This window comes from Manis javanica, chromosome 12 (assembly GCF_040802235.1).
Source record: "Manis javanica isolate MJ-LG chromosome 12, MJ_LKY, whole genome shotgun sequence".
Lineage (NCBI taxonomy): Eukaryota > Metazoa > Chordata > Mammalia > Pholidota > Manidae > Manis > Manis javanica.
The window spans coordinates 3,006,154-3,110,545 of NC_133167.1; the positions used below are offsets into that span (position 1 = coordinate 3,006,154).

General features: G+C 54.7%; 2 protein-coding genes and 2 long non-coding RNA genes across 8 annotated transcripts; all 4 read right to left on the reverse strand.

The window, feature by feature from the left end:
- Window positions 1-667: 667 nt before the first annotated feature.
- On the reverse strand, window positions 668-4,201 carry PRLH (prolactin releasing hormone). Its single transcript, XM_017661853.3, has 3 exons — window positions 3,620-4,201; window positions 1,399-1,553; window positions 668-907 (listed from the first exon to the last, which is right to left on the reverse strand). Exons 2-3 carry the CDS (start codon window positions 1,496-1,498, stop codon window positions 744-746), a joined length of 264 nt encoding a protein of 87 aa, XP_017517342.3. The 5' UTR covers window positions 1,499-1,553; window positions 3,620-4,201; the 3' UTR covers window positions 668-743.
- Window positions 4,202-6,667: 2,466 nt separating this feature from the next.
- MLPH (melanophilin) lies at window positions 6,668-51,743 on the reverse strand. 4 transcript variants are annotated; one of them, XM_037009706.2, is made up of 17 exons: window positions 51,158-51,743; window positions 48,117-48,244; window positions 44,972-45,104; window positions 30,438-30,659; window positions 30,232-30,344; window positions 28,565-28,603; window positions 27,101-27,204; window positions 25,852-25,968; window positions 24,367-24,562; window positions 22,118-22,257; window positions 16,313-16,489; window positions 15,873-16,028; window positions 14,357-14,437; window positions 13,488-13,565; window positions 11,821-11,878; window positions 9,473-9,573; window positions 6,668-8,202 (listed from the first exon to the last, which is right to left on the reverse strand). In XM_037009706.2, exons 3-17 carry the CDS (start codon window positions 45,079-45,081, stop codon window positions 8,176-8,178), a joined length of 1,719 nt encoding a protein of 572 aa, XP_036865601.2. In that variant the 5' UTR covers window positions 45,082-45,104; window positions 48,117-48,244; window positions 51,158-51,743; the 3' UTR covers window positions 6,668-8,175. The 4 variants fall into 4 exon arrangements, with proteins under 4 accessions (XP_036865601.2, XP_036865600.2, XP_036865602.2 ...); XM_037009705.2 differs by lacking the exon at window positions 48,117-48,244 and having other exon boundaries at window positions 51,158-51,742; XM_037009707.2 differs by lacking the exons at window positions 48,117-48,244; window positions 51,158-51,743 and adding an exon at window positions 46,534-46,954.
- A 14,015-nt stretch (window positions 51,744-65,758) lies between these two features.
- LOC118970782 (uncharacterized) lies at window positions 65,759-75,859 on the reverse strand. Its single transcript, XR_005058888.2, has 4 exons — window positions 75,695-75,859; window positions 75,381-75,506; window positions 67,370-67,464; window positions 65,759-67,219 (listed from the first exon to the last, which is right to left on the reverse strand). It is a non-coding gene; the product is annotated as an uncharacterized lncRNA (long non-coding RNA).
- Window positions 75,860-83,973: 8,114 nt separating this feature from the next.
- On the reverse strand, window positions 83,974-87,509 carry LOC118970829 (uncharacterized). Of its 2 annotated transcripts, none has more exons than XR_005058979.2 (3): window positions 87,138-87,509; window positions 86,652-86,746; window positions 83,974-86,551 (listed from the first exon to the last, which is right to left on the reverse strand). It is a non-coding gene; the product is annotated as an uncharacterized lncRNA (long non-coding RNA). The 2 variants fall into 2 exon arrangements; XR_012123208.1 differs by having other exon boundaries at window positions 87,123-87,509.
- Between the last annotated feature and the right edge of the window lie 16,883 nt (window positions 87,510-104,392).

Genomic DNA, 104,392 nt, shown 5'->3' on the forward strand with positions numbered 1-104,392 from the left:
CCTGCCCCCACGCTGGATGGCGCATGGGTCGTGGGGAAGGGGGTTTATACCCATCGGACACCCACACTGTATTGAGGCTGCATTCCCTGAGCTTAGGAATGAAGTGGGTGCTACTGTCCTGGGTGTTAAGATGTGGAGACTGAGGCCCAGAGAAGCTAAGGGCTGGGCTCAGTCGCCCAGATAGTGGCCCAGTTAGCATGCATCTGAGGCAGCACAGAAAGGCATCCTGGGTGATTTGAAACAGGCAGAAAGGGACCAGTGGGAAGTGGAAGCAATCTAGGCTTGAGTTGTTCTGCTGTGGACTGGAAACAAGCAACCCATGGTCTTGTTCTCTTCTGAGTACCAACCAGGTTGGTAAAGGGCCTGGGGCTCATAGAGGGCCAGGGCAGGCTGAGGGGCTGTGCTGTGCTCCTCTGGGGATCTCCCACAGGGTATGCAGTGCCCCTGGCCTTGTGCAGTGCACAGCCTGGGCAGCCATTCAGGGTGGCTTGGATGGAGGCTGCTATGGGCTGAGGTGGCCAAGGGTGGCCCTAGCTCCCCTGCTTGGTGTTGGGTGCCCTCAGCAAGTCACGGGGCCTTTGGGCTCTGATGTCCTCTCAGCTAACATCCCATGAGGGAGCACAGCCCCTGGTTTGTGAGCACACAGATGCGTCTAAACAAGGCCAGCTGCATTTATTAGTATCGAAGGGGAAGTAGCCTGTGGAGGTGGGGGAGGTGCTGGGAGCCGGCTTTTGGAGTCACTGTCACCCATCCCGGGAGTGTTCAGTGCCCCCTTCCAGGGGGAAGCAGGCCAGCAGGTGCCAGAGGCTCGGCTTCCGGACGTTCTGCAGGGCTGCTCTCCTCCGACCAAAGCGGCCCACAGGCCTGATCCCACGGCCCGCGTACCAGGCAGGGTCAATGTCAGGGGCTGGAACGGAAAGAGCCGGGGCAGTGCCTGCAGATGCAACCCGTGGGTGGCCGTGCGCACCTGCAGGCGGCAGGGCCTGGTGCACGCGCTCGGCATCCCCAGGGCCTCCGTTCACAGCAGCCGACTTGCCCAGGCCATGCTAGGTCCCACCTGCAAAGGAGGGGCATCTGGAGCCTGGTGAGGCCACTTCTGGGTGGCAGGGTGGCTTCGGGAAATGGGGAGTTCAAATTAACCAATGCCCCCTTCCTGCCCATCCCCCAGGTGTGCCAGGGGTGGGAAAGGCTGGCTTGGCCCCAGAGCACCCTTCAACCATGTGCCAGGCAGGGATGGGGCATCAGGGAGCAGAAATAGGGCCACTCTGGGGAGAGGCCTGGCAAACAGCAGACCAAGCCCCCAAACTGGGGTGCTTAGCAAGGACTGTGCCCCTGGGTAGGTGGTGAGAGGGAAGGAGGGGGTGAGGGGGAAGCTGGTGCCCGGGGCCATATACTCACTGCGGGTCTCCATGGAGAGCTGGGGGGCTCGGCTTGCAGCCCCGTGCAGGGCCAGGCCCAGCAGCAGCAGGCACACAAACCAGGCCGGAAACACCTTCATCCCTGCTCCTCGCTGAGGCCCAGCTGGAGGTGGATGCCACCCGGGATGGTGCAACCTGGGGCAGGAGGGCGGAGCAGCGGTGCAGGTGTACTAGGATGTGCGCGCGTATGAAGGCCAGGGCTGCTCGCCCAACCGTGACATGGCCGGGGGGGTACCAGGCTCATGGGCTGGGGCTCAGGGGCAGGGTGCTTGCCAGCCCTGGACCCGGACCTCCTGGCCATCCAGGGCCACCTATTCCATCCTGCCCCCATGCTCACTGGAGGACGCCAGGGAAGCTGGCCGTCATAGACTGGTCAGCACCCTCTGTCCTTACCGAGAACACTCACCCTCCCGTGACCCCAGATCCAACCTGCGGCCGGACAGCCCTGTAGACCGGGGAGGAGAGGGCACAGGGGGAGAAGGGCGCCCCCACCTTGGGCTCCCGAGCAGCACCCTTCTGGAAGGCCTGGGGAGCCCTCCCTCAGGGCCGGCCCCCTGTGGCGCTCCTGGGGAGCCATCGGAAGACGCCCGAGAGCCCCACATGCTCAGGGGACTCACTACCCACAGCAGCTTGCCGGCCCGTCCCTGAGCCCCCCAGGAAGTGCTCTTTGCCCAAGTGACTTAACAGGCCCACTTCCCTCCTTTTCAGAGACCTGGTGTCACACACGGGGAGGGTGGTGCCCTCCAGCTTAGAGGAAATGAAGGTGCCACTCTGAAACAGGGTCACAAAGAGACATGTCTAAAGGGTGAGGCCCCATGCCAGGGAAATCGTCTTGGGAGGATGTCAGCAGCACCTGGACCCTGGTCCCCCTGGAGCTCCCTGCCCCCCTGAGAGTTGGAGCGCTGGCGACGTTTGCTGCCAGCCCAGCGGGACCCTTGGTCTGCGTTCCCAGCCGAGTTGCATGGGACACCTTCTCGTTTTGTCCCCACCATAGACAGCGGCTGAGCATGGAGGGCTCAGGGCAGGCCGGGTGGCCCTCAGATACGCAGGCCTGCCTGTCCCCCGTGGTGACATGCGGCTGCAGGCAGAGCTGCCCGGCGTGGCCAGGACCTGGTGTGAGCAGGACCCGGCCCTTGCCCAGAGGGGAGAGAGCCCGCACCCCCCAGGGCAGGAGCTACTCACCACTGTGCCGAGGAGGATGGCACGGGTGCCGGGGTGGTCTGAGCGGTGACCAGGAAGGCCCAGCTCGCCCCTCTTATAGCCCCTAACACCCCCGCTCTCACCACATCCGCCTCCCTCCTGGGGTGGCATCAGGAGAGACTTGTTCTTTTAAAAGACTCTCACCAGTGACATGATTTGTCCCTTCCTGGGTTGTATAATTTCATTTGGGCCAAGTGGCTTTAAAACACATTAGCCTCCCTTCTCCAGTTGGCCTTTGGGCAGGGTGCCCGACACGGACAGGCCGCCCTGAGGGTCTCCCCTCCGCCTGCCTCCAGCGGACCGGGCCAAGGACCAGCCTCCAGCCCCGCACGGCGGCTCATCTCTTCCCCACCCTCAGTCCTGTCTGTCACCTTGGGGCTTTTTTCATTGTTGAATCCACTATCTGCAAACCATTTCATCCTGTTTCTGTAACTTAAATATTTTTTCTAGGTTTTTGCAGTGCTTTTATAATTAATTATCAATTACAATTAAAATAAAAGGAAGTTTATCATAAAAATGAATGTTATTTTTTTACTGTAAAATCAGTGCTAAACACATTAATTTTATAATAAAAGCAATGTATATACATTTGGAAATAACTGAACATAGACAAAAATGGGAAAGGAAAGTGCCCAGGATCAGAGGCCAATCACCTGTCACCTGTGGTGTATTTCATTGCTGGGGCTTCCTCATGTATTTTCTGGGGATTTATCAGGCTTACATGCTTTGAATCTCATTGTTTACATCTAACAATCGTGTCCTCCAGTTGTTCAAAAAAATCTGTGTATTTGTGCCATTTTAAATAACTGCATAACATTCTATCATTTAACTTGGACCAAACACCCTAACTCGCTCTAAGGTCACGCCCACGCGGTTACGGGTAATCAGGAGGCTGTCTCTGGGGGAGAGCTCCTGGGTGCTCCCCTCAGATACAGGGGGGCAATGTGCCCCTTGCTGTGGCTCCATCAGATGTCAGCGAAGGCTTCAGGGAGGCCCCTTACCTGTCAGGGGGTCGGTCACGCCACTTCTTTCTCACCCCATGGCCGTCTTTCCCAGAGATGAAGGTTCCATGGCTGGTGGGCTCCCTGGGCGATCTGTGCCTGGGGGGCGCAGGGTGGTGCAAGGAGCATGGGGATGGCGGAGGTGCAGGGCTGGCCCCTGGGCTGTGGGGTAGGGACGCTGGGGACAGATGCCATCAGAATTCTCGGGGGCAGCTCAGGGGCAGCGTGGCCAAAAGCTCCTGGCGGCTCTTGTGAGGAGGGTGTGGTGCCTGTGGTGGATCAGGAACGGCAGTCCTGCCTTAGAGGTGGGCCCGCTGGGCCGTCCCCACAGGTGTGCACAGTCCCTGGGCTGCCTAGGGCAACCGAGATGTGGCACTGCAGGTGCTGGAGGCAGGTTCCTGGCACCGCTGTGGGGTGTGTGTATGTGCATGTGTGCATGAGTGTGTAGGGGGATAGTGAGCCCTCCCCTTCCAGCAAAGTAGCTTTGTCAGTGTGGTGTTGCTGGCCTGCCACTTTGGGGCCACCAAGGGGCTGTGGCAGGCACATGGGTAGGGGGCACCCAGGCACTGAGGCAGGGCTCCAGCCCCCGGCTCAGCGTGCAAGCAGACCTCAGCCTCCCTGGAAGGGAAAGGCCGCCTCCCTTCCCCAGTTGCGGTCTCTGGCAGCAGCTGTTAGAGGTTACAGAGGGCACTGTGACAGCGGGGGACATTGGACCTGAGGAGCCCAGGGCTGCAGGCCTGGCCGAGGGCATTTTGGCTGCACTCGCCTCTGTGTGCTTCGGGATTGTCCTCCCACCCCCAGCGGGTCTGATCAGAGCCTGGAGGCAGGGAGCTCTTCCCACACCCTCTGGCGGAGGTGAGGGGAGGGGCTGCTGGCCTCCAAGAGCAGGGTGCTGTCCTTGGGCCCCCCACCCTCCCTTACAGTCTCTGGGTGGGGCTCCACTGATCGATATCTGTAAGCAAATCATAACAGATTTCTTAATTTACTAAAGTGGGGTAAATGGTGTCTCCCCAAACCTATATCCGTGTCCTAAGTCCCAGAACTGGGAATGTGACCTTACTCGGGAAAAGGGTCTCTGCACACGTAATTGGGGTAAGGAGCTCAAGATGGGGTTGTTGGGTCTTCCAGAGGGTCCTGAATTCAAGGACAAGTGTCCGCAGAGGAGAAAGGTGGCAGGGATGTGAGGCGGGCAGAGGAGGAGCCCGTGTGACGGGGAGGCAGAGGCTGGGCTGCGTGGCCACGAGCCCAGGAAGGCAGGAGCCTCTCCTGCCTGGAGCTGGAAGATGCAGGCACAGATTTTCTCCTGGAGCATCTGGAGGGAGGCTTTGGACCTGGGGCCCCAGCACGGCGAGAGAACGGGGGTTTGCTGCTTGAAGTGCCCTGGTTTGTAGCCCTGGGCGGAGCGGCGCCCGGCACAGCACCGTCCCAGCTTCTGCAGGGTCCCCTTCCGAGGCACTCGGATTCGGTGTTTGCCCAGATGATGTGTTAGTGTGAGGTGCTGGCTCCTTTCACCAGACAAAACCTGGAGGAACTAAAGAGTGAAATGAACGTCCCTGGCTCCCAGGAGGCGCTGCGGGAGGGGAGCCGCCCCAGACTAGGTGTTTGATGCCCCGGGGGGCAGAGGCAGCTGGGGCGGGGGGCTGCTGGGTGGCTGCTGGATGGCTGTGAGATGGGAAGTTAGAGAGATGTTGTGTAGCTCTCCCTCACCCTGGCTGTGCCTGGGGACTGTCCTTGCTGCAGAATCAGTGACAAAAGCCTAGGCCAGGTAGTAAACATCCAACTGTTTTTGCGACAGCAGCATAGACAGGAAGGAAGCATGGATGTGGCCTGATCTGCTGACCGGGACTAGACCTAGGGGCTGGCAGCCTCGGCGGGGGGACACAGGGGCAGAGGGGCTTCGGACCACAGAGGCAGGCTGACCAGCCTTGGCCGTCGTCCCTGGAACCAGCAATGCTGGTGGTTCCCAGGCTGGGGAGACTGACTCCTCACAAGGCTCTCAGGGGCTCCGAGATGAAGGCGAGCGGGCCTTGGCTGCGATGGCTTCCTGACTGGGCGGGCTGCCCCAGGCATGGCAGACAGAGTGGCCAGCTCTCCCAGGGATGTGAGCTCACAGGTCATAACGGAGGTCTTGAGAAGAAGAATGCCCTGGACCCCGCGAGGCATCAGAGTGGACATGACATGATGCAATCAGAGAACAAGCACGGCCAGTGGGCACGAGAGATGAGAGAAGGCAGGAGGCAGCGAGGCCAGGTCTGGACATCATGGAAAATAACCAGGTGGAAGTCTGGCATGAAAATGCATCCCGAACGGGGACACACAGCGGATGAAGTGGAAGGGCAGCAGGGGTGGGCAGCAGGGGTGGGCAGCAGTGGGCTTCTGTGGACGTGGATGGCAGTGTGGCAGGTTTTTCTGACAGAATGTGGGGTTGAATTTGAGGAGGGAAGGATGGCCCCAGACCTTGCCTGAGCCCCTGGGTGGGTGGAGTGGATGTTAGTGGGCACAACGACATTTGGGGTAAAGGTCAAGTTCATCTGGAGATGCTGGAGGAGGCGGCGGTAGCTGGTCTGCCATGCCTAAGGGACTGGATGGGACTGAGAAGGGGTTGGGAGCAGGGGGGATGGGCAGGGACCCGCCCAAGAGGCTGGGAAGGAGAGTCAGGTCCTGGCCTCCTGCCGTGTACCCACAAATTAGGGAAGGTGGTGGACCTTGCACCCTGTCGGGCCCCGCTGTGTGCCACTGGAGTGGAGGAGTCTGTGCTCTGACTCTAACCGGCACTGCGCGATGGTTCCAGGCCCCGGGGAAGGGGGCGTTCTGAAGGACACCAATGCTTTGGGGCTGGAAGTTCTCTGCACCCAGGTCAGCAATAGAGGCAGGGGGCCCTGGAGCTCAGGGGTGCACGCGGTTGGTGCCTGGTCCACTGTCTTGATTATGTTAATGTCAGGGGTGCTCAGAGCCAGCAGGGCCCATGTCTTCTTCGACTCAGGAACTCATGCTGACGGTAACTCACTTTGTGAATAAGGACGGTACACATAAAGGAAAGAACGGACCCCCTTTCATCAACAGGAATCCTTTAGTTGCTTTAGCATTGACTTAGGACCTGTGCCTTTTAACCAGCTTCCAGCCTGAGATGGAGTGTGAGATCCTTCTTTTCCACAAACCTGGAGCCTGGTCAGTCGGGTCAACTCAAGCAGATTTCTGAAAAGCTGCAATCACACTTGGAGCTGCCATGGGTCAGCCTGTGGACAACGTGGCCTTTGCGGGGCTGCGACATCCCGGGCTCCCTGGGACTGCAAAGCTAGTGGTGTAAGGTCTGTGCAACAGGGGTGGGGCGGGCCCCCAGACAGGTCAGGAGAAAGGCCCGTTATCAAAGGCTCTGGGACATGATTTCTCCATCTCTTTTGGTTACTGTTTCATTTGAACACAAACACCACGTGATTCGAGACAGAAAAGTCAAAGCTTTCCCAAAGCCGCATTAGAAAGCAGCAGAGGACCATGTAAGCAGAGCCCAGCTCCAGGGAGGCTGCCTCACACTCAGGGCTCCCTGTTCTCCTCTGCGAAATGGGCCTATTCTTAATTGGAGGATTAAATAAACTAGTCCCTGTGAAGCGTTCGGCAGCCCTCTCAGTGGGAGCTGCAATTACTGTTCTGTGTTCAAGGGTAGTCCTGGAGGGTCCCAGAGGGCTCCCCTTAAAACTGGGTGAGCCGCACTGCCTCCCAGAAGGAACTCTGGGTCCCAGACTGTCCCAGGTGCAGCAGGAGTTGGAGCTCCTCTACGGAACCAACGGCGAGTGGCTGGCAGGCATCATTAACTGGTCCTGGCCCTCTGTCCCCCTGGATTGTGCCAGTGAGTGGCAGTGCTGGGCTGGAGCCCCAGTGCCTGCCCGCCTACCTAGAGCTCCACCAGTACCTCTTCCAGCAGGTCCTTACCTGCCTCTAGGCATTGCCCAGATGCCCACTTGCTACCATGCGGGCTCTGCCCTTGGCCACAGAGTAGGTGTGCTTGCAGAAGAGATGTGCGTGTGAGGGGCCTGGGGGGGCCTATCCCTCCCCCGCTACTCAGCTGGTCACTTGCCTTGATGCCCAATTTCCTTGTCCACAGAGGAACACACACACCGGCCCACACTTCCATGTACATGGCCCAAGAACACACAGGTGGCTGGTGCCACACTGAGCCATCCTTTTTCCATTCCAGGCGGTAGTGAAAGGAGTAGAAGATCACACGGGAAACGGTCTTCTTTGTGTCCTTCAAAACGTTTCAACAAAATTGTCCCAAAGGAAAGATGCATGAGTTAGGTGTTTTCCCGGGTCAGAGCTGGCTGGCCGGGGTGGTGGGGTGGGGGTGGGGGGCTTGGCAGCCATCAGTGAAGGTGGGTAAACAGGTGAAGGGCTGCGAACCACCGTCATCTCCCAGCTGGGGTTCCCTTAGGGATGGCGTTTCTTCTTGCTTCTCCCCTGGACTGTGTGCAGGGCAGATGGAGGGACGTGACGGCCAAAGTGGGGAAAGCGGGGGCCAGAGCTGCTCTGTCTGTCTGTCCTCCTCTGACCAGCCTCCCCAATTAAGGCTGGTGGGTCATCACGGGTTTCTGTGAAGCATAAACACACATACACATGTAAGTGTGTGCAGATACATGTATGTGGGCCTGCACACACACACAGACACAGACATACGCACAGAACACACGTGGTGTGCAGAGGGTCATATGAACACATGGGTGTGTGCACAGGTAGACCCAAGTTTAGATGCATGGGTGTGCACGCAGAGATATCCCCAGGCAACTACACAGACCAGTATTCACACGAAGGCACACACACACACACACACACACACACACACACACACACACACACACACACAGAGTGCACACAGCTATGTGCATAGACACACGGATGTGTTGATCAGAAGGCGTTAGTCCAATGCCCTGGGGATTTTAACTCAACCCCTCTCTGCCTCTGTATCCCCAGCTGTGAATCTGGGTGAATGACATTGGCCCTCATCAAATGAGGCATATGGATGGAAAGTCTTTAAAAATGTAAAGCTCGGAAACATGGGGAGGTACATTCTAATTTGGAAGCATTTCCTTTGTCAGGTCCCACTGGTGGGTTTCATATTTATCAGCATGGTCTTCCGTCAGGGATGGCCGTGCTCTGGCCATGGCCCAGATGGCCTCTTTCCGGGCTAAGGTGGGGCCTTGCAGGGGGTGAGCCCTTCACTGCTTCCACTCACACATGTGCCCTTGTTTGTGGGGCCTGGGAGGGCCGTATGGAAAACGTGTGTCCCCCTCCCCATCTGCCGACACAAAGCTTGGTCGTGTTACAGTCTTGCACCTGTTTTTGTATAACTCTATTATGACATACTTGGAAATCCTTTTTAAAAATGGGGTTCATAGGAAGAGTAAAGTGCTGGGGGACTGTGGGTGTGGAGAGCCTCTGGGAGTGAGGTGTCTGGACCCTGATACGTCCTGGGGTTTGGGAGGAACCCAGGAAACTCATTCTGCAGGAAGCCCTCTCCCACCGGAGTCGGGGGACAGCAACCTTGACCTGGCCATCCACACACGCGGTTTGCCGAGCGACCTTTACAGCACCAGGCGGGCTGGTGGGGCTGCGGGGCAGGTGTCCTCACTGAGTCATCGACTGTCCCCGAGACCTGCCCCAGAGCCAGCGGGGACCTCATCGTCAGTGCTTTAAAGGGACACTGGTACCTTTAAGAAATGTTTTGATTTTCCCTATATCTCTTGCTGGTTTTATCTGTCAGTTTCTCCCCATTTTCTTTACTCTGAAGACTTAATGTCAATATGTACATCTGACAGGTCACAGAATTTTAAAGCTGCCTCAGGGACCGAGGTAAACCCTTACCGCAAAGCTGTGGTGGGACGTCCCCGTCCTGCTGTCAGGGTTTCTCTGCGTCAAGGACCCACGGTACACTGATTTCCGGACAAAGGAGTCATTGACTTTGCCTTTGGGGAAAACAGAAGCCGGGGAGCTCGTTACACATAAGCTTATCCCAAACGAGTGTTGGTGCCCAAACGAGTTTAAAAGGCGGCGTAAAAGTGGCTACATCCCCTTTTGAGAAGTTTTCACAGCATTAAGCCTTTTTAGCAAAGCACTTTCATTTTGGCGGTCGTGCACATAACAGGTCAGTCCAGCTCTCTCTCTGCTCTGTGCTGCAGCACGCGCTCAGATCCTCCCTCCCTGTGCCCCAGAGATGCTCACATGGCCAACACGGGGAACGGCACTGCACAGTGTCTGGGGGACAACCTCGCCTTTCCTTTAATTCTGTGGCATGACAATGGCCTGGGGGGTCCTGGGACCCTGACCCTCAGAATGGAGGGTCCCTCCTCAGGGCTTTGGTTTTGTAGTTGGGGCATTTGGCCTCAAAACCCCTGTCCACTGTGCTCATGGCCATAGGCGAGCAACCTGGCGGAGCCTTCCTTCCCTTTGCAGCCCCCCATGGTACCCCACGGGGTGCAGGAGCGCGCCTCCTCTCCAAGTTCAGTGGCGTCATGGGGGGTGGTTTGAAATCAGCCACCGTGAACGTATTCACGCCCCAGAAACTGGCCAGTGGTACAAATCAGGGCTGGCTTCTGAGAGCTGCCTGATGGGCATCCAGCCGTTCATTGCTCCATTTTGGGCAGGGTGCACTTTTTCCGGCCTTGCCACACGTCCCTGCTCCTGGGCCAACCACTGCTGAGGGAATTGCGAACCCAGGCATCACTGCTACTGAGCGGTGAGGACATGTGTGGCCCCCCCACCTTGACAGTGAAGGCGTGAGGACCTGCCTGTGGGGGCTGACCTCTGGGCCAGTGACCAGCTGCACTCCGCCGAGGCTGGTCAGGGTGGCAGGAGGGACATGAGATGAGTGAGCAACTGCAGCCTGTGAGCTTCCCGGGGCCTGGCACTGGATGTGAGGGGCTCTCAACCGCAAAAACCCAGTCATAAAGGGGGCTTAAAGAGCTCCCCTCTGTTCTCTTGCTTCTCATGAGCCTCCACTTGGGTTTTAGCCATGAGACCTGGCGGAAGTCAGGGTCAGCGCATGGTACCCCAGGAGCCTTTTGCTAGCCCCCCAGCAGGGCATCCCTCTGGCAGAGTCATCCACCTAGCTGGTGGCCCTGAATCAGAGGTTCATCTCGAAGGCTTGGCGCTGGACCGACCTGCACGGGGCTGGGAGCTCGGGGGTGTAAAGCAGGAGCTGGTGTGGAGGCGGGGTGGCTGGTGTGACCCTGGCGGTGAGCAGCGTGCAAACAGGGACACGGGAAGACGTGCCCACGGAGGCAGTGGAGCACCTCCTGGGGGAGGCATCACGCTTGGGCTGAAGGACTTCAAAGGTCAGGGGTCAGGGCAAAGGGAGGGAGGGGTGCTCCTGGCAGAGGGCGCAGCCCAGGCAAGGGCACGGGGGCCTGTCCCAGCATGGGGCACCCTGAAGCCGGCACGTGCTTGAGAAGCGTGCTGTCCAGTGGGAAGGGCAGTGCACCCATGGGCAGGTGATCAGGGGCAGGCAGGGTTCCAGCGTGCGGCAGACAGTGAAACCTGGAAGGCTGCGCTAAGAATCCCACTTGGTTTTGCACGTGGCTGGGAGCCAGTGATGGTTGGGGGGCAGAGGCGCATGAACAGAGCTCCCTGTTGGGACTGTGGCTGGGGCGGAGCTGGGAGGATGGGGTGGTGGGGGCAAAGCTCAGACACAGGGACAGCAGGGGACACTGTGATGGAGGAATGGCTCAGCAGTGAGGGCAGGACCTGCCTTGGGAAGGGGCTGCCTCCCCTGCCATGATGTGAGGTCAGGCTGCGAGGGGGGCAGCGGCGAGTGCACATGGCACCCCCACAGCCCGGCTATGTGCGGTGGAGGTGGTGGCCCCATGTCCCTTTCCCTGGGACAAGCTGATGTCCTTGTCATCAGTACATCAAGGAGGGCTAAGTTATATTCTGTGCTTTGTGTAAGGTCGGGAGCCAAGCACCGTATCAGGACAGTTTACACCACAACAAGGAAAACACCCCAGCATCACCCCCACCTTTGCGGACTTAAAGCCGCAGATCCCAGGTATCCGAAGGCCAGCTTGCTGGAAGGCCCCTGAGGGTGGCCGGGCTGCTGCTGTGTGTGTGGCTGAGCAGGGGCACGAGCCGCTGTGCCCCACGGATTACCTGGCTGGCAATTTTCATGCCCCGAGCTCATCTCCCCAGTGGGGGTGAGGGAAGCAGCCAACTCTTACCTTGACTTCCAGGGGAGCTCCTGAGCTTCTGCCTCAGAAGATGGGGTGCAGCCATCACCTGGAAGGAAGCAGATGTCTCTGGGCTTCAGGAAACGGCTGTAAACTTTAGGAACACTGGGGGCTAATGGTGGGCTTTTCTTCATTTTTCCAGACCCTGAGTAGGTAGGCCAGCTGTCTTCTGTTTTTGGCAACATTTGAACTTTTGACAATATTAAAATGCACATTATCAATGGGTAAGGCCCTAAATGCTAGAATACAAGGATGCTCAGCGTTGGTAAACTGCCAGTGTGGGTGGTACGGCGGAAAGAGCACAGATCCCGGCCGCACAGACCCGGCTCACATCCTCGCCGCAGCAACGTGGCAGCCTGCATATCCCCGCTGGACTCAGCCTCGTCTGGAGAATGGGCCAGTGGCCCCTCACAGGGATGCTGGCAGGTTAGCTGCACCTCACTCACCCCCAGCTGCCCGTGGCTGCTGGTCTCCAACCTTTCCTTCTTCTCTTTCCTGCTAATGCCTCTCTGCTGGGGGTCCTTCACTCCCCGTTTTGTCTCTTCAGGGATGGAGAGAAAGCAAAAAATGCCTCGTTCCCCTAGAAATCTTCCCAACGTCTGCTCCTGGGATTTTGCCTGGCTTACTTTGCGGGCTGCCCTGGAGGCTGGCTGCAGAGGCCTGCAGGGCTGTGCTTCCCTGGCCAAGTCAGGGGGCGCCATGGCCCCAGGATAGGGAGGGAGGCAGGGCCCCGTAGGTCTGCGCTGAGACCCCCTCCGTCACTGTGGTCTGTGTGGTCCTGATCAAGAGCGTCAAACTCCCCGGGCTTTAGTTTGCTCATCCTTAGTACAAAAGGGTCATGTTAGTGCCTGCTCACCAGGTTTTGTCAACACCCAATGGAAGGATGGAGAAAAAATATGACTTTTATCTGTAAAATGCTACCCAGTGCTATGATAAGTGGAAGTGACCAGATGTTTCCAGGGGCTCATAGGGGGCACCAGGCAGCAGGCAGGACCTAGAACGGGCCGCCCTTTCTGGCCTGGGATAGGCGTCTCCAGCCACACCACTGGGGCCCAGGTTTGCTGCCTTCCGGCCTGGCTCCTCTCCTGCACACCCCGCTGTTAGTGGTGCCTCTCTCCTCCTGCTCTGCAGGCTGTAGGGGTTCAGCCCACACCCCACACATTCCTGTGCCTCTTCGAGGACACTGGTGTCAAGTGCTCTCATGGCTACAGCCAGCACCAGTGTCTCCTAGACGGAGGCTGAGCCCAGGCCGCTGGAGCCCGCGGCACCTGCGCAGGGCAGGGCAGGGCTCAGGAATGTACGTAGGCAGTGGCTGACGGGGGTGGAGGGTGCGCCAGCCACTGTGCCCTGAATAGGACGCCAGGGGCGCATTACCTGGAGTCAGAGACGCCCTGCGTGGGGTCGGATGCGTGTCCTGCCTCTTTCTCTCTCCGTCCTGCCTCCCACTCCCCCGCTAGGTCTTCTTGGACCTGCCCCAACAAACACTGCTGCACCGACCCTCAGGGTGCGCCTCCCGGGAGGCCGACTGGAGAGACTTGCTGAGCTCCAGACGTCTGTATGTTTCAGCTCCACCCCTTGGTGGACTGTCCCACTTCCGGAAAAGCTGTGCCAATTTTTCACTCTCTGTCCAACCTCTAGAGCTTGGAGGAGTAACATACCTCGACCTCATCTGAAGAGCCTGTGTTTGGATCCCCAGGATGCCGGCCAAATCTCCCAACAAGCCGGGGGAGAAAGATCTGCAGGACAAGGCAGGAGTTTGTGCATCATTACAGCGTCTTTGCCCTCTAGCCACAGGTGGGCCAGCAGGGTGTAAGGTTGGACACTGTCTCCACATGCTTGGCCGGGAGCGCTGGGATGGCATGCCAGGCCCCAGTACGCCTCTCCCGAACTTGGTCCCCGAGCATGACCCTCCCGGGCTCGGTCCCCCAGCATGACCCTCCTGTGCTCTGTGATCAGGGCTATCGGACTTGGCAAATTAAAATACAGGATACCCAGTTAGCACTGAATTTCAGATAAAGAAAGCAACCATTTATAGTGTAAGTATGTCCCATATGTTGCACAAGATATATAGATCCTGGAAAATCATTCATTGTTCATCCGAAACGCAAGTTTAGCTGGGCGTCCTGAATTTCATCCTATCTGGCCCTTGCTTGGGAATGTCTTTCTTCCTTCTGCCGGATCCGACCCCAGTGCGATTTGTGGAGGATTTCCCCCCCGTGAATCCGGGGGAAGGACCCAGGTCTGTCTGCTGTGAGGCAGTGCGACCCGAGCTCTTGGGGCGGCTTTGTTTGGACTCTAACCTGTGTGTGCACGTGGCGTGTTTCAGGTTCTCACAGCAGGAGTTGAGGGGCCCCTCACAGAGCACCTTTCTCAGTTAGAAATAACCCGCAATAAACAAAAAAGAGCCCCGGCATGGCGCAGCTCCCGGCTGGCTCTGGGACCCGAGGCTCCCGGCTGAGGAGGCCGGTGGCCTGTGCTGCCGGCGGTCTCGGGGCTCCCCCGCCCCAGGCCCTGGGCCTGCACTCACCGGGATGTTGGACTTCCTCTGGGGCCTCACCGTGAGCCCTGCGGCCTGCAAGGCTGCGATCCTGGACTCGATTTCAGAAACCTGGGGGGACACAGACAGACTGAAGTCACGCAGGGTCCATCTCGACGCCACAGTACAGAAAGGCCACCTGCCCCTGCTCACGGCTTTCACTGCTTTTCCCCTCACACCTGGGGTCCTGACCAGGTGCACTTCCTGGAGGGTTTACTTTCATTCACGTTCTCAGTTGTGGGGAGGGGCTCCTTGTGGGTCACTCCCAGGCGGGAGGACAGGGGGGCTCTGTGGGCTTTCTAGCTGTGCGCCAGCTGGCTTCCCGGGACGGTGGGAGGGCCAGTGACGGGAGAGTGGCCCTGTGGCCCTGAGGGAGGGGTCTCCAAGGGACAGAGCTCTGCTTCACAGTGAGGGCTGGGCCCCAGTCTGGCGGAGCCTGATTCCTGGCCTCGCCTGTCCCTGCTGGGCCCACCCCTGGTTCTCCCTCCCTTCTGTCCCCCATAGACCACTCCTTGCACAGTGGCCAGATGAAGTTTCTGGAAGCATAAACTAGGCCTCTTCACCCCTGTTCAGATCCCCACCATGGCTCCCCAAATCTTCTCTGCGGCCCTCAGGGCCCTCTGGACTCTGACCCCTGCTCAGGCCTGCCCCCCACTCCCCCATGCCCTCTGCTCCAGTCTCAGGCCTTCGCTGCTGACGCCTGGACAGGCCAAGCCCTCCTGACCAGCCGTGCTCCGCACCCCCACCCAAGGGCTCTGTCGGGCGGCCCCCACTCCGTCTTCACCACGCTCCTCACGAGCTGAGCCTGTCTCCGAGGTGGTTCACGTGTTGTCTATCTCCTTCCAAACTAAGCTCACTGAAGGCAGGGGCTTGGTCCCGGATGTCAGCACAGCTGTATCTTTTGTGTCCTACACAGTGCCTGCCTTGTACCAGGAGTTTGAACTGTGTGCCCAGCAAGAAGGAAGAAATGAATGCCAAGCCTTCAGGCTGGCTTGTTGCCGGTAACCACCACAGCCCTGGTGACGTGCACCTTCCTCCTGGGGACAGATGGGCACTTGCCTAGTGGAGGCGAGAAGGGGCAGTGGGTGCCGACCCCCTGCAGTCAGGGGGCAGAACCCTCTTCTGTATGGGTCTTCGGGGCCAAGGGGCACCGCACAGCCCAGTCGCCTTGGCTGTCCCTGGGAAGCCCTGGCCTCCTTACCTTTGTACACCACCAACACATTCTTCACCCATGTTCAAGTTCTGGACCTACACTCAGGGTCACAGGATGACCTTTGGTTTGGAGTCTGGTCCTGAGCCCCAGGGCCCCTAAAATCTAAGCCTGTTTCTAGAGAAGCCCCTCCTCATGGGACAGGCAGGGTTAGGTGTCAGCACCACTCTTCATGGCTGGAAACCCTGCCTGCCCCTCGCCAAGGCAGAAGGTGGGTGGGCAGGGGGTGCCGGGGTGGGGGGGCTGTGTGTGAGCCCTTCAGCACACTGTCCACTGCTGCCGCTGGGGCGGGGGTACCTTGCTCTCCGTCTGCTGCACCTCAGAGGCTGCCACAGCCACCCTGCCCTCCAGCTCTGAGAGCTCCTCGTCAGGGGTCCTGTCAGGCTGCATGGGGTCCTGAGGACCCTGGGGGGTCTCCTCCAGTCTGTACATTTGGCCTGCTGCTGTGCGTACCTAGGAAAGGGGGGCGCTGAGTGTGACCGCCAGCAGGAGAGACTACAGGCTGGAACCAGGACAGGACCCATCCTCTCTGCGCTTTTCTCTTAGCTGCTGGTCAGCCAGGCACTAGGCACCCAGCATGACCTGTGCTCGGTCCCCCCGCACACCCTTGTCAGGGGCCCACAGGGCTCACCAGGTGTTGGCTGCCTCCCCAGGGCGGGCTGGTGGCTTAGGCACAAACTGGTGCTCCCTGGCCCTACCTGTCCTGTGTCCTGCTGGGAGGGCTCCGGTGGCCTCACCTCTGCGGTCACCCCAGGGAGGCCCTCGACGGGGGTGCTCCTGGGCAGCTCTGCCTGCTCCTTCTCCTCCTCGGACGAGGTGCCCTGGTCGCTGACAAGGCTGGTCAACTCCTCCAGCTTCCTCTTTAGGGCCGCCTCTTCTATGTCCACATCTGTGGGCTCCTTGCCAACTAGACACTGAAATGAACACGTGAGGGGGGCCGGGCTCAGGGCACGGTGAGCGCCGCGCTCAGAGGCAGGGCTCTGCCTGACATCTCCATCCATTCTCCGCATGAGCCTGTCCTCAGCACCTGTGCGGGCAGTGCCCCCTCCAGAACCAGGCTCTGCAGGGGTGGGGGCATTCGTGGTGATCCTGATGGCACCCAGGGCTGTCTGAGACCCAGTTGTGAACGGGACAGTGAGCGTTCCTTGGTGTGCATGTTCACTGCAGGAGGACGACTGTTCCCTCTGCCCCTGGGTTAGGTCCCCCGCCACTTCCTAGGGTTTTAGCACCCTGAAGGTGCCAAACCAAGACCACAGCCCAACGTTTGCATCTGGCCAGGGGAGGCCAGCAGGATGCTGGTGACCCAGGCCTCTGGGCTCTCTCTGCTCTTCCTGGGCCCTAGGCCTCTTGGGGGTCCAGCCCCTGACCCGTCTCTGGGTGATCCCGCAGGCGGCATCTACTCATGCAGAGTGTGCAGTGGGCCCACGGGGCAGCCCCTGTGCTGAGTCAGCTGATTCTGATTTAAGTGTCCTCAAGGCTGTGATTTGTATCCAGAACAGGCTGCAGTGAGGGGGTCCAGCCAGAACCGGAGCAAGGGGCTCAGTGGGGCACAGCCTGTCTTTCCAGTCCAGTCTGGGGTGGGGCATTGGCCATGGGGTCAGGCAGGCCACGGGGGAGAGGTTCTGGGCGCAGCACCGCTAAGGGGTGTCTGCAGTGGGGGCGGAGGAGATGGGCAACAGACGTCCAGGCGCAGCCTGGGGCTGGGGATATCTGGGTCAGCACCCAGCAGGCTGCGGGGCAGCCTGGGGGCTGGGTGGCGAGGGGCAGGCTCTGGGGTCCTGCAGGGCCACAGAGTCTGTGCTGGGCACACCTGACACAGATTCAGGTGAGGGGGCCCCTCCTGAAGCACATGAGGGGCAGAGTGACTCTCCCAGAATCCCACGCCTCCTTGCTCCCAGTGCACATTGCCTGCCAGCGATGGGCTCTGGAGCCCCACCCACTGGAGCGTAGGCCTCAGTCTCCTCATCTAAACACCAGGGAAGGAAATGGTCCGCCTGGTCCTGCCATCCCCTAGTGGGGTTAGCAAAGGGCTCCTTTATGGGTAAAGGTGGCATGGCGTGCCCTGGGCGTGGGGCCCTCAGTCCCAGGCCTCCCGAGCCCTGTGCAGGGGGAGCCCTCAGGGCCAAGCCACCACCTCCATCCACCCCCACCCCAGCTCCAACCAGGGCTGATTCTCCAGAGCCCTGGCCCCAAGGGAGATGGGCAGCAGCAGACGTAGGCACTTCAGAGGGTACCCAGGCACGGGACCGACTGTGGCTCAGACGGAACAGGGCCTGGGCCTGGGGATGAGCACCCCGGCTGTCTGTCTGTCAGTCTTAGATGCACACATGGTTGCATTAGGCTGTTTTGCTTTCTCACCATACAGTCGCCCTGGTGCGCTAAGCACACATCCACAGACCCCAGCTCAGATGGCCTGGACCCCAGCAGCTGTAGGGCAGGGTTGGGTGGGGTATCCCCGGTTTCCCATTGCTCTGGCTTGCCAGCCCTTCCTGGTTGCATCTGCTCAGAAAGCTGTCACCATCCCCCACCCACGGAGTTCTCTGGCACCTTTTGCTGGGCCCACAGGTGCCTGAGCTCACGGCACGGGATGGCAGGGCGCCTGGGCTGAGTGAGGACCCTGCGTGGGCTGTGTAGTGGAAACCTGCCCGGCTCGGCGCTGCCCGTGAGCACAGGCTTTCAACGTGGGAACCTCAAGTGATTCTCCCTGTGAAGCTGGTGGTGGCGCCTCACCTCCCTTAGCAAAGGGGCTTTGGGGCCCTTCCTCCTTGCCCGGCCGGGACCTGCTGGAGCCCGGGCGTTTGCTGGGCCCCCCCATGTGGGTCAGCAGGTGCTCCATGCAGCTCAAAGACCTGCAGCAGGTGCAGGGGGAGCCAGCGGGAGGACACAGCCCAGCCCACAGCAGGACGCCGGCCCTCGCCACTGCGGAGGCCCCGAGTTCCCAGGCGGCGGGAGGAAAGCCGAGGCCGCCAGTCATGATGTGACTTGGGGTGCGGGCCCCTGTGAGGCCCATTTTCTGACACTGGGGTTCTGGAACATGAAGCAAAGCTGGGAGCAGTACGGGAAGGGGGGCTGGGAGGGTGGCGACTGAAGCAGAGGAGTGACACGGCCACGAGATGCCAGGGCTGAGGCTGCTGACGCATCACTGCCGCCCCGATCAGCACAGCGCGTGTGAGCTAATTACGGCAGGTTGGTCACACTGAGTCAGTGACTGGCTGAGCCTTGGCCACTGCGGGTCAGGAGGCACCAGGTGGTACCCAGAGTGGCCGAAGGTAGAGGTTCCTCGGATCCTGAGTCACCAGCGTCCATTAGCTCCCAGACCAGGACATGGAAAATCGATTCTTAGTTTGCTTCCGGGCACAGCGGAAGCCTCTTTCCTGCCATTATCTCATCTGCGGCTCACCTTGTGGATGAGGGAAGTGGATGAGGGACGCAGGGCGTAAGATGTTTTTGCTCAGCAGGTAATTAGCCTGATCCTCATAGCAACGAGGGCCTTGAGGGGGCAAATCTGCCTAAAGAGTGCCAGCTGAGGCTTTCGGTGAGTAGGGCCCTCATTCCCTGCCTCCAGCCCCCAGCCCCCAGCCCTTAACCCCTGGCCCTCGGCCCCAGCCCCCAGCCCCCAGTGCTTAACCCCTGGCCCTCAGCCCCAGCCTGCAGCCCCCAAACCCTAGCCCTTAACCCCTGGCCCCAGCCCCCAGCCCTTAACCCCTGGCCCCCAGCCCCCAGCCCCCAGCCCTTAACCCCTGGCCCTCGGCCCCAGCCCGCAGCCCCCAAACCCTAGCCCTTAACCCCTGGCCCCAGCCCCCAGCCCTTAACCCCTGGCCCCCAGCCCCCAGCCCCCAGCCCTTAACCCCTGGCCCTCGGCCCCAGCCCGCAGCCCTCAAACCCTAGCCCTTAACCCCTGGCCCCCAGCCCCCAGCCCTTAATCCCTGGCCCCCAGCCCTGAGCCCCAGCCCCAGCCCCCAGCCCGCAGCCCTCAGCCCCTGGCCCTCGGCCCTCAGCCCTGGCCTTGAGGGGTCACTGGTAACTGAGACCACCTCTGAGCGCACTGGGCATCTAGGAGGTGCCATCACTAGCTCGGTGGGGGTCTCAGCAGACAGCCCCGGTCTCCCTGAGGGGTGTGGCGCATACACAGCACATGGCCGCCACTTCAGACCTGGAGGGGAAGAGCCTGGCCGACAGCGCCAATGCCGTCACCGTGAAATGTCACTTCCAGGGTGAAAAACGAAGAAAAACATCCACGAACAGAACTTGGAAATTTCTCATCGGGGGTTGGGGAGGCGTGGGGAGCAGAGCAGAGCCACGGAGAGGCTGGAGGCATCGGGCCAGGAGGGGAGCTCTGGGGTGCAGGGGGCTGTCTGAGCAAGGCCCCGTCCAGGGCTCGGGAGGTGGAGGCCTCCAGGGCAGCGTGGACAACACGTCTGTGGATTCATCTGGGATGGGAGCTGTTGGCCCTTTCCAGACGCCCCCAGGGAACGCCTGCTCCTTAGGTGCTCATGAGCCGCCTCCACAATGCAGCTGTGCCTCCTCCCTTCCACCAAAGCGCCCCTGCCTTGGTGGTGGCATCTGCCCCCCCCACCCCCACCCTCCGACGAGCCCCACGCTGCTGAGACCCGGGCAGACGTAAGACTTGGCATGAACTCCTGGTGCTCTCAACCTGTGAGCAACAAAGCTAAGACTTACAATGTACAGACGTGGTGCAGGCACAGGCCATAGATCGGCACGTACGGCCATGATTTGCCAGAGGTGAGGCTGTCGTGGGAAATCCCAGTCAGTGTCTGCCCCTGAGCATGGCATCGTGGCCCTGGGGCCGGCCTGCCGAGTGGGGCTCACGCCCCACCACGGCTGTTTCCTGGCTCCTCCTCAATGTCAGCCCCGTGGAAGCATCCTTTGTACCATGGGCCTCTTGGGCCTTTTCTTGGCATGAGTGATTATTTATTGAGAGTCTTCCTTAATACCCTCACCGGAAGTCTACTGAGTACAAATACAGAGACACAACAGGCAACAGGAAGGCTGTTCAGGTGAGCCCCAGTGAGCCGTTGTTCCAGAGAACTCTTGGTCCCCGTGGGCATGTCTGAGGCCTGACTTTACAAGTGCTGCTCTGAGGGTGGGCAGGTGTGGAGGGCTTCCTCCGGGCCCTGTGTGTTCCCCGATGCCCGGGGCAGCTGGTCTAGCTCAGGGCCCCAGCAGAGCAGTCGGTGCCTGCAGCCGCAGAGCCACCCAGCACTCCTCCCAAATGGCCTGAGTGCACAGAGGGGTGAGAGGCCTGGGAAGGCCCGAGTCCCTGCAGAGCAGCACCTCCCTGGCCCCTTGGACTGCAGCAACCACAACTGTATGCGCACCATCCACTTCCATCATCTGTTTCCAGGTCTTTCCTGACCTGCTCAACATTTAGTCAATCCTTCCAGCTGACAGTCCAGAGCCATGGCCCCCTGAACGGAAGCTCCACCAGTGCCCCCCAGTCTCCCAAGGGGCCCAGGAGGAGGTTTGTGCCACACATGAGCATGCACAGGAAGCTAGGCCTGCTCTAACCCAGGTCCTGAAACTGCATGAGGCCAACTTCCGCTTAGCTGCCGCTCAGAAATCTGCACCCACCTGCGCTCCTTCCAGTTTCCTGCCTCCAGATTCATCAGCTACAAAATGGCCCCAATACCAGGACCTCAGCCGTAGGTGCCAAGGCCTGACAGTCATCAGAGACTTTACGAGTCTGTGTCACCGGGTCATGATGTTCTTGTATAAAACACTATTGCCTTCCCCCCCCGCACCCCCCGTGAAATGTACTTTCTCAAATCTGAGTCCTTTCTCTGTAAACAGGATCATGATTGAAATTCAGCAAAGGGAACCCAGGGTACTCAAAGGAATCTTGTGATAAGTTGCCTCATAATCAACGTCTGCAATGTGAGTGAGTCTCACCGACTGGACAGGTATTAAATATTTTAAGCTGAATTTTCTTAAAACCTATATGAAGTCAGCTAAAGGTATAAAATAGCATGATTCCCTCCTCTTGTAAAAGACATACTGCCTGATAGAACATAAAATAGTATTTTCATCAAAAGGAATGAAGCACTGATACACTAGAGTGTGGATGGACCTTGAAAACGTCATGCTAAGTAACGAAGACAGACCTAAAGGCCACAGACTCAGGACTCGGATGGTAAGAAATATCCGGAGTAGGCAGATCCGCAGAGGCAGAGAGGGGCTGGCGACTGCCCGGGGCCGGGGGAGAGGGGTGGGGAGGAACTGCTAGTGGGGGGTGGCTTTCCCCTGGGGGATGACGATGCTGTGGACCTGACAGGCGGTGGTCGCCCCGCACTGTGAAAGTACTCAATGCATGCAAACAGTTTACTTTAGAATGGTTAATTTTACATGAGGTTCACTTCAGTAAAAAATGTCTATCTTACTGGCCTCGTGTATCTCTAAGTAAGCTTGTGTGATCTTACAGTTTTAAAACACTGAAAGCTTTACTTCCTCTGATGTGACTTGGTGTTAAGGTGTGAAGGTCCCGCCCACAGAAGCGTCAAGAGGAACTCGGCTCCGCCACTCACCTGGCTCCCAGGCAAAGCCTGGCATCTGGGTCTGGAACGGTGGCGGGCCAGGCTGCGAGCCCCGGCGCTCTCCTCATCAGAGGTGTCCACGTCGGCCAAGGACTGGGAGGGGAGCTGCTCATTCCTGACGACATGTGTCCCTTTGGAGTGAGAGTGGGTCTGAGTTATCTGGAGTGAAAACGCCGATGGACGTGTTTCCCAATAAAGAAAAACGAGCAGAGACAATGAAGACATGATGGCATCCCTTTGATATGATGGGGCTGATATCCTCAAACTAAAATAAGGGTGGGGCAGATGCCATGTCTCCAAAGAACTTCAGGAAACGGAGGTCCCTGCCCAGCACTCTCCCTGGGGCTCCAAGCATTGAAAGCCATTTTGGCAAAGCACATGCATCTAATTTCACCACCCCGAATTCCACGAGTGTGAAGTGTGGCCGACATGGGTCCCTAGCAGTGTCCACAAGGGGAGAAGGCTTGCCACACTGGTCAGTGTGGGGCTTTTGTATGCCAGGCCCATGATTTGCACACTTTTTGTGGCATGGGTCCCCCATCATATGGCTTAAAATGCTTATTCCTGAGCCCCAGCCAGCGAGAAGCAATCTCCACGTCCTCACCAGAGAGTACCCACCACAGCTCCAGGTGGCCTGGATGGCAGCACACAGCCACTCCTGGAGGTGGAGGGAAGGATGAGCACGTGGGGCTGGCCTCACGTGGAGGTCCAGCATGTGCAACTGCACACCAGGAAGCCATGTGTGCACACGCTATTTCCACACTTGATGTGCAGTGGGCCGTGCTGGAGCACTGAATTCTGCAGACAATCTGAATGAGCTTGGGAGGGGGCCCTCAGGTCCAGGTGAGGCTCTGGCCCAGCAACACTTTCTTATGGAGGACACATTGAGGCATTGCTGGACTCCCACCCCATGGTGACATGATGAATGTGGGTTTTAAGCCAGTAAGTTTGTGATACTTTGTGATGGAGAAGGAGACGACATATAGAGCCATCCCCCTAGTGCCTGTGGCGGCCGATGACTGGGGCGTTAACTCCTTCTTACAGTGCAGACCGAGGCTGGAGGGTAGGCGGTCTCATCAAGGAGCACGCCACATTTCACTGCATCTCAGACCTCGGAGGCTGTCTGATGCACAACTAAGAAAGAGACCAGACCACCAGTCAAACACCAGCACACTCCTTTCTTACCACATCAACTGTGAGATACTTTCATTCAGGAGATGAGGCGAAACTGTTTTAGAATCAGTGTAACAGGGCAGCTAGCTGGTCGGAGCAGGGCTGAACCTCAGAACTGCCGTCTCCCAGGTGGCTTTCTGGGCACAGTGATATGTCTCTGGGCCTCTCCCACCCCTTGTGCCCCATCCACGTTTGGTGTAATTAGGGATTGTGGGAGGAAATGAAGTCTGTCTGCTTCCGTCCTGTGGCTTGGTCGATGCAGATTCATTTACTCATTGTTTAGGGTGAAGTAAAGCTCTGCCTTCCCCACAGATGCCTCCAGGACCCTAATCAGAGTGTGATTATGAGATTATGGTCCCTATAACAAAAAGGGAAAATGGGAAGTGGACTGATTTCCTGGCAGATGGGGTCTTAACCACATTTCCCACAGCCAGCTGGGAGCTACGGCCTGGCAGGTGCACACGAGTGGGAGGCCTGTGCTGCCCCTGTGATCTGATTTGCTCCTAGATCACTAGGTGCCTGAACTCCCGAGCCCAGTGCACACACTCCCACAGGGCATGGGAACAGACAGCAATTTGGGATTTCATTGTGAAGCAAACTGACAACAAAATTAAACTAAACAAATCTAGATTCTAGCAAATTCCAGCTGGGAGCCCAGGGTGGACCAGGGGAAGCAGCACCCGGTGGCAGCCTGCCAGTCCCAGGTCTGGAGCTGCCCTGCCCGTGGTTGGGATGGTTGGCTGAGTCACTGGTGATGCCAGCTATTTCAGGGAAACCTGCACATCCTTCCCGCCCAGCAGCTAAACGTCCTCCCTCAAAGGTGGCCAGGGCCGTGTGCAGCTCCGGTGCCAAGGCTGGGACTCCTGAGTGTTACAAGGGAGGCACCCAGCCCTGGTAGAGCAGGTGTCCATGGCTTCTGCCAGGACTGTATATGCTGGGCAATCACAGAGAAGGAAGCGGCTACTGCAGCTCAGCCAGTGTGTCTGCACAGTTTGGGGTGGCAGGGCAGGTTTCCCAGGGACCCCCCTTCCCCACACAGACTATCCGGCATGTCTGAGGGCACCTACCAGGTGTGGCAGCGGTCCCCAGGGCCATCATGCAGGGTGCGCAGAGCTCAGTGAGCGCGTTCTGTCCAGCAGGCGAGAGGCCATCTGCCTGCTCCTCTGGGCAGGGGTGGCACCCAGAGGCCTTGGCGTCAGCCTCCTCCGGGACCTCAGCCTCCAGGGAGCGGGCCTCATCTGCGCAGGGCTCATCTGTGGGGGCCTGAGCACACAGGGCCTGTCAGCTGCAGGGGGCCTTATGAGGAGGCGCAGTGCCTTGACAGATGTGTCCCCCAGCCCGTGTCTTGAGGGTTCCAGGCGCTGACTAACGGTGCCCTAGACACCCAATGCTCTGCCTCTTGCAACTCAGGTCCCTTTAATTTCAGAAATCATGCTGAAAGCACTTAATTCCTATTCTGCACCATGCGTCTGGAAGGGTGGAGCTCCTGGTACCCCAGGCCATGCAGCACAGGAGGGGTGTGGAACATTCCAGAGCCTCAGGGCTCAGAGCAGCCTGCAGTCCGAAGCCCTGAGGAGTGGGCAGGGCAGTTATTCACCTGTCCTGTGTGGCAGAGGGCTCTCTACGTTGTGGCATTGTCCCCAAGGGAACAGGGTGCAGAGAGGTCCAGGAAGCCTCCTGCCCCAGCTCCTTTCTGGCCTGGCTGTGCCGGGGGCAGGGACCGGAAAGGGGCAGTTCCCAGACCTTGGAGGCCACGAGAGACCAAACTGCCAAAGCTTCTGGCCCCCTGCCCTGCCATCCCCAGCTCCACAGGGGCCTGCGGATCAGCCTGGAAGTCCCAGCCCTGCCCCAGCTCTGGCCGGGCCTGTCTAAGCCCAGGGGACCCCCAGAGCTCAGGGCTCCTGCTGAGCGGGCTGCCACCCATGGGCCCTGGCTGCATGTGAGTGTCCCAGGCCCCCAGTCCTGACCGTGATCTGTGAGGAGGAGGCTACCACCCCTTTTCCAGGTGAGGGAATGGGGGTTCACGGAGGCTCCCCAGAGTGAGCCGGGTAAGCACATGCCCTGGTTCTCCAGGATGGCCCTGTGGGTGCTGCACGTGTGGGTGTGATTACTGTACCTGCCTCTGTCACTCGCGAGACCATCCTAGCTTGGGTAGTACCGTATAGGCTCCCTACTAAGAAGACAGAGGTCCAGGCCCACGTCAGGACCCCTTTGACTGCAGGGAAGGTGCTGTTTCCCTGCCCTGTGCTCTTGAGTCTTGGGGGTTCTGCCTTACTTCTGGGACAGGCACCCACCTCTGACTCATTTGTCTGGCCTTGGTTCTTGTCCTGCACCCCACTTTTCCAAGCTGCCAGCCCAGAATCTCTGGAGACTGGAGAGAGTGAAGTTTCTGGATCCATGCACCTCCCACCCCAAACTACTCCCTGCCTGTTGAACCTGGTATGACCACCCTGCATCAGACTGCTTCTCAGAGCAGCCCCCCACCTGGCATCTGGGCACCTGCTGCTCAGGTTATCCTGAGAGGGACAGGGGCAAACACACAGCCCACTGACCTGCAGGCTGTCTGTGGCTGCTGGGACTGAACACAGGCTCGGGGGGTGACTGTGAGACTGAATGGAGTCATCGGAGTCCGCCTCGAAGTCCAAGCCGTGAAAGGAGAGGAGGCGCTTCTTAGCAGGTGCAGGTGTGGGTGAGAGAGAGTCAGGGGAGTGCCAGCTGCCCCTTCCCTGGGCAGCAGGGTGCCTCCGGGGCACAGCCACCTCTTGTGCTCTAAGAGAACTCAAAGGAGCTCCAAGGGGCTGCCCAGAGCCCACCCCACCCATCGCAATACCTGCACCCCAACACCTGCTAGGTGAGCAGAAGAGCAGCCGCCTGGCCACTACTGGGCAGGAGGCTGGGCAAGCGTGCGGAACACAGGCCCGTGGGCTGCAGCCCTGGGGGCAGGCAGGCTTCTCTAGAGCTGTGAGGTGCTTCTTGCCCTTGAGAGGGGTTGTGGGGTTTTAGGCAAATGAGGCGCTTGCCTACGGAGCTGGGAACTCTGTGTTGTTTAGATGCAAGAGCACAGGATTACTTACAGCTTCTTCCCCATAATGGCTTTGATCTTTAAGTGTATTGTGTAGGGAATATTCCAGACACTGGAGGGCAATCTAAGGCTCAGTAAGTGGCACAAATAACACTTTTCTCATAAAAACATGAATATGTTCCCCAAGGAGCAGCCAGGCAGACCTGGCCAGGGTCCCATCTCGCAGACCATCCCACCCCCAGGGCCTCAGGGAAGCCCATCATCTCTGCCCCCCACCCCCAAGCTGCTCGCTGCCGGCTGTCCCACCCGGGAACCCTGGGGGGTTACCTTGCTTGTCTTTATCAGCAAAAGTAAGTTAAAAATAAGTGAAAACAGAAACGAACTCTGATAAAAACAAAGCTCACAGTTGGCTACAATGAAAAGCAGAGAAGTTCACAGAGGTGAGCCCGGGGGTTCACATCCCTGAAACATACAAAGGCCACCTTCGGAGGACCCCAGTGTGCCCCATGGGACCCCTGCTTGCCCCCGGCTTGACGGGTCAGGCAGACTTCTCTGCAGCTCTGCCCACCCACGTCTTGCTGTGGGGTTTCTTATGGTGGGACCAGGAGCTGGAAGTACGCCCCTGTTTGGGGCTCTACGACAGACGAGGCAGGCCAGGGAGGTGGGTCTGCACTCACGCTGCAGTAACTAATGGAGTCGTGGACAACACTGGGCGCTCAGGATATCAGCACCCAAGGCTCCAGCTGGGAGAGCCGTGGGGGAGCTGGGGGAAGACTTACTTTGCTGCCAAGGGGTGGGCCCTGGGCCACTGCGTCCAGCTCTCCATCCTCATCTGTCTGCTCACTGTCCCCACTTTTCTCTCCGGCGCTTGGCTCAGGTCTGCCTGCAACAGATGCCTGCATGACTCCACGCAGGGAAAGGAAGGCTGCGGGCAAAGCCCTTGTCGGTCTGCCTGCCCACCCGCCCATCCACCCTCTGCATATATATCCCCCTGTCCGTCTGTCCATCCATCTATTCATCTACCCTCCTGCAAAACTGTCTGTCTGTCTGTCCGTCCGTCTGTCCATCCATCCATTTGTCTGTCCATCTGTCCGTCCGTCCGTCCGTCCGTCCATCCATCCATCCATCCATCCATCCATCCATCCATCCATCCATCTGTCCGTCCACCCACCCACCCACCGACCCACCCACCGTGTAACACCCAGGGCAGGCCCTCTGCTGGTCTTTTAAAGGTCTATCCAAGCATCCGTTGGCAGCGGGCTGAGTCACAGCCTAAAACTAGCACTCCGCATCCATTTTGCCAGCAGTCATGCTTGCAGACATTCCCCTCCATTTAGGACGGCTTCTTAGGCACTCAGAAGGCCCTGGAGTGGTGGGGGGGAAGCCTGGAGGTGCCATGTTTTCCCAAGCAAACCACCTGCTCATCAGCAGACCCAGCCCTGGGCCCCACTGGGGGGCAAGGCTCAGCCCCAGGGCTCCTGGATTGCTTCTCCACCCCCAGGGTCCTCCTTACCTGGCGCCCAGGCTGCCCCCTCACCGCCTCCGTCTTCCCTTCTTTGCCCACTTCCTCCCTGGCCTGTGTCTGCTCCTCCACATCACTACCCAGGGAGACCCAGCAGCAGGTGCTGGGGCTTTAGAGCTGGAAGCCCCCGGCCGCGGGCCCAGCACCTGCTGCTCCTGCGCTCCTCCCGCTGTGTCCCCGTCCTCACTCCCCGCGCCGTCGGGTGGGGAGGTCTCCAGTGTGACCAAGCAGGACCCAGGATGCACCTGAGGGTGCACGTGAGCTGCTCTCCTCCCGCACCCCCTGAACCCAGACATGAGCACCAGCCGGCTGGTGCCCCCTCCTCAGAGGGCTCGGGCGACAGACCTGGTGATTATTTTTATTCTCTCTAGACAGCAACAGACTTGAGGAAACTCACCCCAAACCACCAAGGGAATGTGGAGACGGGTTTCCAGAGGCCTGGGGGCGTGGCCTGAGGCCTGGGGCGTGGCCTGTCCGGGTGGTGTCCCCTGCCCCATTGAATGTCTGCAGGATCTCCGTGACCGTTTTGGACGCCAACTCCTTATGTCTCCCTCTCCACTTGGGACAAGGGTTTGAATACTAACCCATCTACTGAGATCAAGTCATACTTAATAAAACCCAAAGGATTATCCAGGTTCCTGACATGGAACAGAGGTTTCTTGGCCACTCATGCTAGCGTGGTGGAAACAAAAATAAAACCATTTGAGCCCAAAGGACTTACTGTTGGCATCAGGTGAGCTACGGACTCTGTCAGGTAAACCTGTAACCAGAGAAAAGGGGCTGAGAAGCAAGACATCCCCCGAAGAGACCTTGTGCGTCAGGATGTCTGTCCTTTCTTTTCCTTCCGTGCCACTGAGCCTGCCCCCAGGCACCTGCCTGTCCTGCTACGGGACCTTGCGAGAACACGCCCGTCACCCTGCAGGGTCACTCAGCGGAAACCCCCTGCTCTGCGTTAGGGAGAGAAGACCCTCCTGGCTGCAACTGGTCTGTGCTGAGCCCTGGCTGGGCCAGGGTTTCAAAACATTAACTTTAATTGTCCCTTTTCTTTCTTTCTTTTTCTTTTTTTCCAGTTTGCATATTTTGTTTAAAAAGGCACAGGTTTCCCAGCATTTCCCTTTCTCAGTGTGCTGTAGACACAGGTGCCCAGCAGAGAGAACGCAGCTCCTGGGGCCTCACGCTGGGCACCTGAGACCCGCTTCCCTGGGGCTGCAGCAGCGGCTGTGAATCGGGGTGCCTGTTGCCCCACAGCGCCACCTCCTGGTCCTTCATGGTGATGATTTTGAAATTGGCACGTTCCCCCTCAGCTCCAACCCTGGCTGGCATCAGAATCTCCATGACCTCCTACGTAACGCAGATTCCCAAGCCCACCCAGGTCCCTACAAATTGGCACCTCCCAGGGCAAGGCCCAGGTCCTAGGGGTTCTGATGCGGCAGGCGGTTTCCCGCTGAGCGTGGCTGCCTCTGGGGTTGAGATTCTCAGGTGCCCGTGGTACCTGTGGTTCCCAGCCCTGAGCCCTGCGGAGGGGGCTGGACCACCCTCCTTCTGTTTCTTTGGGAAGATCCTCTGCTGGCTCTTGGCTGGCCAAGGGCAAGGGGCGCTGGAATTTCCTGATGGGCTCCAGCTCAAGGTAGAGATAGAGCTTTGAAGCAGCAGCCCAGGGGGAGACGCTTGGCCAGACTTACTGGCAGAACCTGGGACTTGAGAGACAGGGACAAGGCGAGTGCTTCCCGCAAACACTGCTCCGTTATCTCTGTTCAAGCCCAGGAGAAACTTCCAGACTCCAGCTTTCTGACATCCTCCTCTGAAATAACCTCTCTTCCTAAATACCTTACAGGTGGGCAATATAGGTGAACACACATTAAGTGCCAGACAGAAGTCTGGATTTTAAAGTTATCATGAAATAAATACTTGGATTCAAAATATTAAAACAAACTATTAGTTACAATCAACTTCTTTAAGTCTTGATCATCATGGAAAGAGAGAGTTTAGGCCCCAAATCCAGTGGCCCAGGGAAAAGGCCTGGAGACCATGTGGTGTGAAAGAGGCCCGGTTACTCGATTAGCCACTGGGTTTGAGAACCTTGCCTGTGAGCTCTGACTTTACTATAAAGCACTGGAAAAAAATCCGATTTCAAATAGTGGGGGTGTAAACAGTATGCAGGGCTTCTGAGAGGGTCAGGCCAGGCCAGGGGGCTGCAGAGGTTTGCTCTCATACAAAAAGCAGCCAAACTCATATAAAACAGCAGAAATGGACTGACAGAACTCCCACCGTCTCCCACAACCCCACACTCATTCCGGAGGGTCTGCTTGGTCCTGAAACATTAACACATGCCTGGGAACAAGCAGAGACCCTCAGAGAGGCCCCCAGCCTCCCCTGCACACTCCTTACCCGTGCCCTGCAGCCGCCCGCAGAGGGACCGGATCACCTTGGCGCTCCCAAACCTCTTGAAGCGGGCTCGCACGTGCCCGTAGTACCACTCCAGTGAGCCGATCCTCACAACCCTGCAGGGAGATGACGTGTGGCTGAGGCCCCACTGAAGAAGGGACGTGCTGCACCCAATACCAGGTGGGTACTTGACCTCCAGACGGGCTCACCTGGCCAGGTGGCAGGGGTCACAGAGCCAGCCTTGCTCCTCCGGGTGGGCGTGGCTGCAGTCAGTACAGATAAAGAGGCGGCAGTCCAGGCATTGCCTTTTGGGGCTGACGAGGAGCCGGTAGGGCTGCAGGCAGTGGGCACAGTGGGTCTCATTCAGGTGGGCTGTGTCTGGGAGCAGCTCCCTCTGAGAGCTTTCCTTTTTAATCTTGCCCTTCAATCCCCTTGCGAAAATATTGGAAACAAGAAGAAGTATATTGGACACCTTGTTTTTGCAGCAGGCTGTACCCATGCAGACACGGAAAGCAGGGACCCAGAATCAGGTAAAGCCACTCACAGGCAGCCCTTCCTCCCCAGGGGGAGACTAGCAGGTTGGGTTCAAACGGGCACAGTTTGGGCAGGCTGAAATTGAGACACATCAGTGTTATAGAGACAGAATTGCATCTGAATATTCCTACAGTGGTTTCAAACTGTACATTTTTTTCCAGGTTGCATGACTTTTATTCATTGCCAAAGGGCCAGGAACCATAAAGGTTCAGACGCTCACAGACTGGGGTAGCTCCCATTGCTGCCTGTGCAACCCCACAGACTTCAGTTTAGGGGAAGAGGATGGACAGAGTCCCTGAAGCCCAAGTTCTTTGCCAGCTGGGGGCCTGAACCCTGAGCTTTTCTCATGCACAGCCCAAAGCTCAGAGACTGTGCTCAGGCACCATGTTTGGCTGGATGAGGGTGCACCTTTAACCATTAGCACCCCGTGTCCCATGTTCCCTGGAGGAGGTGACGTTGGTAGCTCTGGAGAGCGTGGCAGGGGTAGGGCCAGGGGAGTCATGGGAGGGCAGCCTGGTCAGGCCATGGGGTTATACAGAACCAGTCTGCTGCCCACTCTAATTATTTAGGAGTTGGTTAGAGAGGAGAGAAAAATTCAAGTGGTTCATGGGCTGGTCAGAGCAGCGGCAGATGACATAGAGACTGCAGAGATAAGGCTCATTCAGAAGGCACTGGAGGCTGCTGGTCCTTCCTGGGAGGCCAGGCACATCTGCTGTGCCACACTGGCCTGAGTTAATGGCTCTGAGCCGAGAACAACACCAGGGAAGTAGACGTCAGGTTGGCAACCTACTGAGAAAGGCGATAGGTCAATGGCCCCTCCCTACAGGGGTGCACAGAGTCCTGAGGGCAAAGCCAGATGAGATTTCTTCAGCAACGGGGTCTGGGCCCTTTCCAGCAGGGCAGCAACTGGAGTTGCGTCCCCAGCTTTGTCCCCATAGGTAAGGCTGTCGCGTTTGGCCTGGGTGGGGTCCAGAGCAGGAATCACCAGCACCCCAAGTCCCAGGAAAACCAATCTCTGAGACCATCACGTTTTCAGGAACACGTCTTCCTGGCAAACCTGCCAAACTGAACTGACTAGACAAATGTACCTTCAGATAATGAACACATTCCTTTTGTTCTGGACTTCAGAAAATATGTGCCAAACATAATACTTTCAGTTTTAGATGAGATCAAATTAATCCATTCTTAGTAACTAAAATTAGACAATAGGTACCATTGTCTTCTGAGAACTCTGCACCTGTGGTTTCTGGGGGACACCCTGGGGTGGGCATGGCAGAGGCTGGAGACTGGGGAGCCGCCCTAGGAAGCTCTGCAAGACCACTTCTGGTTTAAAGGGGTATTGGCTGCGATTCACTGATTTCCCTCCCCCAACTATTCATTGAAATACTCTTGAGGACAGACAGAAAAATAAGACCCATTTCAGCTTTGAAAACCAAGAAAAAGTGGCCAAGCAGCGGCAAGAATCTAGGGGGCATACAGTCACCCACTGACTACAGTCCAGATAAAGCTGCAGGGACAAGGTAACGTCTTTGCCTCAAGCAGAGGAGCACAAGGGACCTGCAGCGGGCGGGGAGGCCTAGTCGGCTCCATGCCCACTCTTACTGTAGCTGCATCGGTCAGGAAAGGGCCTTGTCCAGCGTCCCCCAGTGAGTGTCCCACATTCTCTAACCAGGCAGAATCACACCCCCTGCACACCAGAAAGCAAGATGTGGAGGCATGCTGCGTCCCAGGATGTCAAGTCCTCTGGAGTCAGAGCCCAGAAGAGTCCTGGATTGGCCACTGCACCCTGATCTATGTCTAGAGCGGGATGTGGGGATAAAGGATGATTATACTCTGCTTCAGATGTCCTCCAACATGACCCTTCTTCATAGCTGGGGCACAGGAAGTGGGGGAGGGAGGCCCCATGCTGGTCTGCCAGTCACGCCAGACGATGCCTGCTGGCCGCGGGGCATATCAGTTCGACCTAGAGCTTCAGACAGGGAGGAGGTGAGCGGGACAAGAGCAGTCCGTACACCCTGCCTAGCGCAAACACTGGGTGACCAGATGCCACTCCACTGCAGGAGACTCAGCAGGCAAAAACCCAACATGCAGCTGCAAGTTACAGCCACCTTCAGGAATAAAGGACAGCCAGATGTGATCTACTATCAGCTACAGAAGAAGACTTGCAACAAGTCTGCTTGGTGTGCCGAATGGGATTAAGAGGGAGGAGGAGGAGGTGAAGAAGAAACCGGGCTGAGAGGGGAAGTCCACAGGTGATGCTCACTGAGCTGGAGAGGAGCTGGCTAAAGACGAAGATGAAAAGGAGTGAAACTGACGGTGGGGAAGAAAATGGACAGAATTTCCACTGTAGGGTATTAGCCCGGTGATTTAGAGTGGTGGTTCTCAAGGTGTGGTTCTGGGACCTCTGCAGCTTCCCAGGACCCCTTAAGAGGGTCCACAAGCTCCAAACTACATTCGTAATAATACTAAGATGTCTTTGTCTTTTTCTCTCTTGACACTCACACAGGGAGATGCAAAAGCTGTGGTGGGACAGACTGCTAGGGCCGTGGCTCGGATCGAGGGAGAGGCTCAAACCACGCTGGACGGCATGCCTTCGATGAAGCGTCCCTTGAAGGTTTGGCCTCGGGGAAGCAGTGAAAGTTCTTTATCCTATTAAACCTTGACCCTTGAGTATGTTAACCCTCTGTGTGATGGCACGAGAAGCACACACAGAAAGCATTTCTGCCACACACGGCAGCACCTGAGATGCCTTGGTGAAAGGAATAGGCAATTGCTGGAGTTCCAGCCAAATTAGAAACTTTTTTCATGAAGCATCATTTTTATTTGAAAGAACAGTGGAGAAATCCACTATTCTGACTTAGGTGTTTTCCAGACATTTTCTCAAAAATAAACAAAGTGAGCCTGTGGCTTCAATAAAACAAGTGACAGCATTTGTTGCCATTGACAAAATTCATGCTTTCAAGCACAATTAAGAATTCTGGAAAATTTATATCTGCCACCATGAACTTGACAGCTTTTATCACTTAGAGGTTTCTGATGAGATCCCTGGTGGTAGTGACAATGTGATTTTTTTCATTATATAACGAAATGTGTCAACGTTGGGTAAGGCCGCATGGTGCTACAAAGCTGCACACGGATATAAGATCTGTTTCCAGGTGCAAGACCGACCAATGGGTTTTAATGTAATGGGAGGAAAAGACATGGTTTCAGATTCCACAGGTGACTCCCTCCACGAAAACTACCGGTTGTTGGATTTTCATGTAGTGTCAAAACATCACGTCCATAGTTACCTGAAAAGGCTACATGTCCCTTTTCCAACTACGTATCTGTGAGGCTAGATTTCCTCCAAATACGTCAGCTGACACAACATACGACAGCACACTGAATGCAGAAGCACGCACGAGAATTCAACCGTCTCCTGTTCTGCCAGACCCGGGAGGGATTTACAAACATACAGCACAATGCCACTCTTTCACTAATGTTTCCGTTTTGGAAAAAAGTTATTTTTCATAAACATGTTATTTATGCTAACAGATAAGGGGCTCAGTGTTGTGATTTTTAAACAAACAAATGAATATTTTTTTAAAGGCCCAGTTTTAATTTTGGTAGGGTAGACACTGATACATGACCCGGATGAACAGAGGTCTTAGGGGCTCTCAACAATTTAAGGGAGCAAAGGAACCCTGAGGCCAAAACACCTGAGGACCTCGGCTCTTGAAGCTGTTTGCTCTCCCCGTGCAGGGGAAGGGCTGCTGAGCTGGACTCAGGCACGGCTGGAGCAGAAAGGCCATGGAGGGGTGTCCCGGAGCCACAATCCCACACTGCTGTCCTCCCAGCTTCCAGCTGGCCCTGACTCGTGACTGAGCAGAGCGGAGGGGAGACCCTTCTGCCCTCCAGGGAGAAGGCGGATCTGGGCAGGAAAAAGCCCTTCCAAACAGGAAGGGAAGTGGATGTCCCCTGCCGGTGCTGAAGGGCATGGAAGGATTGAAGGAGCAGGGTGCTGGAGGCAGGGGTGCAGCTGGCGGCCTCGTGTCCTTGTGCCTCCCCTCCTGGGGTGGGCCCAGGGGGAAGCGTGGTGGAGATGTGTGGGTGGGGAGAGCTCAGGACACGAGGGGTTGGTGATGCATCCTCTGGGCACACCTGCTACAGCCCCAAGGCCCAGCAGCATGAGGAAGGGTCGGGGGGCCAGGCTTGGGCTTGCTGCTGCTTGCATTGGGTAACCCTTAGACTGTGCCTCACAGGGTGGCATGAGATGCTGGGGGTCCAGGGGCTGGCAGAGTCCTGGGGTGGGTACAAAGAGGCCACAGCAGGGGGCAGATGGCTGGGTCCAGGGGTCTCATGGCAGGTGCCAGTCGCTCCCAACGCCGACCAGGACCATTCGCACACAAGTGCTGGTCCCCGTCCTGGAAGCAGACCTGACCTTCCACCCCGCATCACAGACCAGCAAGAAGCCTGTGGGCGGCGGCTCAAGGCAAGACCCCTCAAGTCTGTCACTAGGAAGCCTAAGAGAGATGTGTGAGTGAGCAGAGCTGGGGGTCAGAGACCGGCAAGTGTAGGCGTTCTAGCTGCTGGAGGGCCGGGGACTCCGGGATAGGATCACACAGATCACAAAGGAGCCACTTTTCTTTGCACAGCTTGGCTGGGTGAGTTCGGACCATGCCACAGAAGCTGCGTCACCGTAAGGACACATGAAAACCCTCCCAAGCAGGAAGCAAAGGAGCTGGGTCTGCAGGTCAGGAGGGCTTGCTGGACGTCTGGCCAATAGGCACACAGACCGACAAAGCTGTGGGTCACGGGGATGAAGGACAGCCGCGGGCAGCAGGGGCAGACACGGGCAGCAGGGGCAGAGCCGGCAGGCTCCCTCTAATGGGTCCCAGGTCAGGCTGGCATGTGGCTTCTCTGCAGGGCGGGGAGATAGAAGCAACGGGCAGGTTCCCTTTGCTGCTATAAAAATTTCCACCAATGTAATGGCTTCAAACAACACCCATCTATTATCTAATGGTTCTGGAGTTCAGAAGTCTGACACGGGCAAAAATCAAGGTGTTGGCAGGGCTGTGGTCCTTCCTGGAGGCTCTGGGGGGTTCTGTTCCCAGGCCCTCTCCAGCTCTGGAGGCACATGTGGCCACAGGCTCACGGCCCCTTCCTCCACCCTCGGAGCCAGCAGGGGCGGGTGGGGCGTCTCTCGCAGCGAATCCCGCTGGCTCCTGCCGCCCTGCGGCCTCCTCCTTCCCATCCTCAGGCCCCCTGCGGGCTGGCTGGGCCGAGCCCGATGAGCCAGATCACCTCCCCGTGTCCAGGCAGCTAGTCAGCTTACTCCCACTGCAGCCTCCATGCCCATCTGCCATACAACCCAGCACACAGATCGGGAGGATCGCGACGGGGGTGGTGTCACTCTGCCAGCATTCTGAGTTTTCTTCCAGCCAAGAGACTCCCAAGGATCAAATCCACCCCTGAGGCCCTTCCTGAGAAAACACCTTGAAGTTGGGTTCCAGGGGACCAAAGAATGAATCCCAAGTATGGCCCTAAGGGTGGGGAGTGGGAGTGTGAGGGGATCGGGGTCACAGAGGTAAGGGACAAATTATTAAAAGCGTGGCACCCAAGCTACCCATAAGCGCCAGAGGTAATTGGTGAAGGAGGACGGACGCGGCAGTGCTGACCAAGTGCGATTCTGCGGGTCGTAGGAACAATACCCAGAGACACAAGGACAGCAGCAGCGGCTCCCTGCAGCCCGCTGAGGTCCTGGAGAACGACCCCAGGAGGACAAACACGAGAGAGGAAGTGCGTGCTGATGAGTCACGGCCGCCGCGAGTCTCTCGGGGACCCCCTAAGTGATCTGAGACCAAAGTTACTCTCCGGGCCCTGGCAGGCAGCTGGCTTCCTGTTTCAGCCCGTTTCTTCAGCCCTGGAGTCATCTGTCTGTGGGGCCAGGGCCCAGCTAAGGGTGACTTCAAATTCCTTATTCCTATTACTGGTAAAGCGAGCCACAGTTTGCCTGTGTCGCACTGAGAGCTTTCATACGTCACCTGGTCTGTTTGCGGAGATGGCAAATCCACCTCACTGCCTGTTTGCCCTTCTGGGGAAGGTTCGCAGGCCTAATATTTGATTTTGGGGCTGTGCCCTCTAACAACAGGGCATTCAAGCTCGGGAAGCTTCTGTCCTCACGGGGTCGGGGGCATGAGTCACTCACCCTGGCTCTGCAGTCTCATTCTCCCTGGGTTTTAGGAATACCCAATAATTTCTACAGAAACAGGATTGAGAGGCCACCTCAATAAACTCAGGAACCAGTGAGGGGAAGGACTCCACTGAGCATGGCAGACAGCACGGTACATGGCATACACAATCGGCCATGGGCCCGGAGTCCAGACCCACAGGGATGGCTTTTTTTCCACTCTGTGTGCAGGTCTGTGGGGTGGGGGAGTGGGTGTCCATAGGGGTCTGGGATCTTCCCAAGAGGGAGGGAGTTAAAAGCTGGGGCTGTGAACTGGATGTTCCCTCCGTGGTGTGCTTGGGTGACATTACAAATAACATGTGGTTATCTGTTCTGTACTTAAAAACCGTCCTAATACCCAAGTAACATGAATTTATAGAGGGACACTTAGAAAGGGGCAATTACACAGAATACAAGACCCCCCCTCCCCCAGATAGTGCCACGGCTAAGAGTCACTGGGTGTTCTGCATAGCTGGGGAACCAGGGGCATCCTGTGCGCTCACCTGTAAATGGGGACGATAACAATAGGAGCTCTATTGCAAGGTCGTCTGAAGATTAGATGAGGTGACACAGACAAAGCCCCAGGTAGTCAGCACCCAAAGCCTGCTGCCTTCCCCCGGTCAGGTACTGGCCTGTGTGTAGTGACATAGCAGCACAGAGAGCAGAGCCCTCACAGGGTTAGAGATGGGCAGGGGGCAGATGCTCAGTAAGTACGTGACTCATAGGATGTCTGATGAGCAGTCAGCACTGTACAGAGAGAGCAAGCAGGCTAAGCAGAAAGAGGTGGTGTTGGCAGGGGCAGAGGCTAGTTTAGAAAGGGCAATCCAGGGAGGCTTCTCTGAGGAGACGGCATCTGATCTGAGCAGGGACTTGAATGATGGGAAGGAGGAGCATAGGGAGACCTGGAAGAAGGAATGCCTGGGGCCATGGGTGGAAGAGACGACAGGGCAGGAGGGCGGTGGGAGACGAGCCTGTCCTGCAGCCGCTGATGTGGCATTAGCTGGGAGGGTGAGCAGAGGGTGGATTTGGGATTTTATTTTGATGGTTGGGCCAAAGGAGCTTGTTCATGTATGAAATGTGGGAGAGAGGGAAGGAGGGGAGACAACCGTGATCCATGGGAACTTGACTGAGATGGAGAAGAGGGGAGGAGGGAGGAGGGGTCAAGGCTGCTGCGGCAGATACACTGGGTAGCAAGCTGATGACACCTCCTGGCCAAGGAGCTGAGCAGGCACTTGTCCACATGAGTCTGAAGTTCAGAGGAAAGTTCTTGGCTGAAGGCGTAAATCTGGGGCTCACTGTCTAGACCTGCACCATCCAATACAGTAGCCACTAGGCACAGGAGGCTATTTCAGTTAATTGAAATCAGATACAATGAAGAAATTGGTTCCCCAGTTGTATGAGCCACCTCTCAAGTGCCCGGTGGCTACGGGTGGCCATCGGCTGCCCTTCTGGGTAGTGCAGACAGAGAACATTTCCACCGTTCCTGTTCAGGAGTGCATTTAGAGCTACGGTGCTGGCTGAGGTCACCCACGGGGGGTGTGTGCACAGAGGACAGAAGAGGGCTGAGGCGGAGGCCCTGGACCCTCCCAAAGTGAATATTAAAGGAGTCGAGGAAGATCAGCAAAGAAACAAAGAAGGGGCCAAACCCCAGACATGAGTGTGGCGGACCACACGAGAGAGGGTTCAAGGAGTGCCGAGCCTCTGTTATTGTAATTAGACTTTTCTGCGTATTTTTCAAAAAGTGAAATGGGATAAAACCATCTATTTTTATAATCTGCTTTTCCATTTAGCATCTTAGGAATTGTGGATGAAAATGCATTGCTACAGCATTATTTTCAATGGGTGCTGGGTAATCCATTGCTCAACTCACTGTTACATTTCGTATTTAACCAAATTTTGGACACTGGCTCTTGTCATTTTGGACATCAGTGTCTTTCTAGTTATTCACTCTTGTAATCCTTGCTGTGAGGAACATCCTCTCTGACTCTTTCCTTAGGAGGACTTTTGGCAGTTTGCTGGTTCAAAGGGTGAGCACACGGTTAAGGCTTTTTCTGTGTTACACCTGACAGACCTCTGCAAAGGTGAAACTAATTAATCCCCCTCTTCAGCTGTGGATTTCCCTGCACCCTTAAAGTTAAACCAGGCTGAATATTGGGATTCTCATTAGTCTTTGGAAATATGTGAAAAATGATGTATTTTTCTTTAAGTTTTCATTTCTATTATTGTCCTTTCATTTATTGTTTCATGTTTATTGGTTATGTGCATTTCTTATTTGGCTAATTTCCTGTTCCTATTCTTTTCCTAGTTAAACACTGGAATTTTTGTGTTTTTATAATTTGAAAAATGTATCTTTCAATTTTAAGAAGCTATTTATATATCAAGGGTATGCATCCTTGCCATTTAAGTACAATATTAAAAATTTTCTTTTTGAATTCATATGTGCATATTTATTTAGCCAATACTTATCTGTACTTTCCATTGTGATTTCTTTGTATATTGTCATACACATGTTTTTTCCATTCCAAGATTATATACATATTTATCTATATTGTCTTGTAGTAATTTTTATAGTTACATCTTTTACATTTTAAATATATCAATTAAAAATGTAACTAAGGTTAAACCTCCCCCCTGCCTATTGCCAACTGGTCCTAACACTAAGCTATAACTAATGTGTCCCTTTCCTACTGAAACCAAATGCCACCTTTATGTACTAAAATTTGTTATATATACTTTGCTGTATTTTAGGACTTTCTGTCTTGTTTGATTGTTTGCATCTGTAAAGGACCACATTGCTTTAATAATTATAGTAGTAAAATACTTTTTATTATCTTATGCAACAAGGTCTTATTATTTTTATTCAAATTACTTTATACTACATCTTTGTTTTTTCTTACAATTTTCTTGTGTTCAACAAAAATGCCTTGGGAATCTGACTGGGATTGCAGTTCATTAAATCTTTAGGAGCTGACATTTTTGAAGTAAGATGTTCATGCCATCTGAGTATATGGTATCCCTTGCTATTTATTTAAAGTTTTGTTATTTAAAGTACGTCATTCAATGATGTTTTGTACCATCCTTCATACGGCTCTTGCACATTTGTTATATATATATACATATATATATATATATATATATTTCTAGGTACCTAGTTGTTATTATGAATAGGATTTTTTTCTATATATTCAGTTGGTTATTTTTGATGTCTAAAAAAGGGGATACTGATTTTCTCTTGGGGTCTTCATCATCTGCAGATACTAGTTTAGATTTCCTTGTCCATGCAATTTATTTTGCAGCCTTCTCTAATTACACTGGCCAGCATTTCAAGAACATGCTAAATTGGCAATGATAATAAAAACCTTTTCTTGTTTCTAACATTAATATAGAATGATGGCTTTTTTTTGGGGTTGAGGAATACTTTTATCAAATTAAAAAAGTATTCTTTTATTTATATTTTTTTAGTTTGAAACATTATCAGCAATAGGACATTACCGAGCACTTTTCTGGAGTACTAAGATAATCGTAAGCTTTGTCTCCCTAGCCGGTGCTCCGCATACAGCTTTCTGTGATGATGGGGATGTTCCATGCCTGCCTGTCCTTTACGGTAGCCACTACCCACATTTGTGGCTATTGCAAAATTGTAATGTGGCTAAGGAGATGGAGGAAATGAATAATATATTGTATTTGTTAAACAATCACATGTGAGTAGTGGGCAGCAAAGACTGAGGCAAATAGTGTTTTAACTGGGCTGTGTTTTTCTTTCTTTCTGTATCCTTGTCAATATGGGGCATCGGGGTTCGGATAAACTGCTTCATCTTTCTAGTATGAAGCAGCTTAAATGCAGGAAAAATTCTTTGTTCCTTGGGCCGTGGAAGCCTCCAGACCAAACTGCACGGGAAGGTAAATCTTTGGCAATTTATTCCTCCATTAATGGGCCAGGAGGAGAAAGAGGAGCCCTTAAAGTAACCCCAGAGCAGTCCGGAGGGTGTGCGAGAAGGAACACCACGGGCGAACCCAGACTCACTGAGGGTCAGTGAGGACGGCGGCGTCCAGGACCAGGAGAGACAGGGGCTGGGAAGGGGCTCCTGGTGGGCTCCTTGGAGCTGCTGCCGGAGAGTCCAGGGTAACCGGAGGTGGACATGGGAAGTGCAGGCCTGGGGGTGGGTCGCCCTCTCAAAGGGAGGGAGCAAAATACACTGGCATTTAGCAGGAATACAGGGTGATAGGGACAAAGGAAGGGCTTTCTGGGCTTTGTTGTTACTCTGTTAGTTTTGGCTTTAATATGGTGATAATCCCACAGACATACCAAGTAGAAGTCAGAGGGGAGAGGGAATTTCTGAGGCAGCCACATGGCCCTGGAGCTGGGAGCACAGAGGGAAGGGTCTCGGCCACAGGCCAGGACCAGGAGGGGGCAGGAAGTGTGGGCATGCACACAGGTAAGGCGGAGTCTGGGAGGGGGCCACGCCTGGGGGGTCTTCTGCGCTAGGTGAGGGAGCAGGGGGCCACGGGGAAGGGCAGTGCCGCTGGAGGAGGTGAGGGAAATGCAGGGGGTGGGGAGCTGGCAGGGCGCTGCACTGAGGGGCAGCCTGAGAGTGCAGGGAAGGGCCTCCCAAGCCACCACAGGGGCCGTGAGCCACAGGCCTAGGAAGTCAGGGACCAGGAGGACGCTAGTGGCCTGGGGCCACACTGGGCATTTTCCTGCGGTTTACACTGGAAGAAATTCTTAAATATGTATGTGTACATTTAGGTGGATGGACGTGGGGAGCCCTGCACACCTGCTCCCCATGGGTGGGGGTTAAGGGGCTGGGGTGTGGGAGGGAATGCAGGGGGAGGGCAGGGGTGCAGCCGGCAGGAGATGGCCCAGCCACAGGGCCCAGGGCACATTAGTGGGGAGCTGGGATGCTTGGGGGTAATGTCATCTGAACCCCTCAGACATAGGGAAGCCTCTTCCCAGACAGCCCCTGGTCACCTGGACCCAGGCTCTGACTTTTCCTTCCTCTTCACAAAGCCTTATTTCTTGAGGACTTACACAGGATTTGAATGATGGAGGGAGTGTAATGAAGTGCCCTGCAGGGGCACCATCCATCTGAAGGGTGCCTCAGCCTTGTCAGAGTGCTGACAGGTGGGGGAGCCTTGTGCACAATGTGGGTGAGAGCCAGGGCTCCAGCGATGCCCCCAGTATGCCCAGCAGGTGCCAGCTGGCCTCTGCCTGTGGGCATCACAGCCACATGGAAGGGGACCTGCTCGCAAGCCCTATGGGAGTGATGGCCCCATTTAACCAAAGGCTTCGCTAGCCTGGGGCTGCCCGGCTCTGGGGAGATGCAGTTCTAAAGAGGGAAAGCCCTGCCCTCTGCCCTCTGCTCTCTGCTCTGGGGCCTCCCAGGGTGGCTTTGCTTTACAGACCCCCACCACCTTCATGCCCACCCAGGACTGCTCGCACATGGTCCTGGGTGCCGGCACAGGTCCCCCTGCTGCTGCCCTGGCGCACAGAGTGGCTGATGCTCTCCAAGAGAACTAAATCCCAAAGAGGGAAGAGAAAGTAATGAGCACACAGGCAGTAACACCTCAAGGTGTCCCAGGGTGCCATTCTGGCTCTAAGTAGCTGGGTGCTTTCCCCAGAGGCTCCCCCCACCCCCGGCTCATGCCACTCCTGGCTCCCTTCCCACCTCGCTCCCCACCAGCACCATCATCCTGGCCCAGTGGGGGCCCTAGAGGTGCCTCCCAATCTTTCCAGCCTGCAGGACGCTCCAAGTCAATGCTGCAGGGGCATCAAAGACAGAGGGGCCCCTCTGAGCAAAGCCTCCATTTCCCACCCTCCCTCGCACCGCCAGGGAGGGGCTGCCCCCACGGAAGGATCCCAGCCAGCCCAGCACCAGACAGCAGACGTGGCATGGGGAGGGGTGTCTCACACAGCATCTGCCATATTCCAGTGCTTGAAGTTCACCCACAGCAAGACACATGTCCTCGACACAGCCCCTTCCCCCACAGCACTTGCGGGTTCACTGGGCACATCTCCTCTTTGCAACATGAAATGGCCAAAGGAGTATACGAACCAGGAATGAGGGATGTCAGAAGAGCGACCATGTGCAAGAAACACAGCGATTTCTGCTAAACCCACTTCAGCTAAGCTGGATGGAGGGAGGGGCTGACAAGCGCAAAAGAAGAGAACAATGGTGTTTTCACAGGAAGAAAGTGGTGGGGAATAGGGGGGACTTGGAGAACTCGGAGAAGGGGGTTCAGGGGCAGAGAGAGCAGCGACCGAGGGTAGGGCAGGCAGCCGTGGCCACTGCTGGGTATGTGGCAGTCAGTCGAGGCCTCCCGTCTCGGGGACCCGTGTGGGTACAGTAGGGGCTGGCAGCCCCCAGAGGCCGCGGCTGAAAGCGGCTTCATGACAAAAACCCATGGGTGCCCTGGGCCACAGGCAGAGCAGAGGTGGGAGAGGACACCCAGGCAGCCGGAGGGGTGCTGCCCTGACCCCTCCTCACCACACTGGAGGCCCTGGTTTCACTGGTGGCCCTGGTGCAGACGGGTGGACGCCCTCCCATGGCTCCTTCCTTGTCCTTGGGGCTGGTCGCTCTCTATCCGTGTCCCTCCGGCAGTGGCCCTCTCCAGTCTGGGGCATTAAATACTGGGGTCAGCGGAGCGATGCTCTCTACTTCCCAAACCTGTCAATGGGTCACTGCACAGGGCAAAAGGGACTTTGCAAATGTGCTGAGGGCCTTATGTGGGAGGGCCCAAGGCCATCACAGGCCCTTATAAGGGAAAGCAGGGCAGGGGTGTGGACGGTGAGAGCAGAACGCGTGGAAGATGTTCCCCAGTGGCTCTGAAGGAGGAAGAAGGGCCAGGGGCCAGGGATGCAGGCTGCCTCCAGCAGCTGAAAAGGGCGGGGAACAGATTCTTCCCGAGAGCTTCTAGAAGGAGCACAGCCCTGTGGACACCCTGACTTTAGGACCTCTGACCTCCAGACTGTGAGCGACAGATTTGGGTGTTTAAGCCACTAAACATGCAGCCATCACAGCAGCCCAGGGGGAGTAATAACACTACGGCAAAATCTTCTGAGCTGCAGCCCAGAGGGTGGGTGTCCACCTGCCCGCTCGGAGTCTAATGGGCAACCTCACGTCAACATGTCTGCACCATTTCCTGGTTTCGCCCAAACCTCCCCGGTGACGTGGTGGTGGCTCCATCCTCCCAGGTCCTCAGGGCATGACCTTGGAGTAGCGCTGACCCCTCCCAGACTCTCAACCCCGCCTCCACTTGGGCACACTGGCCGGCTGTGCCTGCAGTGTACATCTTGCCCTTGCCAGTGCCCCCCAGCTTGTAACTCAGAAGCTGTCTCGCTCTCCTGCTTGAAGGCTGCAGCGACTCAGAGACAGGTCCCTGTCCTGCAGAGGTTGCCGGGCCCCCCATGACCTGCACCCACTGCCTCCCCGGCCCCCTCAGCTGGGAGCACTCTCAGGCACGCGCTGGGCTGCTTCCCGCACTGGAGTCAGCTTCTCAACAGGCCTGCCCATCCACAAAAGTCACCCCAAGAGTGAAAAAGGGGCTGGTGGACAACCAGGCATTAGAGGTTTTGGGGGCACAGTACTCTAGGTGGAGGGAGGAGCAAACAGTAACAGTGTGCTTTTGCTCAGTCCTGGAGAGAGGGTGCATGGGGGCAGGGCCATCCCAGGTGACAGGGTCCCTGTCATTACTGGAAAGAGCCAGAAAGTCAGCCTTTGTCCTAAACACATTCATCCCAACATTCTGGGTGTTTCTGAACTGCACGGGGACTGCCCCTGTTGGTCACCATTCACTCTTTTGTTCTTCCAATACTGTGGTCTGAGCATCACAGTTTAGGAGTCACGTCACCTGGAAGTTGGATCAATAGAAATGAAACTCTTCAGGGAGCGCCTGCGCCTCAGGCCGGAAAGTCAGACCCGGGGCCCCCCTGGAACCCACGCGCATAGCCGACGCCCCGCCAGAGGATGCCGGGGGACCCCGAGGGCTCAGCCCCACACTCACTCTAGCCGTTCCTCTTCTTTCCTCCTCAGGACGAAGTCCCGTTGAACCACCTCCCAGACGTGCTTGGCCTCTTCATCTGTGAGCTTGGAAAGATCCAGCTTTTTCCCCATCTCTGCTGCTTGTCAGGGTTCACCTGCAATCCCACAGGATTGGTACCTGAGATGGCGGCAGTTCACCAAGGAAGAGGCGCACAGAAAGCATCGCTTCCCAGGCGGTCTGGACTGGCTAAAGACTTTCTGAACCAGGCAAGTGTTTGTGTGGAAATGGGTGTAGTTTAAATTAAGTGATCCTATGTATAAGATCACCACACCCTAAATTTGAAAGGGATCCATTTCCACCCTCTGGAACTCACACTAGTCATGGGTCCCTTAAATTCTGTCCATCGCCAAGTAGCATTGGTGGCTAGCAAGCGGCATGCTCCTCGCCCTGTCTGAGAGCCCGGCCCTGCCAAGGGCACCCCAGCAGCGTGCTCCCGGGGACACGCAGAGGAGCTGGCTCCTTGGTGGGCTCCCTGCTTAAGAACCGGCGGGGGGAGCGCCAGGGAAGGAGGCAACCCCACCTCAGACTCACGGGCAGGCTGTGGCATGGCCCTGCATCCTGTGTGGCCTTCTAGGGTGGCCTTTCTGAGAATGTGGGGTGGGACTGCCTGGAGGACGGCTCACCAGGCAGGAATAGTTGGGGACACCCCCTCCCTTGGAGGTTTCAGCGTCCTCCAGGCTGGAGGGAGGCTCAGGAGGGTGAGAGGTCACACCAGCCTGATGCCTACGGGGTCAGGGTGTTTGGGGAGGGAACATTTACTCACGGCCCCGCTGGGAGGAGAGGGGAGAACCTGACCTCCGGGCAGCAGGGTCAGCAAGGCCAGCTGTTTCCCTAGGGAAGCCAGTTGTGGGAGCTCTCAAGCCTGGGGTGCATTAGGGCCGCCCAGAGCGTGACCAGTCCCAACGGCCAGGCCTCACCCTCCGAAATCCCGATTTGTCTGAACTGCTCCCCACTGTGTGATGTCCTGTGTTAGGTACCCCGCTGACCAGGAAGGCCAACTTCAGACCATTTTATGCCCTATTTGAAGACATAAACCAGATCCCAGTCAGGGCAGCAGAAGGAAAAGCCCAGTGTCCAAAACCAAGATAAGCAGAACCTTAGAACCTGTGTGCCATTCAGAGCATGTGGGTGGACCCGCGGTATCTCCTGGGAGCTTGTCAGAAATGCAGACCTAACAAGATCCCCAGGCAGTCCGCGGCCACACTGGAGCTGGCCGGTGCAGCTGGTCCTCCGACCCCTGAGCAGCAAAGCTCTGGTGACAGGACAGGGCCAGCCACGGGCATGGCTGGGCAGAGAAGGAGGGCGGACCCTCCTGCTGGTTTTTCCTACTGAGAAAGGACACCGGCCCGACAGCTCAGGCTGATGCTGCTGTTACTGGGGATATACAACTGGGGCGCTGCCCACAGGGAGCGATCCGCTCTGAATGAGAGCCCCTGGAGCGAGGGGGTGTGCAGAGCTCCACCCACCTCCCTGAGGGGGCGGCCCGCTCACCCCGCTCGCCCCCCTCAGACTCTTGTTCACACCTCCTAGCAGCTGCTGCTGTCACATTAGTCATCACTGACTCCGTGAGGACGGCCACTTGGTCTTTCCCTGGCACACGGAGTGCTCCCAGTTTCCCAGGAACCCTCGCCCCAGGCGCGTCTGCGGGTGAGGCTCTGGGCAAGATGCGGTTTGCAGGATCGGTTCTGCTGTGGGTACGGGGAGTTTGAGAACCACTGTGTGACCTCAACATGTCGTCACTGAGGATGAAACTCAGCCTCTCAGGCCCAGCAGGCACGGGGTCCAATCTGGCTGCTCTCACTGGGATTGTCCCCAGCGGCTGAAAGCCTCCACCTGCTTCTGGATTCTGGGGAGCACCTCTCTCAGTCTGCGGACCATTCAAACATGTTCACCGTGGAAATGTTAACATCTGTGCTAGAACTGTACTTCCATTTTGCTCATTATGAAAAGGGACATTTTCTGGGCAGAACCCAGATGCCATTTAAAATGCAAATTTTCACAGAAGTCCCATCGCTGTCACCTAAAATCGATGAAAAATAATTTTTTAATACCTTTTTGCAGAAAACCCTCAATATTTCCCCCTCAAACAGAATGTGGACTGTGCCTGACACATTAAGGGGTGGCCCTGAGGGGCCAGAATAATTCAAACTGCTTTCATTTACAGTTGAATTTAGATTTTGGACAAGAAAACATTAAAACAAAACTCTTTCTTGATGTTCCTCTAGGGCACATAGTTTCTGGTTTAAAAAAAATCAGAACAGAACGTTCTTTTTTGATGGATGACTGGGGTCTATGAATTTTAATCTTCATTTTTTACTATTTTTGAAAAAAAACACATTGCATCACGAGTAGCACATTCACTGGAGTTCTGTTCTCAGGACAGATGAAAGCATAGTGCCTGTCAGCCGAGTGCCCCCCATTCCCCTCCTCTCCTAACGGGGAGCTCGCAACTCCAGGCCTCCTTTGCAGGGAACTTAAATCCTGAGGTGCTCAGGAGGAGCACAGAACAAGAGGCGAGGAGTCACCTGATCTAACCCTGCAGGCCCAGCCACCTCAGGGCTCGGTCAGTGATGGGTGGGGAGGCCATTAGGGCGGGAGAGCCGCGCCTGGAGGCTGCGCCTTTGCACACAGGACGCCGGCTCCCCTCGCGCCTTCCAAGCCTGTTTCTTCTTTCTCATAGAGCTACTTGGTTTCCCAGCTCAGAAGCAAGGTAACTGAGGTCCAGGATTGGGTGCACTCAGGGCCCTGGAGGATTGTGGCCTCTCTGGGGAGGGGGCTCCTGCCAGGATGGAGAGGGGAGGAGATCCTGCTGGCCGCCTGGCTGCCTGGCATGAGGCCCAGCAGAAGCATGCCGAGACCCCAACAGGGGAGACCAGTAGAGTCGGGGGACAGACCTCCCCGCCCTGTTTCAGCAGTAGCCCTGCATCCCAGCTTAGCACCATGGAGTTTCCGGCGACGACTCTGAGTTATTAAGGAAGGTGATATGAGTTCTCTAGGCTTTGCTTGATAAAGCCAGAAATGATGTCATACAGATTTTGAGAAACATGCACCCCCCCGTAGCTAAACCAAGGAGAGAGAGTATTGGCACTTCACACACAGACGTTACCTGAATATTTTTTACCCAGCTGTGTCAGGAGGTGCAGGGGGCAGAGGGAGGTTGTGCCAGGCTGCAGGGAGTGTGTTCCCAGGACAGCCCAGGGTAGAGAGCCAATGGTCCGTGCCGTGGGTCTCTATCTAGTGTGACAGAATTTTCCCGTTCAGTGAATTATTGAAATGCAGAGGCTTAAAGCTTTTTAAAAACTATCTTTAGAAAATAATCTTAAATGGAGAAAATGTTTGACTTCAGCATTTAAAATGCACAACCCAAAGTCACTGGCATCTTGGGGATGTGTTGCTAGCATCCCCTCGGCTTACCTCAAGCTGGTACACTGAGAGGGGCACTGGGGTGTGGTGGAAGGGGGGGGCCTCTCTGCCAGGGACCCCTGTGGGCTCATGGAGGGGCCGGCCTAGGGTCATTCACTCCTCCCCCATCACATCCCGTTTTGATTGCCCACCAAGACCCCTCCAGCCACAGCGCCCAGGGGCCATGAGGGCAGGGCCCCTGCTGCATCCCCAGAGGGGCGGGGTGCTGTGGTGCAGTCCGCCTGCAGGAGCCTCCCGGTGCCTGTGCGTCGGGCAGGGCAGTGGCACCACGCTCTATCTGCTTCATCTATTTCGATGTAGATAACTCTTAGTCATGAGGTTCCTGAACAAAACTTTCAATTTGTGCCTGTTCCACTGCTCAGAGTTAACTGCATTTTTAAGGCTTTGAGACTGTTAGCCTTCCCTGGTCATTTAAGATTATAATGGAGAGGAGAGTGACATGGAGGTTAACCAGTTGGAGAGACAGTGGAACTGGTTATAAATATAAATCCATTACAAAATGAATGTTCCAGACCTAGACCACTGAACATAATGTCATCTGTATCTGCTAAAGAGGGGAGTTCATGTTTTGGCCAAATTGAAGGGAAATCCTCCTACAGAAACCTGGCTTGACCCCCTCCCCTCTGGGGCTGGCTGCCCCTGAGCCCAGGAACAATTATGAGTGGTCACCCAGTGGGGCAAATAACACTGGAAAGCAGGTCAAAGCTGCTCGTTAAATAACCAACTCACAATGGCAGGAATGCTCTCTGACTCGGAATCTAGGCGGGTGGTGTTGCTCTTGCTGATAAAGGTGGGGCACATTCCTGAGGGCAGGCAGGGGCCAGTTCTGTTGCCCACCCTGTTACCCCATGGCTGTTTCCCCAGGGCTGCCCCCAGAGATGCCCATGTGGTTAGTTCTGCAGGCAGGGCCTGCTGCCCATTGACAGAAACCAACCTCCCAGCCCTTGTCAGCTGCAAAATGAGCATGTGATCCCCCACCCGCACCCACCCCCACCCTGCAGGAGCAGCAGGCATGCCTGTGGTGCAGCCTGCATGCTCTGGAATGGCGCCAGCAGCCACAGCACTGGAGGGCATTGTGCAGCTGCCCATACCTGCTTGCCGCCTGCTTCCTTGCTGGTCTGGGGAGTGCCCAGTAAGGCTCATTTATGCACAGACATGGTTTCTACATTTGCAGCTAAAGCCTCAGCTCTGGTCTCCACAGCCAGGGTGAGTCCCAGGGTGAGGTGGCAGGACCAGGATAAGGTTGAGAGTCAGGGGCTGGCTTCCCGTTTCAGTGTGGCACTAGCCACCTCTGTGACCTGGGACAGGTTCCCCTTGTCTCTGGTCTCAGCTTTCCCACCTGTACCACAGGCAGCAGCCAGGCTCCATGACCCACTGGGGCCATCCAGACCTGTATGATGCCAGGGTGTTAGAATTAAAGGATGGGAGGAGAGCCCTTCCTCTAGGGGCTGCTTCTTAAAAGAACAAGAGAGCCCTCGAAGGCTGACCGACCACACGAGCTCACACATGAGCGGTCACCACACTGTCATCCCAGGGCACACAAGCCACCACCTTCCTGTCAGGGCTCTGAACCCTCTTTGCCACCTCAAGCCCCCTACTAGACCCACTTGGCTGGTTCTAACTCTTCAGTCACTAATGTCTTGATCAGAAAGACCCCTGATGGCTTCCCCGCAGGCAGTCTTTTGGGATGGCTCCCAGCAGTCCCGGTTCTGGCTGTGGGAAGCACAGGGACCTACTGGTGTTGGGAGCTACGGCCTGCGGATCCGGGAGGGCATGGGCTACTGCCCAGGAAAGTGGCCCTGCTGAAGTCTGCTGAGTAGGCCAAGAATCAGGTGGAGGGACAGACTTCGAGGTCAGAGGTGAGTGAGCTGAACCCAGGTGCCACTGCTCTGCTCAGCTGCCCGTGGTCTGCGAACTCTGGGCCTGTGTCTGGGCCTTCACAGCTGTGGGCAGTACCCAGAGTGGGCTGGTGGGGCCTCACCTCCCTATTAGCATTCCAGCTTCTGAGAGAGAAATATGTAAATGAGATTTGTGAACACATGCCACATAAGAAAGACAACGTAAAGGCCCCAAACTAATTGGAAATGAAGTGGAGCTTTCAATATTTGGCTAAAGTTAGTAGGAAACAGTCTGAGCCTGTGAAACCATAGGGGATTTATAAGTGAGGTTTAGCTCAGGCAAAGACCTGGGGCCAGTGGCCGCTATAGGATACCCAAAGCCCACCCACCCTCTTACATCTCTACAAGGTGGGTGGGCCAGGACTGCGGGGGTCGGGGGTGGGGGTGGGGAGGTTGCAGGCAAGCAACATGTGATTCCAATAGAACTGGGGCCAGAACACCTCCTCCCCAGGCCAAGACATCATCTGGGCTCTGTCCCTCAAGACGTGAATGGCAGTGCGGGAGGGTCCCCCCCAGACAGCCATGGGCCCCGGGTGGCCAGCCCGAGTGTCCTGTGAGGTCAGCTGTGAGCTCCGCCTGCATGGAGACCTGCAGCAGGCCTTGATCCCACCACAGAACGGGCTCCCTGCGGACGCAGAGCGGTCAGACTGGGGTATCCGCAAAGCCTGGGTTTGGGGTTCTGTGGAAAGGGTGCAGCCTCCTCACCAGCCTGCACCGAGGCCAGGGGGCCACCGGGGGCATTTGCAGACCCCTGGAGCTGCACTCATCACCTCGGACGCTCGCTCAGCCGGGGTCCCCTGCTCTGAGGGGACCTCGCGCCACTCACCGGCTCCTTTCCGGGGCGGCGTGCAGGCCCTGGACCAGACCCGGGGGCCGCTCTCGCCGGTCCTGAAGCACAGGGCGTCGGGTCCGGGAGCCCTGGGAGAGGCCGGGAAGCGCAGGTGGAAGGCGGGCAGGGCGCAGGGCGCGGCGGCAGCGGGCAGCGGGCGGGGCGGCTGCGCCCCGCGCGGGTCAGGAGGCCTGCGCCCCGCCCCGCGCAGCTCCGGGAGCTCCCGGCACCTCCGGGTGGGGGCAGGGGGCGGGGCGGGCACCTCGGGCTCCCGCGCTGGCGGCCGCTTCCGAACGTGCCCTCGGAGCGCGGGGCCGTTTCCACTTCCCACCTCAGCTCTGCAGGGAGATCGCCGGGTACCCCGGCTTTCCAGCTGGGGAAACTGAGGCTCAGGAAAGCGCCCTGCCCAGAGCCATCGAGCAGGCGGGAATGCCAAGGGCTCGGCGGGGCCTAGGGCCCGGGGCTCCCGCGCGCAGGTCCCGGGGCCTCAGCGCCTTCATCCCGCGCGGGGCACCGAGAACATCCTGCGGGTCACGCAGCCGCGGGGTCAAGGTCGGAGCGCGGGCTGGGCGCCCAGGGGCGCTGAGACCCCGCCCATTCCAGGCGCGCCTACCTATCCAGGCACCTGTGCTTCCGAACTCCCGTGGACTTCAAGCGGTCGCGGTCTCACCTCTCTCTTCCTCCCTTTCACTTGCCTTAAAGACCAAACAGAAAGTGCATTCTTTCCCCGAGGAACACCTTTTGAAACTCAGTTTCCCTAGCTGCAAAACGAGGCTCGGAATATAAATAAGTGCGTAAGCAATCAATGTTACGAGATACTTGACCATTTTACAGAAGAGGAAACTGCATCTCACAGGATCAGTGTAATGTCTGTCACATGAGACGACTGGGAGGGAGCCACAAAGTGCTGCGCAGGGTAGGACTGGAGTCGGGGTTGTCTGGCCCTGCCCCCCAAAGCCCTGTAAGCGAATGGGATACGTCAGGTCCCTGGGGACACGAGGACTGGATCTCACCAAACACTATCAACTGGGGTGTGCAAAGCCCAGAAGGACACTCAACCAGTTTCCACGTTAACTGGTCTTTACGCTTTTCATTTCCTTACCAGATATTGTACTATTGCTTATGAAATTAATAAATCCCTTAAAAGCTGGTATCAGAACTGTAGGTTCTTTAAGGACAGAAGTTGTTTCTTTCTCTCTCTCCCTCCTCCACTGTCTTTCTTTTTTAGTATTTTTATACTTCAGTGCTTATTTATTTAAATTAGTGGGTTTTAAAAAATGCATAAAACCAATTAATGGTGTTTGTTATATGATAATATATGGTAAAGAATATGAACAGTAAAATGAAAAGTCAAATCTGCTTTTACTCCTACTCTGACCCCACTCCCCAAAGGCAAATATTACTAATGTGTCTAGCATATTCTTCCCCAATTGTTGTGTGTGTGGTTAATTAAGCATATGGACTTTGGAACCAACGGCCAAGAGTCGGACTCCCAGCCAGGGATATTATCTCCTGGCTATGTGGTCCTGAGCATGTTACTTAACGTCCCCCAGGCTCAAGCCTCTCTACACCGTGGAGATAGTAAGAGGAGCTACATCACAGGATTGTTCTGAATCAGTATTCATAAAGCACTTGGATAAGACCCACCCGGTGGTGAGTGCTTGGTAAATATTAACTACTATTAGTAGAGACCTGATGCATTCTTTTCAATGGTTCCAGAGTATCCTCTACCTGTGTTTACTGAAATTATTTTATCAGTTAGCTTTTGATTTTTTTGCTACTTTAAATATTTCTGCCATAAGTTGTATTGTAGATAATAATTAATATCATTGGCATATACATATTTATAATGATACATCAATATCATTGTACATACATACTTACACCAATGTATTTGTAGAATAAAATCTTAAAATTGAGTTGCTGAGTCAAAGGATGCCTGCTCTGTTTAAGAGAAAATTTAGAATTAAGGAATTTAAAATTGTTGAAACAATCTAAAAATTGCAGAAATTTGCAGGAATGATACAAAGAAGTCTTCCTCCGTTTGTGTGTTGCAGGTGTGCCGTGTGTATTTCACATCAACAAGGACAATCTTCTACAAAACTGTATCAGAACATCAAAATCAGTAATGGGTAGATGGCTGTATCTAATCATGAGAACTCTTCCAAATGTTGCCAATCTTCTCAATAATGTCTTTTATTGCAAAGGATCCAGTTCAGAATATCTTGACTTTTTAACTTAGCTCGTTCAGGGAAACTAGGAGGGGACACAGAAGTGGGGGTAGGTAGTGGGGAGGGGTGGCTCCTGTCCAGGATTTGGGGTTTGTTCCTCCTCACCCTGACATTCTTGGCTTCCTGGGCCTTACGCTTGGGGCCCTGACCCCCTCTCCCCTCCCCAGCTTCGCAGGGCTCCCAGCATGCTCCTTGGTGGGACCTCTGCCTCCCTAACTTCTGCCCTTGCCCCTGAGGCTATCCTTCTTGTATACTTGCTTGGGGCTGGAATTCTCTTTCTTAAGACTGTGTGGTTCAATCCTGTCTCTTACAGATGAGGAGGTCTCATGCCCAGAGATGGGGTGGTGCAGACCCAAGGTCACACAGGGACTTTCCTCTCCAGTAGTGAGCCTCTCACTCAGCCATCAGGGACCCTGGAGACTCTGTCTGATGGGTGAACACCAGAGGGCAGTAGAGGACTTCTCCCCACCTTGTCTTCAAGTCACTGCCAGGAGCCCCTGACTGCGGGGATTTAGGGGCGGATACAGCAAGGAGGTCACGATCACTGTGTGGGCTGTGCCAGCAGGAAGCTCACCATGGAAGATGTCTTTGGAGGAAGGTCCTTTAATTTCACAGTTTGAGAGTCCCCCATCTCCAGGGGCAGCTGGGCAGGCAAATCCCATGAGGACTGGGCTTGGACTTGGCCTGATCTCTGCTCATAGATGAGAATCCCAGGGAAGAGGACGTCTCTGGCCCACTGGGGAGCACCCTCCATTGTCAGAAAGTGCCAGCTTCCTCTTGGATACGGACTCCAGGATCAGTGCAGAAAGGCCTGCTGTCCCCTGTCCCCTGTCCCCTCCTGGGTCCTGTAGCTCACCAGCAGGCAGCAGTCAAAGCCACCCTCATTTTCCCCTGTCTAAATCCTCCAGGCCAGTTTGGCATGCAGCAAACAGGGCAACTGGATTTTTGATATGAACATACAGGAAATTGAACACATGCAAAATGCTGCCCCAAATCTCAGCCATCTCCTCTAAGCTATCTGTAAATTACAAGAAATTGTATTTTCATCAGATCCTGAATAACTTTTTTATTTTATGAATCTGGAACATTCAGAAAAATCCCTCTTCTGCAAGCACTGTCTTGGCTCTGTGGCTGTTCAGCTGGGCCAGGAATCCTCGTCAGGGCCTTTGAGGAGGTGTCACCGGACCTGCTTCCGGCCAGCGCTTCAGTGCACAGGGCCATGTGACTGCCCTCCATGTGGGAGGACACATGCTGACCTTGAGCTGGGTTTCTTCCAGGGTCAGAACCACCCCAAACCGCCCACCCACTGTCTCCCAACCTCATCCGGCCGCCCCCTGCTCTTGGAGTTCCAGCCCTTTCTGAATGGTGTCCCCCCCCCCACTTCGCCTGGCTTGGTCCTACTCCCTGTTGGATCTCAGCTCAGAAAGGCATTTCCTGTCATCTGCAAATAGTAACAGTTTACTTCTTCCTTACCAACTTGGATGCCTTTTATCTCTTTATCTTGTCTAATAGCCATGGCTAGGACTGCAAGCACTATGGGGAAGAAAAGTGCTGAGAGTGGGCATCTTTGTTTTGTCCCTGATCTTAGAGGAGAAGCTTTCAGCCTTTTGCCATTGAGTATGATATTAGTTGTGGGTTTGTTGTATATGACCTTTATTATGGTAACAGTATATATCAAAAACTCTATAAAGACTCCACCAAAAAACTACTAGAACTGATAATTGGATTTACCAAAGTTACAGGCTACAAAATCAATATAGAGAAATCTGTTGCATTCCTATATACTAACAACGAACTACCAGAAAGAGAAATCAAGAAAACAATTCCATTTAGAACTGTGTCAAAAAAAAAATACCAGAAATAAACCTAACCAAGGACGTGAAAGATCTATACTCTGCAAGATCTGTTCTCCAAAAGCTGAAGACAGTGATGAACTGTAGACAAGGAACTTGAAGAAGACACAAATAAATGGAAATCTATTCCATGCTCATGGATAGGAAGAATTAATATTGTCAAAATGGCCATCGTGCCTAAAGCAATGTACAGATTCAATGTAATCTCTATCAAAATACCAATGGCATTTTTCAAAGAACTAGAGCAAATAATCCTGAAATTTATATGGAACTACAAAAGACGCTGAAAAGCCAAAGCAATCTTGAGAAAGAAGAACAAAACTAGGGGTATCATATTCCCTGACCTCAAGCTATACTACAAAGCTACAGTGATTACAAAAAATATGGCATATGCACACGAACAGATCCAAAGATCAATGGAACAGAATAACAGAGAGCCCAGAAATAAACCCATACACTCATATATATATGGTCAATTAATATATAACAAAGGAGTCATGAATATACAGTGAGAAAAAGACAGTCTCTTCCATAACTGGTGTTGGTAAAACTGGACGGCTAGAGAATGAAACTGGTTCACTCCCTAAGGCCATATACAAAAGTAAACTTGAAACGGATTAAAGACCTACATATAAGACATGAAACCATATCATAAAACTCTTAGAAGAAAACATGGGCAAAAATCTCACAAGCATAAGCATGAGTGATTTTTTTCTGGACATGTTTCCCCTGGCAAGGGAAATAAAAGCAAAAATAAACAAGCGGGACTACATCAAACTAAAAAGCTTCTGTACAGCAAAGGACACCATCAACAATAAATACTATTCAATAATCATAATTATGTATTTTGATAAAGCCTTTGATTTCCACTTGAACTGCTGGGTGTTTTCCAGCCCTGCCCCTACCACCCAGTTCTCGCTCCTTCTGGGGATAGAGGGTCATTGGGGAGAGGCCGTGGGAAAGTGGGCCTGGGGCTCAGAGGGGCTGTGTTGCCCCACGGAGAGCTCTGCTTCTTCTGGGCCATCCCCCTGCTTGTGTTTTCACCATTCGTAGGCCCTTACTGCGTTCAGAGTCACTGGCACCCAGCTCAGCTCAGTGCCCTGCTGTCTTGAGTTGGTCTGAGGTCACCTGCTTTCTCTCCCAGGACGACGTGTTAGGGGGCAGGACCCAGAAGCCTCGCACTTACATTTGCCTGTTCCTGCCCCATGTTCAAGGACTCAGAAATGTGAGGTCTGCACACTCAGTCTGTGCTTCCCCCTCACCTGAACTCATAAGGAAGTAGATTTGGGTAAGTGCTTAGAAGGATCGCTAATTAGCCAGAAAGGCCAGCAGAGAAGAATGGGAAATCTCTGGAAGAATGGAGCCCTTGCCTCTGAAACAATCAGGCCCCTCAGGCTCTTGGGGTTCTGGAAGCTTCAGGCCATGTGACGCAGGGGCCAGTGAGCACTTGTCTTTCCCTCAATCAGCTTCACTAAGAGCTCTCGCTCTCAGGGACTCAGGAACTGAGCAGAAGTGGTTCAAACTGAAGGGGAAGAATTCGGGCAATGAAGTTTGATGGTCCACTCCGGGAGGCCCACCTCTGGAAGTCTCAACCGGTCCTCACTGTGGACTGACTGAGTGCCCAGCACTGTCAGGGCCCCTAACCTAAGTGGTGACCCTTGTGCTGGGAGTCTCACCTATACAATATCAACTGTGTTGGGCGCTGATTTATACCATATCTATTGTGCTGGGTGCCTGACCTGTACAGTACCCACTGGGCTTTGCAGGTCAGGAAGCAGACACCCTTGCCGGGAGCCATACATCTGTCCAGGTCCAAACCCAGGCCTGAGGGTCTCAAAGCCTAGGCTTTTACCAAGGGTGGGCTCCCACCAGCTCAGTGGCACCCCAGGGCCCCCCACAGGCAGGGAGGCTATGCAGAGCCACCTAGCAGCTCACAGCAGACCCCAGTGGTCCCTTGGCAGAGCACACAGTGGGCAGCAGCAAAGTCAGCCCCCAGCGCGTCCTGCCAGGTGATGGGCAAGCTGTCTCCAAATCAGGACAGTTATACCAGGCACTGTGGGGACAGTTCTTCCCGCCCCGTCTTCACTTCCACTGTTCATAGAATGACCCACTTTCACCGCCAACAGCACAAGTCGCACTTCACATTTCACTTAAACTCCTGTACAAATGTTCCGGAATGTTTGCAGTGTAGCGAATGGCCTTCCCCGAGGTGAGATCTGCCACAAGACCACTCAAGCTGCTTCCACCCTCACCCTCTCAGGCCCCCAGGCGCCAGTGCGGGGCCTGGAGGCCAGACCAACTGGAAGCCAGCCCAGAAACAGGGATGAGTCCAGGCAGCCTCCCCCAGTCCTCCCCACCCAACGCCAGACCCAAAAACCCTTTGCCAGACAACAATGTCCCCACGGCCACCCTCAGCCTTCCTCCCTCTCACCCCAGTCCTCCAGTTAACTGTCCGGTGACCCACACCCTCGCCACCACCTGAACCCAAACCCAGCTGAAATGTCCAGCCCACCTCCCCGAGCTTCCCGACCGCACGGTTCAAACGGGCATGCTTGTTTCCTGGAGCACAGGCCACGCCTCCAGCTCACGGGGGACACGTGTGTCAGCTGTGTCCCTGCCTCCACTCATCCTGCCCTGCGGAGCTACCCTTCAAAGCTGGCTCAGATGCTGCCCGCTCAGGAGTCTGGGTAGGCCTCCGGATTTAAATCAGCTTTATAAATGCATTTCAGGGTTCTGGGGACACTCGGTTAGAAATTTCAGGTATTTTAAGTCAGTTTAAAAACTGCAATCAAAACCTCACACATCCTAGGGAAGTGGATGGCTGGCTCTCAGGGCTCACCGTGAAGCCAGGAGGCCCCGTGACAGTGCTTAGAGAACTCACATCTCCTGCCACCATAGGCAGTCTTGCTGATATCAGATCAGGCCTGGCGTTTAACTGGAAGTTATTCAATAGACAATGATCAAAGGGCTCTGAGATTGGGAGGTGGAAGGCGGACTGGCTGGGGACCTCAGGAGGAGTGTTCCCTGGGGTTTCTTCCTCTCTCCCTCGTGGCCCTGGACTGGGTGCCAGAGAAATCTGCAACCTGAACCTCCAACAGGCAGAGATCAAGAAAAACCAGGAAAGGCCTGCATCCTGTGGCCAAAGGACTGGAAAAGGGGCCGCCCAAGAGAGACTTAGTGAGGAGCCCCAGTCCTCACTCCACAGCCTGGGCCCCAGCAGGCCATCTGATCTGTGAGCCATCACAGCACCCAGGCTCCCGGTCATCCCAGTCCCCCCACAGCCGGGCCCCAGGGCAGTTCATCCTCCCATAGGAGTTCCTAAATCAATGTCAATGCTGCAATGCCTCAGCAATCAATTACAAATCATTGATTTATAAAACATTAATACTCAGTATCAGGAGACCAGGATGTCACCCATTAGTTCTGTGATCTTGGAGATTTTCAACCTTGCTAAGCCAAGATTTCTCTGTGAGTTGGAATGATGTCTCACCTGGCAGAGAAGGTAAACTGACAGCGGCACGCCACAGACACTGTTGGTGGCCCTCCAAAAGCCATGGCCCTTCTGTACCCACAGAACCCTGTTTTCATGGAGAGAAGAAATACATTAGCTAAGAGCATGTGACTTTTCCCAGCCTCCTCTGCAGCTAGGATGGACCACAAGAGGCACTTCCAGACAGTGGAGATGTTGGGATAGAGGTTCTTGGGGAGACCTTCTCTTCTGGAACAAAACAGGAGCACCTCACTGGTGAGCAGCCCTGCACGTGCTGTCCTCATGCTTCCTGGCTGGAACGTGGAGGCGAGGCCTGCAGCTGCAGAAGGTGTCTGGCAACCGGGAGGAGACAGGCAAGGGGTGAAAGCAACATGCTGAGGATGCTGCATGGAAAGACAGCCCGGTGCCTGGAGGCATCGCTGGGCTGTGCTCTGGGCTGAGAGTCAGCCTGCACGCTCCTGGGTGTGGGAGAAAAACCAGCACCGTGGAGTTAGGCCATGGCCAGCTGGGCTTTCTGAGCTTTCTGGAACACATTCCCAACTGAGTTAATGAAGAAGATGGGGAGCAGAAGGCTGGCTGGTCTCCTATTCAGTGCCAGGCGCCATTCCGAAGGGTCACACGTTTAATCACACTTACTCCTCACCATCACCCACGAGGTAGGTGACAATACCGACCACATTTCGGAGACGACTAAACGGAAGTCTGGGTGCTGGGGGGAGATGCAAGGAGGCAGGCAGCGGAGCGGCAGGGCCAATGCCGCGCCCACAGGGCCTCGGCTCGCCGAGCGCGGGTGCAGATAGTTCCCTTATTGCTGTGATGGTCCCATTAAAGGGTTTGTGTGGGTTTGTGTGAGAACCCTCGGAATGTGCTCATCACACTGACCCTCCCCCATCGCCTCCTCCCCCATCTGCCCCTCCTTCCCGCGTCCTGACACTGGGCCCCCCTCTGCCAAGTGCTGTGGGCACAGCAAAAGGGTGATGGCCGGAGGCTGCCTCCGGGGCCGACCCCCGTCATCAGCAGGACTGGGGCAGGCCTCCTGACGAGCGTCAGGCCTCACCTGGCATCCTGCTCCGGGTGCTGCCTGGGGATGGGCACGGTGGGCCTGCGGGGCAGTGTCTCAGCCTGTACCACGCAACCAAGAGGCTTCTGGGTGTTTCCTGCCGAGGCACCACTGCTCCCAGAGGGAGCCACAGAAGCCGAGGTTGGTGGACCCAGGGCGCTCGGCGCCTAACCTCCTGCCCTAAAGGGGTGGCAGGGCCAGGCCTGGAAACCCACTAAGGCTGACTGACGCTGGATCCCAGGCTCTTGCCCCTCTCTGCCTCCGTTTCCCTACATTCAACACAGGGACACATTCACAAGGTTTGAAGTCTGAGCTCAGAGGGCATGGTGAGCCTTCAGGCAGTGTGGATGAGGTCCCCGCGCAGTGGGAGTGACATTTCCATGTGGTGTGAACAGGATCACCAGGCAGTGGGAGTGACATTTCCATGTGGTGTGAATGGGGTCCCCATGCAGGGCAGGGCAGGGCAGCTGAATTGTATCTCACTCTCTCCCTAGCCGGGGTCCCTCCCCACCCCCACTTTCCCTAAGTCTACCCTCCCCCCTCCATCTGCACCTGGCTGGGGCCTCAGAGGCTTTCCACTGCGGCCAGAGCTTCCAGCCAGCCTAAGCCAAATGCATAATTAAAGCCAGGGATGTGGTTTCTGCTGGAGGGTGAGTCCCCTACGAGCATGCAGGCGCCCTCCTGCGCACATCTGTCCCCTGGGGTGGCTGACTGTGGCCCCATCAGCCCCCACGCTGGGAGGAGCGCAGAGGTGGCAAGAATCCCTGAATTCAGGCCCACAGCTGTCCAGTCCTCTGGACCCAGGGCCTCTGACACCAACCTCGCGTGTCCTCCCCAGCCTCATACCCTTTTACTAGAAGATCCTCATCAAAAACCATGCAATTATGGAGAGTCCGTGGCAACTATGACCCTGAAACCCAGAACACCGGATGCATCAGGTGAGCCTGTCCCGTGCACCGTGTGATTCACAATAAGCCAGATCACACCAGAGATAAGTCATGGCACCCAGCCCCGCCCATTCAGCCTAGAGTTTGTACCAAAGCAGCTACATGGGGGCTTTGGTGTGTGTGTGTTTTGTTTTTAGTATTAAATTAACAAAAGATCTCCTCTCTCAGTGCCCCTGCCTGAGAGGGTGGTCCCGGCCCTCCCCGCTCACTGGACCCTCTGGGAAATCACTTCCCAGCTGGCGGTCGTTCAGGACCTACAGGGAGCCACACCAGCACCCTCTCACTTGGCTTCCACCCAGACTCCAGCTGTGGGGCCCTTGGGCCTCCAGTGGGCTGGGGTGCAGGGGTGCAGGGAGGTCCCTCCATCCTCACACACAGGGTCAAGGTCCCTGGCTAGAGCCCATCGCGGCTGCGGGACAGCCAGGCCACCTGGTGCCCTCCCCCTGGGGCCGCTCCTCCTCTCCTGGCCGGCTGGCAGCTACTGCAGGGAAGACCCAGCTCCCAGCAACCCCCTCTGGTACGGAACCACCTGCGGAGGCCCAGCCCTGCTTCCCCACGGGGCAGACCTGAAGGGAGCGTGGGTCCTGTGGGCCGCAGGGCAGGGGCAGTGGGTGGGTGGGCCACTAGGGCTGGTGGGAGAAGGCGCCAGGCATTATTTCTAACTCTCAGGAGGCAGACGGGTGGGCCCTGGGTTTACTGCTTCCCAGGGAACAATGGGAAGCTGGCTGTCTGTGTTGGCGGCTTAGTCATGTCCTGGGTTATGCGGTTCCTGGCGCGGGGCCGGGCCGCTGCGGCTGTGGGAACATGTGCCCTGGGTTCCAGATGATTGAGCGTGAGCTCCGAGGAGAAGCTGGGAAGTGCTCCCCAGTGTCCCTTCACACGGGCGTCTCCTGCCTGGGGGGCTTCCCCCTGCCCTGGTGGTCACTCAGCAGGACGCTGAGCCTGCACAGCCCTGGGGTCTCTGCCCTCTGCCCCCCTCACCCTCCGGCTTTCGCTCCATCTGGCCCCACCCAGCAGACTTGGTGACCTGAAGCTGCCTGAGGACAGAGCCACACTCCCCTCCCAGGACCTCGGGAGTCTCCAGGCGGCAGACCCGCGGGCTCCCCTAAACGCCTTCTCCCTGGGATCCGGGGTCTGGGGGGAGACTCGCCCCGGGAGCCCTGGTGGAGGTGAGGGCAGAGCTGAGGCAGCTGGCAGCCAGGCCAGCCGCTCTGGGAACTGCCCATAGGGAAAGCCACTGGCACCGCAGGCACTCCAGGCAGATGGCGGAGTGCCTTCTGGAACCTGGAGCTGCAAGGCTGTGCCACCAGCACAGTGGGGTCACCGCGGGCAGGGAGGCAGGGGTGGGGCTGGGGACCGTGGCCTCTCTCCCTGCTCTCTAGGCCCCAGCTGGTGCCCCTTGGCAGAGCCCCCTGGGAAGCCAGAGGCAGGGATTCATGTGATGCAGGTCTGTGTCTGGGACCCAGAGCAGGTGGAGAAGGGAAGGAGGGCCTCCAGGGGGGCAGCCAGAGGCCCTGCAAGGATTGTCCCCAGACTTCCCTGGGCTTCCCAGAGCATCTTCTGAGTCCCCAGCACCCCTGTCTGTGCCAAGCTCCTTGGGGCCCCTAATCAGCAGCAGCTGGTGGTGTGACAGGATCCTGACCTCCTCCAGGGCCACCTGACCACCCGACCACATGCACTTCTGGGCAGGCAATCTGGGAGGGTACTCCAGAGAGGGCACAGCCTTCTCACCCCTTTGCCTCTCAACCGCAGCCCAACTTGGTTCCCAGCGACATGCGCAGTGCCTGGAGAGGTGTCTGCACACAGCTGGAGCTTGGCAAGTGTTTGCAGAGTGAATGAAAAAGTGGGGTCCGGGGCCTCGCCTGCTAATTCTAAGGAAAGGCCACCTCTTCAGGAGTGGGTCAGGGTGACCCCGGGTCCCTTGGGAAATGGGTGCAATGCCAAGAGTGGTCCTCAGGGCCTTGCAAGTGGGGGCGCTGCCCTGGCCTCTGGAGAAGCCCACCTCTGCACCCAGAGCCCAGCTGACAGCCACCTGCTCCCACTGAATATCCAGTGACAACCATGTGATGCCCATCGTGGTTCCCAGATATGGAGCCCTTACCCTGGGTGTGGCCCCGCATAAGTGTCACTTATGTGATCTGTTCCCCCAGGAGTGCTCCAAACAGCTAGCACATATATAAACATACATGCAGGCATATATGTAAACAAATGCAAGCATGTGGTAGTGTGTTTGTGGACACTGCTATAAATATTCCCATTTTATGCATCAGGAGATGGAGGCTCAGGGGGGTTGGATGTCAGCTGAAGTGACTTTCCAAAGGTTGCTGGACGGTGTGGGTGGACCTGGGGCTCCCCCGCGCATCTGTCTGAGATCGGAGCGTGGCCTGTGTTCCCTGCTGTGGGGCTTCTCCTAGAAGGCCACCCAGGGCCGCTCAGGGAAGGTGCCCCTCTGCATCCCGCTGGTGCCCCTTTGGCCTTGCAGTAGCTCAGACTGCCCACCCTCCAGGAGCTGGCATGCCCCTCAGTCCCCAGAGGCCTGACCCTTGGGTCTGTGCCTACTGGTGGCTCATCCTGGAACGGTGGAAAAGCCACTGTGCCAAAGGGCAAGCGCTGCAGGAGCCCGACGACCCTGCTGGCCCCTGTCTGCTCAGCTGCCTCAGCGGGCTCCTGGGAGGCCTCCTTCTTTTTGCGCCGGGACACGCTCAGTCCCCGCCCTTTAATGACAAGCCCCGGCCCGGCGGAGGGGACCTGGCAACAGGGCCTTCCCGCTGCCCTCTGGTGCCCTCTCCTGGCCAGATGCTGTTACTGCGGCTGGCCCTGCAGGCCCAGGGAGCCCCGGGGTGGGTAGGACCGGGACCCAGAGGAACCCAGGATCACTCAGGAAAAAGCAGGAAAAGCAGCCACGCGTGGTCCAGGCTTTAACTTCAGCCCCACTGCAGACCCCTGCCCGTCTAATGTACCCACCCGCCCTGACCTGGACCCGTGGTGAGCCCACCAGCTTGAGGAGCCTGGGCGGCCGTGAGGCTGCCCCATCCCTCTCCATTAGTGTCTGCGGCACCTGTAATAACAAATTCTCCCGAGCAGAACTAAGTGGCATGTTTTAGCGCTTTAATGTTTATATTCTTTTGCTGAACGGCTTCCCACGTCTTTAGGTGTCTGGTTTCAACGTGACGGTCCTCAGAATCTCACGATGTCTAAGCCTGATTTTGCAGGCGGACTGCTCTCAGATGCCTGGATGCTGGAGTCAGCAATGGCTCTGCCAAGGCCTCCTCGTGTAGGACCCGGAATGGACGCCTGCCAGCCTGGGGGGCACTCCTGCCGCCTCCCCCCACCCCCCACCCGGGCACGCCAGCTTCTGGTCAGGTGGCACTGGTCCCGGAGGTGGGGCGTGTGTCCCGGGGCGGCCGAGCCAGCTCTGCCCCAGCGCCGCCCGCCGGGGCGCCTTGCCCTCTGCCTCGCGCAGGCAGGGGTGACGCGAAACTGAACAGAAGCTTACGTGTTGAGAGTTTATTCCACAGAGGTAGGAAGGATGACGGAACTCCATAGCACGCGTCTCCTTTCAGATATTAAGTGAAGCCTTTCTAGTTTCTAACTGACGCTTAATTTGGCCCTTTTCCTTCAGTCCTGTGAGTGACGATCAAGGCTAAGAACTCCCTGCTCTGGCCTTTCTAAAGATTTCCGTCGTCGTCTCTGCTGTATTGTGTTAAGGAGACTTATCGCTAGTACGAGCTAGGCTCCCTCCTTCTTTCTCCCTTCCCTCCCTCCCTTTCTGTTTACTGCTTGTATTACTGTACTTGGGAGCCATAATAAAACCAAAGACTGGGCAGCTTAACCACCAGAAATTTATTTTCTCACAATTTTGGAGGCTAAAAGTCCAAGATCAAGGTTCCCACCAATTTGAGTTCTGGGGAGGACATAGGAGACCAGGGACCAGGTGCAGAGTATTTGACTTTCCACCAAAAGCATTGCCTATAAGAGGAAAAAATGAACAAACTGGGTGTGACAAACCTAAAACCCTTGTTCTGTGAAAGATTCTGTTAAGGGGTGAAAAGAAAAGCTACACACTTGGGGAGTGTATTTGCAAACCGCCATCCAACAAAACGTTAGTATCTAGAATGTATATAGAACCCTTCAAACCCAAACAATTCCAAGTGAGAAAAACCCCAAACAATCCAGTTAGGAAATGGGCTAAAGATGTGAGCAGACATTTCACCAGAGAGGACACACAGATGGTAAATGAGCACATGAACGATGTGCACCATCATTAGTCATGAGGCAAATGGAAACAAAAACCGCAATGAGATACCATTATTCTCCTGTAAGAATGGCTAAAACAAAAAAGAGTGGTAATGCCAAATGCTGGTATGGATGAGGAGAAACTAGATCACCAAACTTGTTGGTAAAAATGTCGGATGGTACAGTCCCTCTGGAAAAGAATAGGGTGGTTCCCTACAAAACTAAACATACCCTTGCGAGCAGCCCTGCTATTTGCACTATGGGGTGTCTATTCCAGAAATTTGAAAACTTACATTCACACAGAAATCTGTATACAAATGTTCATAGACACTTTAGGTGTATTAGCCCTAACCTGGGAACAACGCAATGTCTTTCAATGTGCAAAAGGTTAAACAAATTGATATTTTGAATTACTTCTCAGTAGTAAAAAGGAACAAACTGTTGGTACATGCAGTAACTTGGATGGATCTCAAGGCAATTATGCTGCATGAAAAAAGTCTTCAAAGGTTACAAACAGGATTCCATTTAAATAGCATTCTTGCAGGGACAGATTTATAGAGGTGGACAACAGATAAGTGGTTGGGAGGGATTAAGGGGCAGGGAGAGGGAGGTGGCTGTGTATATATACAAGCTTTTGTGTATTTGCATCCTCACTGTGGTGGTGAGGAGGAATCTGTACCTGTGATAAAACTGCATAGAACTAAACACACACACACACACACACACACACACACACACACACACCAGTGCATATAAAACAGGTAAATCTGAGTAAGCTCAGTGAATTGTATCAAGGTTGATTGATAACAGTTGGAAACCAAGTAAAGGGCATTCAGGGTCTAGAATCTGTATTTTTCTTACAACTACATGAGAAGCTAAAATGATCTCAAAGTAAAAAGTTAAAAAAGGAATGGGTTAAAAGAGAAATGAACATGGCATGCAAATGTTCATGGCCACAACTGAAAATCACAGAATATCTGTGAACAGGTGAATGGATAAACAAAATGAGGTCATCTGGGCAACAGAAAACAAACTACCCCTCAGTATAAAGTGGGAAACTTATGGGACACAGCGACCTGAGTGACTCACGGACACGATGCTGAGTAAAGGAAGACATGCACAAGAGCACAGAGAACGTGGATCCATTTATGTGAAATTCCGTAGCAGACAAATCTATTAGTTTAGGTAAGTCGTCTGGAGCTCAGGGTATGAGTTGACTGGGAAGGGACATAGAGGCCTTTTTACGGGTGATGGATATGTCCTATATTTCATTGAGGTGGGGGCTACATGGCTGTGTGCATTTGTTGAAACACATCAAAATGCCTACTTAATATATGTAGGTGAACACATTTATCAAAAATCATTGACAGAGACATTTAAAATGAGTGCATGTTGTTGGATGTAAATTATATGTGATTAAAAAGAGTGGGTTTCCTACATCTGAGCAGGAGGTTTTTGGCCCAGCAGCTAGATCTGGCTGACATCAATTTTAGAGCATAGTTTCCCATGTTCCAATTGACAACTGGATGAGATTTATCTCTTAAAATATTTCCCTGCATTCTGTAGATCATTTAACTCATCCCAGCTGGGCCCTAACCCCCAAGCATCCCATCCGCTGTGACTCATGTGATTAATCATCTATGTAAAAGTGTCCATGGAGAAGAGAGTTTGGTCTGGGAACCGCGGACACCGGTCTCTCGGGACAAAGCCCCCATTGTTTGCTTTCAACGCAGGCAGCGTTCCTTCAGGACACAATCAAGATGTAGTTGGGATAGTCTTTGCAGAAGAGCCGCTCGCTGCTGTAGCTTGGAGGGGGGCCACCTGGATCTCCTTCTAGTGGGAACGCGCTGCAGGGCCCTTTCCTGTGTGTGGCCCGGCTGCCCCTTGCTGGCAGCCGCAGACTGGCTCTGGGCCCAGGGGCCGTGAGGGCCTGGCCACGCCTGGGGCAGGGCCCCCTACAGCCGGCCAGGCACCCCCAGCGCGCCGCCACAGTCTGCGGCTCCTTCCGCCCCCACCCACTCCCTGGCATCAGGCTCTCTCCTCCGGCGCCTGCTCCCTCTCCTCCTTTCACACGTGCTGTCCACAGCACGCACCTTGTACGTCTACCCATGTCATGGTCTCTGCCTCCCTGGAGACGGGGAGTCACAGACTTGCTGACCTCTTGTTTCAGCCAGGGTCTGACCAGGACAGCAGAATCCATGCTGGTTGTTTCAAATGGAGGATGCACGGCAGGGAAGTGTTTCTGCAGGTGTGGGAGGAGGTGAGAGGCTAAATACAGGGCGCTCAGAGAATCAGGGCACGAGCGAGAGCAGGAAGTCACTCTCCCCATGTGGGCCTAGAGGGACAGAGGAAGGAGGAGGGGGTCTTGCTGGTGCCCAGGATGGCAGGCTACCTGGTGGATGCTGGGGCCCTTTCAGGCATGTCAGGTGGAGCTGGGACCTGGAGGGATGGATTTGGCAGGTCCCTTGTCATCAAGTTGGGGACCACCTAGGCAGAGAGAGAGAGAGAGAGAGAGAGTAGAAATGACTTGACTCCTCCCCTGCCTGTGTCCCTCTGCCACTCTCTGCCCTTGTTTAACCCTCCAGAAGCTAAAAGACGATGCGGCCTGGGATTTCTGTTTTCCCCTCGTACAGAACAGAGGCAGGGGAAGCCAGCCTATGAATCTGAAAGAAAACAGGCAAATGACCAGGACACCTTCCAAAGCTACACCCCTGCTAATTTACCAGAAATCTCCATAGGAGTCTATGTGGACGGGTGGGTGGAGGGATGGAGGGATGGAGCGACACGTGATACAGCAGATACGGTGAATCAATACGGCAGAATCTGGGTGGTGAGGTTCTTGGATATTCACTATAAGATTCTTCCCACTTTGCTGTATGTTTGAACATTTTCATGGAAAATATTATACTTTTACTTACATTATTAATATTATATTTTTGTATTAACTTATATTATTATGTTAGTAATATAAGAAATACCCTCCTTTAGTAAAATGTTCATCTTTCATGGGGGAGAGGGAGGTGAGCTTCTGGCACAGCCATTTCTCCCTGGAGCATGGTTACATAGCCCTTCCTTTCTCTCTGCTAAGGAAACAGGAGTGGGGTAACCCCTCCGTCTGCAGCATTTGTGTGGGTGTGGGGGTGTCTGTCATCCATCTTGGTGGAGCCAGAGGTTGCATGCCCATGGGCAGGCTTCAGTCTGTGACATGCTGCGTGGCTCACTGTCTTGCCAATGGGTTCAGCCCCAGGCAAGTTCACTATGGATTCAGTGTGACCAAAGAAAATTGACAGCAGAATGTGCTTGGGGTGAAAGGGTTATACCCAACTTTATTTGCAGGTGGCAGGTCACTCATAGAATCCCATTCACTCAGAGCGAGTCTGCATGCAGCAGGCCGGTCTCTGCCTCTGGGCCCCTCTGCCCGCACAGCCATTCTCTGGGCCTCTGTCCTCGTCGCTGCCACCACTCCAGCCTCTGCTCTGCTCTTCTGCAGCCTTGCAGCCCTGCCACCATGTCGCCCCCAGAGCACTGGGCGGAGCTCTTTTTATAGAGTCAACAGCCATGTATTGCCCACAGGTGTGCAGTAAGCTAGTCAGCCAGGGCCAGGTGAGAATTCTGGCCACAGGAACTCTCATTTTATCCATATTCACCCACTGTTTTACAACTTTTGAGTTAGTGAGTCACATTAAAAAACTGAAAAATTCTCCTGAAGATCTAAAATATACAACTTATCTCTGGAAACATGAGACCTGACAACACTGGGCTGGCATTTCTCCATAGCAGTTGAATGGAGCTGAGCCAGGTGGAGATGCCCGTCTGGTTTGCCGCAGCCCCCAGCGCTCCCTATTGTCCACACCTGGCCCACTCTACTCACTTTGCTTTCCTGTCTTGTCCCTGAAAACATTTGGATCTAGGGGTCTGGATTCATTAGGACACTTGTATTATAATGAACACTGTACCACCATCCCTTTAAGGCCACATTCCTGAGGCTGCTTTAATGCACAAGCCCCTTTGCGACTTGCTGTATCCATGTGCCACCTCTATTTGCTTAAAACTTTTAACATGGATTCTTTTAAAATAAAACCTTATTTGTAAGTTTCCTAAGTAGTAATCCCCACCAAACCAAGAGTTTGGTGTACTAATCAGGTGTTTTTCTAACACAAAATAAAACATGCTTGTGCCTAAGACCTCAGAGACCATCCCTTGTACTCTGACGGCACGTGCACCTCATTTCAGGCAACACCGATCGGCTTGTGCTAAGCAGATGGCCAGAAAGACTGCCCCTTCCTCGCTCACTAGGCCCTCCCCCTCCTAGCAGCTCCTTTCCTGAACTGCGCTTTAACCATCCTGGCCACTTTTCACCCTGGAACCCAGGCTGCCTTTCGTGTGAATCTGAAACTCACAGCGCATAGAACGGCCTTGGCGGTTCTCCCTTCCCCAAAAGCTGCCTGGTTCTTGCCCAGCCTGAGTCCCCGCTTCTTTGGTGCCTGCTTGGATTTCAGCGCACCCACAGTCTGCCTACATTCGCTCAAGTTCGTCCAGCAGAAGCCTACCCTTTCCTACTGTAGGTCCTTCATCAAGGAGGGGGTGCGGTGTGAGGTAGGATCCCACTGGAGACCTAGACGGGCTGGCCCGGGGGGGGGGTGCCCCGCCGCTCTGAGGATCTGTTGGCGTCATTGACGGCTTTTAAGTATTTCCCCTCCTCAATCAGCCTAATAACTTGTAGAAATCGGCACATTATTCCAACACCCACATTTACCGGCTGCTTCCCAAGCCTGGCAGGCACGTGATCTAATTTAAAGGTCACAAAACCACTGTGAGGGAGGTACAGTGATTTTGGCCACCTTACAGATGCAGACAGTGACCCTCAGAGAGTGTAAGCGACGTCACTGGCGCCCCACAGCTAGTGAGTGGTGGAGTCCGTACTCCATGCCAGATCCGTTTTGGCATCTGTGTCCACACTTGTGGCTGCTGCTCGCAGGCCTTTGATGCTGACCCGTTTCCTGTTCTTCTGGGGGAGCTGATCTCAGCCCCTTCCCCCTTCACTTGTAGGTCAAGTGGTTTTGTTGTTCTCAGGTTTCCCTTCGGCTTTCCCGCCGTGGCGCTCGCAGGGTGCCCTGAATCGGGCAGGGCGTTGTGGAAAGGCTACACAAATCAACTTGCCCGATGTGGCCAGTTCTGCCTCCCACAACGATACTGTGTGTTCTCCTGCTCAGCTAGGTGGGAACCACAGGGTCACACAGCAGCCTCCACCCTTGAGAGGAATGAATTCCTCTCCATCCTGGCCAACACCACAAAATGCTCTGGAAAGGAGACCGGAGTTGGTGTTGCAAGGATCCTCAGCCCTTGCCTCCCGTGGCTCAGGATACCCACGGGCTCTCAGCGCCAGGGGGGCCATGCATGGCGTGTTCTCCACACCCAGGCAGGAGTGAGCTAGATGCTGGGCGCGCCACGCTGCCCTCCGGCAGAGGCTGCCCTGTCTGTACGTCCAGCGGCAGTGAGCGGGAGCCTCTGCCTGTGCCCACCAACACGGAGCACCATGCACTAAAGGAGATGGACAATGGGCACCGACTCCAACGGCCAGTCCAAGAGTGACCACAGCCCCTACATTTCCAAACTCCCTTGCATTCAGGCTGGGGGTCATAGGATCAGTTCTGGCCAATGAAATTGAGTGGAATGGATGTTTCACTTTCAAAGAGACATTTAAAAGCCATTGCACTTCCGCCAGCACTCTCTCTCTCTCTCTCTCTCTCTCTCTCTCTCTTTTCTTCTGCCATGGTCACTTTGCGGACCGCAGACGGCAGAGGATGTCACTGCAGGACAGGGGGGAGCCACTGATCAGTTGAGGGCTGCGCTGGCTCACCTTCAGAGCCGCGCTTCCTAATGTCCACACCTGCGCTGGTTTTCTCGGGCAGCTACAGCAGCACACCACAGACTGGGGTGCCTTATGCACAACAGACATTCACATCTCACAATTCTGAAAGCTGGGAAGGCCGAGATCAGGATGCTGACAGATTTCGTGTTTGGGGAGAGCTTCCTGGTTCATAGCTGGCTGGTTGTCCTCACATGGTGGAACGGCTGGGGGTGCTCTCTAGGGTCCCTTTTACAAGGGTGCCAACTCCACACATGAGGGCTCTGCCTTTGAGAGGCTCCACTGCCAGATACCATCATCTGCGGATTAGAGAGTCAGTCCACAGTGATGTCCCAGTGCGACTCCCGTGTTGAATCTGGGCTGACCCCAGACTCTTTTGAATCAACTGAATGTGGTAGAAGGGATGCCGTGCCAGTTACAGATCCAGGCCCTAAGGAGGCCTGGCAGCCGGTGCTTTCCCACTTGGGGAGCCCTAACAATGCCGCATCAGAAGCCCAGCTACCACGCTGCACTTGCCAAGTAGAGAGGGAGAAGCCCCAGGACCACATGGAGAGGGAACAGTGCTCAGCGACCTCGGTTTCCCGGCTGAGTCCAGGCTCCCGCCAGCCCTCCGAAGGGGCTAAACATCTTAGTCAACCACGCTGGACATTCCAGCCCAATCAAGGCCCTAGATGACTGCCTGCCAGCCAAAATCATGCAGAGCAGAAGAGCCTTCCAGCTGAACCCAGTCAGCCCTCTGAGTCACTAGCAGTGATAGAGTGGTTGCTCTTTTGAGCCACTAAATCTTGGAGTGGTTTGCACACAGCAGTAGATAACCAATGTGGTGAGACAAGGTTCTGACATGTTGGCCACTGTGACTCGAGGTATATCTGTTGGAGCAGCCAGCGTTTATTTCCCTGACTGAAACAGGATGGTTTCAGGCAAACAGCAGGAACTGAACATAGGTGAAGTCACAAAGCCTGGGGTGTGTGTGGAGACTACAGTGCCCTTCCTCATCGGCTGACTGATTGGGTGGGGGGAATAAGAGAAGCGACAGCGGCTCTGAGGTTTCAAGCCTGTGACTGTGAGGATGGGCAGCCACCCACTCGTCCACCCACATCCTCCCACCCACCCATCCATACCTACCCACCCACCATCCACCCATCCAGACCCATTCATCCATCCACCTCCTCACCACTCATCCACCTATCCATCTATTCATCCATATCCTTCTACATATCCACCTAGCCATTTACCCACCCATTCATCTGAATCCATCCTTCCATCCGTCCACCCATCCATCCACCCATCCATCCATCCATCCACCCACCCATCCATCCATCCATCCACCTACCCACCCATCCATCTATCCACCCACCCAATCCTGTTAGAGCCTGCTATGGGCCAGGCATGGGACCGTATTTGGATAAAACAGATGTGTTCCTGTCCTTCTCTGAGAACACATAGTGAAATTCCTCAACCCTGCTCAGATTTCATGATCAAGTTCTTTCCTGCACACAGAAAGGTACCAGTGAAGATCACAACCATTGCTTGTTAAGCTCTTGTTTGGAGCCGAGCCCTCTAACTTGTGCTTGACATCCTTTCTGGCCCTTAATCTCCCAACAACAATCTAAGGTGGAAGGCGTTCAGAGGTGAGGTTACAGATCTGCCAGAGCCCGAGGGGTGCTGGGGTTAAGACCCAAAGCTGCTGGCCACCCATCTAGTCTTGCTACTGCCATCCTTGTTCCTGGGGGCACTGTCCCCCATCACAGGGCCTTCCCCACCTCTGCCCTCTAGAAGAGAGAGGGACCTTTGCCCTGCCTGCTCTGGACATCGGAACTCGTTTCTCCTAGAGATGATAAGAGAACTGGAAAAATGACAATGGCTGTCCTTTCCGATGCATCAGAGGAGACACTGGGCTAACTATGACCGATGACAGAGCATCCCTGGGACAACTCTCTCGAGCTCCGAGCACACCTGGCCTGGACACAGTCCCGGCACCCAGCCGTGTGTAGGCCCTGGACTGTTGACTGCCTGTAACTGTGAACATTGCTCACTTTGAATGTGCACCTAGCTGGACTCCCTTTCCTCACTCTGGTTGTTTTTCTTATTTATTCACTTTTCTCTTTCCATTATGCTGTGCAAAGACCCCGGGCTTCCTGTTCCAGCTAAACGGCCATCACCACCTTGTTCTTAGCAGAGTGTACATTTTTGTAAATTCTCCCTAGAGATTTATTTCATCACTATGGAAAATGTAACTCTGTTTTCCTAAGTGACGGGTCATGTTTATGCAGGGACTCTGCGTGGGCTCAGAGCCTGGCCAGATGGTCCTGGATGCGCCCCGTGTGACATGAGGAGCAGAGCCCTGACACCCTCCCAGAGCCACATGGCTCTTGGGGACTGTGGGGGCTGGGGACTGTGTGGCTGCGTGCTTGGCACACACCGAGCTGTACGTACAGCGCACAAGGCTCTGCGCCCTGGATGCGCTGGCGGCGCTGAGGCGGGGGAGGGCTTGCTGGGGCTGCGGTTCGGCTCTCCCGGCCAAGCGTGAGTCATGCCTATTTTTAGCAGTACCACTCACCAGGTGGGCCAGGTTTCCCACTAACTGTTCTCTGTATTTGGCATCTCCATTTCCTTTGTTGAATGACTAGATGAGCCAGGGACTTGGCATTTTCCAGCCAGTACTTATGCACACCTGACTCTTAGCAAGGCTGGCAATGGAGGGAAGGAAAATTAGCTATATTGGGAACTGGTGACATTATGCAGTGATGTTTGCCGAATGGCTTTATGGGCTCTGCAAGCCAATGGGCTGGAGCAGGGATGGCAAACAGCAACAAGGCGCTTGCCGCACCCCCCATTTATTCTGCCGGTGACAGACATGACTAAGTGATCACGAGGCTCCCCCTTCCTGGGCTTGGGCACAGCCTCAGAAAGGGGCTGTGACCAGTTAGCAGGGACCGTCTCTGAGGGTGTGGGCAGGGAGGCATGGAGACAGTGAATTATTTGCCTTCTGGGTTGGACAATATTGGTATACGATTTAGTCATTGTATGGAATGTATTTACATCTGCCTTAGTGACAGTTTGCTAGGCTGTACAGAGCATCTGCTGAATTGGGCTGCAAGGTGCTGTTTGGGAGGTGGTCTAGGGGGACCAGGAGGGCAGTGGGACAGTGAGACAGGTGTGTGGACGGACGCCCCAGTCCCCATCGAGGGCCGCCGGACCTCCTGGAGTCTGTGTAGAATGTGCCCAGAGGGGTTCCTCCCTGGGGTGAGGGAGGGCTACATGCGTTCTTCATCTCCAGACACTCACTGATCTGGGGCTGCCCCTGGGTCAGAGGCCCCAGCACTTTTGTCTGCTGTGGGTGGTGGGGCGGCAGCATGTTCTTGTGTCCAGAGAGCCCTGAGGCCCCGAGCCAGGGAGTTGTGGTGGGAAGCGAGGAGGGGAATGCCCAGGGTATGGGCAGGGCACTGAGCATCTGCCCCAGGAGAGCAGTTTGACAGTGTCACGGAGAAAGGGTGCCACTCTGGGTCATGCCCCTGCCTCTCTGGGTGCACTGGTGTGGCTGCCCAGCCTCCCTGGCAGCCATCAGTCCCACCCCGCTCCCTTGAGGGGTTGCGGTGAGAACCAAATGAGGTAATGTCTGTGGGAATGCCTGGTGATTTCAAAGATCTCTAAGATTCTGTGCGGAGATGAGTTCTGGCTGCTTGCTTCCCTCCCTTATAGGCCTACTCTCCATGGGACCCTGGGTACCTGCTAATCATGACTCCCCTGCTTACTCCCCAGCCAAGCCGGGCCAACGGGGTGTCCTGGCCTCCTGGTCACAGGGCGTGCCCTGAGCAGGGCTCATCTGGGTCTTCCTTGGGATTGACATGTGGGGTTGAGAGAAGACCTCTGGCACCTAGCGGAGGAGACTATGAGCCGAGGGCCCCTGGCAGTCAGTGCCAAGTAGAGCCAGATGGTGGGGAGAGAGCTCGGACTCCTGTGAGGTGTCTTTACTCCACTGGAACTGGGGTTTCTGAGATTTGCAGGGGGAGCCCTACTAACTTGGGATAGAGTTTGCAAAGGACAGGGACCTGGCTGGGTTATATTTGCTGCCACTGAGGATCTCAGAGCAGCCACTACCTGACCAGCATCAGACATCAGAATGGGGGGGCGTCCCACGCTGGCTGGACTCACTCCAGGTACAGTGGGGGAGGCTCTGCGAGATGTCTGCCGGGATCCTCCCATCTGACCCCAGCATCCCGTGGGGCCAGAATCTGCGGCTGCTGCTCTGACCTTGGACTCTGCAAGGCCCTGCCTGGCTCCTTGCCCCCCATGCCTCAGAGCTACCAGGTCTGCTGGTGTCTGTGGTCTTTTCCTGGTGACTGCATAGGTGGCCTCTCCAAGGTGCACATTTCCAGCTTCTTGGTAAAGCCTGGAATGCTCACCCTTTCCCTTGCTGAGCCCGGGGTCGGGGGGATGGAGACGGGGCAGCCCGATGTCAGGAGGTGGGCTCCGTGGGCTGGTGGAACCTCATCCGTGAAGTATATGTACAATCTGTCCCTGTTTCACTTACCGTAAAGCGTTTCCAGTGACTGTGATGTACTTGCCCGGCGCCTTCCCCGCTATGTCCTTGAGTCCAGTAACACCCTGGTGCGACAGTCACGCCTTGCAGAGTTCTGCTGGGGACGAGGACCCAGTGCTGCAAGCAAGGCCCACGTCAAAGGGTTGGGAAGCTGGGGCAGGGCTGGGCCCCTCAAGTTGCACAGATGAACCTCCCTCCCCGGAAGATGCCCTGCTGTGGCCACCCCCCAGCCCCCGCCTCTTCCTTCCCTTCTCCCAGTCTGATGGGCCTCCTTCCCTCTGGCAGAGAACAAATGGAGCCCCCACCTTTCAGCCAGCATCCCTGGGCTTCCCTGCCCCCAGGTCCTGTGGCATTTGCATCCTGTACCCACTACATGCGGGGCAGGCCTTGCTCCATGGCCTGGGGAGGGGAGATGCCCCATGGTACTGTCACTCTGTGGCCGCAGCACAGAGCAGACTGCCGGGGACGTAGCAGGTACGCTACACAGGGGCTGAGCTGACCCCACCCGCAAAGGGCCGCCTGCCTATCTCCTCGTGACAAGAAGAGGCGGGTGAAAGGGCTCAGCTGGACAGCAGGATGGGCTGCTGGGGAGAGAACCTTCTGTGCTTGGCAGGCCGATGAGCCGGGCAGAGGCGGGGGTGCGGCGCTCTGAGCCCTCACAGAGATGCTTCCCAGCTGTTGTTCATCTGTGCCTTTGTGCAGCCCAAAGAGGAAATGCCTCCGTTGCAGCAGAAGGGGTCCTGTGTTAAAAGTGGGGGCGCCAAGGCTGCTCCAGAGACAGATGCTGGGAGGGGCTCTTTGGGGACCTACTGATGTGGGCTCCATGGAGAGGGGTCAAGAGCCCCAGAGCTGGTTGACATTAGAGCTCATGGTGGGAAGCCCACACCTGTGCGACCCCTGCCCCAGGAGGAAGTCATGAACGTCCCCTCCCCTCCCCTGTGCCTCCGCCACCAGACCAGCAGCGGGTCCTGTGTAAAGGGGTGATGACGCCCGGGCACTCTCATGTGGGTGGAGCTTTAGCCCAGCCCTGGGGGATCATCCAGGGCTTGTGTGTGTCCCTGCAGGACATGGTGGGGCTGAATGGCAGAAGAAATGGCTTTTGGGCTGCTGAGGGCACCCCCAGGCCTATGGGGGACTTGACCTTTTCTTCTGCAATCACACTAAGGTGTGCCCATTGTTAGTGGGCCCTGAGCCAAGTGTCCACACTCAGTACGCCCAGCAGCTTTGTGAGCTAATGACAAGCTTTAACACAGATGCGCCAGCTGCTCTTGACAAGGGAGTGACAGCAGCCTTCCTAACCGGTGGCAGACCAACTGGATATCACAGACAAAAAATGGACATGGACCCGTCCTCACACCTTACACAAAATTTCACTCACAATGGACCACACACGTAAATGTAAGACACAGAATGGTGACCCGCTTAGAACACAGAGGAGGCAATCTTTGGGACTTTAGGTGAAGAACTCTCAGATTTGGCATCAGAAAGCATAAAGGGAAAAACTGATAAGCTGGACCTCATCAAAATTAAAAACTTTTGCTATGTGAAAGGCCCTGATAAGAGGGTGTAAAGACAGGCTCTAGCCTGAGAGAAAACATTTGGAAACGCCTAGTGTTGTGATGCACGGGAAGCTCAGCAGAGATTGCTGGCAGAACGATGGCGCCAGGGCCCTGGCGTCCTGCGCTGTCCAGAACCTTCTGCGCTGAGGGAAATGTTTGTTGGCACTGTCGAATATGGTAGCTGCAGCCACCTAGGCCTCCCCTCCCTGGCCACTAGGATTGGTCTAAAGCTGATGCCTGGCCCAGGGTGTTGGCCTGAGACCCCAGCCTGGACCCCCGAGCTCACCCCACGTGCTCAAGGACTTTTGAACTGGAGCTGACAGAGATGCTCTGTCCTACTTCTCAGTGACGCCAGGGCAGTGCGGGCCACGTGCAGGAGGTCCACTAGTGAGCTGAGGTACCCACATGGGGAGGAGCGGGGACAGCCCTGCTGCCTCCAGTGCCGCCCACGTGGACTTGTGGGAATAGAGGGCTGCCTGGCTGGTGGGCTGAGCTCCTTCTCGCTGGTCTTGCTGTGGTGGTCTCCGGGCACAGTCAGAGTGGCTAAAGGCCTGGCCTAGGAAGGGGAGGGACGTTTAGGGGCCTTGAGGAGGTGCCCAGCCCCTGCTTCATTTCAGCCCTCTCTCTGGCATTGGCTTTACCATCCCTCTTTGCACTTGAGGAACTGGGGCTCACCCTGGCCAGTCAGCCCCTGACCTGTAATTATGTTGGACTGTTTGGTGGGCCTGTTTGGTGGTCAAGCTTATGCTTTTCCCCAGCACCATGACACCTGCTCAAAGAAATGTTTTTATTAGAAATGCATTGGCCATGTAAAAGTGGCCTGAGTGTGTTCACTCTGGGATTTGAAAAGATAGACTTTGTCCACTAGAGACCAGGTCAGATGGTTATGGTCACTTCACGGCACTGGAACGTCCATAGCCACACCCCTTGTGAGGGCTGGGCCCCGAGCTTCTGCTGCCCATGAGCCTCAGGGCTCCTCCTCTCACTCAGAGTAAAGGCCGGGCTTTAGGGCCCTGAGACCTGGCTCCCCTGTCTGACCCAGCTTCTGGAACATTCCATGCCATTCCTCTGGACTCCACGGGAGCCTACCTCATCTTCCTGGCTCAGGGCACGCTGCCATCACAGGCCCTCGCTTACTGACCTAGATGCTGGTCTGGAGCCCAGTCTGGAGAGGAGCTGCGGGGCTGGGGTCTTGGCCTGGCCCCCTGCCATGTCCCGGGTACTGAGGACCTTCTCCAGGTCTGACTCAAACAAGGTCCTCAATGTAGGTGCAAGGAACAAGTGACATCACACAGCAATTTTTGGCACCAGAGAGTCCATCTGACCTGCCTCAGAAAGGTGTGGGGCACTTGTGTCCCTGGCTGGAGGGCCCCGGGAGCGTAGCATTCCCGGCTGGCCAGGGTATGGAGGGAGCGGCAGCGGCCGAGGAGCTGGAATGGATGGGCACGGCGGTCAGGAGCCAGAAGCCCCCGCCTGCCCTTCCTCCCGCGACTTCCACGGACTCCAGCATTCTGAACACAAGCCCCCGCGCCCAGTGGGATGTTTCAGCGAGGCCCGCACCGGGAAACACTCCGGCTTTCTGAAAACGCTTATTTTATCTTCGGCAAAGTGCTGACCTAGGGGATCTGGGTGTGCCGGGAGGCTGTGGCGAGATGCTGAGGATCCTGGGGAAGTCCTGGCACGCACGAGTGTTCGGGCATGACGAGCTCTGTAGCTGAGGTCTAAACAGGACGGTGAAGCCAGGGTGCAAACACCCTTCTGGGGGCTGCGGGGTGGGGGCGGGGCGGGCTGAGAGAGAGAGGGGAGGGGAAGAGGGGGAGGGAAGGGGAGGCAGCCTGTGAGACGCGCTGCCCAGGAGCGTCAAGGCCCCCCCAGGAGCGTCAAGGCCCCCCCAGGAGCGTCAAGGCCCGGGCCCCACCCAGCCCTCCCCTTGAGGCCTCTGAGGGTCCGGCAGAGCGGGTTTGCCCCGTCATGGTGGGAAGGGAGATAACAAGAAACAGTTGAATAAATACAACTTCCCACTCAAAAGTGGGCCACAGGCATATCATGTTATTCCAGATTTTTCTTCTTTAAATACAAAGCTAGCTCTCCGAGCTCGGCATTCGGAAGGGGAGGTCTTTTCCTCCTCTTCTGGGTGTTCTTTCCCAGTCTGGGGAGCCGGCTTGGGTCAGGGGCAAGAAGGACCACATGAGCGCAGAAGCTTCCGTTTGCAGGGCTGAGTGGGCTGCCTGTGTCCCTCCTCTGCCATCCGGCCCAGCCTGGCCTCCCCCGTTGCTGTCCCCGGGGGCCCCGGGCGCTGCCCATGTGTGCTGCTCGGCCCAGGCTGCCCCAAGCTGTGCCGGGCCTGGGCTTGCAGGCACGCAGTCGCCATAACCCTTTGTCCTGTCGGGGGTCTCCTGGGCCCCTCTCTGCTTGTAATTCTAATGTCACAGGGAGATGGGGGGTTGCTGGTAATGAATGAAGCTGTGATGGGGGCCCTGAGCACCCTGTTTCTGCCCTCCACCCACTTTCTCAAGCAGCCCCTCCCAAGGGCGGGCCTGAAACGGCCCCCTTGCCAGCCCAGAGAAATGCCTGTCTTGGGAGCCCTTCCTGGAGGGCTAAGAGTCCCTTGTCCCTGTCTCCTGCCTGCTGATTCCAGACCTCACACTTGACTTTCTGGGCCTCAGTCTCCCCATGGGAACACTAAGTGGTGGCACAAACATTGCTGGAGGGGGTTGGGGGTGGGAAGGGTGGGATAAATAGGAGCTCCTGCGGCAGGCCTCTTCAGTGAGCTTACTTGCTTCCTCCAGGGAAGGGGTAGCAGGGCTGAGCCTCAGCAGGGCTCCTGTCTGTCACCCAATGTGATGTGTGATCAGCCAGGCCTGCTGCCAGTCGTGGTGGGAAAGGAGGTGACCATGCACGTAGCTGCTGAGCCCTCCAAGGCAGCGTTGGGGAGGTGTCCCCGCAGCTGACCTGCAGCAAGAGGGACAGGGAGGCCTGGGGCGCAGGTCCAGGTCAGGGAAGGCGCCTCTGCTCTGCCTCCCATTGTGAAATTAAAAGCCAGGCAAGTCATCAAAGCCATTTGCTTCCAAGCTTACCCTTGTTCTCTCTGCTTAGTGATCCGGTTCTCCCCCACGTCATTTGCATTTCAAGGGCTCTGTGTCCCCTCTGGAGTAATTCATATACTGAAGTGTTATGAAGAAGTTTGAGCTTTTTAGAGTTAGTAACACCTGCATTTGGAGTTTTTTCTTAAGTGGAGAATGAAACCTATTTGCCAAATCCCTAACCCAAGTCTTTAAGTTAAGCACTCTCAGAGGGCGTTTCTGATTACAATGCTTCCAGGTTTTTCCAGTGATTTTGCTCCAGTGTGTCTTTATATTTTGCCCTGGTGTGAAGGGGGCTCTGTTTGTGTGACATCACTCAAGTTCGGGTTGGGCATTCCTGGATGTCTGAAATAAGCTTTCATCTGCACGACTTCTGTACTGTTGGCCAGAAAACAGGCCACATGGCGTGATAGCAGAGGAAGCATAAAAGTAATACCATGTGTAGTTCTGCACATCACAGACCCTCTGCTGAAAATAATGCAATTGAGAGCATCTGCACCAGGGTAGGTTATGGCTACGTTCATCATGAGGGTGTAAGCCCATTTTATTTTTAATAACCCCCGAAAAAGATTTTTGGAGCTATCACTCAAGAAAATCACTTGCATATTTATTATTCTAATTTGATCAGTGAAACATCCATAGCTTCAAAATCCCCATTCAATATCACAAACTGCAGCCAGGATTTCCCCCCATGCATTGTTTCCTTCCACAAATATTTGAGTACCTATTTTATGTGTTAGGTGCCAGAGGTCACAACAGACAGAGTGCCTGCCCTGGGGCTGCTGATCTGGCCTGAAGGCTGCTGATCAATATAGCCAACTGCTTCAACAAGGTACTTTCTAATAGTGAGTAAGGGCTCCCAGTAGGGATGGGGGCTCCCTCCCATGGGGAGTTCTCACTCACAGGGTGGCACTTCCCGGGCTGCTCCCAGGCAGACCCGGAGCACTGGGGTTCTGTTCCTGGGAGCCGTGGAAACCCCTCCACAGGAGGCTTTGGCACAAGGACTGTTGCCCACCTGCTGCTGCTTCCTTGGAACTGTGCTGGGGTCTGAGCCCTTCCTTCCCCTTCTTTCACCAGTCAGATGGGCAGCGGGCTCGCCACCTCCTCCTGCCCTCCCTTGTCTTGGGTGGCAGCCCCCAGTGGCTCTCTTATACGTGGAATTTCTTCTTGGCCTTGGCTTCTTGAAAGGATTGAACCGACAGAGCCTGTTAGAATAAAATATGAATATTTAAAAAGGGCCTCGTGGTAGGGACTGAAAAATGGGCTCTGGTTGGAGGACATCTGCCCCCTGCCCATTTCCAGAGTTTACTAGCGGAGGCTGCTCCGAGCTGCTTCCCTGTGGTATGGTAACTGCACCCTAACACAAGCCTTTCTGTTCCTTCTCCCTCCCTCCTCCCTCCCTTCCTTTTTCCCCCCCTTCCTCCCCCACCCCTCACTGTGATTCATAATTTGCTTCCAGATACTTTCCCTGCAGGGTCACCAGCTCCCTACCCTGTGCCCTGAATATCTTTGCTCCATTTCAGCTGCCTTTACAACCCCGTCACAGCCAAGTCCAGAGAACATCTGTGGAAATCTTAGCTGGAGAATCAGGACTGGGTGTTGCTCAATATGTGGAAAACATGTAGCATTTCCTTCTCCAAAGAACTCAATCCACATGGCCATGGGTCCGTCAGCACCACTGAGCCCTGGCAAGGGCAGGTGCTGGGGATCCCCACCCAGATCTGCCCTCCTGCCCCCTGAACCCTTCCCAGCTGGGGGTTACCCCACACAGACATCACGCTCCCCCTGCTTCCAAGCCTTCAGCTGTGTGAGGCCCCCATGCTGGGGAAGGGGTGCCGATAGTCCAGGGCCATGCCAGGAGAGGCCAGGCAGGGTCAGACTCAGCAAGAGGCCTGGTATGCGGGGAGCTCCGGGCTCTCAGGGGGCTGCAGAAGCTGCAGCAGCCAGGGGCACCCAGGGCGAGCCTCACCCACTGCCCACCTGAACCTCCAGGCTAGGTCTGCCACTCCGTTGCTTTCCTTTGCTGCTGCCGAGGCAAGGCCTGGGCAAGGACACCATGCCCAGCTCTGCCAGTGGCTCTGAGCGCCTGATCATGCCAGTGCCTCACACTGAAGAGTCCCCCACCCTTGCACTCCCTGCCCCGGAAGCACAGGGTGGCAGGGTGTGCACACGGCTGCCCAAGGCAGGCGTCTGTGTTTCCTAGGGCTGAGAAATCCCTTCCCCTCAGAGGTGCCTCAGTCACTCCCACACAATAGCACAGATTTTTCTCTGTGAAAAAAGCAAAACCCTAGGGTTGGGTCTGGGGCTGGGGCTGGAGCAGAACTGGGCTGGGTTGGGGTTGGGGCTGTAGCTGGACTGGGTGTGGGCTGGGTATGGGTCTGGGTCTGGGTCTGGGGCTGCATCTGGGCTGGGGCTGGGCAGGGCTGGGGCTGGGCCTGGGTCTGGGCTGGGGCTGCAGCTGGGCTGGGTCTGGGTCTGGGTCTGGGCTGGGGCTGCAGCTGGGCGGGTGTGGGTCTGGGTCTGGGTCTGGGGCTGCATCTGGGCTGGGGCTGGGCAGGGCTGGGGCTGGGCCTGGGGCTGGGCTGGGGCTGCAGCTGGGCTGGGTCTGGGGCTGGGGCTGGGGCTGGGGCTGCATCTGGGCAGGGCTGGGCAGTGCTGGGCCTGGGGCTGGGCCTGGGGCTGGTTGTGGAGTGAAGAGGCAGTGAGGAGGGAAGGGGGTGGTCAGCCACAGCCAGAATTGGTTTTAGGAATGACTTTCCTCCGGAATGTGCTCATTATGGATGCCATGGCACCGCTGGAATGTTCACCAAGTCCTACTGGCTGGTGGAATGAATCGTATACTGCAGAATTATCATACAGTTAAATGCAAATTTGGGAATTCAGCGAAGTATCAGGATGCAGCCCCTTTCAATGCAAGCATAAAACATCTCATGCATTCAGCGTTTTATGTGTGTGAATCTTACCCCTGCCTTGACAGTGGGGCCCATGATGGGAGGTGGGTGGCATGGAGCAGCGCCAAGTGTTGTTGTCCCTGGCCCCTTAGGGCTGTTCTCCCAGGCCCTGTCTCTGGGTGGGTGTTGGGGCCGCCACTGGATGTTTTCCCAGCCCTGTGGTCACAGCCCTTTCCCGGGAAACCGGTCACTTTTGGCCTCACTAGCAGCCTCCAGCTGGAGACCTGGAGGAGTCAGAAGGGCCCTGGCATCTCTGGTGTTTCCGAGGTGCCCCAGCCAGGATGCCTTTCTGGGACAAGTGGGATGGTGTGGGTTTGGTGTCTGATTCCTCATGGAATGGCCGGTGGTGAGCAGTGGGGGTGCTGACACCCGAGTGGGGTGGTGCCCAAGAGGGAGGAGCACGGTGGGGGCTGCACGGCCAGAAGGCGGGACAGGAGACCCTCAGGCTGGGACTGTGGGGGAGCAGGCCCAGCGAGTGTTTCAGGGAGTTTTCCTAGAGTATGCCTGTTCTCTCCGGAGTCATTCTGAGGGACGCAGCACAGAACATTTCTGCGGCTTCCTGTGATGCCTCAGCACCCGAGTGTTCCTTCAGACGGGACTCTGTGGGGCAGGGAGCCCGAGGGTCCCGGTCCCATTTCAGGGTCAGGAGGACTGCTGACCATGGGGACAGGGTCGGCGTGAGGCCAGGGGCAGGCCCAAGAGCCCAGAACCAGAAAGCGACCACCAGAGGAACATAAAAATATAAATGATTTCTGCAGCCATAGAAATATAAATTATAGGGCTTGTTTATTTCCAAAACGGGATTTGAGATGACTCATGATAACCACGTTTAAAGCAGGGGGAGATGGCGGGTGGACTGCACGCCTTCGGTTGTTTCCAGCCTGCGGCCTCATTGAACAATAGTAAAGCGATTGCTGGCAGTTATAAACACAAAAATAAAGAGAGTGGGAGAGGATCCTTCAGAGGATGAGGGATTTCAGTGCATGTGGGGGGCATTGGAGAGTGTCACACGGGCACTTACGGGGGCAGAGCCGAGGAGGGGGCGTCAGTCCTCAGGGGCTGGAGTGCCCAGGGGGGAGAAGGCTGTGCACCTGAGTCACGGGCTTACGTTGAAGATCACCATCTGATTCCCTCCCCTCCAGACTACTTGGCATTTAAACACTGCTCCCCCACCCAGACAATCCCACCTCCCCTGCAAATTCACCAAACAACCAGCTGACCAAGCAAGGGTTCTGCTCTAAAGAAGTCTGAGTTGTTCTGGCAGGCCTAAAGTTGGCTCGGCCCTGCTGGGTACCCCAGAGCCGGGCGCTGGTGGCCCGGCATTACTGACCCCTCCTGTGAGCCCTGTGCCCGAGGTCCCGAGTTACGCCCCGCCCCGGCTTCCTCCGCCAGCGTGAGCTCTGCCAGCTGCCGGCCCCTTCCCCAAGCAGCTTCAGCCACCCGCTCCACTAAGTGAGCACCCAGGCAGCAGTTGCCAGCAGTCATTTAAGGAAAGCTGGCGATGTGAAGCGAAGAGCAAAGAAAAACACTCAGGAAAAAAAAAACGCAGAAGAAAAGAGCATTCAGAGACGGACGTGGCAGCCATGGAGGTGTGCCACCGGATCTGCCTCCCAGAAACCCTGCAGCTTGCCCAGCTCTGCCTGGGGAGCCTCCAGGCTCTGCCCTGCCTTCAAGCTGAGGCCGCCTGTGCCCCCAGGCAGTGAGGGCGAACAGCAGGCCCCAGGCTCACCGTTCCTGGCCTGGGGGGCTCCGCTAGGAATGTTCTCTGCACAAGGGCTCCCAAGAGGGCGTGGGGACGTGCTCAGAGCTGCACGGCAGACCTTCCCTTCTCCCCTGAGCCCGCTGCCCTTCCCAGGAGCCGGTCTGCACCGCGTCTGAAGGTGCTCCCCGCCTCCTGCTGTCCTTGCCCCTTGACTTTTCACAGGTGTGATGACCAATACACCTCTTGCATCTGTCTTCTGCTTTGCAGAGGCCCAAGAATTGGGTTTAGAGATGAGATCACTCACAGCCTGGCTGGCAAGGGAACCCCATCCCAAGTGGCATGTGGGCTGTGGATAATCCCTGGCACAAATGCGTGGCTCAGAGCCAACAATTTTAATGGAGCTGACTTGGAAGACTGTCCCCGTGAAAGGGATGCCCTGACTAGTGTGGTCATCCAGCCTGCAGATAGGGAGGCGGCAAGCCCGTGGAGACAGTGGAGATGGCTGGTTCTCAGCGCTTTGCACCGGACACCGTGCCCACTTCCTGACTATGTCACTGGGAAGGATGTGTTTGGCAGAGTGTCACCCTGTGCCGGATCCTTACCACGAAGGGAAGACCAAGGGGGAAACTTGGAGCCTACCCACCCCCGGCTTCAGCTAGTGGTGACCAGAACAATGGCACATTCTGGAAGGTGGGTGGGTCGGCGCGATCAGCATGGCCCATGAGGATTTTAAGAGTGCAGGGCCGCTGGTCCCTCTCACACCTCTGCTTACCACCCAGCAGGTCGTGAAGCTGGGTGCGCCCCGCCAGTCTGTTCTTACATGGGGATGGCACATCTGGGCTGGAGCCCTGCAGCACCCGAGGGCCCAGCGAAGCTGAGTGAGGTGGCCTGGACCCCCATGTCGCCTCTGCCAGTGGACCGGTGTCCTTCCCCCAGCAGGCGTCTCCGTCATGCGTGTGGGTCTGGGGGACCTGCGGAGGAGGAAGCAGCCAGGCTCTGCAGATGGCTGAGCCTGGAATCTGGCGGCAGCTGGAAACACTCCCTGTCCCTCTGATTCTAATCACCACAGTCTCCTCTGCCAAGAAGTCCCATTCGCTTCCAACTGTCTTCAGGTCTGCTTTGCAGATGGTCTCGCCAACACAATGAAAGACAATGAACAGAACAAAAGAGCAAGGACAGAAAACTTCAATATGAAAAAAAGAAAAACTCAAACCAAACCCAGATTCACTTGTATTTTCAATGAATTAAAGAAAAAGATAACACACTCATGCAGCATGAACACAGGGCTATGAGAATAGGAGGGTCCCGACAAGAAAGTGCTGTGAGATAAAAAATAGAGGAAAATATTTAACACACGTGTGGGAAGTAGAAGAAATCACCCAGAAAATAGTATTAAAAAACCAAAGAAACAGGGATTATAGAGAAAAGCCACAGCAGATCAATCCAAGAGACCCAATATTTGGTTTCTGAAAGTACTGCTGGGGACAGTCCCTTCTGCTCTCGAAGGACACCGCTGGGGTGACCTGCTGCCCGCTTCTCTCTTGTCCTCACCAGTAAGTTTGGGGAGGTGACCAGGTCAGGTGGCCCCATCTGTCTTCCTCGGGAGGGGAACTGCCTGCCGGGCATGTATTTCCTGCTCTGTCACCTGGTCGGGTGTCCACTGTGGCCCCACGTCACTGTGAGTGGGTGGGCAGGCCGGCCACATTCCATCACGTTCAGTGGTCGCCGTCATATTCGGTGGTCGCCGTGAGGCACACCGTCGCCTTGGCCTTCTCCGGCACCGTGGGGGCTGCTGCCGACCTCCCACTGGCTCCCTGCATCTCATTTCTCAGTTTACTCTTCGTCTGTCCTCCGCTGCCTAGAGAAGCTGACAAGGACAGGGGAAGTGAGGGATGGCCTTCCCAAAGAGAAAAGAGGGGCAAAAAGATACAAAGAAATAAATATCAGACTGGCAGCAGGTTTCTCACCAGCAGCATCAGATGTGGAAGATAATGGAGCAAAGTCTTCAAAGTTCTGAGGGAAAATGATTCATCCCAGAGCTCTACACCCAGGTCAGCGACTGCTGAAGGGTGAGGGAGTAACAGGTTAGCGGAGACATTTCCATACACATAAGATCTCAGGAAGTCTGCCTCCCGCACACCTCTCCCTGGGAAGCTGTGGGAGGACAAACCCCCAAAGGAGACTCAAGAAACAGGCCGACCGGTTTCTAGAGGGCAGTGCATTCAATCCCGAGGGCATGATGCCCGTACGGACTATGACCAGGCCACAGAGAGGGGCTCTGAGAGGGGCCGCCGGGAAGGGCGGAGATGGTGGAACTGTCTGCAGTCTTACACAGGAAGACAAGAGGGTGCAGATCTCCAAGGGGCCATTCTGCTCCATGACACTGAAAGAGGGGTAAAAAGCTGTACAAAGGAGGGTGGCCCTCAATTTTTACTCACTTAAGAGATGCTTACATTCTGCGTGGCACAGAAAGGGTACAGTGGCAGACCGGCTTCTCCTGGGCGTGCATCCCTTTGCATGGCCATTTCCTTCTCTGAGCTTGAGGACCTTCACATGGGCCTTGCTCCCTGTTGGCTGGCCTTCCTCTGGGGTTGGCTGATTGTCTGGCTGTTGAACGTCACCCTGATAGCCCCATGCATTGCTCCTAGAACACCAGACCTCCGTGATGGAACACGAATTCATTGCCGTTTCAAGGTGGGCATTTCAACAGGGCAGAGCCTTGCTCCAGGGAAGGGGCCACATGGTGATTTTAGGTGATGGGGTGAGTCAGAAAGGGGCATTTTAGGGTGGTAAGTATTCCTGAAATGATAGTCATAAAAACTCAGGCACACACTTAAAAAGAATGGTAAAAATAAAAGAGCAGAAATGGGATGAAGAAAGGGGTGGGGAAAGAGTGTACCAGAAACACTGCGTATTATTTCTCAGAAGTGCTGACATTTTCTGTTTGGGGCCTGTTGCCTAGTGAAATTCCACAACTGCAGTGTCACCCTGCTGGACCCAGGGCTGTCCAGAGCCCTGTGAAACCAATAGCTTCTGCTATTCTAATATATGGGTCAATGGAAAACAGTTGGAAATCTGGTAGTTGCTTAAAATTTCACTGGCCAGGACCGTGTTTGAATACACATATTTATAATTTAGTTAATGCTCTAATAAATTACACAGAGAGGCAGTTAGAAAATGTAAGTCAGGATCTTTTTTGGGGTGGGTGGAGTAGAGGAGTTGGAACGTGGTGCTGGGAGGAAACGAGGGCTTTGGCCCCTGTCCCCTTGCTGGGGAGAGGCTGCGATGGGCACGGCTCTGTGAGCCATGCAGGACTGGGGTCCACCCTCGGGTCTGCCAACTCCAGCTGGCCCCCTTCCGTGACAGAGGTCATGACTGAGGCCTGCAGGACACATTAGTTTTCAAAGAAAATTTGCTCCCACATTTTAAAATGCAGATATCCCACAAGATGGGACATCTCCAGCTTCTCTTGAAAAGCTGGGAAGTTCTGGCCATCCTGGGCTGGCATTCCTGAAGGCAGTGGGGTGTACTCTTTAGGCCCTGTGGTTCCCACCTCACCTTAACCACCTGGAACTACAGAAATGGGGTGTGGAGAGGGTTCCGAGAGGGGTGGGGCCAGAGAGAGGAAGGAAGCACCTAGGGACCCCAAACTGGTCTCTGGAAGTTTATAAATGCATATGTACATGCTTTACACACACACACACACACACACACACACACACACACACACACACACACACACACATGTACCTACATGTATCTGGCAGGTGTCAGCCTGGTGTCAGCCTGGGAGCCTGGGCTCGGATGTGTGGACCCCCTAAAGGGTGAGGAGAGCATGGAAGCTGACCCTCTTAAGCCCTGTGGTGCCCCAGATTGAACCTACAGGGAAGGGAAGACATGGCCAGCCTGGAGCAGCCGGGCCGCGGCCTGAAAGCCTGCAGGGTTCCAGAAAGCTACCGATACCTTGAGACATACCTTTGGAGAGCGAATATCCCAGTAAAGATTGGATAGAACTGGTTTCTGAGAACCTACATACCACATTTAATTAAAAGATAAATTAAGACAATTTATATATGATATGTATTTTATATTTATATATTTTAAATATTTATGTAATATATAACAATATATAATAGAATTATATTTTAATAAAATTATATAATATAAAATCCTGATTATATAAATATGTATTATTTACATTTATTATATAATATTATTTATGTTATTGTATGATATACATAATATAGTAATATAATAAAATGTAATACAATTGATAATTTATATCCTGACTTTTTCCTAAAGCAACTGAGATCCCTTATTACACAGGCACATACTCATATAAGAGGTGATTTAAAAAAATAATTTTTAAATTAAGAAGTGAACAGTTGGAAAAAATGTATAAGATCGAGGTCAAAAAGGTGCATTTTTTTCTTGAAAATGAGTTATAGAAAGAGCTGATCACATGGCTTCTGAGACTAAATTCTTGTCTTGAAGTATCAATCCGCAGAGAATGGTCTCAAAACTGCCTTCCTGTGGCTTTGCCCTGAAGATGCTGATGACATGGTAAAGAAGGTGTTTTGGGGCCAAGCTGACGGGCCCAAGGAGGCGACTTTCTGCCTGGCGTGCAGTGCAGACGGGCTTGGAGGGCCACAGGCTCCGCCAACGGCCTCAGAGCGAGCCTCCAAAATCATCTGCTCTCAGAAGGCTTAAAAAATCAGAAGAGGGGCATTGCAAATGCCTGTTGTCAGTCTGGGATAATAAAAATGATTTTTAAACAACCTGTACATTTCATGGCATCTTGCCAGAGCTCAGGGCAGTTAACGGAATAACACAGTGTCCGTTTCCTCCGGTTGTGCTTCCGCACCTCTTTCTGGTGCATTTAGGCAAGACGACTTACAGAAACACTCCCTGTCCCCACCAGGGCTGTGGGGAGGATGGGCCATTCCACACGGAAGAGCTTCTCCGGAGGAAAGCAGTCCCTTCACCGCAGGCACTGTGATTAGGAGGAAATCTTAAATCTGCCGGGCAGATGGGAAGTGATCTGCAAACTGTGCGGGTTCTTCTGCTGCTGGCACGTCTGCCTCCTCTCTGACCGTGGGGTGGGGCAGCCTGGTCCCAGGGTGCGGAAGAGCTCTCGCGTCCCCTCTCTCCTTCCCTCCTCTTGTCTCCTAAGGCTGCTGCAGCGTTTTTATTTACATAACCCCATTACATGCCCACAGCACGCCGTTATGCAGGTCAATTCCAATTACTTTAGACATTACTAACTTTAAAAGGGTATGTGTGACAAAAATAATCCAAATTATGGATTCACTTTTTTTTGTTTGTTTTGTCTTTTCCTGTGTTTTTCTTTCAGTTTTGCCAAGGCTGGAATCAGATCTGTTCGTTGTTGTCACCAGTTCCCAGCCTATGCTGGCCACGAGCAAACAAACAGCAAATACTGAGGAATTAGTGACGTATCAACCCGATGCACTCCCCGAACCCCTCCTCCAAGGATCACTGCGCGAATGACCGCAGCAGCCGCTGTGGCTGGAGGAGGGTGCCAGCGCTTGTCCCTCCTGTGGGCCTGGGGGAGGAAGGACCTGGGGCTGCCGTGCAGCATGCTGGTGGGCACGGCCACGTTGGGGTGGAAATCCTGTGGTGTTGGAAGGAAAGCTGCCCCACCTTTCTTCCTCCTCACCCAGCAAAGAGCCCCTGACAGTCCTAACAGGATGAGGGAGGATGGGGAGGGAAGCTTCTAGGAGGTATTGTTAGGTTCTAGTGGCCTGATAGAGACGACTCTTGAGGCCTGGTCCCACGAGCAGGGCTTCATTCATTGTCTCCTGGGGTGACGAGGAGAAACAGGGGACATGAAGACAGACAGACAGCAGCTCAGGAGTACCACAGGGGCAGCGAGAACGTCAGGGTATGGCTGGAGCAGCGACGTGACTGACGCAGGCATCCTGAGCTGCTTCCACCAGTTCCAACTCATCGCCAGACCTGCCACCTCGCCTTGCACTTGTGGCCGCACGGACATGCTTTCAGGTGTCTGCTCCCATGGGGCAGAGCCAGGAGCCACCCCTCTGCTCCCGCTGTCCCCTCTGCTCAGGATGCGCTTCTCCCCCACTGCCTCCTGCACGTTCCAGAACCATGTTAGGCATCCTTTCCTCCAGGAAGGCTTTATGACCCCCTCGTGCCGGTGCTTGTCAAAGATGCAGGTTCCCGGGAGGGAGTGAGACACCCTGGAGGAGAGGTGTTGGAGGGGAGCTGGCATTTTCAATAAGCTCCTAGGTGGTTCTGACATGCAGCCAGGTTTGTAATCACTGCTCTACTCCGAGCAGCTCACAAAGGCCTGGATACTCACATACTTAGTTCTGGGTGAGCAAAGGCTGTGGGTACTTGTGTACTTAGGTCCAGGTGAGCTCAGTCAGGCTCCATGAGTTCTTCAAATGTTCTCCCTGGAGATGAGCCTCCATTCAGACGCTGGGTGAGCACCCCCATGCATGTAGGCATGCACCCCTGACATGAAAAGTGGGTACTTGGCTCGTTTGACCCTGAAGGTCCTCAGGGGGATGGATGGATGAGCGGTTGGGCATCAGGTGTCTGGCCCTGGCTCACAGAAGGCCACCTGCACATTGCAGAATAAACAACAACCGACATCTCAAGGTGCTTTCCAAGGGTCTGGGTTTGTTCCAACCTCTTCATGTGTTAACATACGTCCAGAATCTGCACGGGCAGCTATTCCCATGAGCCCCGGCTTATTAGGAGGAAGCTGGCACTGGGAGCCTTCGGACCTGCCACCAGCATGCTCAGCACAGCTGGCCTTCCAGCTGTCCTGCTGGCCCACACCTGCGTGAGCTGGTCTGGCTCTCTGAAAGAAGAGCCTGGGATGGATTCTTATGCAAATGACCGATCAAGGGGTGGCCCAGGAGGCGCCTGCAAGGGAGGGCAGCAGCGGGAGGCAGGAGGGGACAGGGCAGGAAGGGAGGCGAGGGTGGGCTCAGCGAGGAGGCTCTGGGGCACTGGTAGACCCGGCCCTGGGGGCGGGCATAACTTCCTGGCACTCTGGGGAGGTGGCTTCATTAGTCAAGGACAGCTCTGCAGGTGAGAGCCTTTACCAGCCACTGGCCATGGGCTCCCCAGGCCGGAGAAAGGATCCCAGGGCTGGGCAGGGCCCGCAGGTGGCTGTGAGAGGCCCCTCCCTGAGCACCATGTGTCCCCAGGTCCAAGGGTGGCCGGGTGACCCCTGGAAGGAGGTGCACTTGGAGAGTGGCAGCCACCAGCAGCCTGTCTGACCTCCAGGTATCTCTCTACAATGACCTGAAGGGGACCTTACCTGGGGAATTAGGTGACAAAGGACATCCTCTGTGCTGGGGATCACATGCACGTGTCTGTTTTGTGTCTCTAGCCTCTGGCAGGTCCTCGCATGTGAAAGCCTAAGGGGCAGCTTGCTTGTATGAATGCATGAACAAATGAATGAATGATATCTCCAGCCTTTGCCGCCAGGCTCCTGGTCACGGCGCCGGTGGGGACGCTGTCCTAGAGGACCAAGGGCTGGGTCTCTGCCCCTTCTCAGTCCCCCAGGAAGTAGGCTTGCCGCCCACCCACCCCCTCCCGGTTTGCCTGCCAGTTTCCACATACGTCTGCAGTGCCTCTTCAGGGGTCCCTGGGTGTTCCCTCAGGGCACGGCTGCTGCTCTGCGGGTGAGCAGTGACGGGGCAGTTTTTGGTGTCCCCAGTCACGGCTCAGGGCTGGAGAGGTGAGACGAGGAGAGGGCGCGGTGGGGCACTGGCATGGGCGCAGTCACTGTTTACAGCCTCTGGGCGTTGTAGCCTGTGGAAAAAGGGCTTCACCGTGGCTTATAAGCTGTGAAGCAGTGGCTGCCCTTGCTAACGGCTTCTCAGTGAGTATCCCATTCACTTTGCCCCTTCAGGGAGGGATGAGGTGGCAGCTGAAGCGGAGGGCTGGTGCCAGGCCCCGGGAGTGGCTGCCTGGCCGTCTGTCTGCTCCTCCCAGGATGTGTCACCCACCTCAGGTCTGGGCTGGGCCGTCCGGGCCGTGGCTGCGGCGGGCGGGTGAGCTGGCCGTGTGCTTGCTCCCATCCTTACTCACTGCCCTGTCACCTTCCATGAGTGTCTCACCCACCTGCTGATGTCTCTGGGCAGCCCACAAGCCACCCTGTCGTCTCCCTCTCTATCCACCTCACACGAAGGGTGCCTGGAGGGCTGCTCAGAGGAAGCGATTGTTAAAGGGGAGGAGGGAGAGACAGAGGGGGCAGTAAGCGGCTCTTCACCTCTACTTCTGCTGGACCACCCTGCAGCCCTCAAACTCATTCACCTACTTGCCCCAGCCATTCCCCGCATCCCTGTGAGACCAGAAGGATGGGCGAATTCTTCTCATTTTGCCAGAGAGAAAACGAGTTCCAGTGGAGAAACCGGCTCAAAGCCCCACGGCCAGTCAGCGGGGTGCAGGGTCTGCGGTCCGACCCTCTGGTCCGGTTCCTTGCTCTGCCCCTCACTTCTTGATTGCCTGGCCGATACCCAAGATCTGTGGTAGTCTGTCCCCGCCCCTCCATCCCACCCTATTCTCCTGCACCAGCTCTCAGCAACCAGGAATCTTCGTTTCCACAGATTCGCCTATTTGGACAGTGCACAGAAATGGAATCATACACTGTGTGGTCTTTTGTGATTGGCTCCCTTCGCTCAGCACAGTGTTTCCAGCGTCTGTCCATGCTGCCTGCTGTGCCAGCACTGCCATCCCTTGACCTTGAATGCCGAGTCCTGTTCCATTGTATGGATAGACCATATTGTGCTTATCCGTCGACAACCGGATCGTTTCCACATTTTGGATACTATAAATAATGCTATTATGAACATTTTGGGCAAGCTTTTGTGTGGATGCACGTTTTCATTTCTATTGGGTATATACCTAGAAGTGGAATTGCTGGCTTACCTGGTAACTCTATGTGTTAAACCTTTCAAGGAACTGCCAGACTATTTTCTAAAGTGTTCATCAAACTGGTGATTTTACACTTCCAGGAGTGTATGAGGGCTCCCTTTCTCCACATTCTCACCCCTGCTTACTATTATCTAAGCCATCCTGGTGGGTGTGAAGTGGTATCTCTTGGGATTTGCATTTCCCTGATGGCTGATGATGTCAGGCATTCTTTTCATCCACTTAGGGACCACTTGTGTATCATCTTTGGAGACATGCCTATAAAGATACTTTGTCCATTTTTTAAACATTAGATTTTCTTTTTATTATTGAATTGCAAGAGGTCATTTTATATTTTAAATACAAATCCCTTATTAGATCTATGATTTACAAATATTTTCCCTCCATGATGTGGGATGTCTTTTCACTTGAAGGCATCTTTTAAAGCACAGTAACTTTGAAATTTGATGAAGTCCAAGTTAGTTTCTTTTGTTGTTATTCTCTTGGAGTTGTATCTAAAAAACCTTGTCTAATCCAAGATTGTGAAGATTTACCCCTAGTTTTTTTTTTTTAGGGGTTTTATAGCTGTAGCTCTACATTTAGGTCATGAATTCATTTTGTGTTGATTTTTGTATATGATATATTATGAAGTGAGCTAGGGGTTAAGTTTAATTCTTGTGGATGTGCATATAGACTTGTCCCAACTACAATGAACTATTCTTTCCCCTTGGAATTATTTTGGCACCTTGGTTGAAAATCAGTTGAAAATAAATGTAAGGGTTTATGTCTGGGCCCCATTCTATTCCATTATCTGTATGTCTATCCTTATGCAAGTCCCATACCATCTGGATCACTGTTGCTTTGTACTAAGTTCTGAAATCAGGAGAGTGCATTTTCCAGCTTAGTACTCCTTTTTTTGATATTGTTCTGGCTATTCTAGGTGTCTTGAAAATCTCTATGAATTTGGAATCAGCTTGCCAATTTCTACAAAGCTATCAGCTGAGCTTCTGTACGGATTGTACTGAATCTGTAGATCAATTTGAGGGTCAGTGCCACCATGACAACTTTTAAGTCTTCCAATCCCTGAACATGGGATGTCTTCTCAGGGACTTGGGTGGATTAAGGGCATTGATGATCCTCAGAGTCCAATGGGGGTGGTCAGCAGCATTTGCTAAGAGTTCTCACCAGGTTTGGGACAAACTCATGCTTATTTTGGGACTAATGGGAGAAGAGAATTTTGCCCCCAGCCCAGTACTTATTCTGACTTTAATTTTTATACCTCAAACTTAGCTTACATACATCTTCATTATCTTGGAGGCTTGAGACCCCCAAACAATTTTCTTCAAAGTGGTGTTGAAAACTCAAGCCTTCTAATCTTAGGTATGATTTTCAGGGCTGGGAAGCTGGCGAGAAAGGGCAAAGTGACCTCATGAGGGTTTCAGGGATGTGACTCATTTAGGTGATGTGGATGACATGAGGGAAAAACCACCGTTGATTTGTTACATGGAAGAAAAAGTCTCATTCAGTGTGTCTTCCAACAAAGACCTAAGTAGTGAAAAGCTGTCTACACTTGGAGGCTGAAAATAGGCAGAATAGAGAACAAACTTGAAGTTCTTTTCAGGAAATTTGTGGTTAAGGTGAGAAAATGTAGCACCACACAGGAAGAACCACAGAAAAAAGAGAAGGTTGTCGAGAGAGACCCCACGGTTCTCAGGGCTGGGGAGCCAGGAGGCGAGTCTCGGTGCTGGGAGACCCTGGGCCTGACGAGACGCTGTCTTCTCCTGCCTCAGTTTCCTCATCTGTAAGATGGGGAATCTGCACCAGAGGCTGTCTCAGGAGGCGCTCTCTTCTCTGATTCTGTGGACTGACACGGTCCGACAGGATGGGAGGTTCTTCCATGGCACCCGTGGTTCAAGCACACTCCTGGGAAATGAGACCGTTTCTCAGACTGAAGAGCCCGTTGAAAGTCATCGCCGTCGCCCCTGCTGACTGACAGCATCCAGTTAGACAGCGAGACCCGGTTCCGGCTGGCGACGCGTTGGCACACATCCTGGGGATGGAGGAGGTTGGTTTACTTCCAGCTCTTACTGAACTGATCTCGGCAGACGCCGTGACACTTTAGGAGATGGGAAAGTAAGGGGTATTGAGAAACACATGTGAACGGGGCAAGAAAGCAGAAAAAGGGGGTGATCGTTATGGGACCCCCCTGCCCCAGGCCGTTTGATTCCTAGGCACCTTTAGGGCTGAAGTCTGGGCCCAGCTGATGTCTGTCTTCATCTTCCCCCCGAGGGAGGACATGTCTAGGGTTCAGTTGTCTGGGTTCAGATTTCTGCCCTACCACTTATTAGAAGGGTGGCTGTAGGCAAATGCCTTCACTGTGCCAAGCCTCAGTTTCCTCATCTGTCAGTGCCAACGGTGACAGTGGTGTCACACGGGGTGTCATGATGCCAGATGAGGCAGAGCATGCTATGCCCTTGGCACTGGGTCTGCACTTGAGGCTGCTCATTGTCCCTTGATGGGCTCAGAGCCCATGGCAGATGAGGCTTTCTGACTTTGGGCCTTACCTTCCTGAGACTGGGGCTCCCCACAGAGACTCACAGAGCTGGGAATGGGATGATGACCAACTCAGGGAGGCGCCTGATGGCACAGGAGTCAGCTCATTGGCTGGGGAAGAACATCCAAATCAAAGCCAACCTTCAACCAGAAATAAGACTTGAAGCTCGGCTCGCCCTATGGCCTGCCGTTGGCAGAGCAGAGCGGAGCGGGCAGGACTGTGACTCTGCAGGAGGCGCCTTGCCATGCTCGGGGCTCAGCTGAAGCTTCTGGGAGGGCCGGACATGCCCTCTGGGAGGGGGTGAAGTAGGGGCTTTCAGTGGGGGGGATGAACCAAAATCAGCCGAGGACGGCCAGGAAGGACCACTGTGTCTCTGAGCTGCAGAACCGTTGACCACAAAGTAAAGATGTCGCTAGAACCACGTGGCAGGGCCAGTGGGAGGGTCTGGTTGGCACACCCTCACTGCCGTCTGGAAGCTCAAGTGCAGGGACTGGCACTGAGAACCTGCCAGCTGTGAGCTGGCGGTGTCCTCCTGCTGTGTGCTGACTCCCTCAGAGATGTCCACCTCGGAGGACCTACTGCCATTCAGGACTCTCAGAACTCACCCCAAACAGCCATCCTCAGGGCGTGTGCGGGCCGTGAGATGGGACCCTGGCCTCCTGTCTCTGAAAGGGGTTTCTGGGCCTCTGCCTCCCTCCCCTCCCACAAGGATGTTTCTGGTTTTTATATACCTTATCCTATTTCTGTCTTGACCTTGCTTAAACATATCAACAACTACAGATTTGCTCATTACAGCTTTTTTCCATATTTAAAAAAAAATGACAAATTAAATCAAGAGAAAACCTGGGCCATATTGGGATATGTTTATTCTCTGGGGAGTTACTATGAAACAGAGTGGCAGGTGACATCATGAGCGACTCCAGGAAGAATTCCTTTTTAGTAATTAAGAGCTTTCAGTAGATGTTTGACACTGTTCATCCGGAACCTGGGCTGCAGAAAAAAAGGGAATAGCACTTGACCCCGAGGGGCACAATGCTGAACACATTTAAGGAAAAGGGCGGGTAAGACATTTAAATCTCTGGAACTGTCTTCCCCTGTCCTTGTAGTGTGTTACTGCCGCAGTGTCCAAGAGCCGTGGGCTGTGACAACAGTTCCCAGAGCTCCGTGGCTTTCGCCCTAATATCTGAATCTCCGTCATGTTAAATTTAAGGGGCTGTGGACTGACCGCCGCAGCTGCGCATGCACCCCACAGTCTGGGGAGACAGCCTGGAGGGGCAGCCCCTCTGTGGACACGCTGGTTTTGCAGCAGCAGAAGAGAATGTCGGTGCTGCCGAAGCCTGGGACACATTTCTTACCTATCTCGTCTTCTCGCATTTCTTTGGCCCAAGCTAGTCACGTGGTCAAGCCTAACAATGCGGTGGGAGTTATAATCTGAAGGTAGGTGCTGTAGATCAATGGCAATTGGGAGGGAATGCACGCTCTGCTGGGGAAGAGAATGATTATCTGGGGACATTAACACACTCTGCCACACCCAGCACATCTTCCTGTCTTCCTTGAAACAAGGAGAAGCACAGGGTACTGGACATTTCCGGTAGAGTTTGCGTGGTGGAATGGGCTGTTCACTAGACGGGATCCTGCAGCTAACACTGTGCCTGCTGCTCAATCAGTGTTTGTTGAAAGAGGTGAAAGAATGACAAAATAGAGATGCAGTTGAGATTATAATGTATTGCGTTCTTCAGTAGCTGTTTTACGCGTTTCACCCCAAATATTTAAAAACAAAAGCTGCAATAAATTCCATTGATGAAACAAGGTGCATTTGGGGAGCAGCTCTCAAAATTATCTTGTGACCTTCTTTTCTAAGCAGGAAAAATTTCTTGGAACGGTGAAATGGAAGTTCACTTAGAATTAATGCAAACCAGACATTTATAGCATGTTTAGAAGTGTTTGGAGCCCTTCCTTAAATAAGCTCTTTGTCTCAGGAGAATGATTAGAAACACTTTTTGAAGTCATAATGGCGCAGCTAAAACTCCTCAGCCCCTGTACCTAATCAGGGGTGACTCGTAAATACCAGGAACAGCGCCTCCGTCTTGGGTATGTAACCGCGCAGCCACTCTGCAAACGTTGGCACCGATAACCAAGGATGGGGTTTAGGATAAGGCTGAAATCTGTCTCACAAAACAGTCTGTCTGGTCTAATCACGACAGAGAGACTCTGTTGTAGGAGAATAGATGAGGAAAAAAGGATTTCAAATAAAGGTCTTCTTGCTCAGCTTCCTACAGGGCAATCCCGGAAGCCGAGACCCGGAGGCCTAGGAGAGCGCCCCTCAGTCGCGCTCAGGTTATTACCCACAATTACCTGCTAAGGCCAGTTTGAAGGATGTCATGGGAGGTTAAGAAAGCATGTCAAACCTTTTTTGGTCATGATGACAATGGAAACGCCATGTTTATTGAAATTTATGTCTGGAAGTTTTGAACTTTAAGCCAAAAGCCCGTTTCTCCAAATGGAAAAGCAGTGCTCTGGGTCACATAAACTAGATGCTGTTGTTAATGACCCTCTCCCAATTTTCCACTCTTTAATCAGCTTCAGAAATTTTGGGAACTAAATATTAAACCCAGACCTAAGTTACTTGATTTTCTTCCTGATTTTGTTTTTCTCTCCAAAAAGTGATGTATTTTTTAAACAAATTAAACCCCAGCAACCCCCTGCCCCTCCATGAAGCCATTTTTAACTCTTTATTCTTTCTTCTGTGTTAACTTCATTATGAGAGTTACAATGATCTCTTCTTTGGCCTGTCTATCTATGCATATTTCTTCCCTGAACTCTTTTCTAAAATCATTAAACACTGATGCTTTCTAAGTTCCTGGGGGCCTCCCTTTTGAAATCCCCACCTCTGGTTCTGGTCCTGGCCAGTTGATTTCCAGGCTGGCTGCAGAAGCGGTTGTCCATCATCTACCTGGAAATGCCCTTTGCCTGCATCTCTGGTTAGATCTGTCTCCCAGCCCTTGTTTTCTTCTTTCTTGGTTTCCTTTCTCAATTTCGTGGAGCGCATTCTTTAGTGAACTCTGGAGAAAAGGTACTGGGACATAATTGTTTGAGATCTTACTAATGGTGTCTTTTTTCTACCCTTATATTTGATCAGTCGTTGGTTGGGTAGAGCATTCTAGGGTGGAAATATTTATTTTTCACCAGACTTTTGAAAGCCTTGTTCCATTGCCTCCTTCCAGTGTTGCTTTTGAAAATGTCTGAAAGGTCTTTTCAATTTTCTGTAAGTTTCTACCATCTTCTCTTTCGTGTCAGTGTTTTGTGAAATGTCACAGCAATAGGTCTGGGCAAGGGTGCTTCCTCATGCATTGTTCCACTGCTTGGTGTAGGAGCTCATACCCTCTGATTCGGGGATGTCTCTTTCATAGTTTTTATCTAAAAATTCCCTCCCTACTGTTTTCTGCTCTTTTATTCTGTTTCTCAGACATTGGACCTCCAGAATAGGTCTTAAGTTCCTTGTCTTTCCTATTTTATTTTCTCTCTTCAGCTTTTTGTTATGCTTCTGGAGGGATTTTCCCCAGTTCGTCTTCCAAAATCTTCTACTGAATTTTTTATTTTTGCTCAGTACTAGTGCTTTTTCCAGATTTATTGAGGTGCAATTGGCAAAACTGCATATATTTACAGTGTGCAGCATGATATATGTATATACACTGTGAAATGATCACCATTATCAAGCTAACACACCCATCACCTCACATATTCACCTTTGTCCTTGTGGTGAGAACACTCAACATTTACTCTCTCAACAAATTTCATATATACAACACAATATTATTAAGTATTTTCGCCATGTCATCCATTCGATCCTCAGAACTTAATCGTCTTAAAACTGAGTCTGTACCTTTTGACCATCTCCCCCCTTCCCTCACCCTCAGCCCCTGGCTACCGCCATGCTACCCTTTGCTTCTGTTCGACTATTTTGGAATCCACAGTGAGACTTGATATGGTATTTTTAACTTCTAAAAGATTTCTTATCCAGTAAATATTCTCATTGAAAAAATAGCAGGCTCCAATAAAATAAAATAAACATGCATAGTCATATAAAACAAAATAAAAAAATAGCATCTTTTCTTGTTTTGCAGATGCAATATTTTTTCTTTGATTTCTATGAAAAGTCATTATTCATTATAGGAAAGCGTTCATAGGAAAGTCATTATTCATTATAGGAATGAATTAATTCATTCATTAATTTCTGTTTGTTGTTTCTGTTTCTTATTTATGGATTTTCTTAGACAGCTTGACTGGTTGTTCGTAGTCAAGACTGGGGCATGAAAACCTCGTGGGAAGCCCTGGGTTGGATGGAGCTTGCTGAGTAATGGGTTCCACGGCACAGGACTCAGGTGTTTTTCTGTGGGAAGCTTATGTGTCAGCATCTGAGTATCTTTTCTTTTTGTCCAGCGAGTTTCTCCTTGGGGGTACTTTCCAGTTTTCTCTGGGACAGCGCTGTGGGTTGAATTGTGTCTCCCAAGAAGGCATGTCCACGTCCTAACTCCTAGGACTCAGAATGCAGTCTCCTTGGAAGTGGTCTTGTTGCAGATGTAGTTACGAGCAGGTCACCCTGGAGTAGGGTGGGCCCATAATCCAGGAGAACTGGTGTCCTTATAAGAAGACAGACATACAGGGAGAATGCCACGTGGCAACAGAGACAGAGACTGCGGTGATGTGGCCACACACCAAGGGACGCCTGGAGTCACCAGAAGCTGGAAGAGGAAAGGGGTGAACCTCTCCTAGAGGCTTTTTGGAGGGGGTGTGGCCCTGCTGACGCTGGATTTTGGGCTTCCAGCCTCTAGAGCTGAGAGAGACTAATATCTGTTGTTTTAAGCCTCTGTTTGTGGCATTTGCTGCAGCAGTTCTAGGATATGATTCCAGACAGTACCTGCAGATCACTTGCTCTGCAGGCTGAGGGGACGAGCAGCTTGGAGGGGACCCGTCCCCTTCAGTTTGAAGGCTTTAGTTAATACCCCACCCCCTTCCCTTGTCTTACCTTCGCCCTGTTTTGTGCCCTGCACACCCAGGCCTGGAGCTTCTGTGGTTTCATTGCTCTTGAAATCAACCTCCAGATTCCCTTTGGGGTGAGGAAGGAGCCCCAGGCCGGGGTGGGCGGCGGGCGGGGCCCCACGTGCCTGCGACCCCCCTCCCAGGCCCAGCTAACCCTGTGCGCTCGGCCTCTGCTCACCCTCGGAAAATAACCGGAACCTCCAGTTGCCCCCGACCTGCCTCCGCGAACCAAACGTCTAGTTTCAAGCCTCTCAGCCCAAGGTCACAGCCCCCGGGAGTCCCCCGGGCCCCCAGATGGAAGTGGGGGCGCCCTCTTCTGGCCTCCCTGGGCACTCGCTCCGGGCTTCCCCAGGCGTCCCGGTTTGGTCTCCCGGGAACAGGACACTCTTCAGGGGAGTCCATGCCTGACCCTCCGGGCTCGGCCCCTGCAGCAGGAGCCCCTCAGAACACGTTTGCAGATAAATGAAGGAGCTGAGCTGAGATGACACTGGAGCTAAAACGAGCAGACGTTTGACTTCATGCCTAAGAGAAAATCACTCTTAAGGCTAAGATGATTAAAAGAAAAATCCACCATCCTTTACAAATGGAAATTTATATTTCAAAGTTGAAAAAATATAGTAAAAAAAAATTGGAACTTAGGTGTTGTCCAATAATAATAAAACCAAACATCTTGCTAGGGTTTCAAATTTCAATCGACTGCAGAAAGTTCCTTGGCCCCTCCCCCATTTGGGCCTGACATCCTTGAAATGAGCTTGGTTTATAGCTCACAAAATTCTGAAGAATACTGTATTTTGACCTGGGCCATTTTACATAGGCTCTCCTGCAGCCAGCTCCATGCTGGCATATTAGTTCCCATATTACATATTACATAAACAGAGGAGGCTAACATGTTCGCCAAAAGTTACTTATTCAAGATGAATATAAAATTCCTCTTGTGAGGCACTTTTTTGAAAGAATGTCTATCGTTACAAGGTGTTTCCCAGGTCCTTAAAATCACGGCCTGGCTTAGGCCTCGAGGCCTCCCTGGCGTGTCGTGCGGTGGCATGCACTGAATGTCTAGTTTCCATTTCAGGCTCTTGAGTCCATGGGCTGCTCAGGGACGAGACTTCACTTCCTATTTGTTTGACTAGAAACCTGGCTTAAAGAAAATCAAGGAAATCAAGATGGGGTACATTTTTAGCAGAGCAGAAGTAACCACGGAATCACAGTGCTGACATTACAATGGCCTGCCTCACCCGCTAGCCCGGGACTTAATGTCAAGGGTTTCCCTGCGAACAGCTTTTATTAGAACATTAGGCAGGACTCTTTTGGTTGCAAGTGTCGGGAGCCTGACTTGAATTACTGTAGAAAAGGAATAATTTTAGGCTTCCACCGTCAAAGGGAGGGTGGAGATGAGGGGCGTGGGACCAAACTATGGGGCAGGCTTGGTCTTAGGGGGCCTGGAACCAGGAACCTCTTCCTTCTGCTTTGTTCTCTCAGGATGGCTTCCTCCAAATGGCTGCAAATACGCAGCTCCTGGGACCATATCTGAGAGGGCCTGAGACTGGCCTGCTGCAGGCACAGCATAAAGTCCAGGGAAGGGCCCATTTTGGACCACTTGTGTCATGCCCATCCCTGGATCAACCAGTGGGGCTGGTGCCAAAGGTTCTGTGGGAAGAGGGCAGCTCCCTCTTGAAGCACTGGATGATAGCAGGGGAGACATTTCCTAAAACAAGGCTGTGCCCGTGACAGCACATGTGCCTCCATGACTGGCCCTCCAGCTCGTGGCCACTGGGCTTTGGTAATTGGAGGTGGGGCATCATTTAGCTTTAGTCCCTAGCAGTTGCCATGACAACATTATTAACAGTAGACTACAGGGGTGGAAGGTTTGCATCAGTATGTGTGTACCAGGTGCACAGGGTTGGTGAAGGGGGTGCAGGAGGGAGCAGCTAGCCCACCACATATTTTCCACCCTGCCCTGGAGACTGGGGTTGGTGGAGCTGAATCTGGAGGAGGAGGGGCACAAGTTTGCAGCCTGGGGCAGGGAAAGAAGTAGGGGCTAGAAATCAGCAGAGACAAATAGGGTCCATATGGCCTGGCTTGGGAGGGTGAGGTGGGCAATGCTAGATGTGCACTGACATTATTGGGCAAAGCTACCACTCCTGCATACGGGGAAACTGAGCCTCAGGAAGCTCAGCTGACTTGCCCAAGACCTACAGTTTGTTAGTGGCAAGGGCACTAGGGCCTCATTCCCACTTCCCACTATGCCCTCGAGGAGGCCAGAAATGCGCACAGTGCAGGAACGAGGAATCCCAGCGGACCTCCAGTGGCAGGGTCAGTGGGAATCTCAAATCTTCCTCCCTGGTTGGGCTCACAAGCCTTCTTTTCTTGCAGCAATAGAGCTGCTCCTTTGGAGCATTTTCCTTTAAGCTGGCTTTGGCATCTTACATACCCTCTGTCCAGTAAGATGAGGCTGCAGCCTCACCACAGCAGGCAAATCTGTGAGCATAAAGGCAGACGCAAGTGTTCTCTCTGAGCTCTGAGTGCGCAGACTGCAGGCACGCAGAGAAACCTTGACAATCTCCCTTCCATTCCCAGGCTCAGTCTCTCCTAGGAGTCTGATTTTTATCTTAGAGGCAGGAATGACCCTTGACTTGCCTTTTCTTCCTCGCTCAGTGTTTCCTGAGCACCGGCAAGCACAGGATTTAGTGCCCAGGAATGTCTGTGCTGACGTGGGAATGCTACGCTCATGGGCAACGATGGGACACTCGAGAATAATTCTTACAGGACAGGCTCTTGGACTGTGTGTCCTGAACTTAGAGCCTAGCCCCTCCCACCCTCACCCACGGAAGATGCCACTATTTGCCCCTTTAGTTAATGTCTTTGTGGAAATTAGTGTGCAGTGGAGGACAAAGTGCTTTTCCTTTTATCTTAGGAATATCACAGTCTTTTAAGATGGGTACGCAATTATGCAGAATTGGAATTCTTTTCCCTAATGCTGTTGTCTTTAAGTCTGCTTGTTAGTTACCAAATCCGTTGATGCCTGTTGGGAAGATCCTTTTGGTCTCTAGCAAGCGCAGAGGGCAGGGAGGCACCTTTTACCTCATCCAGGGATCCTGAGCTGAGGGGGCTGGGCCCCCAGGTCATGTATCACTCAAGTGGGGACAAGGTCACATTGGCTTCTGTCTCCCTTCAACCCTATCCTTGCTCCCAGCGCTTATTATG

Bases quoted from the DNA above. Each gene is read 5' to 3' on its own strand.
- PRLH (XM_017661853.3), bottom strand. From the start codon at position 1,498: ATGAAGGTGTTTCCGGCCTGGTTTGTGTGCCTGCTGCTGCTGGGCCTG. The intron at 908-1,398 runs GTGAGTATATGG...TTTCCGTTCCAG, and splicing joins GCTCTCCATGGAGACCCGCA to CCCCTGACATTGACCCTGCC.
- MLPH (XM_037009706.2), bottom strand. From the start codon at position 45,081: ATGGGGAAAAAGCTGGATCTTTCCAAGCTCACAGATGAAGAGGCCAAG. The intron at 16,490-22,117 runs GTGAGTGGCGGA...TGTTCATTTCAG, and splicing joins AGGCTTTGCCTGGGAGCCAG to TGTCTAGTTGGCAAGGAGCC. The intron at 14,438-15,872 runs GTACCCCCGCCC...GTGTCCCCCCAG, and splicing joins TGCAGCAGACGGAGAGCAAG to GTTTCTGAAATCGAGTCCAG.